This window comes from Saccopteryx leptura, chromosome 1, assembly GCF_036850995.1.
Source record: "Saccopteryx leptura isolate mSacLep1 chromosome 1, mSacLep1_pri_phased_curated, whole genome shotgun sequence".
NCBI lineage: Eukaryota > Metazoa > Chordata > Mammalia > Chiroptera > Emballonuridae > Saccopteryx > Saccopteryx leptura.
The window spans coordinates 54,543,444-54,687,622 of NC_089503.1; the positions used below are offsets into that span (position 1 = coordinate 54,543,444).

The 144,179-nt window shown below is 38.3% G+C and overlaps 3 protein-coding genes and 2 pseudogenes across 7 annotated transcripts; all 5 read right to left on the minus strand.

Moving 5' to 3' along the window:
* Window positions 1-8,048: 8,048 nt before the first annotated feature.
* On the minus strand, window positions 8,049-13,036 carry LOC136388812 (olfactory receptor 52H1-like). Its single transcript, XM_066360619.1, has 2 exons — window positions 12,950-13,036; window positions 8,049-9,026 (listed from the first exon to the last, which is right to left on the minus strand). Exon 2 carries the CDS (start codon window positions 8,988-8,990, stop codon window positions 8,049-8,051), a length of 942 nt encoding a protein of 313 aa, XP_066216716.1. The 5' UTR covers window positions 8,991-9,026; window positions 12,950-13,036.
* A 4,276-nt stretch (window positions 13,037-17,312) lies between these two features.
* On the minus strand, window positions 17,313-45,639 carry LOC136388011 (E3 ubiquitin-protein ligase TRIM22-like; annotated as a pseudogene).
* A 5,500-nt stretch (window positions 45,640-51,139) lies between these two features.
* LOC136394117 (E3 ubiquitin-protein ligase TRIM22-like) lies at window positions 51,140-96,190 on the minus strand. Of its 3 annotated transcripts, XM_066366758.1 has the most exons (9): window positions 71,781-71,905; window positions 69,160-69,246; window positions 67,264-67,741; window positions 66,589-66,684; window positions 65,747-65,977; window positions 54,403-54,425; window positions 53,107-53,207; window positions 52,782-52,808; window positions 51,140-52,338 (listed from the first exon to the last, which is right to left on the minus strand). In XM_066366758.1, the coding sequence occupies exons 2-9, from the start codon at window positions 69,183-69,185 to the stop codon at window positions 51,743-51,745; spliced, it is 1,578 nt and encodes a 525-aa protein (XP_066222855.1). In that variant the 5' UTR covers window positions 69,186-69,246; window positions 71,781-71,905; the 3' UTR covers window positions 51,140-51,742. The 3 variants fall into 3 exon arrangements, with proteins under 3 accessions (XP_066222855.1, XP_066222872.1, XP_066222863.1); XM_066366775.1 differs by lacking the exons at window positions 69,160-69,246; window positions 71,781-71,905 and adding an exon at window positions 96,111-96,190; XM_066366766.1 differs by lacking the exon at window positions 69,160-69,246 and having other exon boundaries at window positions 71,781-71,910.
* Window positions 83,900-96,230, minus strand: LOC136394133 (E3 ubiquitin-protein ligase TRIM22-like). 3 transcript variants are annotated; one of them, XM_066366788.1, is made up of 8 exons: window positions 96,111-96,230; window positions 92,428-92,904; window positions 91,753-91,848; window positions 90,822-91,052; window positions 87,010-87,032; window positions 85,712-85,812; window positions 85,382-85,408; window positions 83,900-84,729 (listed from the first exon to the last, which is right to left on the minus strand). In XM_066366788.1, the coding sequence occupies exons 2-8, from the start codon at window positions 92,839-92,841 to the stop codon at window positions 84,134-84,136; spliced, it is 1,488 nt and encodes a 495-aa protein (XP_066222885.1). In that variant the 5' UTR covers window positions 92,842-92,904; window positions 96,111-96,230; the 3' UTR covers window positions 83,900-84,133. The 3 variants fall into 3 exon arrangements, with proteins under 3 accessions (XP_066222885.1, XP_066222903.1, XP_066222894.1); XM_066366806.1 differs by having other exon boundaries at window positions 92,428-92,913; window positions 96,111-96,177; XM_066366797.1 differs by having other exon boundaries at window positions 92,428-92,937; window positions 96,111-96,177.
* A 12,236-nt stretch (window positions 96,231-108,466) lies between these two features.
* LOC136388811 (E3 ubiquitin-protein ligase TRIM22-like) lies at window positions 108,467-122,331 on the minus strand (annotated as a pseudogene).
* Window positions 122,332-144,179: the final 21,848 nt, after the last annotated feature.

Sequence of the window (144,179 nt, forward strand, 5' to 3'; positions counted from 1 at the left end):
TGATAATAAATAAGTCAAGGAATAAGAGCTCCGAGACCACTATTTTTAGTAATTGCAGTCATTACTGACCTTAACAAGGACCAAGTTGTGCAGTGGTAGTATTTGAGTAGAAGTGAGTTTAAGGCAAAATGAGAGAAGAATTAGAACTAGTAAATGTAGACAACTCTTTCAAGGAGTTGTGATACAAAGGGAACTAGAGAGAGAGGTGGGATAATAGGTGCAAGAGAACCATAATCAAGAAAAATTTTAAGGTTAGAGAAATATTATTAACTTTATATATTGATGGACCAAGATTCAATAAGAGAAAAAATGGTAATTTAAGAATGAGGAGACAATTGTGGAGATGATTGCTTTAAGTAGACATAGACAATGGAGTCTAGGGCACAAGTAAGGAGTTGGATCTTTGCATCCATAGTAACCAGACTGAAAGTAGAGATGAAGGTGTAGATGTAGATAAGTGGGTATGTATAGTGGGGATGTCTGAGAAGGTTTTTCCTTTTTGCCTCTTTATTTCCAGGCCAGTAAAAGCAAGGTCATCTATGACTGAGAATGATGATAAGAAAGAAGGCACTGGAATCTCAGGAGAGAAGGTATAAAAATAATCATCTAAAGAGTGTGTAATAAAATAAAAAGAGAAACAATAAAATTGCCATGAAACACAAAAGCTAGGTGGCAATACATTCCAATTTGCTCAAGAAAGTCCCAATTTATATTTGTTGTCTAAGTGTAATTACTAATAGTTTCCCATTTTATTTTCAAATTATGTTATTTAACTAAACATATTCTTGAGTTTAGCAATCCTAAACTTAAAATATGGTGTCAACACATTTATATCTTTTGTCCCCTGGCAATAGGCACAAAATGAGTGGAAAGTTAGTTTTAGAGTGAATTTCTGTAAAAACATAATAAAATGTGTGTGTATGTGTATACATGGTGTATGTATGTTTGAGTTAAGGAGGGAGGACAGGAGAAGGGGGATAGAGAAATAGACAGAGTAAAATTAATTTGTATCAAATAGTAATTCTAAGAATGAACCATAAAATTAAAGTTGGTAAGGAGGATAAGAAATGAGGAAATGTAAAAAAATAATAATAGAATCAATTTATTATCATACAAATTCTAAAGTATTTTCAAGGAATTAAGAAGATTAGTAAGGATGGGTAAGATCTTTGGAGAAAAACTTAGAGTACAAAGAATAAAATTGCTTCAGTTGTTGACTATTGCATCACAAAATTATTCCAAAATGTAGTGATTTGAGTATTTTGTTATATCATGATTCTATAGATTTACTAAGACCAGATGGGCAGTTGCCATTTGGAGTCTCTTTGTCATGTGGCTACAATTGATTTCAGATGAAGAAGTAGTCACTGCAAAGTCTGACTAAAATTGATGCAGTTGATTTTGGCTATTAACTAGGAACTCAGACAAAATGTCAATCATGTGAACTCTCCATGTAGCCTGAGAATTGCACAGTATGTTCTAGAAAAAGTGTCCAAAAGCACAAGTCCAAAGACACCAATGAGAAAAATATAAACTTCTTATAATCTAGCCTTCAATATCCTGAAATGTCACATCTATTGCATTCTTTTCTCAAGGACCTAAGGCCAGCTCAGATAAAATGGGAATATAGTTAGATGGCACCTCCTGTGGCAAGACCATATTGCAGAAAAGTATGAAATACAAGATTTTATTTCAACCATCTTTGTTAAATAAAACCTGCAAAACACTCCACCTGCTGGCCAGAAAAATGCATATATCTTCCTACATGCAAACTCAATTCATCATATCCCTCAGAACCTAAAGTTTCCTTCCCATCATGGGATTAGTTCAAGGTCCAGGACTTTAGCTTCTAAATTAAGACAAAGTGTGAATAAAGCTCATTGGACATGTATCCTTGAGTACAGCTCCTTGTATGTTGTTCCTCTCAATCTGAAGATCTGTATAGTAATGAAATGAGAAACAAATAGGCTGCCTACATAGCCAACCAACAATGGTGATGCAGAGATAGAATAATTGCAATAGATACTCATTTATGAAATACTGGAAGTCATATTATTTCCACTAACTAGTTCTTTAAAGATTCTTAAATAGGTGATCCACCACTGGTCCCCTGAAGCACCTGGAAGTCTGAGATCACCATTGTCAAAGCCCTAAAGCTGTAAAGCCCACACAACACACCCCACCCACCAACATGACTTCAGCCCTGCCTACATCATTGTGACAGCAACGTCTCAGAGGACAGCCCAGGAATTCAAAGAGCTAAAACTCAATCCTGCTCCCTAGAAATGATTCTCCATGGCTCTCATCTACAACTTCTGGGCAATTGGTTCTATATTCCATGTCACGTTTGCTGCTTAGTGAGAACTGATCTATGTTTTACATCTGAATATCTTTCTTGGTCTGCTTCCTATCAAATGAGTTTGAAGACCCAAAGGTCTCTTTTCATTTTACACTAACTCTGTTCTTTTTAGTCCAATCTAATAGTGCTTACATTTATACATTTATCTAAAAAATTATAAGTTCTATATGAATCTTTTAGGGTTTACTTCATCAGACAAAATTTATACTGACATATCTCCCATATTGTTCCCTGTCTGATTTTGACTGGGAGTTATGATTATCTGGAAAATTTTCTTAAGATTCTTAGAAGCATCTTTTTCTAATTAAAAGATTTATTAAGCATACCCCAAAATATTTCTTTACTCTTGTTTGTTTGTTTGTTTTGTGATTTGGAGAGGCTGGGGGAGAAGTCTTTTATTTTTTTTTAACCCGTTTAGCCATGACTCCTCTGTATTTACTCTAAATTCTGCTTGAACATTAATTAATTTAATTTTCGTTCATACCTCTTTATACCTTATTATATCAAAATCTTTTTGTCCAAATGTATCAGTTAATTAGGTGTATATTTTTTATTTTTCATGTTACTGCAAACTATGGTATTACCAAATTTTCTGTTGCTGTATAGTACTTGTACCTTTTTCTCCAATGATAATTTTCTTGCTGTCTTTCAACCTTTCATCAATAACCTCCTCAAATATTTTTTAGCTTCTGATTGCTGCCTTTTTCTAAAGTAACAAGTATTTTAGGTTTTTGCTATATCAACAGTCCACTTTGACCAATTTCTGCATTATTTTTCTATTGTGATAACTAATCATACCCATATTTATTGGCTTGTTTAAGCCAATTATTATTACTTTCCATGGTTCTAAAAATTGGTTTTAATCATCTAGGTGGTTCTCTCTTTGAGACTCTCATGCATTTCAGTGAGATATCAGTTGAAGCTACAGATATCTAAAGTCTCAACTGAACTGGATGTTTAAGATGGCTTACTGATATAACTGGCAGTTGTTGCTGTCCTGGCTGGGATATCACTTGGGGCCATTTACTAGAATATTTAGACAAAGCTTCTTCATTTTGCTTGGGATTCTCACAGCAAAGAAACTGGTTTCCAGGAGGAAACATGACAATACCAAGCCTTTCACAAGACCCAGGCAGAAACTGCAAAGATTTTTATGTCACTTCTACTAAATTCTTTGTCAAGAATTTCTATGAGCAGTCTAGATTTAATAGAAGTCGAATTAGACTCCAACTATTGATGTAGGAATGGTAAGTTCACACTGTAAAGAAGCATGGAAGATGAAATATACTATTGTAATCATTTTGGGAAATACAACCTATCACATTAGTTTATTAAAGTGTCATCTACACGAGCATTAAAATCAGCAACAGTCATGATTTTGTGTTTGTGTGTGTGTGCCAGAAGCCAGAATTCTTTAAATGAGAAAGAACAATCCAGGCTGAGAAGATGATTGCAATATATAGAGATACTTGATAATATGTTTTGATAATGTCAACTTTAAAATTGCAGAGTTTTGGCCCTAGCTGGTTAGCTCAGTAGGTTAAGTGTGTCATCCCGAAACAACAAGGTTGCGGGTTTGATCCCCAGTCAGGGTGCACACAGGAAACAGTCAATGAGTGAAACAATAAATAAGTGCTTTGTTCCCCTTTTCCTCTCTCTCCTTTCCTCTCTCTGTCTCTCTGAAAATAACAAAGAAATTAAGCCCTGGCTGGATAGTACAGTCGGAACATTGTCCAGGAATGAAGAGATTGCCAGTTCTTTTCCCTGGTCAGGGCACATACAGGAGCAGCTTGATGTTCCTTTCTCTCTTTCTCTCTCTCTCTCTCTCTCTCTCTCTCTCTCTCTCTTTTCATGCCTCTCTCAAAAACAAAACAACATAAAACAAAAAAATGAATAAAATTGTAGGGTTTTCAGACAGTTTATTAATACTAGACAAGAAGTTATGGGGACCATAAAGGAGAGATATGTTATTTTCAGACTAGGAAATAGTTATAAGCACCAAGTCTGTGAGTTTTTCCAAGAACAAGAACTTTTATGATTTGGAAAGAACTAAGATTTCTTAGGTTTTATAATCACCTAAAGAACTATTCAATTACAGAGGTTCATTTAATGGGATAGAGCTTGAAACTTTGCATTTATATAAAATTTCTCAGGTGGTTCTGATACTTACCAAATTTGAGAACTGTTTTATAGATTAATATATTTTTTGGATGATTCTTAAAATAGAGTAATCATTTTCTGTTAGCTTTACCAACTCTCATCTGGAAAGTGTCCTACAAAAGTATCCCAAATTATTAAAACTTTACTCATATCTTTTAACCTGTTTATAAGAATAATATTCTATCCACATTATATATAATCAAAATTGTATTCCCTAAGTCTTAAAAATATATCTACTTCCTTATTTTGTCTCACTGATTCTTATAACACAGTGCATTTTTAAGATTTCATATATATTAAAGTCACTATTTCAAAGATTGTAGCTTTTTTAAAAATTAGAAGTATTCTTAAATCAATATGGTTACCCATTTCCTTTCCCAGTAAGGACAGACAAAGGAACAAAAGGGACAGATAAAAGACCATGCTCATGGTAAGGGAGAACCCAGAGCCTGGAGGAGTGGAGTGAAAATGCACTTCCTTTGTTTTATTAGAGGATTAGAGACACGTTAGAACACATGACCTCTGAACAAGAGTTACCTATGGGCATCAGGTTCCATGGCTGCAAGTCTGTCTAGGACACACAATTAACTCCTTTCCAGATTAGGTTCTTAGACCTCTCCTCATATTAGTGGTTGCTTGGGAATTATGGGATTCAGGATGGTAGCATATTTGAGTCTCAGCAGGGTCTTGATCTAGCTTGATCAGTAATTTGATTAAAAATAAAACCTGGCAAGAGTCAGCATAACCATGTCTCCAGGCCTAGCCTAGAGCTTCTAATATTTCTTGTAGAGGAATTGTGTTATTTCCTTTTGAATTCATGGGAGAGTTTTTTCATATGAATAATCAATAAACATCTATTAAATTAAATGAATTTGCTTCAAGCCTTAGATTACAGAACTCTGGAGACATTTTTCCCTGTTACTGGCACCACTACCACATCCCACCTTAGTGGAAAGAGGCTTTTCTTTCCAGGTTCTTATTTCAATGTTCAGTCTTGCTTGGCAGTTCTCTTCATCTTCCCTTCATGGAGAATCATCACTAACTTGTGTTCAATCTGTTACGTAGAGTATAGGCTAATAATCTATTTGTGTGAGGCAAATCTTTAAGACAATGTACATAAAGTTCTGAAAGCCATAGATAGCCAGTCTGGGTACATATCATCCTTCAAAATAGAAAACCCTTTATACAACCTCTTATTGGTCCAATGAAAAAGTCTATTTTCAAAATCTAGTGGCCAAATATCTGGGATTTATGCCTTGTTTGACTCATCCTTTCCTTTGTGCTTTAACAAAATACTTAACTGTTCTGAAAATCAGTTTCTGCATCTATTAAAAGGGAATAGTAACTTGGAAATGTTTAAAGGAGAACTCTGTGAAATAAATGGGAAAACAACTACTCCCTTACTGTAGAGAAAATGCGTCCAAGACTCTTTGTAATTTCCTTTATTAGATTGAGTTATAAATCCAGGCAGCTTCCCATAATACAAAATGAGATTTTATTAATTAATTACAACACATGTGTTTCAACTCTTACAATCAGAAGAATATTATTTGCATGCTCATTATGAATTAGGAGCTTTGCCGGTGATCGGAATATAATGGTAAACAAGGCAGACACTAACGTGATCTTTGATGACATAAGGAAGAAAATAAACAACCAAGTATACAAGCAATCTGTTAAAGTTGTGATAAATCCTGAAATAAAATAGTACATTGTGCAATGAAAATGTATGCAGGATATATTAGTCAAATAAGCAGGATTAAAGAAGAAATATCTGAAGGATGATTTCTAATTAAAGCTTTCATAGCAACTGCCAAACAAATGGAAGAGAAAAAAGAATCTGATGCATTGAGAAGTTGAAACTAGGCAAATATGGGGTCATTAACAGCAGTATCAGTCAGCTCTATGGGGTCATGCTCTCCAACTTCCCCAAAATACAAGGCTAACTTCTTTCCTGTGGAGACTTAGGAAATAGGTGTTTGTTTTTTTTTTAATCTTGGACAGTTTCTTAATAGAAACATAAATGGCTTCCATCCAGCTCCACCCAATATATGCTTACACCAAGGGTTTGGATTTTTTTTTGTAAAATAACAGGACACTGAGTATGACAACATAAAAAAAGAATTATGACTTCTGCAGTTATTTGCTCAAAGAGTTAGAGGAGGGCAAACAAGTGAAAATAAACATAAATGAAATGTAAATAAAAGTAAATCAAGTGCAAGGTTCTAAATCTCATGAAAAACTCTTCTTTTTATTAAAGTTGTCTATTCCCTGCAGTGAGTCTAAGAACAATAGTTATGTATGATCTTGATGACAATAAAATTATTTAAGTATCAAGACACAAAGCGACCCAATCATGTAAGTTGTAAAATGATCACTCTGGTTTTTATCAAGTGAGTGGATTAAATGAAGCAGGGTTGGAACTCCTTTTAAAAAAATGACATTGAAATACTTCCTTAGAGACAGATAATAATAGATAAGGGCCCAGACAAACTTGATGGCCATGATATAGGTGAGAATGGGATATATTTATCTATTGAAATGACTTCCAAACACCAAATATTCAACTCAAATGTTGAGTTAATTTTGTTGTAGGGTGAGGCAGAATAAATCAAGAAGCTACAAATTTCTGGCTTTGAAATTTATGTTTGTGGTTGTGCATTTACCTTAAAAGAAGATTAAAAATGAATAGTACTTTTATGGAGAATACTAGTGAGTTTTCAGATTAGTTTTAGAGAAATTAAGTTTGAAAATTTGTGAGTACATATCCAGGACACAATTGAATAAAGAACTCAGAATCAGTCAGACCTAATTTTATATCCTGAATCTACTAATTGCTGCTCTGTAAGTATTATGTCTCAGTTCCCTTATCTATGAAATGGATTAACTACTATTACCCCTCTCATAATTATTTTAATTCAATATATTAATACTAAGGAACTATGGGCCAAGGGTAGTGAGACTTTCTTGGAGCATGCAAATGAAAATAGATACAAAATGTAATCAATTTTATGTAATCTGAGATGGGCAAGAAAGAAGTAAAGCAAGTAAAGAAAACAGGAGGAGGAATTAATAAGGTGTAGAATCAGGACTGAAGTGTGCAGCAGTAAGTTTGATAGTTGTAGTGGAGAGAATTGACAGCTACTTAAAGGGGAAAGGCAAGAAGCTTGCCCTTTAATTCAGAAACTTAGGAACACAGGGATGAGTTGTGTGTTAAAAAATATCTAACTTTCAAATATCTCAAAATCAGCACTAGGAAAAATTAAAACCTTAGTTTCTGTGCTCTTCTATATTCATCATCACGTTCACACAAGTAGAAAGAAAACTAGCCCAAGAAAACCCTTGATTTTTCTAGAAATCTCAAAGATTTTCTTTTCCCCCTCTTACTCCTGCCTATATTTTGCAGATGGGTACAAGTCTAAAATTTTAAATTAATAGAAGTTACAACTATAATTTTATATCTTTCTGTATTATATAAAATTTCACCTAATCAATTTTACCTAAATTTCTCTTTCAGTGGTCCTGCCACTCATTTTGTCTTCTTCAAAGACAAAAGGAGAATAAATTTTTCCTGAATCTGCTTGGTCTTGACTCCATACACAACAGGATTTAGAGCAGGAGGAACAGCCACATAGAGATTGGCAAATAGAATGAGCATGTTCCGAGGGACACTGTGACCAAAACGATGAGCAAGGATGGAGAAGAAGGCAGGTATATATAGCATGAGTATAACACAGAGATGAGAGCCACAGGTGTTGAGGGCCTTTTGACGGGCACCCTGGGATGAGAGGTGAAAGACAGCATGGAGGATGAAAGCATAGGAAACAGCAATAAAGATTACATCTGAGATGACCGTCATGAGAGGCACAGCAAATCCATACCAGATGTTGATGGAGATGTCAGCAGAAGAGAGCTGAGCAACCCCTATATGCTCACAGTATGTGTGTGGGATGACACGGGTCCTGCAGAAGGGTAACCGTTTCAGCAGGAAAACATCTGGCAGGATAACAGAGAAGCTCCTCACAACAATGCTCACCACAAGCTTGATGATCACATGTGGAGTCAGGATGGTGGTGTATCTTAAGGGGAAGCAGATGGCCACATAGCGATCAAATGCCATGGCCGTAAGAATGGCTGAGTCCACTACAAAGCTGAAATGGAGGAAGAACATCTGGGTGAGACAACCAGAGAAGGTTATTTCCTTGGAGCCAAGCCAGAGGTTACTGAGCAGTTTGGGCACTGTGGCAGTGGACAAGACAAGGTCTGTGGTAGCCAGCATAGAGAGGAAGAAAAACATGGGTTCATGGAGGCTGTGCTCAACTGTAATGAGGTAGAGGAGTATGCAGTTGCCCACAATAGCCACAACATAGATGACACAAAAGGGAATTCCGATCCATATGTGGAAATTCTCCAGGCCAGGTATTCCAACAAGGATAAAGGAGCTGGGGTTGTAACAACTCCAGTTATACATGGTCTCTTCAGTCTGGGATCTGCTGGTTTTAGAGTCCTGAGGACAAATCAGCTGTCAAAATGTGCAATGAAAGATAACAATTCACAAAACACAGCAACAAACAAGCAAACAATTCAATAAAAAAAATGGGGAGAGGATGTGAACAGACACTTCTCCCGAGAAGATGTACAAATAGCCAACAGATATATGAAAAAATTTTCATCTTCACTAGCTGTTAAGAAATTCAAAACAAAACTACAATGGAATATTACCTAACACCTGTTAGATTAGCTATTATCAATAAGACAGGTAATAACAAGTGTTGGAGAGGCTGTGGAGAAAAAAGAGCCCTCATTCACTGTTGGTGTGAATGTAAATTAGTGCAACCATTATTGAAGAAAGTATGGTGGTCCTTTAAAAAATTAAGAATAGAATCATCATATGACCCAGCAATCTCTCTCCTGGGTACCTACCCACAAAACTCAAAAACATTGGTACATAAAGACACATGTACCCCCATGTTCATTGCAGTGTGATTCACAGTGGCTGAGGCATGAAAATAACCAAAGAGCCCTTCAATAGAGGATTGAAAAAAGAAGATGTGGTACATATATACAATGGAATACTACTCAGCCATAAGAAACAATGACATAGTATCATTTACAACATGGATGGACTTTGGTAACATTATACTGAGTGAAATAAGTAAATCATTAAAAGCTAAAAACTATATGATTTCACACATATGTAGGATACAAAATTGAGACTCATGGACATAGATAAGAGTTCAATAGTTACCAGGCAGAGGAGTTTGGGGAAGGATATTAAGAGGGACAACTATAAGGTGACAGAAGATAATTTAATTTTGGGTGATGGATATAAAAACAACATAATTGACTGTTCAAATAATGTGGTGATGTTTACCCAAAATCTATATACTCTTGTTGACCAATGTTACCCTGTTAAATTTAATTTTCTAAATAAAAAAGAAAGAAAGATAACAATTTTACACTGATACTATACATGGTTGAGGAATACAACTGTTACATTCAGGGTTCCTGCATGAGAAGATCTCCTGCCCTCTAGATGAGCTGGCACTTATAGAGTTGACTTGTTAATGCCCCCTTTTCTTTGCCATTTTCCCTTCATTCCTTTATATATTATATATTTCTTAATAAACCAAAGCAAATGGTTGTTTTTTTTAGGTAAACAGTTTCGTGTGATGAAACCTAAATAACTGTGTTCCTTTCTTAAAGCAGATTACGTAGAATAGGCCCAGGTTCAAATGGAGAAAAAATATGTATGAAGAGAAGGAAGAGGTGTGTGTGAGGGAGGGCCGGAGGAAGGAAGAGAGAATAAAAATATTAAATGGAGAGTGAGCTTTATAACGCAAATATTGTTTCAGAGAATGAAAGAGAATGGAAAAATGAGTTTTAATAAAGCAGTAGAATAATGAAGAAGAAAGGAAAAAAGGACATATTACAGTGCTGTAGGTGCTGTGGGAGCTTTTTATACACTGTACTAAAATACAGTTCAGATTAGCATAGATGTTTACTGGGATGTGAATGTAAGAGAATGAATCTACTCAGAAACTGCTCAGGGACAAGAGAGCAACATTTTCCTGACGCAGGCAGAGAGCGGTGAGCTCACAAGATGATTTATAGCTTCAGGGGCAATGCTCCCAATCTTGGGAGAATCTCTGTTTCTTAATATTAGTAGGGGAGATAGCTCTACCCATTAGTTACACTGGCAATGCTTCCATTGCATACGTTAGATAATATCTGTTATTTGGCTTAAGCAAAGTCAAGCAGAGCAGATTCTCACGTCATAGAGATGAAATAAATTATACTAAAGAAGTTTTACCCCAATGATTTTATTTGTAGTCTCAAGCTTTGCACTAAACAGAACCTACCTTTTGCGGTGCCTTTTGCATTGAAGCTATTCTTTTAGATTTAATGCCACTGTGTGATCTATTTTATAAGTACTTTTGAGGGGGAATCAGTAATGGTGATACCAGGAGTGAAGCAATGGAAAAGCACAGCACAACTTGAGCCATCCTCAAACCAGTTTTGGAGAGGATTAGTTCTTATTCTCCCAATAAATTCACACATTCCTCCAAATAGCCTTTAAGAAAAGAAAGTAGATAAAAGTGAAGTGGTTACCAAGGGGAGGGCAGTTGAGGAAAGGGGAGTAAGAAGGGACAAATATATGGTCCCTTTGACTTTGAGTGATGGGTATACAACATAATCAATAGTTCAAATACGATAGAGATGTTCATCTGAAACCTATGTACTCTTATCGATCAATATCAACCCATTAAATTTAACTAATACATTAAAAAAAATTTTTTTTTGTATTTTTCTAAAGTGAGAAGCAGGAAGGCAGAGAGACAGACTCCCACATGGGCCCAACTGGGACCCACCTGGCAAGCCCACTAAGGGGTGATGCTCTGCTCATCTGGGGTGTTGCTCCATTGCAATGGGAGCCATACTAGTGCCTGAGGTGGAGGCCATGGAGCCATCATCAGCACCCGGGGTAACTTTGCTCCAATGGAGCCTTGGCTGATGGAGGGGAAGAGACAGATAGAGAGAAAGAAGAGGGGGAAGGGTGGAGAAGCAGACGGGCACTTCTCCTGTGTGCCCTGGATGGGAATTGAACCTAGGACTTCCATACACTGGGCCAACATTCTACCACTGAGCAAACTGGCCAGGGCCTAAAATAATTTAAAAAGGAAAAAAATAAAGGAAGTAGATTTTGTGGATGTCATACAGCTCTATATTATTTATTGCATTGGGCAGGAATCTGTAATTTTGTGCACAAGAAGGGAAGACTGGATTGAGACATAGGATTTGTGATACCCTTACCAAGAACCCAGTAAAAGCTTAACATTGATAAGAGTGTGGTGGTTACGGGGGGGAGGAGGGGGGAATTGGGAGAGGGAAAGGGGGTGGGGAGGGGCACAAAGAAAACAAGATAGAAGGTGACAGAGGACAATCTGACTTTGGGTGGTGGGTATGCAACATAATTGAACGATAAGATAACCTGGACTTGTTATCTTTGAATATATGTATCCTGATTTATTGATGTCACCCCATTAAAAAAATAAAATTATTTAAAAAAAATAAAATAAAATAAAAAAAAAGATATCAAGTAAAAAAAAAAAAAAAAAAAAAAAGCTTAACATAATGAGCTTCTCTTATTTAGGGAATAGTTTAGTCATTGCCAGAATCTTTCATTAGTCAAAATGACCAAAGCATTTAACTAGGAGGAATGTAACCAGCTTCCACTATCAAAGGCATCCCCACCCCTGCACACATGTCCATAAGAATGTATAGTTTAAGTTACATTGCCAGGTTTAATGCAGACTAAACTCCTACAGGCACTGAACATGTTAGAATAACAATAACAGAGTTAGTGAAAGTCTCCCTCAAAGGATGGTGACCTCATCTCCTGTAGCATGAAAAGCAGCAGGTAGACTGAGAAAGCACCCAAAATGTCTGTATAATTTGGGCTAGATTGCAACTCTGTCTCTGGGAGCACAGACTTACTGCATCTTGACAAGAAGCACATTTCCTCACAGTCACTGGGAATAAATTTAAAGGGGAAAAAATAACCCACTAATCATTAAAACTACAGAGGGTGTCAAAGGAAAACATCCAAACCAAGGTCCGCTGCTTCAGGCACAACCTAATCTGACCTCAGTTCTTTTTACCCAAAGAGCTCTTTTTTTCTGTTGAATTACTTGCTGAATTACTGATTATATTAGTTGTTTTACACTTGAAATCAGTAATTTTCTGCCAGGAACTGCTACCTTGTTATGGAATCACTGCTGTTAGAAGGACTCCTTCTTCCAGAGTGATATTTTCAAAGGCACAGATCCTACCTGGCCACTGAGTGAATGAATGGTTACCTTGTTTGACAAATTGCAGAGCCAGTGTTGGGTTTTCCTCTTCCCTAATTGACTATAGTTTTCAACTCACCAAACTCTGTCTTCTGTCTCTTGCTTTACAGGAGTAGCGGGAAACAAGCAAAATTTCAGACTGGGAGAAGTTCTGTTAGGAGTGAAATGAAAACATTTATGCATTTCCTTTTATTCCTAGGAAATTCAACTCAGATCATATGAGCCCCTGTATTTCTCATTCCCAGACAAGGGAAGAAAATCATATTGACTCCTTTCCCTTGAGAGGAAATGTACTTTGGTGGTTGTGGTAGTCTGTGGATATTGAGTCCCATGGAGATTGGAAAGACCATTCAGACACAGTCAGTTGAGACAAATTCTCAGAGGCATAAGTATGTTCTTGTATTTGAGGTATTTTTAATTAGTCTATTTGTGTAAACTTGTACCAATACTGAAAAATAAATTAAAATTTTCCAGTCTTTTAAAAAAAAATGTTTTTATTTTATCTGGTTGAAGACTATTAATCCAGGAACAGTACAGTTCTGATCATAACACAGACCTGAAGCTTTCTGGAGGGATGAGGCAATGTCAGGATAGTTGGTGTATACATACAAAGAGTATAATTTCAGGGATACATGTGGTTCCCTAGAACCAGAGTGCATGATGTGAGGGCACCCCAAGCAGTATGTAACCTTCACCATGGGTTTCCAGACTAAATGAAATAATTCCCTTCAGCTTTTGGCTTCAGAACTGACACAGGCAGTCAGCCTCAGCTTCAGATTCTCTTCTTTACGACATTAGTGTATCAGCCTGGTGAGTGTGGATGACATCTGTAAGTAAAGTGTCCGAGAGGACAGTGCGAGAGCCAACTCATCCCCTTTCATCTCATAGTCAGAGCTGTGGAACTGTGAACTCAGCACTCAGTTTCAATCCAAAGTGCTCATAGCAACTTGGAAAGGCTGCAACTGGTTTTTATTCAGGAGAAGGGGAAATCTTTCAGGAGCAGTTCTGAAAGATCATTAATGCCCCCCCACCCCCACCCTTATGTCTTCATAGGTACCGGGATTTTAACTTTCTTTTTTTATTGTTGTTGTTATTGACATGCCCCATTTAATAATGAAGTTCACATTTTTATTCTCTCCAGAACTTTTGGTCCAGAAGGATCATATGCAAGAAGGAGAAAAGCATTTATACCAAAAAAAAAAATTTTTTTAGACCACTTAATCAAATAGACACAACATGTTTAAGAATCAGTTAACATAAAAATGTATCTCCCATTCCTGCTTTTTAGTAGTCATTTTAATCCCCTATTTAACTGAAACTTTAGAAAGGTGTTGAAAGGGCTGTAAGATCTCCCACAAACTTAGAGAGGTCAAAATTTTAAAAGAAGAACACAGGGCCCTGGCCGGTTGGCTCAGTGGTAGAGCGTCGGCCTGGTGTGCAGAAGTCCCTGGTTCGATTCCCGGACAGGGCACACAGGAGAAGCGCCCATCTGCTTCTCCACCCCTCCCCCTCTCCTTCCTCTCTGTTTCTCTCTTCCCCTCCCGCAGCGAGGCTCCATTGGAGCAAAGATGGCCCGGGCGCTGGGGATGGCTCCTCCGCCTCTGCCCCAGGCGCTGGAGTGGCTCTCGTCGCAACAGAGCGACGCCCTGGGGGGACAGAGCATCGCCCCATGGTGGGCAGAGCGTCACCCCCTGGTGGGCGTGCCGGGTGGATCCCGGTCGGGCGCATGCGGGAGTCTGTCTGACTGTCTCTCCCCGTTTCCAGCTTTGGAAAAATACAAAAAAAAAAAAAAAAAGAAGAACACACAACTGAAGAAAGAGGGCAGAAAGCCTATTCTCACATGGCACAAATGACAAGTAGAAATATTGGGGAAATGTTGCCGTGAGACCCCAGATTACTAGCCTGAGATGTATAACGCAGGCTGGGGTTGTCTTGTCCTCCCCCATCAGCTGCATAAGCCTACCCTCAGTGTTCTTGTGAATTGGGTGTGATTTGAAGCATGAAGAGTCTGTCATATAACCCTTGATGGAGCCCACTGATGTGTAGCTTGATCAGCAAATCCAGGGCCATTATCAGATGTAACACGCTCAGGAAACCTGAACAAGAAAGATATATAGTATTGTAAGGCCTGGATAGTGTGGCTTGAGTCAATGGAATGCAAGGGATGTCTAGATCAAATGCAAAAAAGTGCCACCTGCAAGAAAGATACAGTGAACTTTCTTTTTTTATTGTTGTCCTCTGATGGAACTGGAAGCTCAATGTGAGGCAGTATGCTTTACCTGCCAAGAACATACCCATTCTTTGACTTGGGGAATCTCAGTCTGGTGGTGTTTTTAGCCTTGGCCAGAATCTGATAGGTGGGACAGCTTTCTTTATGCTATTTCAACATGTTCTTACCACAGTGGCAGTCCATGTGTATAGGCCCAATCTGAGATAACATCTGGATTTTCAAGGGTTATCCTCTCATGAATTCAGGTGAACACTTTAGTCTTCACATTAATAGATAGGCATGGTCTTCTCATTGATTATACAGTGTGTCCGTAAAGTCATGGTGCACTTTTGACTGGTCACAGGAAAGCAACAAAAGACGATAAAAATGTGAAATCTGCACCAAATAAAAGGAAAACTCTCCCAGTTTCATACCTATTCAGTGCAGTTCGATGTGGGCTCACACACAGATTTTTTAGGGCTCCTTAGGTAGCTATCCCATATAGCCTCTACAGACTCGTCACTGACTGATGGCCTACCAGGACGGGGTTTCTCCACCAAACTGCCGGTTTCCTTCAACTGCTTATCCCACCGAGTAATGTTATTCCTATGTGGTGGAGCTTCGTTATAAACGCGCCGATATTCACATTGCACTTTAGTCATGGATTCGAATTTAGCGAGCCACAAAACACACTGAACTTTCCTCTGTACCGTCCATATCTCAACTGGCATGGCCGTGGGCTACTCTGCTGTATACACAGTGTTACATCATCATCTGCTCATGCACACATGCTGCCACATCATCCTACAGAAACTGCGAGGGTTTTTTTTTATTTGGTGCAGATTTCACATTTCTATCATCTTTTGTTGCTTTCCTTTGACCGGTCAAAAGTGCATCATGACTTTACGGACACACTGTATTTTCTTGGGCAATCATGGGAGCCTCTCTGGTGAGCATCCACATGGGTAACAAAAAACTCATTAGAAGCAGAACTGATTTTTATCCCAATATGTCTTTTCCACAGGGGGTCTTGTTTTCAATGCCAGTCTGAGGTTCCCCAGAGGCCCAACCAAACAGCTAGCCCAATGGCATTAGGCAGATGATCACATAGGTTTTTCTTTCTTACTTTTTAAGTGAGAGGAGGAGAGATAGACATACTTCCACATGTGCCACAATAAGGATCCACCTGGTGACCCCTGTCTGGGGCTAGATAGTCTGCCCATCTGGGGTCCATGCTCACAACTGAGCTATTTTTAGCACCTGATGTGAAGGCTTCACTGAGTCATCCTCAGTACCTGGGGCCAACACTCTCGAATCAATTGAGCCATGGCTGCAGGAGGAAAAGAGACAGAAAGGGGGAAGGGGCAGGGGAATGGAGGAGAAGCAGATAGTTGCTTCTCTTGTGAGACCTGACCAGGAATTGAACCCAGGACTTTCACACACCAGGTCAATGTTCTACCACTGAGCCAACCAACCAGGGCTGATCACATAAGTTTACAGGCCTCTACATGTCCCATAAAAATGTTCTTCTGTAGCAATTCCCATCATGGGTTCAGGGCAAAGCCCAGCAAAGGTACATAGATAACATACCAATACTGATAATATCCATATATTCAGCAGTGGAGGCCATCATAATAGACCTTTGTAGAGTCCTGAAAACACCCATTATGGTCAGGTTTGGGAAGGGGAGCCTGGGTGGGGACAAAGGTTTTCTCCTTTACCAAATTTTAGTCTGGGTCCTCTGAATTTTCTTCTCATTTAACCATAACTTCCAGTCTTCTGGTGTCCATCTCTGCATTGTACAATTTTAGCCAAATTCTTATTGATTCAGTTTAATAAAAATTCCCCACCCCTGTTCTAACCAACTTCAACATTGTATCACCCTGGCTTGCCTTCTGCAAAGATTTGGTCAGGTCATTTTAGCAAACAGTTATCCTACTTCCTAGTAATATTTTTTATTTACTAACTCCTGACCCTGCTCATTGGCTATAAATTTCCATCTTTCCATATTATATTCAAAATGAAGCCCAATCTCCCTTCTCTATTTTTGTTAGGTCACCTAGTGTGTGATACACTGTTAGGGCAGCCCTTGCAAACTAATTAATGCAAAATCATTCTAAATAAAAAGAGAAAGAATGGAAGAAGTGGTCAGATGGTGCAGATGAATTCAGGTGCATGAGGTGTGCCCCAGGACAAGGAGCACTGCAAGAAGTGGTTGAGAAAAAGAGAAGGTTCAGGACCTTGGTAAGCACAGGGTGATGATGCCTGAAGAGTTCTGAGAATTAAAATATTAATGAGAAGTCTGAGATAAGTAACATTTAGAGAACTTGTAGATAAGTGACTCATGGTTTGTAACATTAAAATATAAAACACTGCCTGCTTCATAATCTAGGAAAACTCCAACACAATGTGGAGAAACAGCCATCTAAAGAGTCAAGACCTTGGGATCAGAGGTGGAAGAGTCCTCAAAGGCATTGTACTCAGATTCATTCTGTAACCCTACAACCCAATAGCCATTTTCAGGTCTGTATCTGGAGTAAACATTTGAGTAATTTGCATTTGGGTTGAAAACAAACTCAGAGCTTTTGTGTTCTATTTAGCTTACTTTGTTTTACTGTATACCCCCAGGATCCAGGCAATCTTCCCAGACACATCAATTTCCCAGTAATATTTTCCCAAAGAGAAGTTTTGGGAGCCTAAGACATTAAAAGCAGAAAAATTACATAGATACACATTCTTAAACATACATGAAAGCCAACTCTCACTTGTCTCTGATCCACAGAAACAACATTTGAAAGAACGTTGAGTACATTCAACATCAAGTCCACTGTAGGGAAAATTACACAATTAGGCCAGTTACATAGGGCCTGTGTGTCTTGTGGCATTGTGAGAAAGAATATGGAAATTGACTGGGAAGAACATGAGTTAATGGGACAGAAATGAATAGATCACTTAAGAACTATTGTACGTATGCATGTTTGGGAGGAACACAAGTAACTAAGTTTAAGTTACCTAATAGTCACCACACTTCTAAAAAGAGATCAGAACATGGTTATTTGATGACCCTGTAAATTCTCACCCCAGTAATATGAAAGCTCTTTGAGATCTGAAATGACAAAAGTTTTCAATGATGTTAAAAGCAAAAGAGGAAACACTGAAGCCTATCATTTTCCTGAGTGGAAACAAGGGAACGTTGCCCTGTGAGGCTGTCACCTGGTAAATGAGAGGATGCCTAGCCATTCTACCTTATATACGTTCACATCTTCATCACAGGATATTTATCCACTTTTCTCAGGACTACCTTTTCCCTTTTATTCTGATATAGAAATAACATCTACTCTCCCATTCTGTTCTGAAATTACAAGAATCCCACAACCACATCCACATCCTTCACTAGATTCTCTGCACGTCCAATTCTTGCAGCATCCCACTCAACTCTGGAACTTGGAATGCACTCTTCACTTTCTTGGAAACAATTTTGGGCTATCTTAATGTCCAGATCTCATTCTGAGAAAGACAAAAGAAAATGATTCCCACATTTTTTTCTTTGTGTCTCTCCAAGACTACTGTCTCCCTCACCTTCTCTTCATGGATGCCTCCTCACTCAATCCTCTTTTCTGAAGAGCCTAAGAGAGGGAGAGTTGGAACCCTGACAGAACCAGAAGAAATGTATTCATGTCTATTGTTCCATTTATCCACATGTGACCTTGGGAAGGAATTCTTGTGAAACTCAATTTTTCTCTCTAAAATTAAAAAAAAATTATTTAGAAAATTAAATTTAACAGGATGACATTGATAAATAAGAGTACATAGGTTTCAGTTAAACATCTCCACATCATTTGAATAGTCGGTTATGTATACCCATCACCCAAAATAAAATCATTTTTTGCCAACTTATATTTGTCTCTTTTTATACCCTATCCTATACCCTCTTTGTCTGGTAACCACTGCACTCCTATCTATGTCCATAAGTCTCAGTTTTGTATTCCACCTATGTGTAAAATCATAAAGTTTTTAGCTTTTTCTGATTTACTTATTTCACTCAGTATAATGTTATCAAGGTCCATCCATGTTGTTGTAAATGATACTATGTCATCATTTCTTGTGGCTGAGTAGTATTTTATTATATATTAAAAATAAATAGGCCTGACCTGTGGTGGCGCAGTAGATAAAGCATCGACCTGGAAATGCTGAGGTCACCGGTTCGAAACCCTGGGCTTGCCTGGTCAAGGCACATATGGGAGGTGATGCTTCCTGCTCCTCCCCCCTTCTCTCTCTCTGTCTCTCTCTCTCCCTCTCTAAAAATGAAATAAATAAATTAAAAAAAATAAATAAATTAAATAAATAAATAAATAAATAAAATAAAATAAAAAAATAATCCCAGACTCTCTGCTTTTTAAAAATGATATAATATTAGATAAAATAATGCTGCCTTTAAATGTTTGGTGCCTTCTTAGAAAGGATTTGATATATGAAGAAGTCACTACCATCTAAGAGGTTCCTCTAAGAAGCGTATATAGAATAGACATGGCTTCCTAGGCAGATGGTCAGTGAAGGGGCTCTAGAACCCGGTTATTGAGAGTTTTAAGTTATCAATGTGCAGTTCCTGTATTGAAAATCTGAAGGGTCTCCTAAGCCTGTTATCCAAGCACAGATGCTGAGAATAACATTATGGAGTCACATGTTCTGGGGAAACATTACAAATATTTGGGAAAAGAAAAGTTATGGCAGACAAATTAATAGTGGTTTGAATTTCCTGTGCTTGATGTTTCCAAGTGGGTAGGCAAATTTAGACAAAGAAAGGCAGCTTTTTTCTTTTTCTTTCTTTTTTTTAAACATTTTTTTAATTTATTTATTCATTTTTAGAGAAGAGAGAGAGAGAAGGGGGGAGGAGCTGGAAGCATCAACTCCCATATGTGCCTTGACCAGGCAAGCCCAGGGTTTCGAACAGGCGACCTCAGCATTTCCAGGTCGACGCTTTATCCACTGCGCCACCACAGGTCAGGCTTTTTTTTTTTTTTTAAACATTTTTTTTAATTTTGGTAGCTTTTTTCTACATGATGCAAAATATGTATAAACAAAAAGATATTCATAATTGACACTAGGACTAAAGCCAAGACTTGAGTTTATTTATTAATTTATTGCAATCCAAAAAACATTGCCTTGCAGAACTGTTCTTGTGAAAAATATGGGAGTCTTTTAGATAAAGAAGATAAGACCCTCCCTGTGACAGAAACTATAAAGTATGAAACAAGAACTGAGGCAGACAGTAAGGTATGACGAAAATGAGTGAAATCTTGGAGCTCTGATACTACAACCCCTTATTTCTAATGTGTCTATAGACCCAAACTTTGTTACCGCCCATCAACCAAATTCTCTACCATTAAAGATATCCAGCTCTCATTATTAATTTACAACATTGTAATACCAATATTTCCTAGGTCTGGAATTAAAAATATATATATGATTGATTCAAGATTACACTTAAAGCTATAATTCTGAGGTCGCACCAAAAAAGTACAGTGTTTGGTCTCACACACATACCTTCTTATGACTTCATCACATTAAAGATAGAAGACAGACAATGTAAGTCAAATGTAAGTTTACCAGACTTAGAAAATTTAAAAAGTTAGTTAAAACTTAATTTTGGAATAAGTAGCAAATATATCTTAGGATAATCATGAGCAATGCAATATTTAAAAATGATGTGTCATTTATCTGAAATTCAAATTTAATCCACATCCTTTATATGTCTGGCAACCCTCAAAGAAGTATTAAACCCTTCTACCTTACAAAATTTTATTCACCTTCCTCTTCACTTTCTAGCTTCCCTTGGTACAATGTGAATAAATAGATGGTCAGAATATATACATGGAGACAAACTGTACAGATAAGAGCCAGATCATCCATCTTAGAGGACTGCTGTGAGGATGTTAGGAAGATGCTTCAAGGATCTGGAGATGACATATATTTAACAGGAAGAAAGGAGACCTACTGTTTCTTAATATTCATTCATGAGAAGATGCCTTTTATTTATTACGCCTTTATTTTCTAGAGACAAATAAAAGTAAAGTCTATTTGTCTGATATCATTCTAGGCTCTGGGAAATCAAAGGTGAATAATTAATAATTACAGTCCTCAAGACAAATACTTTCTTTTGTTCCAGGAACAGGCAAACTAGTACTTCAAGCAAATGTTTTTTTGTCTACTCCCTACTCACTCTATACACCACCTACACACTACTCGACGGGAATTTTGACAACTTGTAAGTATAAAATAAGCCACAGGAACCAGCAACAACAAAAAATGCTAAAATGTAATTGACTGTTTCTCAATCATTTACATTACATTGTTTAAAATGCTATCAATATCCACTGCATCCCTGTCTTAAAAAGTGATCTTACTCTGAATTCCAATATTGCATTAAGACAGTCCAGTTCATTTTCTCAGCTTTTTTAGCCATCTTCCTCCCCCATCATCTTAACATTATTTGACTTATTTTTATGAACAAAAATATACTAATATATTTGGTTTCCCTCTCTTTAGTCTCAACCCTTTAATGCCAATAAAGTCTTGACCACCAGTTGGCTGTATATCTTTTAATTTTTTTAATTTAATTTAATTTTATTCTTTTAATGGGGCAACATCAATAAATCAGGATACATATATTCAAAGATAACATGTCCAGGTTATCTTGTCGTTCAATTATGTTGCATACCCATCACCCAAAGTCAAATTGTCCTCTATCACCTTCTATCTAGTTTTCTTTGTGCCCCTCCCCCTCCCCCTTTCTCTCTCCCTCTCCCCCCTCCCCCCGTAACCACCACACTCTTATCAATGTCTCTTAGTTTCACTTTTATGTCCCACCTACGTATGGAATAATGCAGTTCCTGGTTCTTTCTGATTTACTTATTTCACTTCGCATAATGTTATCAAGATCCCACCATTTTGCTGTAAATGATCCGATGTCATCATTTCTTACGGCTGAGTAGTATTCCATAGTGTATATGTGCCACATCTTATTTATCCAGTCATCTATTGATGGGCTTTTTGGTTGTTTCCATGTCCTGGCCACTGTGAACAATGCTGCAATAAACATGGGGCTGCATGTCTCTTTACGTATCAATGTTTCTGAGTTTTTGAGGTATATACCCAGTAGAGGGATTGCTGGGTCATAAGGTAGTTTTATTTTCAGTTTTTTGAGGAACCACCATACTTTCTTCCGTAATGGTTGTACTACTTTACATTCCCACCAACAGTGTATGAGGGTTTCTTTTTTTCCACAGAATCTCCAACATTTGCTATTACCTGTCTTGTTAATAATAGCTAATCGAACAGGTGTGAGGTGGTATCTCATTGCAGTTTTAATTTGCATTTCTCTAATAACTAGTGAAGATGAGCATCTTTTCATATATCTGTTGGCCATTTGTATTTCTTCCTGGGAGAAGTATCTGTTCATGTCCTCTTCCCATTTTTTTATTGGATTGTTTGTTTGTTTGTTGTTGAGTTTTATGAGTTCTTTGTATATTTTGGATATTAGGCCCTTATCTGAGCTGTTGTTTGAAAATATCATTTCCCATTTAGTTGGCTTCTGTTTATTTTGTTATCAGTTTCTCTTGCTGAGCAAAAACTTCTTAATCTGATGTAGTCCCATTAATTAATTTTTGCCTTCACTTCTCTTGCCACTGTAGTCAAATTCATAAAATGCTCTTTAAAACCCAGGTTCATGAGTTTAGTACCTATGTCTTCTTCTATGTACTTAATTGTTTCAGGTCTTATGTTTAGATCTTTGATTCATTTTGAGTTAATTTTAATACAGGGGGACAAATGTAGTCCAGTTTCATTCTTTTCCATGTGGCTTTCCAGTTTTCTCAACACCATTTATTGAAGAGGCTTCCTATTCTCCATTGTGTGTTGTTGGCACCTTTATCAAAAATTATTTGACTATATATATGTGGTTTTATTTCTGAGTTTTCTATTCTGTTCCATTGGTCTGAGTGTCTATTTTTCAGCCAATACCATGCTGTTTTGATTGTCGTGGCCCTATAATATAGTTTGAAGTCAGGTATTGTAATGCCCCCAGCTTCATTCTTTTTCTTTAGGATTGTTTTGGCTATTCGGGTTTTTTGTAGTTCCATATAAATCTGATGATTTTTTGCTCCATTTCTTTAAAAAATGTCATTGGAATTTTGATGGGAATTGCATTAAATTTGTATATTGCCTTAGGCAATATGGCCATCTTGATTATATTTATTCTTCCTAACCAAGAACAAGGAATATTCTTCCATCTCATTATATCTTTTTTGATTTCCCTTAAAAATGGTTTATAGTTTTCATTATATAAGTCTTTTACATTCTTTGTTATGTTTATTCCTAGGTATTTTTTTGTTGTTGTTGCAATCGTGAAGGGGATTATTCTTTTGAGTTTGTTCTCAAATGTTTCATTGTTGGCATATAGAAAGGCTATTGACTTCTGTATGTTAATTTTGTATCCTGTGACCTTACTGTATTGGCTTATTGTTTCTAGTAGTCTTTTTGTGGATTCTTTGGGGTTTTCGATGTATAGGATTATATCATCTGCAAAAAGTGATACCTTGACTTCTTCTTTGCCGATATGGATACCTTTTATTTCTTTGTCTTGTCTGATTGCTCTGGCTAGAACCTCTAGTACCACATTAATTAAGAGTGGAGTGAGTGGACAACCCTGTCTTGTTCCTGATTTAAGGGGGAAAGCCTTCAGTTGTATGCCATTTAATATGATGTTAGCTGATGGTTTATCATATATGGCCTTTATAATGTAGAGATATTTTCCTTCTATACCCATTTTGTTGAGAGTCTTAAACATAAAATTGTATTGTATTTTATCGAAAGCCTTTTCTGCGTCTACTGATAAGATCATGTAGTTTTTGTTCTTTGTTTTGTTGATATGGTGTATTACAGTTAACCGTTTTACGTATGTTGAACCATCCTTGAGATTCTGGGATGAATCCCACTTGATCATGATGTACTATTTTTTTAATATGTTGTTGTATTCGATTTACTAGTATTTTGTTTAGTATTTTAGCATCTGTATTCATTAGAGATATTGGTCTGTAGTTTTCTTTTTTTGTGCCATCCTTGCCTGGTTTTGGTATGAGGGTTATGTTGGCCTCATAAAATGTGTTTGGAAGTATTGCTTCTTCTTCAATTTTTTGGAAGACTTTCAGTAGAATAGGAACCAAGTCTTCTTTGAATGTTTGATAAAATTTGCTGGTATAGCCATCAGGGCCTCGGGCTTTTATTTTTGGGGAGGTTTTTAATGTTTTTTTCTATTTCTTCTCTACTAATAGGTCTGTTTAGGCTTTCTGCTCTTCTTGACTCAGTCTAGGAAAGTTGTATTTTTCTAGGAATTTATCCATTTCTTCTGGGTTGTTGAATTTAGTGGCATAAAGTTTTTCATAGTATTCTACAATAATTCTTTGTATATCTATGGTGTCCGTGGTGATTTCTCCTCTTTCATTTTGGATTTTGTTTATGAGTTCTTTCTCTTTTTTCCTTGGTAAGTCTTCCCAAGGGTTTGTCAATTTTGTTGATCTTTTCAAAGAACAAGCTCCTTGTTCTATTAATTTTTTCTATAGTTTTTCTGCTCTCTATTTCATTTATTTCTGCTCTGATTTTTATTATCCCCTTTCTTCAGCTGGTTTTGGGTTGTCTTTGTTCTTCTCTTTCTAGTTCCTTAAGGTGTGAAGTTAAGTGGTTCACTTGGGCTCTCTCTTGTTTGCTCATATAGGCCTGAATTGATATGAACTTCCCTCTTATCGCTGATTTTGCTGCATCCCATAGATTCTGATATGTCGTATTGTCATTTTCATTTGTCTGTATATATCTTTTGATTTCTGCACTTATTTCTTCTTTGACCCATTTGTTTTTTAAAAGTATGTTGTTTAGTTTCCACATTTTTGTGGGATTTTTTTTCTCTTTTTTGCAGTTAAATTCTAGTTTCAAGGCTTTATGATAAAAAAATATGCTTGGTACAACTTCGATTTTTCTGAATTTGCTGATGTTGTTTTTGTGGCTCAACATATGGTCAATTCTTGAGAATGATCCATGTACACTGGAGAAAAATGTATATTCAGTCACTTTGGAGTGAAATGTCCTGTAGATATCTATCATATCCAGGTGCTCTAGTGTTTTGTTTAAGGCCACTATTTCTTTGTTGATTCTCTGTTTGGATGACCAATCTAGAGCCGTCAGTGGTGTATTGAGGTCTCCAAGTATGATTGTATTTTTGTCAGTTTTTGTTTTAAGGTCAATTAGTAGCTGTCTTATATATTTTGGTGCTCCTTGGTTTGGTGCATATATATTAAGAATTGTTATGTCTTCTTGATTCAGTGTCCCCTTAGCCATTTTGAAATGGCTATTTTTGTCCCTGAGTACTTTTGCTGTCTTGTAGTCAGCATTATCAGATATGAGTATTGCTACGCCTGCTTTTATATGGATGTTATTTGCTTGAAATATTGTTTTCCAGGCTTTCACTTTGAATTTGTTTTTATCCTTGTTATTTAGATGAGTTTCTTGTATGCAGCATACTGTTGGATTGTCTTTTTTAATCCATTCTGCTACTCTGTGCCTTTTTATTGGTGATTTTAATCCATTTAGATTTAGTGTAATATTGACACTTGTGAGTTCCTTATTGCCATTTTATAGATTGCTTTCTGTTAGTTTTGTGTCTTGTTTCATCCTTCTCTTTCATTTTTCTATGTTTTGTTTTTATTTGGTTGTATTCCATACATCTTTCCTCTGTTGATATCTTTTTTAAATCATGTGCTTCTGTGGTGGTTACCTTTAAGTAATGAAAATCATTCCTACCCTGTTCATTATAGTGCACTATTTTGTGAGTACTTTTGAACTCCATCATCCTTTGTTACTGTTAATCTACATCCTCTCCCCCCCGCTTTCTTTTTGCTGTTGTCACAGTTTAAATTTGGTTTTATTGTGTTCTTCTTGGAGCTTTGACTTATGGCTTTGTTTTTTTTTTTTTTTGTTTTTTTGTTTTTTGTATCTGATTGGAGAACCCCCTTTAATAATTCCTGGAGTGGAGGTTTTCTGATGATAAATTCCCTCATCTTTTTTGTATCTGTGAATGTTTTTATTTCTCCTTCATATTTGAAGGATAGCTTTGATGGGTATAGTATTCGTGGCTGAAAGTTCCTCTCTTTCAGGACTTTAAATGTTGGGGTCCACTCCTTTCTAGCTTGTAGAGTTTCTGTTCAGAAATCTGATGATAATCTAATGGGCCTTCCTTTATATGTTGTATTCTTCTTTTCCTTGGCTGCCTTGAGAATTTTTCTTTGCCGTTAGTTTGTGCCAATTTCATTATGATGTGCCTTGGAGTAGTTTTGTTGGGGTTAAGAAAACTCGGAATTCTGTTTGCTCTTGAATTTGAGGGTTTATTTCTTTCCACAGGCTTGGGAAGTTCTCATCTATTATTTGTTTGAGTATGTTCTCCATTCCATTTTCTCTCTCTTCTCCCTCTGATATATGTATTATTCTTATGTTATTCTTTTTGATGGAGTCAGATAATTCCTGTAGGGCTAGCTTATTTTTTTAAAGTTTTGAGTCTCTTTCTTCTTCTCTCTGTTGTGCCTCAAGTTGCTTGTCTTCTATTTCACTAATCCTACCTTAAATCTGGCCTTTTCTGTTAGCTAAGCTTGTTACCTTGTTTTTCAGCTCGTGAATTGAGTTTTTCATCTCTGTTTGATTTGTTTTTATAGTTTCAATTTCCTTGGAAATATATTCTTTGTGTTCATTGAGTTGTTTTCTGAGCTCCCTAAATTGCCTTTCTGTGCTTTCTTGTATATCTCTGAGTATATTTAGGATTTCTATTTTAAATTCTCTGTTGTGGCCCTGGCCGGTTGGCTCAGCGGTAGAGCGTCGGCCTGGTGTGTGGGGGACCCGGGTTCGATTCCCAGCCAGGGCACATAGGAGGAGCACCCATTTGCTTCTCCACCCCCCTTCCCTCTCTGTCTCTCTCTTCCCCTCCCACAGCCAAGGCTCCACTGGAGCGAAGATGGCCCGGGTGCTGGGGATGGCTCCTTGGCCTCTGCCCCAGGCACTAGAGTGGCTCTGGTCATGGCAGAGCGATGCCCTGGAAGGGCAGAGCATCGCCCCCTGGTGGGCAGAGCGTCGCCCCTGGTGGGCATGCCATATGGATCCCGGTCGGGCACATGCGGGAGTCTGTCTGACTGTCTCTCCCAGTTTCCAGCTTCAGAAAAACACAAAAAAAAAGTTAAAAACAAGAGTTATGATGAGAGGAATAAGAGGGAAACAGGAAAATGGGGGGACAAATTAAAAAGTTACTATTGTATTTAGTGGAACAAGAACTAGATAAAATGGAGAACCAGGGATGGCAGCACTGCTAGTGAGTTAAAAAGGTGAAGTAAAAACCCCCCAAAATGCCACAAACATAAGTTTGAGTCCCAGAAAGATAATTTGTTCATTATTGAGGTTTGAATGAGAGGAGATGTAAAGGAGAAAGGAAGAAACTAATATAGAGGGAGAAAAGAAAGAGAGAGAGAGAGAGAAAAAGAGGGAACCACTAAAAGAAGAAAAAAGAAAAAAAGAGGAGAGAGAGAGAGAGTTAAGGGTTTTGGAGTGCAACCCTCATAGAGAGAAAGGAAGAGGAAAGAAAAGATAATGGGAGATGTAACACTTATGGGTAGTGTAGTTCAAGGGAGGAGAGAGTAAGACCCGCAGAGAGTTAAATGACCAAATTGGAGGAGGAAAAAAAAATCAAGAATGAAGATAAGAGAAACAAACAAACAAATATAATAAAATGGGATAGGTTATAAAGTCTGCGGATTATTCTTGATTTTGAGAGGTTATCTTCTTGCTTTTTCTTTTCTCTCCCTCTTCCTGGTCGGTGACTCTGTACCCCGGGTTCTGCCCCTTTGGCACACTCAGGTAGAGGTTTGCAGTTGATAAGTCTCTATGGCGATGTCATGTATTGTGCTTCAGTCTCGTTGGCAGTCGAGGCTTATTAGCATTTATAGGCACCAACAGTGAGAGAGTCCATGTTCCTGGAGCCTCTCTCCTAGTCTTTCTTTCCTCAATTAGTAGCCTGATAATCCAGCTATGAGGTTGCTGTTGCCACTGCTGGATAGTAAGAGGCTCAAAGAGCTGGCAACTCCCCACTCTATTCTCACTCAGCACAGGACTCTGGGTATGGCTCAGTCAGTCAGAGCTGCTAGCATAATCAGGCGGGGCTTCTGCCACTCAAAGACCTCTGGCTCTGCCACTCTGTTCAGTAACATGTGTGGGTGCCCACTCCCGGGGCGCTTGGAGGAAACTCTTGCTCACTATCTATGCGCGCAGACCAGGATATCAGGCCAACCGCCTCACCCTCTGAGTGAAACCCCCGCCCGCACGGAAAAGTTCCAGTGTTGGAATTGGCTCTCGCTCCCTCCCCATGCATGGCTTTTTCAGGGCACTGGGGCAGTCCAGAGATTCCGCTTTCGGCCCACACAAAGGCCCCTGACTCTGCCTCTCTGTGGGGTAATACAGGCGCCCACTGCTGAGGCACTCGGAGGAATCTCTCACCCACTATTTGCCCGCGTGGACACAGAGATTGGGGAAAATGGCTGCCCCGCTTGTCTTTCTTTGTCTGGGTTTGGCACGAGTGTTAGCTTGTATTGACTGGGTTGCCACAGGCACAGTTTTTCCTCGGCTTGGATCTCTGTGCCACAGCTTGGTTCGGCCGTTTGTGCCGCGGCCTGGATCTATTCACCCCCTTTGCCCACCTTAGTTTCTATAGTCTCAGTTCCCAGTGAAAGCAGCCCTGTTTAGGTTAGTGAGGAAGGCGGAGCATTTCTTACTCCCTATTTCCTTCGGGGTTTGATTATATATTTAGCCAATTTTTCGCTCGACCATACCTTCGGGTGTATTGCTAAACATCTGGAGGCTCCAAGGATAGTTTTTTCCATTTCTAGTTAAAGATCATGTTGAGTTTTGGGGGAGATTTATTGGTATCGCTTCCTACCACGCCATTACTCTGATGTCATCGGCTGTATATCTTTTAAAAAGTTTTAATCTCTATTAGTTTTTTTGTTGTTATTTCATATTAAAAAACCCCGCTAAAATGGTATTAAATTAAAAGATAAATGAGAAACTCGGGGAGCAGGTATAACTTTGATCATAGCTAGATTTTTAGGGAAAAAATATTGTCATTAATATCTTTTCATAATTCTATTTTCTACATGCTATACGGACTTTCTTTTTGTAGTCTATATGACATGAACTTGAATATTCTGGTTTAAATGATAATTCCTGGCCCTGGCCAGTGGCACAGTAGATAGAGCATTGGCCCAGTGTATGAATGTGCTGGGTTTGGTCCTCACTCAGAGCACATAGGAGAAGCAACCATCTGCTTCTCCCCTCTTTTCCCCTCCTCTCCCTTTTCCCCTCCCACAGTCAGTGGCTCAGTTGATTCAAGCTGTCAGCCCTGGACACTGAAGATAGCTCAGTTGGTCTGAGTACATCAGTCTCAGGCACTAAATATAACTCAATACATGAACAATGGCCACAGACAGCATTGCCAGGTGGGTCCTCATTGGGGCACATGCCTCACTATCTTCCCTCCTCTCCACTAAAAAAATAAAATAAAAAATGAAATAAAATAAATGATTATTTTTAATATATTACCTAACAGAAAAGATGATTTTTCTTTCTAGTCATACCAGTAAAATTCTAAGGCATACAAATCATTGCCCTGAATTGGGTCAGATATGTATCTTAAAATAATTACTGCAACATTGATAAACTTATATGAATTGAATATGTTGATTTACCTAGAATTGAGATACATATACATCTTTGATGGTACTTATTATATCAACCCTAACCAACCACACTGGTTGAGGGTAAAGATGTTTCTTCAAAGGGTAATTCAAGAAATGGTTACCAAAGAAGAGAAGAAAAAATTGAATGAGGTTGAATAGACAAACAACTGTTCCATACAGAGCATTTCTTAGATAATTGTTATATACTCACTTTATAAAATTCCATCAGGATTTTAATAAAAATTAACAAGATATAAAATTTTTTCATAGAAAATTCTGTGCTCATTGGACAGTGTTTCTGGCCCAGGTTATTGCAGTGGGGTTTGCTCTGTGCTTTGTAGTTGGGTTAGCAGCATGACTAGTTTGTACTCACTAGATGGCAGTAAAATTCTCCAAAGTTTCCCTGGGACAGAGGTGCTTATAAAGATCTCCATAGAGAACAACTAATTTAGAATAGAATTGTTTTTAAATAGAATTGAATAGAATTATTTCCATTAAATTTTTTTTTATAAAGAAAAGCAGAGTTGGGAGATTTACCTACCCAATTTCAAGATTTTTTAATGCCACAGTAATAAAAAACTTAAGAGTATCGGTATAAATGTATAGAGATTCATGTATAAGAGTGATAATACAGAAGTATAACCTTATATTTAGGATAAACTGATTTGGTAGAACAGTCTTCTCTTTCTTCCTGAGGACTGTCATAGACTGTTGGCCCACTGGAAAGAGTGAGGACGACCAGGAGAAAACAACTGAAAACAAAAGTATGCCTGTGAGTAAGTGCATGGTGTGTGTGCATGTGTTTATCAAAAACAGAGTTTCAGGAGTCTTGACAGTGGTGTCAAAGACATGAAAAACGTTTCATATAAAAATTTAGATATTTTTTTTCTGGTAATCAGTACTTCATCCTGAATTGGAGGACTGGCATTCCAGTACCTGAAAAGACATGAATGTCCCTGGAATTCATTTGTCAATCACTGTTGAATAATGCTAAGAGGTTATAGCCTCAGTTCTCATAGCAATGGGGTGAAGAAAAGGCAGAAGTCAAAGAGATAATTTAGGAGATAAATTTAATATGCATTTATATATTCACACACATTGAAAATATTCACCTGGGAAAACTTTGTTTTAATCAAAGATCATCCAAAGTGAAGAAGTTGGCGTTTTCTATGGACATTCAGGAATGAGAGAAGGTAATAATTGTCCAGACAATCTTATTTATTTATTTAATTAATTGTTTATTTATTTTAACTCCTACTTGTTTGAGAGAAGAGTTGGGAATAAAAATGCCAAAACACATGGGGATCCCACCAAGTTCTGAATTAGTGGGAACATCATTGCAAAAATAATGCTCTTGCTATCTCATTTTCAGCCAAGAACTGACTTTTCTTTTTCTTTCTGTTAACTCTTACCTCTCTGCAAATGTAATACTGTCCTGATCACAAACTTGTTTCATGAGACGGACACAGATCATAGTTTTTAGTATTTAGCAGAGAAAATGTTTATTAAATTGAGACACTTACATGTTTTATATTTAATGGCATTTTTCTTCTCACAATGATCCTAAGTATGGTACAGTTTTTATACTAGGATTATTTAAAAAAAATAAAATCAGCGTCAAATTATCTTATTCTTGCTTACACTGCTCATATCTGAAGAGACAGGACTCAGACACTGTAGACATAAAATTTTCATTCCTAGTATACATTATCCATTTTCTCTTTCACTGATTAATCAATAAGAAACATCATGAGTAAACTGAAAATAAGATATTGGGGAAAAATATGACACAAAGCAAGCTGTATGCTCTATTGTTGAATGAAGGGTATTGAAATGTAGAAAGAAGGGAATGCAGCAAGTAAAAGTTAGTGAGAATACAGCCGATTAACTCAATGCATTAGTTGCACCCAAGGCCAAACGCATTACAAAAAAGTGGGCGGGAGTGTAAGAGATTTAAAAGCTTGGAGAACACAATGCCTAGGGACCAACCAATACATGATATAAAACTGATAAATGAAAAAAAAAATTACCTGAAAAAAGAAACTGGAAGAAAATTTATAAATAAGAAACCCATGGTTTGTGACATTAAAAATGAGACGGTGCCAGTGTCATAGTTTAGGCAAACCCAAACACTCTAGGGAGGAAGTCGGAGAAAGGGTTAAGCTCAAGAAATCAAAGGCAGCAGAATCCACAAAAATCTTATATTCAAACTATTCAGAAACTCTATAATTTAGTAGCCATATTTAGATGGATATCTAGAGTAGAAATGTTAAAAAAAGTTAACATTAAGTCTAACAAAGTTCATCATATTTAATCCCTTGTTCACTACATACACCCAAGATCTAGGCACATTTCTCTGATACATCTACCTCTCAGTAATTTTCCCCTGATGTAATAAATTGTGAGCTCAGGACACCAAATTTATAATTGCTAGTCTCAGGTTCAAAATACATTTAATGTGGCCCTGGCTGGTGGCTCAGTGGATAGAGTGTCATCCCAGCATATAGATGTCCTGAGTTTGATTCCTGGTCAGGGTACACAGAAATGACTATCTGCTTCTCCTTCACTCACTCTCTCCCTTCTTTCCCTCTTCCCTTCTCAGAGCCAGTGATTCAATTGGTTTGAGCATGGCCCTGGGCACTGAGGATAGCTTCATTGGAATACATCAGCATCAGGCATTAAAAATAGTTTGGTACTTGAGCATAGGCCCTAGATGTGGTTTCTGGTGGATCCTGGTCAGAGCACAGGTGGGAGTCTGTTTCACTATCCTCCTCTCACCTAAAAAAAACCACAACCAATGTAAGTAAGGTACGTCTCACTTGTCTCTATCTGCATAGATTTCCTTGGCCATATCATTGCAAAGATCAGGTTCATATCCCTTGTAAAGAAATTACAGGATGTAGAGCGTCCGCCTAGCGTGCGGAGGACCCGGGTTCGATTCCCGGCCAGGGCACATAGGAGAAGCGCCCATTTGCTTCTCCACCCCTCCGCCGCGCCTTCCTCTCTGTCTCTCTCTTCCCCTCCCGCAGCCAAGGCTCCATTGGAGCAAAGATGGCCCGGGCGCTGGGGATGGCTCTATGGCCTCTGCCCCAGGCGCTAGAGTGGCTCTGGTCGCAACATGGTGACGCCCAGGAGGGTCGCAACATGGCGACACCCAGGATGGGCAGAGCATCGCCCCATGGTGGGCGTGCCGGGTGGATCCCGGTCGGGCGCATGCGGGAGTCTGTCTGACTGTCTCTCCCTGTTTCCAGCTTCAGAAAAATGCAAAAAAAAAAAAAAAAAAAAGAAATTACAGGATGTAATGAGGAGTATGATGTACCTTTATTTGTGACATTGTAGAAGGATCTTAAGAATAAAATGAGTGGGAACTTGAAAGAACCGTAGGTCAGTTCATGGGGAGAGGTATAATACTGTGAAAATATAGTATGTATGTGTGTTCTGGGAGGAAAAACAGGGGTGTTAAGACATGAGACCTGAGAGACAATGTAAAATACTGAAAGATGAGGACAGGGTAACTTCATAATACTGTGATTTCTGCTTATCTCAATAGGATTGCACATCGGTCAGTTCAGAAATAATAAAAATCCATAATTTTAGATATAAGCAAAAGAATCAGCACTAAAATCTTTTTTCTCTCCAGATTAGAAGAAAGACTGGGGTTTAAGTGAGGTGGTACATGGAAGAATGAGAGGTGAACAAAGCAGTTGGCCATTTTGCATTAAATATAACTAGATCATCAGAACATAAAATCCATTTTCCTTGTCTCCTCTAACCACACCTAAAAATTGATCCCTCCTCCCTCTTTTACCCCCACCATCACAAGAATCCTACAGCCACTGAGCTGCTCTAGCATTCCTCATCATTAAACACTACCAGTGTTCTTCTCTGTAAAGAAACTCTTACTCATTTCTTGGAGAGAGTTTTGGTATCTTCAGAGTGAACTTCTTACTCCTAGGGATGACAGAAAAATATTCCCATATATCCAAATTTAGTTGCTCAGAAAAAAAACTGATTTCTATTTATTCACCTAATTGGGCACTTCAGTCCCTACTCACAGAGACCTTGAGAAAAGAGAGAGTACACAACTGACCTTGGTGCCAGAAGCAATGTGGTGCTTTTTCCTACTTTCCTATTGCTTTCTGTGAGACATTGGGAAGGTGTTGACTTCACAGAAGCACAGTTTATTTCCACCAAAATGATAACTAACCTATCCCTCTCTAACTCCAAAAAATTATATAAAATTACATGTAATAGTGGATTTTTTAAATGCTAAATATAGTGCTTTAAAACAACTTAAAGCAAAGAAATGCCACTGTGTGAATAAAGATTCCCAGGGCCATGACAAGAGAGTGAGGTTGTAGATTCTCGCTCCTGGTTATGTAAGATATTTCAAGTAGGGATTGCTGTCTTGGGAGGACCAAGGTCTTTAAATTCTACTTCCTAATAGAAAGGTCCCCAGAACAACATAGTGAGATTTCACATTATCTGGGGCGGGGGGGGGGGGGAAATATAGCACTTGGAAAAGAAGACATTATGAATACCATACTAGTAGTAGACAGAATTTCATGTGCTTGGAAAAAATTGAGGTAGCCAAGTAGGTGTGCAATTTAGACACAAATACGATGCCCTTCAGTCTGACTTCAAAAGTATGTGATCAAGATTGATCAACAGTTTGCACCAAGCCAAAATATTCTTTGTTATGCAAGTCTGATTTTGGAAAATGAAGAGAACCATGTAGAAACAACTGGTCTCTTCTTTTTCAAAGACAGAAATTTAAAAATGAGGAAGTAGTCACCAATTCTGTGTGCTTGGCATGTAGACTAACACAATCTACACACTATCAAGAAGCTATGAAATATGTGAACCTGAGTTTGATACAGACACATTGGGTAAATAAAATTTATGAAGTCACATGGGTCTGATTTTCCAATGTTTTATCCTTAACTGTTACTGACCCAAATTCTCCAACTTTCCCCACAAAAATTCCATATATAAAATCTGGTACATTTTAAATAGTTACAGAATGCTCCAACCATGATACGTGAACAGAAATTAAAGATATATCAACATCCATATTTTCCTGCCCTGAGAAAAAAATTTATTGTAATTAATCACTAGATAAATTTAACTAATTTAAATCTCCTTTTCATAGCAAAAAATGACCATCTCTGGTCTCCCACACATACCTTTTTATGATGCCATTCACATCCTAGGGAGAAAAGAGAAAACACAAGTTAAGAAGTAATAAGTCCTCCTCACTAATAAATCTTCTTCACATTCCCAGCACCCCTTGATGTAATGGGAATAGAGATGACCCCAATATGAGAGCCAAAAAGGTAAAGGAAAGACCTAGGCCAATCATTCCAGAAGAGTCACATCAAGTTGCCAGGTTTCCTAAAATATAGAAACAACGTTGACTCCTCTGGAAGCACAGCAGGAGGCTTCTAGTACCTGGGGATGAGACATATCTATGAGGAAAGCATGAGGCCCATGATATTTCCCCATGTTCCCGGGGCTCCTCATGAGATGACTTGAATAATTTATGGTTTGTTCATTCATTTAACATAAATGTAATGTTCTATTAATTGTCAAGCATTATGACATAATTAGGAGAATAAAAGATGAGTTGTTATTGAATTCTTCATGAAATTTACATGGCTTCTACTGAGCAGTACAAGCAAACAAATGTATTAATGGAGGCATTTCTCAAGTCTCTCCTCATTTTATATGCTATGAATGACCTCATCCACTCTCTAAATTCCACACAGACATGTGATTTATTTCCAAGCATTCATTTTTATTTAATTTTGTATCTTAAATATATTGTCAATTAAAGAAGCCACAGGAACCAGTAACTTAGGATGTCTCATGTGCAACTTACTCTTCACCAACCAAACCGTATCCTCTCTTATATCCCTTTGTCCATGTTACCAATATCCACTCAGTCACTTTCTTAAACCTTACAATATTTATCTGTATTTCTATCTCTACCAAGTCAGTTTAGGCCACATTGTTAACAGTTTTTAGTCATCTGGACTTCCTCATCATCACAGATTTATTTCTTTGAACAGAAATATACTAATATATTTGGTCTCCTTTATCTCATACTAACTTCTTTCGTGACACCAAAAACTAGGGCAACCCCTGGGTCTACACAAATACACACAATTGCTTTCCTCTCTATATTCAGGTTTTAATGTTTTATATGACAAAAAAATAATTAAAAGTAGATGAAGTACTATATAGAAAAAAATTTTTGGAAACAGTTGCAACTTTAACTAAAGCTTAACTTTGAAGCTTGAACACTGTCATCAGGGTCTGGTCTATTTCAATCTCCAAATTCCATTTATGCCTTCTGTATTGATTGTATCCTCAGTTCAGGAAGGAAATATGAATATACTCACATAAATTCCAGAGAAAAAGAGAAAACGTCTTCCCAAAATATTCTGAGGCCTGAATGGGATGGACCCATATTGAATCAACTGCCCACATTAAAATATCACTGTGTTGTTCCTGGAATATTACAAAGCAATGTTAAAAGAAAGTATCTATATTTGACTGGAATTAATTTTTACTAATTTGAGGAAGATCATGATAAAATAGGATGCACGCTGTAATTAGATGAGCAACAGCCACAAAAACATAAAATAATAAAATTTAAACTTTTACACCATAAATATGCATTGAACTCAATAAAAGGTAGTTAATGAGAAAAAAGCAATGAAAATTGGAGGCAACATATAGAAGCAAGTAACACAACATAAATTAGTAGAGCTACTTGAAAATTGCATCAAATATTATTGTTCTAACCCAAAAAATAAAAGTCAAAGATAGTTGGACTAGGTAAAAACTATTTCAATTACTGCTTTCTACAAGAGACATATTTTAGATTCAAAGACATAACTATAGAAAAACCAAAAAGATAGAATTCCAATCAAAATGTTAGAAAGGTAAATACTGTGCTCATCTCCTCCTGAAACCACATCAAAATTTAACTAAATTATAGAATAACCACCATTGGGAATCATAAGAAGATGAGCTGAACAGAGCTCCTATAAATAAAAATATAAAAAAGATGCCACCTCCAGCCCAGTAAGAGGGGCAGAAATGAAAGGGCTGATACCACATGCATGCATGGCAGAAAACGGATGAGAGAAATATCTTTGGCTACAGAAGTACCACCTGAGGAACAAGGAGTCCCAGTCCACACCAAATTTTTCAGCCAGAAGTGTCAATGCCAGAAGGAGTCGTCCCCACAATATCTGGCTGTGAAAGTCAGCAGGGTGTCAGTCAGGTAGATGCAAGGCTGCTGCAGAAACAGGTTCTTCTTAAAGGCCCCTACTCACAAGAGTTCGTCCTAAGCTTCAGAGAATAAACAAAAGCTTTCAAAGCACCAGGGACATATGGAGAGAAACTGAATTGTTTGGCTTCAGTTTGAGAGCTGGAGGAGCAACTCTCCCAGGGACTCATGTATCGATAGGTGCCATTGTTCTTTTGTTGAACTCTACCACTACACAGCCTGCAGGTGCAGGCCAGCACCAAGTCGGTGTCTCCATTAACCTAGCTAACACTACTTTACCCCTCCCTAGTGATTCCCTGAGATCCCACTCTACACAATTCAAGTCTCTGGCCAAATCTCTTTCAGAGAATAAACCACACAAGGAACTGCCTGTCATCCACACTGCAGATTTTCCTAAAATCTCTCAAAGACCCACAATCTCAAAACAAACAGTGCTGACATCATCATGTCCTTTATCTTTTGCTAAGTGACCCTAGTGTAGTATTAATGGCAGCTGACCTTTGTTAACAGCATAGCTTCTCCAAGCCCAGCAAAAGCACTACCAACCACAGATAACTTTGCACCTTTTACCAGGTGACCCTGAGCCAGACACGGAGAGTGGCTGATCTAGCCTACATCAGAGCCTCTTCCAAGAGGCCTCATAAATAACACACAAGGTAGCCAGCTTCTGAACACACCAGAGCACCACCAAATTAATGCCACAAACACACACACAATGTACAGACTCAGCTGGCTTTAGAGCCCTGCTAAAGTGGATTTTGCTCCATGAAATCAGGGCCCATACAACAGCTTATTCGCTGTAGTCAATGCCATTTTAGACACTCCTCATGAGGGTCAATAAAGGTTTAACTACAACAGGAGAACACACACAGCCCACAAAAGGGATATTACTGGAGCACCCGAATGAGGTTAACAGGAGACTGCACCACTGGGGCCCACAGAACACCTACTACATAGGTTACTCTGCCAAGACTGAAAGATGTGGCAGATTACCTAATACATAGAAATAAGGAGGCAGCCAAAATGAGGAGACAAAAAAACATGTCCCAAGTGAAAGATTAGGACAAATTATCAGAAAAATAACTAAACAAAATACAGAGAAGTAATCTACCAGATGCAGAAAATTATAAGACATTGGAGAAAAAAAATGAAGAATATACAAATAAGTGGAAGCATATATGGTGTTCATGGATAGAAAAAAAGTTAACATCATTAAAATGTCCATATTACCCAAAGCAATCTATAGATTAATGCAATTTCTCTCAAGATACCAATGGTGTTTTTCATGGAACTAGAACAAATATTTCACAATTTTTTAATGGAACCATAAAAAAACCCCAAATAGCCAAACCAATCTTGAGAAAGAACAAAATTGGAGGTATCTTGTTACCTGATATCAAATTGTACTAAAAGGTCATAATACCAAAACAGCATGGTACTGGCATAAAAACAGACATATAGATGAATGGAACAGAATAGAGAGCCCAGAAAGCAACCCATGCCTATATGGTCAATTAATATGTGATAAAGGAGGCAAGAACATACAAAAGGGATTAAAAAAAAACCCAGTCTATTCAATAAAGAATTTTGGAAAAATGGGACAGGTACATGCAAAAATAAATAAATAAATAAAGATAGATGACCTTATGACATACACAAGAATAAACGCAAAATGGATTAAAGACTCAAAGCAATAAAAAACCTAGGAGAACAAATAGGCAGTAAAATCTCTAACATTTCTTGTAGCAATATTTTTTTTAGCTATATCTCCCTTGGAATGGGAAACAAGAGAAAAGATAAACAAATAGGCTTACATCAAACTAAAAAGTTTTTGTACAGCAAAGGAAACCATCATCAAAATGGAAAGGCAGCCTAATGAATGGGAGAACATATTCACCTTCTCTGCTACATCTAATAAGGGATTCATATGTGAAATTTATAAAGAACTTATAAAACACAACACACGTAGAAAAACATATAATCTTATTAAAAATGGGCAAGCCTGACCAGTGATGGCAGAGTGGATAAAGTGTCAATCTAAAATGTTAAGGTCACCAGTTCAAAACCCCAGGCTTGCCTGGTCAAGGCACATATGAGAAGCAACTACTAGGAGTTGATGTTTCTTCTCCTTCCCTCCACCCCTTTCTCTCTCTTTTTCTCTTCTCTCTCTCTGAAATAAAAATGGACAAAAGACCTGAATAGACACTTTTCTAAAGAAAACATACAGATAGCCAATAGACATATGAAAAGATGCTCAACATCACTAACCATTAAAGAACTTAAAACTAAAATGAGATATCACTTCACACATGTTAGAATGCCTATCATTCATAAATAAACAAGTATTGATGAGGGTGTGGAGAAAAGAAAATCCTCACGCACTGTTAGTGATAATACAGATTGGTGCAGCCACTGTGGAAAACATTATGGAGATACTTCTAAAATTAAAAATGGAACTACCTATTAATCAAGCAATCCCACCTCTGGGATATATCTTAATAATCCCAGGCCTGATCTGTGGTGGCACAGTGGATAAAGCAACGACCTGAAACACTGAGGTCGCCAGTTTGAAACCCCTGGCTTGCCTGGTCAAGGCACATATAGAAATAGATGGTTCCTGCTCCTCCCCCTTCTCTCTCTCTCTCTCTCTCTCTCTCTTTCCCCTCTCTAAAATGAATAAATAAAAACCTAAAAAAAAATAGAATCCCAAAACTCTAATTCAAAATAATATATGTACCCTAGATTCATTGCAGCATTATTTAAAATAACCAGGATCTTGAAATAGCCCAAGTGCCCATCAGGAGATGAGTGGATAAAAAAGCATGGTACAGACTCAGTAGATGGTGACTGAGTAGGCAGATGTTCCAACTGCAACCTCCCAGACCAAATTGTATTACAACTTAATTTAAGAACAATAATCTTGAAAAACCAACTTTAGACTAAATGAGAGGAGTCTATAATCAAGAATCACAGAAGAAGACACACTGAAACTGGTAGGAAGGGTGGAGACACAGAAAGAGCTGCCCCGCTCCCAGTAGTGAGCTGTGGTAGTAGAGGGTCCAAAGGACTGTCACAGTAGGGAGGTTCGCCCTGAGAGGTGAGGGTTCTAAACCCCAAGCCAGCACCCCAGCCTAGAGCCCCAGAGCTTAGAAGAGACCCTGTTGGGCAGATAAAATATATTATGCTCACTTTGTTAAAGATGGCACTGCCCACGTGGAGGCCCATCGCCCAGGTGATATTAATGTGCGTTGGGGGCCGGCTGTGAGCAGGCAGGATCCTTGTAGCCTGGGGCTTGGTTTTAGGACTAAGCCTTTCCCACCCTTTCTGATGTGGGGTGGTGCAATCCCATCATGCCTCAGATAAGTGACTTTGTATTAGAGACTTCCCTATTTTGTATATTGGATTAAAGGTTTTGATTTCTATATTATAAAATGGGGGCAGACCAGGAGTTTGCTCTCTCTTGGTTCCTGAAATTAGCATTAGAGGAGAGAGCAGAGAGCAGAGAAAGGCCATGTGGAGGAAGCCAGGAGAAGCAGCCAAGATGGCGAGTGCTAAGGAAAAGCCAGTTTGTGCAGAGTGTGTGCAGGGAGAAGGAAGGATATGGAGAACAGAGGTGAATAAGTCTGGTGAGCTAGAAACCTTTGATTCTAGGAAACTCGGATAAGTCAGTAGCACTGTGAGCACTGAATGGGAGTGCGTTTTGGAGCCCAGTGTGTGTTTTTACTTGCCCGCCGGGTGCAAGCTAGGATTAAAGATGATGGCCCGCCAGTTTTTGGCTCCGTTGTTTCTTTGCTGACTATTCGAATCCAATGCGAACCTTCATGGGCCAGGCGGCTGTGATGGTGGCTCTGGCAACAGGCTTCACAGACCCCCACACAGCATTTGATGGTGAAAAGAGACAAGGTTTCTGTCTGAGAGATAGAAATGGAGCTCTTAGAGACGCAGGCTCCATCTTAAAGTACCAGCACAGAAAATCTCACTCATAGCCACTTACCCAGGGCTTCAGCAGAGGGTGGACTGAGAGGACTAGAGTTACATGAGGAGAGTGTGAAGTTAGTGGCCCATGGAGAGACATGTGGGGGATGGCCACTGGAACCCCTGTGCTGAGTCATTATCTAATATTGCAGTCACCATATTTATTGGGTGGAGCAGTTCCCTCCGTGTGGCATCAGCTTGGGGGAAAACAACTGCCCCACCCTCGGTAATCTCTCCTGTCCCACCCTATAGAGACTGGGCCATTATGAGAAATCAGCCAGGATGCAGGGGGTATGTTAGTGACTCATTTTTCTAGCATTGAAGCTGAAGCTTTCCCCACACTCTCCTGAGACTATGATTAGTGCTTCCGCATCATGGGAGATTTAGTAGAAACTGTCCAGACTGTGGGTAGACCACATTTCAGGGTCTCAAAGGCCAAACCCACTGGATTGCTTGGGCCACAACCTAATGAAGTCTGTGATAAAAGTCTGGACAAACTGACACTTGGGGCTGAGAGGCAGGAGCCACATCCACCATTTTTCCTAATCCCTGACTTGCTGTAGGTTCTAGACCAGGCATGACCAACATATGCCCATGGGCTGGATCTGGCCAGCGTAATGAGTTTATGCAGCCCGCGATTAAATTTTTAATATTCTCCGCTACTTTAAAATCTTAGCTATTCAGAAGTGGAAGCATCTTTGATTATTGGAAATCAAGATATTTAAGAAGATAGTGATACACAGAAAAGAATTCTGCTTGTGACTAATCTAGGATTAACTTCCAATAATTGGGCAGATAAAATATATTATGCTCACTTTGTTAAAGATGGCGCTGCCCACATGTAGGCTGTCACCCAGGTGATATTAATGTGTGTCTCTGAGGGCGGTAGGCAGGCAGGATCCTTGTAGCCTGGGGCTTGGTTTTAGGACTAAGCCTTTTCCACCCTTTTTGATATGGGGTGGTGCAATCCCATCACGCCTCAGATAAGTGACTTTGTATTAGAGACTTCCCTATTTTGTATATTGGATTAAAGGTTTTGATTTCTATACTATAAAATGGGGCAGAACGGGAGCTTGCTCTCTTAGTTTCTGAGATTAGCAATAGAGGAGAGAACAGAGAGCAGAGAGCAGAGAAAGGCCACATGGAGGAGGCCAGGAGAAGTAGCCAAGATGGCGGAGTGTTGAGTGAGAAGCCAGTTTGTGCAGAGTTTGTGCAGGGAGAAGGAAGGAGATGGGGAACAGAGGCGAATAAGTCTGGTGAGCTAGAAACCTTTGATTCTGGGAAACTCGGATAAATCAGTAGCTTTGTGAGCACTGAATGTGAGTGGGTTTTGGAGCCCAATGTGTGTATTTCTTGCCCGCCAGGTGCAAGCTAGGATTAAATGTAATGGCCCACCAGTTTTTGGCTCTGTTGTTTCTTCACCGACTGCCCAATTCCAATGCGAACCTGCAAGGGCCGGGCGGCTGTGATGGTAGCCCTGGCTATTGGCTTTACATTTGATCAAATGGATTCGCAATACTTCTTTATTTTTTAAAAAAATTCCATTATAAAGATTTACAACTTTTGTACTCGTCTGTACTCGATATGAACTGTTTGATGTTCAGAGGCAACGTGAAACCCACATTATTTTAGGCAGAGTTTGCCAGTGCGCACCCAAGGTCAAATAATTCGTTATTTTTTGTGGTCAAGTGTGCTGAATCAAGTGGCACTGTAGCCTAGACAATAGCTGCAGTTGATAACTGAAAACCTGTCCAAGCTGTTTGTAAAATGAAACAATTGTTTTATTTGCGATATAACCCCTTCAAGCTCATTCTATTAATTAAATATTGTTTAGATTGGTTGTGATACAGTTTGAATATTTATATGGTATGTAATTATATTTTTATTAAAATATATTTTTATTAAAATAATATTGTATGTTAAATTTTTTCACTCACATTTATTCATAAACAAATTACATAATAAAATTTTGTTTACTAAAACAAATCATTTTGTATTTAATATTTTTTTAATTTTAATATTTTGTCCAGCCCATGAAAATGTTTTTTTTTCTAATCTGGCCCAGGAGCAAAAACTGTTAGCCATGCCTGCTCTAGACTCTGCCAGAGGTTTTATTTCAGTGGCTGAGCCCAACAATCAGCCAGTAGTCAGAGGCTGTAGGAAGGAAGAGGATCTCAGGGCACCTTGCTCTTTTGGTGATCTTCCCACAGAACCAGTGTGGGTAAAAGTCAGCCTAGGTGTGCATCTTGGTATTTCCATGAGCACCTGGGTCCAGCAAGGTAACCACAAACTCTGGATTGCTTGTAGCTCCAAGAAGGTTGTTGAGGGCCAGTCACAGGTAATGTCCCCATTGATCTGCACCAGATTCCCTCCAGGGAGGTCCAGGGCTGGCACATCCAGAGGTCAGTTGCAGAGAGCATCCATTCAGGACCTAACAACCCTTGCTGGCAGTGTGTGAGGGAAGGTTCATAGGACACTGAGCCCAGCTGAGAGAAATTCTACTTTTTGTGATCAGCACTAGCACACCAGCTCCTGTGCATTGGACAGGGTGGAGCTTCACAATCAGCCAGCCCAGGTTCTGAATATCCTATCCTGCTGGGCTAGGTTCTACAGGGTGAAGGAAAAGAGGCTTGGAACAAAAACATTCAAAGTGTGGGTCCCTGTTAGCCTATTGTTGGGTCTGATTGAGGGGCTTAGCCAGTTTTGGGGGGGGCACAGTCAGCCCCAGGGAAGGACTCTCTCAGTCTTCCTCCCTGAGACCAGGGGCTCACCAGCTGGAAGAACTTTTGCAGCAAGGACTGTCTATACCACGCAATCTGAACCTGCTGCTCATCTAATTGGGGAGAAATAGAATGAGAGTATCCAGCAGTGTCTGAGAGATTAGCTTCAGAGTAGGGTCCACTTTCCCCTGACCAAAAGACCCTTGAAGTAGAGGTCCCATTAATGTTGTATTCCCAACCTTGGGTCCCCTAACCCACCAAGCTTGCAACTTATAAAGAGGTTGGTGGGGTAAGGCCAGTGTAAGCTCACACTACAGTCTTTCTAAAGAAGACTCTGTGGCAATACCAGTCAGCTGCAAGAGGAGGTGGAGCAGCTGAAAAGTGGTGGCAAATCTTACAGAGCTTGGGGCTTTTATAGAGCTGTTGTCAGCTCTAAGCAGGAGGAAGCTGATCCTTATACACAGGTTGACCCTTCCCACACTACCCAGGCACAGAAAACATAAGCACAGTAAACAGAAAAATAGCTTCAGATGTGTAGGTAGCCCACAGCTGTTTACAAACAATGGCTAATAACAAACCAAGAAGAACCCAGAACAAACATATCGATAGCTAGTAGTGGGTGGCAGACTCAGCTAGCCACAAAAGTAGCACACCTAAAGGAAGAGTCCAGCAGGCACTACAGAGAATAAATATGCCCAACAGGACAGACACTGAACGGTATCTAATACATACAATCAAGGTTGACCCTTACAGCCAGCCAGCTAGAAGGGAAAACCATACCCACAAAAGGACCAACTGCATTCTATACTCAGATACAACAGGAGAGTAAATACCATCCTCAAGAAACATTCCAAGAGATACAGGCTTGGCAGAAGCTGTGCTCACAGTCCAGGCTCAGGGGTTCTGTCAGGAGCTCCAGGCAGATGGGGCAGGTTACCTTCTTCTTTTTGTTCACCAAGAATCCAGAAGCCATTACAGCTGCTCTCCTGCTTTTACCTGTCCTGATCTGAGGCTCTTCTTGCTCTTGCTCACAGATCCCAGCTTGATCAGAAAGGATAAAAGGGGGTTGAGTAAGTTAGGTAGGTTTGAAACAATACAAAACTATGTAGAAATCAAAAATGGGGAGGAAAAAATAAGGACAAATAAGAAAAGGTAGTGAGACAAGGAATGGAATTTATTTACCTGGTAAAATGACTTTTCATAACAATGTTAAATACTTTTAGTTCATCTCACATGACACATTTTATTTTTATTTGTGCTAAAGTTGTTATTGTCTTTTACTTTTACTAATCAAAAGGATCATCTGAGGTCTATTCTACCATAATCCTTGTTTAGCCACCATCTTGCCTGCTTCTTCTTTCATATGTAAAACATATCCTCAAAGATAAAAGCACCAAACCACTATATGTCCTGGCTGTTACACCTGCTCTTTACTCAATATGCAATGCTGCCCTTGCTATCAGTAGAAATCACTCTCATCCTTCATTGACTCTTTCCTTACATGTTCGTTTATCAGAAAGACCCATTCTGATTTGCATTTACAGTGTAAGCATTGCCATCCTTTGCTGTATGTTTGAAATAATTTATTATAATGACATAACAATGTGTTTGTTTATGTGACAGCAGCAAACCTTTTATAAGATGTATAAGTTTGACTTCTTAAAAGGCTGATATAACAGAATAAGGTGCTTTCTATAGCACTGTGAACACCATCACTAAGAGCTCACCTGAGGTATCCAATGTCGGCATGCCCTGTCTTTTGTCTTGTATTCTCAACTAAGCCAAGTGACTACAGCAATTTATGTCTTATCAGGTCATGGATGGTGATGATCATTCAAACTGAAAAGATTGCTAGTGGTCAGTCAGAGAAGGTATCACAGAATGGTAACACAGTGATTTTATTCTTAATCTTATTTCAGTTCTGCTCCCAGAAGTTGTTCTCATAGCTCTCAAAGTTGTTCATTTCTTGGAGAACTAAACTTATGTAACTAGTGTAATTTCACACACATCAATCTCATCTTGTTCTTTTACAAATGTGATGTCATGAAGAGGGAATAGTCCCTCCTTTACCACAGTTAGGACCCACACTGAAGGATCACCGGAGGCAGCGATAGTGACAGCTGTATCTGTCCTGTATCTATCAGCTAAACTCAGTAAATCTGGCCAATTTGTGTCTTGTTAGGTCATTTGAGATGGAATGGCTACCCAAATCTGAAATTGCCTCAGGTGGTGGTGAGAAGGACCTTCACAGAGTGACAGCAGTATGATGCTGCTTTCAGAACTGGGATTCCATATGGACAAAATGATACTTTTCTTAAATAGACTGCAGAGATCAAACTACAGAAAGTGTCATTTGTTGGGCAATCACCGCTAAGACTATTTAACATGTAATCTTTAGAGACGTAACATAAAGAAATGAAATAGAAAAGATTTTGTGATAAATAATTTTATGAGTCAATGTGACTAGCCACAAGGTATCCAGATTAAATATTATTTCTGGGTGTGTCCATAAGGGCATTGTTTCCAGATGAGATTAGCATTTGAATCTATGGGTCAGTAAAATAAAATGAGGACCAGAGCAGAAAATAAAGGCAGAGCAAGAAAGAAAGAATGTGGTCCTTTTGCTCCTTGCCTGCCTCTTTGACTTGGGGTACAGGTTTTCTCCTGCCCTTGGATTAGGACCTACAACACTGGCTGCCCTGAGTCTCAAGCTTTTGAACTTGGACTAAATTATACCATCAGCTTTCCTGGGTCTCCAGCTTGTAGATGGCAGGCCTGGGAAGTATTCAAAAACTATCACAATATGAGCAACTTTTCAATAATCGATCTTCTTCATATATATGAAGTATATACATAATATTAGTCCTGTTTCTCTAGAGGACCCTCATTCAATTTTATTATCATGTGTTAATTGGCAGGAGTGAACTCTGATCATGATAATGATAATGACAATGACTCAGGTGAACTGTGCACTTTCAAAACATGTGTGCAGGGAAATGACTTGGACACTTAAGGGTACATGAGAACATTGTAGAGGTGGAAATACACAGTCATCCTTAATTCAGTAAGAGCCAATCAGATAAGGACAAGCCTGAGGCGAAGAAGAAGAAGAAGAAGAAGAAGAAGAAGAAGAAGAAGAAGAAGAAGAAGAAGAAGAAGAAGAAGAAGAAATGCTTCTTCTGAGTCAGTCTGAGTGCTCACTCCAAGGAGCTCAGTCTGGGGAGTACCAATGTCTAACAAAAGAGAGGTGGTTAAATAAATAAATAAAGAGGCAATCCTACTTTCTCTTCTTCTGTTGGTCTTCAGATCTTGTTGTCATGCCACTTCTGGTATCTTATCAGATACCAATCAGGTATCTCATTTGGTTTTATGAAATGTTGTGAAGATGCCCCTTTATTGTGGAAATCCTTTCTATGGGTTCCTCCTGCCCCTGATCTCTCAAATGAGCTCTGTTTCTGGGTGGCAGAAATGGTCCAATGAGAAAATGAGCAAGGTTAGTGAATTTTTCAGGTAATGCAGTAGGTCCCAGAGTTTGAACTTAAATATCTTGTATGACTACCAAATACAAAAAAACAACAACACCTACATGCCCTGGCCTGTTAGCTCAGTAAATTAAGAGTGTTTTCTGGAAACGACAAGGTTGTGGGTTCAATTTCTGGTTAGGGCAAACACAGGAAGAAAACAAAGAATGCATGACTGAGTGGGACAAAAAATGAATACTTTCACTTCCCCTCCTCTCTCACTCTCTTCCTTTTTCTGTCTATAAATTAAAAAAAAAAAAAAAAAAAAGCCCTGGACAGATAACTCTGTTGGCATGGAGGTTGCCAGTTTGAGTCCCTGGTCATTGCACTTCAGAAACAGCTCGATGTTCCTCTCTGTCTTTCTCAAATGAAAAGAAAAAGTCACAGAGTAAGGCAGTTGTCACAAACTAAAGCTCACAGACCCATAAAGGACATTTTGCTAGAAATTGATGTGCATAGCCACGCCAAACACATCACCCTTACAAGAGTTAGCTTATAAAGCTTCAGAGAACTATGTGGCTTTCTCTGTTTTCTTTCAAAAAGTATCTTGTTCCTGAGTAGGGACAGTCATAGCTGTCTTCTTTACTTGTCTCTGTGCAGATCTGTTTCAGAAGTCTGGGCTGTGGTCCACAGAGATTCTATAAACTCTTTCTTTGGGGCTTCCTTTGCTAGGATTTTATTGTGAGTCGTCTCTGGAACACAGGTTATCCCTGAAGGTCAGAACTCAGTTATTACACATGAATTAGAAAATGAAAACGTATAAGTGGAAAGCAATAAGGAGACTTCAAGGGGAGCCTGGTCTTAATTATCATAAGGAATCTCCAGCCCAGCCACCCACCTCACACCCACAACTATAAGTATTGTGAAATCAGGCAGGGGGGTATTTTCTATTTTCTAGCTTATTGCCTCATATCTACTAGAAGGTGCTGAATATAAGGAATGATAAATAGATACACAGGTATATCACTGTACATATAATTTTAACTGAATGAGCATCTGAGAGGTAAGCCATGCTTATATTTAGTGTTGCTGCTCTGAACACGAGTACTGTGCCACATAATGAGGTTCAGCTAGTCTTCTCGTATAATTAATATGTCTATCATTCTCCTTTGACAAATATTATTTAACAACACTTTATGTTTTCCATTTTCTATTAAGTTTTACTCAGAATTAGTATGTGTCCCTAACCACACTTTACCCACATTCCCTTTTACTGTGCGCCAAGGTTTCCTCAAAAGGGAAAATGGTAAAGATCCAGAGGACACAGGGTAAGACATTTCATCAGGTTCCTCTCTAAGGGGAGATGCCATGGCTGGAACGAAAGCACGAAGCCTAAGGAGGCCTCATCTTTCTCCTCAGCCCAGAGCACAGCTGGCCCGCACGTGGAGCCGCCGAAGCTCTGGAGAAAAGTGTGTGTGGTGAGGGGAGCGCAGCTGATCAGGTCTCCTTCTGGCCCAAGTTTTCAGGTTTCTCGACAGGACCTGATTGCCTGGGCTGAATGAAAATCTAATGCTCTGTAGGAGAGTTCCAAGATATCAACCTAGGGTGTGGGGTCAGTTCAGAGATTCAACGGGAGAGGAGTAAAATGATAGATGTTTGATCCATGGAAGGAATGGAAAAGAAAGAAGTAATGGACAGAGTAGGGGTCTTTGGGGAAGGGGCCCATGCTTTTAGAACATTGCATTCAATACCTTTATGCTGTGGTTGTCACTCATGCACAGTCATACTCTGAGCTCTTTAAAATCTTCCCGCTTTAATCCTATAATATACCTACATGTACATCTATTCTTTTAAATTAAAAATTTTTTTTTTCTGAAGTTGGAAACGGGAAGCAGTCAGACAGACTCCTGCATGCGCCCGACTGGGATCCACCCGGCATGTCCACCAGGGGGCGATGCTCTGCCCATCTGGGGCATTGCTCTGTTGCAACCTGAGCCATTCTAGCACCTGAGGCAGAGGCCGTAGAGCCATCCTCAGCGTCCGGGCCAACTTTGCTCCAATGGAGCCTTGGTTGTGGGAAGGGAAGAGAGAGACAGAGAGGAAGGAGAGGGGGAGAAGTGGAGAAGCAGATGGGCGCTTCTCCTGTGTGCCCTGGCCGGGAATCAAACCCAGGACTCCTGCACACCAGGCCAACGCTCTACCACTGAGCAAACCGGCCAGGGCCTGTACATCTATTCTTAATATCGCTGCATTAACTACTATGCTCTATACATATTATTTTGTGCTCTTCTGGAAGTATAGGGGAATACAAAATGGTACAACTACTTTCAAGAAAATTTGCCAGTATGGGTAACAAAAGACCCTGATATCCAGTAATTCAATTTACAGTTATAATATGTAAAGCAGGCAAAGTGAAGTTCTAATTCCACAAGTGGAGAGGTTCAATCAACAGAACAACCCCATAAACATGTACATCAACATTATAAGCCTTGCACACATGTAAAAAATAATAACTAAACCAGGGGTCGGGAACGTATGGCTTGTGAGCCAGATGTGGCTCTTTTGATGGCTGCATCTGGCTCGCAGACAAATCTTTTTTTTTTTTTTTTTTTTTTTTTTGTATTTTTCTGAAGCTGGAAACGGGGAGGCAGTCAGACAGACTCCCGCATGCGCCCAACCGGGATCCACCCGGCACGCCCACCAGGGGGCGACGCTCTGCCCACCAGGGGGTGATGCTCTGCCCCTCCGGGGCATCACTCTGCCATGACCAGAGCCACTCTAGCGCCTGGGGCAGAGGCCAAGGAGCCATCCCCAGCGCCCGGGCCATCTTTGCTCCAATGGAGCCTTGGCTGCAGGAGGGGAAGAGAGAGACAGAGAGGAAAGAGAGGGGGAGGGGTGAAGAAGCAGATGGGTGCCTCTCCTGTGTGCCCTGGCCGGGAATCAAACCCGGGACTTCTGCACGCCAGGCTGACGCTCTACCACTGAGCCAATCGGCCAGGGCCAAGTAATGACCTCTTAAGTTAATAAATTCCATCAAATCCCTGAAAGAAATTCTTTCTTTAAGGATATTTTTGAAAATTATTTGGATAAAGACACTCTATGTATTTGCATATAATTACATATATACATAACTGTGTGTATGTGTGTGTTTGTGTCAGTATAAGTGTATATATACATACCTTTCCCAGGCCAAGCACTTTATTTTTTATTCCAACAGAATAAGTGATCACCCCTCTATACCTTGATGTGGGCTCTGTGCAATTGCCACAATAATTTATAATATCAATATATAATTTTCTCATAAAAATGGGTTCCTTTACTCTCCTGGATAAGTCGTAATTTGAAACTTATTTTAAAAGTAAGAAAAATAAAAGTGAATATTTTGATATATAAAGGGTTATACTCAGGTGTTTCACCACATGGGAAAGGCCTGAACCCCAAGAGGTTTTCCCTAATAATAGCTGTCCCTGAATCTGGCTCTCTCTGCTGGACAGATTTGGGAAACTTGTACTTTTGCAGAAGTTTCTGACCCATCCCAGTAAAGAACCTTAAAACAGTCCCAGCCTGGGTGTAAAAAGTTCTATAACACAATACTGGAACTGGACTGTTTTTGACAGAAGAGCCTGGGAACTTGACAAATGAGACTTCAGTGTAACCATTCCCTGCTCCTCTGAAGGGCACAAATCTGTTGCACAGGACACTGACACAGATTACACTTTTCAGGGATCATGACAGCAAGTGTTTATTATATTGTGCAAGATAATTAATAGGTTTTTTACACTGAGTGACAGTTTTACACAATAATCTTAACAGTTAGGTCCAGTTTAGAATTACAATGTGTTTTATGAAAAGACTCAAAATGTTTTTATTGTTACACACTTAGTAAGTGAAGAGATTGATTTGACCTCAAACGCTCTGAGTATAAAGTTTCACTCTGAGTACATATATTACTTTTGTTTTTTATTCAACTCTCTGATGAACCTGCTGTTTGCTGGGCAACAAGCAGACATACATTCAAATACTCCATAGTTGGTGGTGCTGGGTGGGGATGACTACAGATTGGTGGCAGACAGACTTTGCCATGTCAATTCAGATCAGTGATAAAGGAAAATCTGGAGAAATAGTACAGTGAAGATGTTAAACAGACACTGCTTTGTCTTTAGGAGAAATTTGATACATTTCATTGAGAATACAGAAAAAAGTAAATGGGTAAATATGCTTCCTTCTAATTTAAGTCAGAAACACTGCAAATCCCAGGATTGAGTAAAAGTTCTAAAGAAAGAAGACAGAAAGGAAGAGATGGTTTGAATGGAGCAGTGAGCTCAGCCGCAGGAGCTGAGTCCCAGGACAAAGGATGCTATACAACACTGAGGTAGTAGAGGGAAGAAGATTCAGGAGCTTGGTCGGCACAGAGTCATGGGAGCTGAACAGTTACAAGGATTGAAATAAGGATAAGCAGTCTGAGAAAAATGACAACGAGAGAACTTGTAGATGAGTGACCCATGATTTGTGATATTAAAAAATGAGACAGTGCCTGCTTCATAGTCTAGGAAAACTCCAACACGATGTGGAGGGAACGCCATCCAAAGAGTCAAGACCTTGGGATCAGAGGTGGAAGAGTCCTCAAAGGCACTGTACTCAGATTCATTCTGTAACCCTATAACCCAGTAGCCATTTGTAGGTCTGTATCTGGAGTAAACATTTGAATAATTTGCATCTGGTTTAAAAACAAACCCAGAGCTCTTTGTTCTATTTAGCTTATTTGTTTTACTGTATACCCCCAAGATCCAGGCAATCTTCCCAGTTACATCAACTTCCCAGTAATATTTTCCAGATGAGAAGTTTCGGGAGCCCAAGATATCAAGAGCAGAAATATTACATGAATACGTGTTATTAAAGAAACAATGGTTTCCAACTGTCACTTGTCTCTGATCCGGAGAAATGAAGATATTTGAAAGGGTCTTGAGTGGAATCAGCTTCAAGTCCACTGTAGGAAAAATTACATAGTCAGTTGAATTATGTAGGGCATGTGTGTCTTGCGACTTTTTGAGGAGGAATCTTGGGCATTGACTGGGAGGAACACGAGTTAATGGATCAGTAATGAGTAGATCACTTAAGAAATGAGAAAAAGGAAAGCGGGAGGAGGCAGAAGAGGTTAAATGGAGGAAACATGGTGATGAAAGGAAAATTAACTTGGGGTGGTGAACACACGATACAATATATAGATGACGTGATATAGAATTATACACCTGAAGGTTATATAATTTAATTCACCAATGTCCCCCAATAAATTAATATAAGAAAACTCCTGTATATAACTAAGAATGTTTGAAAAGAACACATGTAAGTAATAGCTAGGAACCTTATATTAACCTCAACTTCTGAAAAGAGGTCAGAACATGGTGATGTGAAGAACCTGTAACATCTTACCCCAGTGGCTTTGGACTTCTGTCAGCTCTGAAATGACATAGGTTTCAATGATGTTGTTAGAAGCAAAGTTGGAAACACTGACACCTATATTTTCTCTAGAGTGGGGTCAAGGGAGGGGCTTCCTGTGAGGCTGTCAACTGGTGAATGAGTGGATACCTAGCCATTCTATCCTAGATATGTTCACACTTTAGCTCAGGTTAGTTATCTATTCTTGTCAGGACACTCTTTTTATTCTCATGCAGAGATAACACTCACTCCCCCATTCTGTTCTGAAACTACAAGAATCCCACAATGACATTAACATCCTTCCCTCCACTCTCTGCACCTTTAAATATTTGCAGCATTCCACTCAGATCTGGAACTCGAAATGAACTCTTCGCACTCTTGGAAACAATTTTGGGCTTCTTCAAGGTCCAGATCTCACTCCTAATAAAAGACAAAATATTGCTCACATTTTTTACTTTGTGTCTCTCCAAGATCACTGTCTCCCTCACCTTTCTCTCCATTGATGATGCTTCCTCACTCAATTTTCTTCACTGAAAAGTCTGAAGGAGGGTGAGGTGGGGGTCCTGTCATTGCAACCAGAAGAAATGCCTTCATGTCAACCTTTCCATTTACCCTCCGTGGGAAGGGCTTTTCGTTAAGCTCATGTTCTGATTATAAAATCAAGAAATGTACCCTAGTCTCTTTACCTTTTAAACATGATATACTATTAGAAGAAATATGGTACCTTTAAATGTTGTTTGATGCCCCTATAAAAGAAATTTGCTATAAGGGTTGCAAATTGCCATCTCAGAGGTTCCCCCAAGAAGAGGATATAGGCGTGGATTCCCAGGCTAAGGGTCAGTGGAGGGGTTCTACAACCTGGTTACTGAGAGTTTTAGGTCATCAAGTATGGGGCTCCTGTATTGAAATTCTGAAGGGTGTCCTGAACCTGCTATCTTAGTAGAGAGGCCAAGAATAACATACAAAGTCATGGAGAAGGGAGTATATTACCAACATTTGAGAAAAGGGAAGTTATGATAGATAAATTAATAGAGGTCAAAATTTCATGTGTTTAATGTTGCAAGTAGGTAGGCAACTTTAGACAAGATAAGAATATATTTTCACATGATATAAATAGTGAATAAACAAAAAAAGATTAATTATTGGCACCAGGATTAAACTCACTATTCCCTAAGACCTGAGTCTTATTTATTTAGTTAGTTATTTGTCACTGTAATCCAAAGAACATCTTAAAAAGACTTTGCAGATCTTTCTATGTGGAAAATTTGTAGGTCATACAGATGGAGGACAAGACCCTCCGTGTGACAAGGCAGGCAGCTCTGTAGTATAGAAACAAGAGCTGAACCTGACAGAGGTCTGACTAAAGTCAGTGAAGCACTGCAGTTCTGCACCTGCAAACCCTTATTTCCAAAGCTTTTATTGACCCAAAGTTTTGACTTCCCACCAACCAAATCCTATCATAACATGGTCCCCTTCTCATCAGTAATTTGAAACAATGTAATACCTAAATCCCAGCTGTGTGATTTCTTAAAATTACTATTGACTCAAGATTAGTCTTATAGCTGCAATTCTGTCATCACACAAAAAAGGACCATGTCCAGTCTCACACACATACCGTCTTATGTCGTTAATCACATCCTAGGGAAAAGAGAAAAAACATTAGTCAAATGTAGAAAATCAAAATACCTTTAGAACATTGAGATGGCTCATTAAAATTTAATTTCGGAGAAATAGAAATATGCCATAGTCCTCTGCAATATTTAACATACTCTTCTGCTAAAAATGATGTCATTTATCATAAGTTCAAATTTAATCACATATCCTTTACACTGTCTGGCAACCCTCAAATTAGTGAAAAGCCTCTCTTCCTTAAACAGTGTTATTCACCTTCCTGTGACACCTGTAGCACCCCTTGATAGAAAGTGAATAAATAGATGGGGACAGCTGTGGAAGAAAGACCAAGACAATCTATTCCAGAGTACTTATGGGAGCATGTTAGAAAGATGTTTCAAAAGTCTGAAGGTGAAACATATATAAGAGGAAGAGAGGAGACCTACTATTTCTTTAATATATCTTCATGAAAAGTCCCCCTTTATACATTAAGTTTTTATTTATTCTAGAGACAAACATAGATAAAATTGATTGTCAGACATCATTCTAGGCTCTAGTGAATCAAAGATAAATAATTAGTAATTACAATCTTCAAGATATTTACATATTTATATCTATCTATCTATCATCTATCTCTCTGTATCTATCATCTGTTTAATCTATCATCCATCTCCATATGGATACATATATTGCAGTGGGAGCAAACAAACTAGCATTTCAAGAAAATGTTTCCGATGACGTCAGAGTAATGGCGGGGTAGGAAGCGATACCGATAAATCTCCCCCAAAACTCAACAAGATCTTCAACCAGAAACAGAAAAACCTATACTTGGAGCTTCCAGATGCTTCGCAATACACCCAAAGGTATGATTGAGTGAAAAATTGGCTAAATAGATAACCAAACCCCGAAGGAAATAGGGAGTAAGAAATGCTCCGCCTTCCTCACTAACCTAAACAGGGCGGCTTTCTCTGGTAACTGTGAATATAGAAACTGAGGCGGGCAAAGGGGGTGAATACATCCAGGCCGCGAAACAAACGGCCGAACCAGGCTGTGGCACGGAGATCCAAGCCGAGGAAAATCTGATCCTGTGGCAACCCGGGCAATACAAGCTAATACTCGCGCCAAACCCAAACAAAGAAAGACAAGCGGCGCGGCCATTTTTACCCGGTCTCCTGGCTGGTGCACAGTTAGTGGGCGAGAGATTTCTTCCTAGGCCCCGGGAGTCAGTGCCCGTGTTGCCTCACGGAGAGGCAGGGTCAGAGGCCTTTCTGTGGGCCGAGGGCAGAGTCTCTGGGCAGCCCCAGCGCCCTGGGAAAGCCACGCATGGGAGGGAGTGAGAACTAATTCCAACGGTGGAGATTTTCCATGCCGGAGGGTGTTTCATATCCTGGTTTGCGCGCGCAGATAAGGAGTGAGCGATTCCTCCGAGTGCCCCGGCAGTGCGCGCTCGTGTTATCGCACAGAGGAGCAGAGTCAGGGGCCTTTGTGTGGGCCGAAAGCGGAATCTCGGGCCGCCCCAGCGCCTTGCAAAAGCCGCGCACGGGGACGGAGCGAGACTCAATTCCAACGCTGCAACTTTTCCCTGCGGTTGGGGGTTTCACTCAGAGCGTGAGACTGCTGGCCGGATATCCTGGTCTGCGCGCGCAGCCAGTGAGTGAGAGTTTCCTCCAAGCGCCCCGGAAGTGGGCACCCGCTTGTGTTACCGGACAGAGTGGCAGAGCCAGAGGTCTTTGAATGGCCGGAAAGCCCGCCTGATTATGCTAGCAGCTCTGACTGACTGAGCCTTACCCAGAGCCCTGTGCTGAGTGGAAATAGAGTGGGGAGTTGCCAGCTCTTTGAGCCTCTTACTATCCAGGCAGAGGCAGCAGCAACCCCATAGCTGGATTATCAGGCTACTAATTGAGGAAGGAAAGACTAGGAGAAAGGCTCTAGGAACACGGACTCTCTCACTGTCGGAGCCTATAAATGCTAATAGCCTAGACTGCCAACGAGACTAAAGCACAATACATGACATTGCCATAGAGACTTATCAACTGCAAACCTCCACCTGAGCGTGGCAAAGGGGCAAAACCCGGGGTACAGAGTCACCGACCAGGAAGAGGGAGAGAAAAGAAAAAGCAAGAAGATAACCTCTCAAAATCAAGAATAATCTGCAGACTTTATAACCTATCCCATTTTATTATATTTGTTCGTTTGTTTCTCTTATCTTCATTCTTGATACTTTTTTTTTCCTCCTCCAATTTGGCCGATTAACTCTCTACCGGTCTTACTCTCTCCTCTCCTTGAACTACACTACCCATAAGTGTTACATCTCCCATTATCTTTTCTCTTCTCTTCCTTTCTCTCTATGAGGGTTGCACTCCAAAACCCTTAACTCTCTCTCTCTCTCCCCTTTCTTTTTTCTTCTTTTAGTGGTTCCCTCTTTTTTTTCTCTCTCTCTCTCTTTCTTTTCTCCCTCTATATTAGTTTCTTCCTTTCTCCTTTACATCTCCTCTCACTCAAACCTCAATAACAAACAAATTATCTTATCTGGGACTCAAACTTATGTTTGTGGCATTCTGGGGGGTTTTTACTTCACCTTTTTAACTCACTAGCAGTGCTCCCATCCCTGGCTCTCCATATTATCTAGTTCTTGTTCCACTAAATACAATAGTAATTTTTTAATTTGTCCCCCCATTTTTCCGTTTTCCTCTTAATCCTCTCATCATAACTCTTAGACAACCAACACCTAAAAGCAAATCATTTTATTCTTGACCCAAATTTTTTCCTTATTTGCTTTTTGTGGGTCCATACGCTCTTTTTTTTTTCTTCTTCTTTTTTCTTTTTTTTTTTTTTTTTTGTTTTGTTTTGTTTGCCCCTTTATTACTTTTCCCCAATTCAGGCCCTCCATCACAGGCATTGTTTGTTATAATTCACAGTCCACCACAAGATTTTAACAAGAAAGAGGGGAGAGGAGAGGAGAGGAAAAAAGGAGGGGGGGAATAATTTCCTTTTTTTTTTTTTTTTTTTTTTTTTTTTAAATTTTTATTTTATTTTATTTTTCTTTATTTCATTCTTAATTTTTTTAAAAAAAAAAAACAACTTTTTTCGATTTTTTTTATTATTTTTTTTAAACTTTTTATTCTTTATTAAATCTCATTAATACTATCAACAAAACCACCCTCAGATGCCATTAAGGAAGAGAAAATCGAATATCATGGATACAAAAGAAAGAGAGGTAACACAGCTAGATGAGGAAAAATCTATGGAGAAAAAATTTAATATATTGGAAACCTTGGAGCTAAATGACAGAGAATTCAAGATAGAAATCCTAAAAATCCTCCGAGATATACAAGAAAACACAGAAAGGCAATTTAGGGAGCTCAGAAAACAACTCAATGAACACAAAGAATATATGTCCAAGGAAATTGAAACTATAAAAACAAATCAAACAGAGATGAAAAACTCAATTCACGAGCTGAAAAACGAAGTAACAAGCTTAGCTAATAGAACAGGTCAGATAGAAGAGAGGATTAGTGAAATAGAAGACAAGCAACTTGAGGCACAACAGAGAGAAGAAGAAAGAGACTCAAAAATTAAAAAAAATGAGATAGCCCTACAAGAATTATCTGACTCCATCAAAAAGAATAACATAAGAATAATAGGTATATCAGAGGGAGAAGAGAGAGAAAATGGAATGGAGAACATACTCAAACAAATAATAGATGAGAACTTCCCAAGCCTGTGGAAAGAACTAAAGCCTCAAGTTCAAGAAGCAAACAGAACTCCAAGTTTTCTTAACCCCAACAAACCTACTCCAAGGCATATCATAATGAAATTGACACAAACCAACAGTAAAGAAAAAATTCTCAAGGCAGCCAGGGAAAAGAAGAATACAACATATAAAGGAAGGCCCATTAGATTATCATCAGATTTCTCAGCAGAAACTCTACAAGCTAGAAGAGAATGGACCCCAATATTTAAAGTTCTGAAAGACAGGAACTTTCAGCCACGAATACTATACCCATCAAAGCTATCCTTCAAATATGAAGGAGAAATAAAAACATTCACAGATACAGAAAAGATGAGGGAATTTATCATCAGAAAACCCCCACTCCAGGAATTACTAAAGGGGGTTCTCCAATCAGATACAAAGAACAAAAAAAAACAGAGCCACAAGTAAAAGCTCCAAGAAGAACACAATAAAACCAAATTTAAACTGTGACAACAACAAAAAGAAAGAGGGGGAGAAGATGGAGATTAACAGTAGCAAAGGACGATGGAGTGCAAAAGTACTCACAAAATAGTTCGCTACAATGAACAGGGTAGGGACCCTTTTCATTATTCAAAGGTAACCACCATTGAAAAAACCACCACAGAAGCACATGAGATAAAAAAGATAGCAACAGTGGAAAGATGTATGGAATACAACCAAATAAAAACAAAAGATAGAAAAACAAAAGAGAAGGATCAAACAAGACACAAAACTAACAGAAAGCAAGATATAAAATGGCAATAGGGAACCCACAAGTATCAATAATTACACTAAATGTAAACGGATTAAACTCACCAATAAAAAGGCACAGAGTAGCAGAATGGATTAAAAAAGAAAATCCAACTGTATGCTGCCTACAGGAAACTCATCTAAGTAACAAGGATAAAAACAAATTCAAAGTGAAAGGCTGGAAAACAATACTCCAAGCAAATAACATCCAAAAAAAAGCAGGTGTAGCAATACTCATATCGGATAATGCTGACTACAAGGCAGGAAAAGTACTCAGAGACAAAAATGGCCATTTCATAATGGCTAAGGGGACACTGAATCAAGAAGACATAACAATTCTTAATATATATGCACCAAACCAAGGAGCACCAAAATATATAAGACAGCTACTTATTGATCTTAAAACAAAAACTGACAAAAACACAATCATACTTGGAGACCTCAATACACCGCTGACGGCTCTAGATCGGTCATCCAAACAGAGAATCAACAAAGACATAGTGGCCTTAAACAAAACACTAGAGCACCTGGATATGATAGACATCTACAGGACATTTCATCCCAAAGTGACTGAGTATACATTTTTCTCCAGTGTACATGGATCATTCTCAAGAATTGACCATATGTTGGGCCACAAAAACAACATCAGCAAATTCAGAAAAATTGAAGTTGTACCAAGCATATTTTCTGATCATAAAGCCTTGAAACTAGAATTCAACTGCAAAAAAGAGGAAAAAAATCCCACAAAAATGTGGAAACTAAACAACATACTTTTAAAAAATGAATGGGTCAAAGAAGAAATAAGTGCAGAGATCAAAAGATATATACAGACTAATGAAAATGACAATACGACATATCAGAATCTATGGGATGCAGCAAAAGCAGTGATAAGAGGGAAGTTCATATCACTTCAGGCATATATGAACAAACAAGAGAGAGCCCAAGTGAACCACTTAACTTCCCACCTTAAGGAACTAGAAAAAGAAGAACAAAGACAACCCAAAACCAGCCGAAGAAAGGAGATAATAAAAATCAGAGCAGAGATAAATGAATTAGAGAACAGAAAAACTATAGAAAAATTAATAGAACAAGGAGCTGGTTCTTTGAAAAGATCAACAAAATTGACAAACCCTTGGCAAGACTTACCAAGGAAAAAAGAGAAAGAACTCATATAAACAAAATCCAAAATGAAAGAGGAGAAATCACCACGGACACCGTAGATATACAAAGAATTATTGTAGAATACTATGAAAAACTTTATGCCACTAAATTCAACAACCTAGAAGAAATGGATATATTCCTAGAAAAATACAACCTTCCTAGACTGAGTCAAGAAGAAGCAGAAAGCCTAAACAGACCTATCAGTAGAGAAGAAATAGAAAAAACCATTAAAAACCTCCCCAAAAATAAAAGTCCAGGCCCAGACGGCTATACCAGCGAATTTTATCAAACATTCAAAGAAGACTTGGTTCCTATTCTACTCAAAGTCTTCCAAAAAATTGAAGAAGAAGCAATACTTCCAAACACATTTTACGAAGCCAACATAACCCTCATACCAAAACCAGGCAAGGATGGCACAAAAAAAGAAAACTACAGACCAATATCTCTAATGAATACAGATGCTAAAATACTAAACAAAATACTAGCAAATCGAATACAACAACATATTAAAAAAATAATACATCATGATCAAGTGGGATTCATCCCAGAATCTCAAGGATGGTTCAACATACGTAAAACGGTTAATGTAATACACCATATCAACAAAACAAAGAACAAAAACCACATGATCTTATCAATAGACGCAGAAAAGGCTTTTGATAAAATACAACACAATTTTATGTTTAAGACTCTCAACAAAATGGGTATAGAAGGAAAATATCTCAACATGATAAAGGCCATATATGATAAACCATCAGCTAACATCATATTAAATGGCACTAAACTGAAGGCTTTCCCCCTTAAATCAGGAACAAGACAGGGTTGTCCACTCTCTCCACTCTTATTTAATGTGGTACTAGAGGTTCTAGCCAGAGCAATCAGACAAGACAAAGAAATAAAAGGCATCCATATCGGAAAAGAAGAAGTAAAGGTATCACTTTTTGCAGATGATATGATACTATACATCGAAAACCCCAAAGAATCCACAAAAAGACTACTAGAAACAATAAGCCAATACAGTAAGGTCGCAGGATACAAAAATTAACATACAGAAGTCAATAGCCTTTCTATATGCCAACAATGAAACAACTGAGAAGGAACTCAAAAGAACAATCCCCTTCACGATTGCAACAAAAAAAATAAAATACTTAGGAATAAACATAACAAAGAATGTAAAGGACTTATATAATGAAAACTATAAACCATTGTTAAGGGAAATCGAAAAAGATATAATGAGATGGAAGAATATATCTTGTTCTTGGCTAGGAAGAATAAATATAATCAAGATGGCTATATTACCCAAAGCAATATACAAATTTAATGCAATTCCCATCAAACTTCCAATGACATTTTTTAAAGAAATAGAGCAAAAAATCATCAGATTTATATGGAACTATAAAAAACCCCGAATAGCCAAAGCAATCCTAAAGAAAAAGAATGAAGCTGGGGGCATTTCAATACCTGACTTCAAACTCTATTATAGGGCCACGACAATCAAAACAGCATGGTATTGGCAGAAAAATAGACACTCAGACCAATGGAACAGAATAGAAAGTCCAGAAATAAAACCACATATATATAGTCAAATAATTTTTGATAAAGGGGCCAACAACACACAATGGAGAAAAGAAAGCCTCTTCAATAAATGGTGCTGGGAAAACTGGAAAGCCACATGCAAAAGAATGAAACTGGACTACAGTCTCTCCCCCTGTACAAAAATTAACTCAAAATGGATCAAAGATCTAAACATAAGACCTGAAACAATTAAGTACATAGAAGAAGACATAGGTACTCAACTCAGGGACCTGGGTTTTAAAGAGCATTTTATGAATTTGACTCCAATGGCAAGAGAAGTGAAGGCAAAAATTAATGAATGGGACTACATCAGACTAAGAAGTTTTTGCTCAGCAAGAGAAACTGATAACAAAATAAACAGAAAGCCAACTAAATGGGAAATGATTTTTTCAAACGACAGCTCAGATAAGGGCCTAATATCCAAAATATACAAAGAACTCATAAAACTCAACAACAAACAAACAAACAATCCAATAAAAAAATGGGAAGAGGATATGAATAGACACTTCTCCCAGGAAGAAATACAAATGGCCAACAGATATATGAAAAGATGCTCATCTTCTTTAGCTATTAGAGAAATGCAAATCAAAACGGCAATGAGATACCACCTCACACCTGTTCGATTAGCTGTTATTAGCAAGTCAGGTAACAGCAAATGTTGGAGAGGCTGTGGAGAAAAAGGAACCCTCATACACTGTTGGTGGGAATGTAAAGTAGTACAACCATTATGGAAGAAAGTATGGTGGTTCCTCAAAAAACTGAAAATAGAACTACCTTATGACCCAGCAATCCCTCTACTGGGTATATATCCCAAAAACTCAGAAACATTGATACGTAAAGACACATGCAGCCCCATGTTTATTGCAGCATTGTTCACAGTGGCCAGGACATGGAAACAACCAAAAAGCCCATCAATAGATGACTGGATAAAGAAGATGTGGCACATATACACTATGGAATACTACTCAGCCATAAGAAATGATGACATCGGAACATTTACAGCAAAATGGTGGGATCTTGATAACATGATACGAAGCGAAATAAGTAAATCAGAAAAAAACAGGAACTGTATTATTCCATACGTAGGTGGGACATAATAGTGAAACTAAGAGACATTTATAAGAGTGTGGTGGTTCGGGGGGGGGGAGGGGGGAATGGGAGAGGGATAGGGGGTGGGGAGGGGCACAAAGAAAACAAGATAGAAGGTGACAGAGGACAATCTGACTTTGGGTGGTGGGTATGCAACATAATTGAACGACAAGATAACCTGGACTTGTTATCTTTGAATATATGTATCCTGATTTATTGATGTCACCCCATTAAAAAAATAAAATTATTAAAAAAAAAAAAAAAAAAAAAAAAAAGAAAAAAAAAAAAAAAAAAAAAGAAAATGTTTCTCCAATCACTCTCTATTCACTCTATATGTTCTACACACTATTCAAAAAAATCATATTAATTTTTAAGCATGAAATAAGTTGCAGGAATCAGAAGCAGAGAGAGTCTAAAATGTAATTGACTCTCATCCATTTTCATTTTATTGTCCAGACCAATATCGACTTCATCACTGTCTTAAAAAGTATATTTTACCCATAATCCCTATATTGTATTAAGCCAGTCTAGTACATATTCTCAGCTTTTTTTTAGCCATATACTTATCCTAATCCTAACATTATTTGCTGCATTTTTTAGAGCAAAAATATACTCCCCTTTCGTCTAAACTCTTTTATAACAGCAAAGCCTTGGCCACCTGTGACTATATGTCTGTAAAATGTTCTTACTGTCTGTATTAAGATTTTTGTTTATTCTGAAAATAACTTAATTATAGCTAAAACTGTCTTAAATTTAAAAGATAAAGGAGAAACTTGGGGTGCAAGTATAACTTTTATCATAGCTACAATTTTAGGGGTAATTTTGTCATTAAGATTTGTTCTTTTTTATTCTCCTTTTTTTTCCTTTTTTCTTTCTTTCTTTTTTCAAGTGACAGGAGAGGAGATAGAGAGACAGACTCCCGCATGCATCCTGACCACGATCCACCTGGCAACCCCCATCTGAGGCCAATGCTGAATCAGCACCTGAGCTGAAGTTCTGGTCAAAGGAGCCACTGGTTGCAATAGGGGAAGAGAGAGAGAGAAAGGATAGAGGAAGCGAGTGAGAAGCAGATGGTGGCTTCTAATTTAGCCCTGACAGGGGCCGCACCCGGGATATTTGTACGTCAGGCTGACGCTCTATCCACTGAGCAAACTGATCAAGGCCAGTTCTTTCTTCTTAGTACTCTATTTTTTATCTGTTCTTTCTTTTCATACTTTATAAGGCATCAATTTGAATATCCCGGTTAAATAATAATACCTGATATATTACCTAGCAGAGAAGAGGATTTCTCTTTCTAGTCATAACAATAAATTTTTAAGCCATATAAATTATTACCTTATTGCTTCTCGGCCTTTTGGCTAAGATCAAGTATAAAATTATTACTCTAATTTGGGCCAGGTGCATATTTTAAAATAATTATTGCATCAATGATGAACTGATACAAATTGAATATGTTGATTTACTGAGATTTGAGATACTGATACATCCCTGATGATACTAATGTTTATCAATCATAGCTAACTAGATTTACTGAGGGTAAATTTAGTTCCTGAAAGGTTAATTCAAGAGATATTTAACAAAGAAGGAAAGATAAAAAGTAATTAAATGGGGTTGGATAGAAATACAACTGTCTCATATAGATCACCCCTTGGCTGACTGCCGTCTCCTCACTTTATACAAATACCAGCAGGATTTAAATAAAATTAACAAGATAGACAAAAATTCTCATAGAAAATTTAATGGACAAAGGACAGCATTTCTGGTCCAGGTCATTGTAATGGGTGCTTTGCATCTAGAAAGCAACATCTCTGGTTCTCCCCATTAGATGGCAGTAGAATTCTCCAAAAGGTCCTTGGGACAGAGGTGCTTAAAATGGTCTCCACAGTAAACAACTGGCTTCAAATGAATTGATTTCAAATAGATTTGAATAGAATTCTTTCACATTTTACAAACAATTTTGATAAAGAAAACAAAGTTGGAAGATTACCCAATTTTAAAATGTTCCACGAAGCCACAGTAATCAGAGCTTAGAGTATCAGTGAAAAAATACAAAGCTTCATGTGAGAGAGAATAATCCAGAAACATATCCTAACATCGAGAGTAAATTAATTTATGACATATTGCCAAAATTATGAGTGGAAGTAGGGAGAATCTTTTAAACAAATGTTGAACTGAGTTTGTACCTGGTTTAACAACTCCATATATTTACTAAAACTTTTGAATTGTACACTTGCAATAGGTAGATTATTAATGTAATTTAAAGTTCAAGAAATATGTATTTTTAAGGCAGAAATAAAGATCAGGCAGATGAAATTTGATTGCTCCAGTATTGGAACCAAAGTTAAGAAATTCTTGTTTAGACAGCAACGGTGTATGGCAAGAATTCAAAAAATAAAATAATAAAAAGAGAAATTTCCTGAGTTTCCCAATATGTTTCATAGCCTAAAATCACAGTCCTGCAGTTAATTGCATGAAAAAAGTGTTAAATATTCATAGTAGCTAAAATCCATTTGACAAGTTCTTATAAGTTTTTCTTCAGTCCTTCCCTGGCCATGGCACACACAAACAACATACACACAAAGATAGAGAAAGAAAGAAAGAGAAACACAAAAACACACATATACACAAGCACACACAGATTGATAAGAGTTCAACCCTCACTAAGGTATTAGTCTATCATTACATTTGCCACCCCTCAATAAAAAAACAACCAAATCAAACATAACAGAGGATGTGAGTTGTTGATGGAGCATAATAAAGAAATGCCTTACAGATGTTAGATCATAGACAATGGAAACTTATACACAATCTTCTCTCAAACTTTTGCACAGCCTTTTCTTAAATAAAAATAATGGGAACATCTCTTGCCATTTACACATTGAATTTCCCAATGAGCCCTGAAATAAATGACAAGGAGAAGCACTGAGTGCTCGAAGGAACCTTTTAATAAGGATGAAAGTGCAGGGACCTGGAAGGAGAGGGGACATAGTATCTGGGTTACCCCAAATCTCATATGTAGGATAGATATCCCAAGTCTTACCTGCACCGTGTCTAGAGATGATTCATACATATGGCGCTGGAGATCTGAGCCGAGCTCGCACATGTACCGCCTCTGCACCGCCAGCTGGTCTCTCGCCACTGCCAAGTTGTCCAGCACAAGCACGTCATCCTCCTCCAGCTTCTGCAGCTCCCTCTGCTCCTCTCTGTCCAGGATGCCCCTCATTTCCTCAAATCCTTTCAGAATCCTCTCTCTCTCAGCCTGCATACAATTCTGTGAGGATGAGAAGAGAAAGATGCAGTCAGTCTGTCTGGCTGAAGGCCTAATTTTTAAGGACCTGGGAGCCAAGCCAATACCTGTAACTAAATTCCTCAGACTCTTAGTAGGAAAAAGAAATGAGCAATTCCTTGGAAAAACATTTCCTGCTATTTTCCTTTGAGCTGCTCCCAAAGCAATTTACTAGAGTCTACTTTATGAAGGCCCACCAAGAAACACAGGTGCTACATGGATGAGGGTTGGATAGCAGACATCTGTCCTGGAGAATCACACCACATTGCACAGGAAACAAGAAACCCTGGGACTATTTTAATGTGTTCTCTGGAAGTATCAGAGCCTCAAACTTGATGAAGGAAATGAAACACTGGACTCATGAATCGCTTTACACTGCTTCCTTCTATACCTTTGTCTCGAAATAGTTGCTCTCAATTTGGAAATGTCTATTCTGTAGCCAGCAATCCTCAATAAGTAGGAATTGAATGAGGAATAATCAAAAGTCCATGGACTTATTAATTCTGATGTAACAATGTAAAAGGGGCTTCATTGTGATTGGACCTGGGTGCTGCCCAGCTCCCTGTCTCAGAACTCCCTCAGGAGCCTCATCCTACCTTCCAGGTAGCTCTCTCTTCTCTGATGTCAGCGTCCAACTCCTCAGCTTCAAGCAGCTCCTGCATCAGCCTGTTCTGACCTTCTATGAGCTTCTCCTGTGAGAAAGAATCCCCCAAGTCAAGACCTGAGCTTTCTCAGCACCTGGATACAGGAAAAATGGAGCAGATATCAAGCTCATCTCAGAAGAGACTAGTTTCAGAAATGAAACTGGCAGTCAGACTGAGGATGCAGAGAGAAACTTGAGGAGGTGAATGTGTTCTTTCCCCAGGTGATGGAAGTTACAGTCCTTAACCAAGAGTAGCTCTCATCGCTCCCTTCCTGGAGCAGGTACTGATCCTGCAGAAAGTAAATTTCTTTTCTGTTTCCTCAAGTAAATATACTTTTAACACATTAACCAACCCTGCTCTTAGGAATTCTGTCTATTTAGAGGAGCATTCAGTAATCATCCTGGGAAGCACTCTTACTCATAGAATTTCTCTTTTCTAAGGTCATGTGGTCTCTGTGGATTCTTAAAGAAAATGAAAGAATGCAAAGTATTATGCTTCAGGTCTCAGAAGCTGATCGAGAGGTGTGAAAAGAGAGTGCAAGGCTCAGTTCTACAATGACAAAGAGAAAAAATAGGACCAAAAAGTGAATGTTTCACTTCAGGTAATGTTCCACACTCTGAGGCTTACCTGACATTCCTTGACCACCTCCTCCATGGGGGACATTTGGTGACCTTGGTGCTCCTGGACACAAAGCTGGCAAATGGCTTTCCCATCCTCCTTACAGAATATATCGTAACTTTCACCATGTTCTTCACAGTGATCTCCTCCCTGCCACTGGTCTGCCTTCATGCTGTATTCCCTGATTTCTTCCACTCTGCTGGCTAGCTGCCCATTAGGCCAGAGGTTCCAAGGCTGGTACGGGTTCTTGCACACAGGACAGCAATATCCTGCTCCTAGGTAGCTCACTGACCATCTGTTTGTAGTGATACAGCCTTGGCAAAAGTTGTGGCCACAGTTCAGGCTCACAGGTTCTGTCAGGAGCTGCATGCAGATGGGGCAGGTCACCTCATCCATTATGTTCTCTTGTGATGGAAATTCCGTTGTCATGTGCCCCTCCTTCTTCCTGTCCTGGCTCCAGAAGCTTTCCTTGCTCACTCCTTCAAGGCTGAGAATATTGAAGCGAGCAGAGTTTTAAAACCAGGAATAGAAAGGACACCAATTGTGCAGATATTTTTATGGACAAATGTTGGGCAGATAAAATATATTATGCTCACTTTGTTAAAGATGGCGCTGCCCACATGGAAGTTGTCGCCCAGGTGATATTAATGTGTGTTGGGGGCGGGCTTTGGGCAGGCTGGGTCATTGTAGCCTGGGGCTTGGTTTTAAGACTAAGCTTTTCCCCACAACCTTGACTGATTGCATGATCTGGGTGGTGCACTACATTGAGGAATCCAGTTCTGCCTCAGATAAGTGACTTTGTATTAGAGACTTCCTTTGTATATTGGATTAAAGGTTTTTATTTCTACACTATAAAATGGGGGCAGAACAGGAGCTTGCTCTCTTGGTTCCTGAGATTAACATTAGAGAGCAGAGAAAGGCCACATGGAGGAGGCCAGGAAAAGCAGCCAAGATGGCGGAGTGCCGAGTGAGAAGCCAGTTTGTGCAGAGTTTGTGCAGGGAGAAGGAAGGAGATGGGGAACAGAGGTGAATAAGTCTGGTGAGCTAGAAACCTTTGATTCTAGGAAATTTGAATAAGTCAGTAGCTTTGTGAGAACTGAATGTGAGTGGGTTTTGGAGCCCAGTGTGTGTTTTTACTTGCCCGCTGGGTGCAAGCTAGGATTAAAGATAATGGCCCATCAGTTTTTGGCTCCGTTGTTTCTTTACTGACTGTCCGAATCCAATGCGAACCTGCATGGGCCAGGTGACTGTGATAGTGGCCGTGGCCATTGGCTTTACAACAAACATTACTATTCAATAAATAAAGGAAAGGTGAGTGAAAAGAAGAATAGGTCAGTGAAGGAATGAAAAGGGCTCTTCTGAGTGATTTCTGGCACTTTATTCTTAGTTCATGTCGCATAATGATTTGTATCTCATCAAGGCAATAGCTGCTATTTTCTTCTACTGCATAGGAGGACAAGTGAAGACCCTTTCTGCCAAGAGGTCTGTGCCTCTCATCATTAGTCCTGCCTATTCTTTCCCTCCCCAAACACAGCCCACTGCAGCCCCCTGGGCTTTTACACGTGCTCTTCCCTCTTCCATGACTGACTTTATCTTAAAAGTTTCATTGAGCTGTATTTAAATCACATGCAATCATTTTTAGAATACAATAATTTCTAGTATGTTTATGAAACAGGAACTATCACCACATTCTAATTATAGAATTAGATTTACTTATTTCTTGGAAACAAAACTAATGACATTAGCAGGCACTCCCATTCTGACCTTGAGCCTTAGTCTATGATTAACTCCCTTAGGTTTTTATAAATTACCTTTACCGATCAATTCATAACAATGGAATCAAAATACATGGTTTCTTTTGTCTGAATTATTTTACTTCTCATGCTGTTATTTAGTTCATCTCACCTGTCTTTCTCTCCCATGAAAAACATTTATTCTTGATTTCAGTTTTTCATCTTATTCTCATTAACTAACACGGCTTTTATGGTAGCCCTAAAAAAACTAACACAAATGCTTATTTTGCTTTTATTCATTTATGTCTTATCAGGTCACACGTATAGTAATGTCCATACAAACTGGAAAGACTGTTGGCGGTCAGCCAGAGAAGGTGTCACAGAGCGGTAACACAGTGAAAATCACTCTCCCACCTGGACTCATTATGGCCTTATGGACACAGTCTAGGCTCAGGAACCTGAAAGTTAGAAATTAAACTTCAGTAATAGTAGTTTTACAGTTGTAAGAAATAGGCGATATGTAAGGTTAAGAACTACTTAATCTGCTTGCTATTCTCTCTTCCTGGCCTTTACTTTGAAATGTAGCAAAAAGTTTATCTTTCCAGAAATGTCAGGGAAAGTTTACAATGGAGAAGGACCTGACAATTAGGGGAGTTGAAATCACAAAAGTTGTTTATAAAAACCTAGTCACGGGGTTTACTGTGGAAAGTCAAGGCTTACAAATTAATTAGAAACTTAACTCACCAATCTTTAATCTTTACTTTGTATCCTAAGAAAACAGAGAGTCTTTTCACAGACAGTTCAGAGGTGCCAGGACCTACCTGTTCCTGGACGATACCTGCCCTGCTGCCTTGAAGACTGACCAAGGACACCAGACAGGACCTTGCTGATTGGACCTGTATTAACATCAGAAGAACTGGCAGAGATTTTCCTGCAGCTAAATTGCCCCTTTCTGCATTTTGTTATGTGAGTAACTGCATGGACTTTTTTCTTTTTTTCTTTAGCCCCTTACACCATTATTAACAGCCCCTGGACGATATAAAAACCACCAACACCAAAAAGTGTTAAGGCAGTGCTTTTGGACAGGAGTCATCTGCCTTCTCAAATTGCTGCAATTTGAAATTGACGCAATTTGAAATTGACAACAACCTTACACCTACTCGATGTTTGTCTCTCTTTATTGGCATTAAGTGTGGGGTAACCCTGAATCCAGCTTTGTTTTCCGGTTACACAATAAAGCAAGAAAGAAAGAAACCAAGAAAGAAAGAAAAAAAAGAAAGAAAGAGAGAAAGAAAGAAAGAAATCTCAATAGTTATGCAGATATCCATGTCTCTTTTTTTTAATTAAAAAAGAAACAGTATTTTTTTAATTTAATGTATTGTGTTTACATAGATTCTAGTGTCACCCTGAATGCATCCCCTCTTCCCGGTATTTCCCTCCACAACTCCCTTGTCTTGATGGTTGCCAAAGTGTGATGGTAAAAGAAAGATATTCAGTATAAGAAAGAAAATTAGTTTTTCCTTTGCTCTGTGCTCTGGAGGCAAATCTTAGAAAGGTTACACAGAAAAAAATTTAGACCTACAAACACTGTCTTCCATTGCCATGGTCATCATACATGAAGAAGACCTGATAAGGAATAAGCTGAAGGAGAATGGGAAGTGTATTCCAGATCATGGTCCAGACACTGAATATAGTCCAGAAGTTATTTGCAGTTAAAACCTGGCTACAGAAAATGTGATCCAGTATTAGCTCTGAGGAACATCTGGATCAGAAGTAGTCATTGTGTCATGGGTAGGGATCACGTAATATTTCCCCTATTTTAAGTCTGAAGCTGTTTTCCAAACATGGGGTATGGCTTCTATTTATTCTGATCCCACTCAAGATCCAACCATCCTGAGACCCTTCAAGACCTATAGAGGAGGGTGGAGTGGAGCATGCATTCTGCCTTGGGGCTGAAAAAGTTATTTTCATGTCAAGGAACTAAAATCAAAGCTGCTGCTGCCACAGGACACAGAATAGCAACTTGAGCCCTCACACATACAGGGATCCCAACCTGAGCTGTGAGTGACTCCAGTGCTCCACAGTGGGCAGGAAGATGGGTGTGGGAACATGAGTGGTGTCTGTGCTGGAGGGATATCACAGATGCCTAAGCCCTAGACCATGCTTGAGAACCAATGGGTTTGTGCCTCACATTATGTCCCCTAACCCTGGCATACTGCACCAGAAAGCTGAGCCTACAAATTGTCTGTCCTTAAAATCCAACATGGCTTATGCCCATGAGAACACTAGAGGTATGGAGAAACAGGAGATTCCTCTCTTAAAAGCAGAAAAGCAGAACCTTGAGAAATATCTGGATTATGTATGAAGGAGATTCATCTCCTGCGGGACTCCCATCTTAGGCTGGTACTTGGGAGGTGGGGGTGATGTTGGTGATACACCCCTTACATTGTCATTACAGGGCTGCTTCTCTCTCGAACCTGTCAAAGCCTCTAGGTTCTAGGAGACCTCCCTGTTTCCTGCTGCAGCTGCTCAGCCAGAGCTGACTAGGAATGCCTGGGCCCCCTACACCTTCCAGGTTCATCATCCCTGCCACACAATCAAAACTACTAGAGCCCCTTCTGTGTCCACGGCCCCCTCTGAGCCCAGGCAGTTCTCACAAGGGATGCACATTGAGTACTTGGCTCTGGTGGCTGGGGTGGGACGAGGTGCATTTCCATAGCCCAGGGTCTGAAAGAACTGGCTTGGCTGGCTACAATCCCCCAGGTAGAGCACAGACAGCAAAGGGAAACTCACCTCCAATCTTCTGAGCACAAAGGCCTATTCACTTGTTCTGGAAATCCAGCAGGAGGGGCAGATGTGGTGAGGACACACTCTCAAACCAGAGGCCTGATGTTAACAAAGAGGATCCCGAAGAGCAGAGTGAAAATGAAAGTTAAGTTCTTAGGGGAGGGGCAGGGAAGTAACAAATCTAAGGACCAATGGGAGGCCTTCGTGTACAGCCCCTGAGAAATACCAAGGCTTTGTGCCTGTGTCAGATGGGCCAGTGATTACATTCTTAGTCATATCTCAGTTCTGCTCCCAGAACCTGTTCTCGTGGTTCTCAAAGTTATTTACCCTTTGGAGAACTAAGCTTACGTATCCAGTGTAATTTCACACAAGTTAATCTCACCTTGTTTTCTCACAAATGCGATGTAATGAAGAGGAAACAGAATCCCTCCTTTACCACAGTGAGGACCCACTTTGAGGGCTCACCTGAGGCAGTGATACCGGCAGCTGTCTTTGTCCTGTATCTGTCAGCTAAGATCAGTGAATCTGCCAATTTGTGTCCTTTTAGGTAATTGAGGGGAAATGGCTTCCCAAGTTTGAAATTGCCTCAGGTGGTCAGTCAGAGGGGCCATCACAGAATGAGTAGCACTTAGATTCTCTTTCAGAACCGGGATTCCATATAAACAATATGACACTTTTTTTTAATGAACTATAAAGATTAAACTACAACAAGTGTCATTTGTTGAGCAATCATCTCTAACACTATTTATCATATAATCTTTGTAGACCTCACATAAAAAATGAAACAGAAACGATTTTGTGATGAATAATTTCATGAGTCAACGTGACAAGCCACAGTATATCCAGATTAAACATTACTTCTGGGTTTGTCTGTCAGGGTGTTGTTTCCAGATGAGATTAACATTTGAATCTATGGGTCAGTAAAATAAAATGGGGACCAGAGCAGAAAATAAGGGCAGAGGAAGAAAGAAAGAATGTGGTCCTTTTGTTTCCTGTCTGCCTCTTTGACATGGGGTACAGGTTTTCTCCTGCCCTTGGACTAGGACCTACACCACTGACTGCCTTGGGTCTCAAGCTTTTGAACTTGGACTAAATTATACCACCAGCTTTCCTGGGTCTCCATCTTGTAGATGGCAAAGCAGGAAAGTATTCAAAAACCATCACAACATGAGCAACTTCTCAATAATCGATCTTCTTCATTTATATGAAGTATATACATATTAGTCCTGTTTTTCTAGAAGACTCTGAATCAAATTTAACATCATGTATTAATTGGCAGGAGTGAACTCATATCATGATAATGATAATGATTCTGGTGAACCGTGCACTTTCAAAACATGTGTGCTGAGAAATGACTTAGGCACTTAAGGGTATAAGAAAAAATTGTAGAGGAAAAATACACAGTCATCCTTAATTCAGTAAGAGCCAGTCAGATAAGGACAAGCGAGAGGTAATGAAGAAGAGGAAGAAGGAGGAGGAGGAGGAGGGGGGAGGAAGAAAGAGAAGAAGAAGAAGAAGAAGAAGAAGAAGAAGAAGAAGAAGAAGAAGAAGAAGAAGAAGAAGAAGAAGAAGAAGAAGAAGAAGAAGGAGAAAAGGAGGAAAGGAACAAAATGAAAAAAGTGAGGTTTGCACTCTAGGGAACACCAATGTCTTTAACAGAAGAGTAGTGGTTAAATTAATAGATAATGAGGCAACGCTACTTTCTCTTCTTTTGTTTGTCTTCAGATCTTGTTATCATGACACTTCTGGTATCTTTTCAGATACCAATCAAGCATCTCATTTTGTTTAATGCAATGTTGTGAAGATGCCCCTTTATTGTGGAAATCCTTTCTATGGGTTCCTCTTGCCCCTGATCTCTCAGATGAGCTCTGTTTCAGAATGGCAGAAAGGGTCCAATGAGAAGACGAGCAAGGTTAGTGAATTTTTCAGGAAATGCAGAACTCTGAGTTTAAACTTGGAAATCTTGTATGACTACTAAATACAAAAAATAAAAGCTACAAATCCAGGCAGCTCTTATACATTAAGGCTCATAAAACCAGAGAGGACAGTGTATTAGAAATAGCCATGCCAAAATTTATATCATCACACAAGTATAAATATAAGGTTATGAAGCTTCTGTAGCTTTCATTGTTTTATTTCAAAAAGTATCACTTTTACCCTGGAGCAGGGCCAAGCATAGGTGTCTCTTCTCTATTGGTCTCTGTGCAGATCTGGTTCATAAGTCTGGTCTGTGGTCCATAGAGATTCCATAAGCCCTTTCTCTGGGGCTTCTTTTGCTGGGATATTTCAGGGAGTCATCTCTGAAACACATGTTACCCTTGAAGGTAAGACACCACTTACTACACCCTGTGTTAGAAAATGAAAACAAATAAGTAGAAGGAAAAAGGGAAACTGCAGGGAGAGCCTAGTCTTTATGTCATAGGGAATCTCCAGCCCAGCCTCCCACCTCACACCCACAACTGTAAGTGTTGTGAAATCAGGTAGGGGCATTTTCTATTTTCTAGCTTATGGTCTCATATCTACTAGAAGGTGCTGATTATAAGGAATGACAAATAGATACACAGATATATCACTGTACATATAATTTTAACTGAATGGAGCATCTGAGGGGTAAACCATGCTTCTATTTAGTGTTGCTGCTCTGAACACGAGTACTGTGCCACATAATGAGATTCAGCTGGTCTTCTCACATAATTAACATGTCTATCATTCTCCTTTGACAAATATTATTTAATAACATTTTATGTTTTTCATTTTCTGTTAAGCTTTACTCAGAATTGTGTTTAGTATGTGTTTCTAACCACACTTTAACCACATTCCCTTTTACTGTGCACCAAGGTTTCCTCAAATGGGGAAATGTTAAAGATCCACAGGCCAAAGGGGAAGACATTTCATCAGGTTCCTCTCTAAGAGGAGATGCCATGGCTGGAGTGAAAGCATGGAGCATAGGAGACCTCATCTCTCCCCTCAGCCCAGAGCACAGCTCGCAGGCACTGGAGCCACGGAAGCTCTGGAGAAAAATGTGTGTGGTGAGGGGAGCGCAGCCGATCAGGTTTCCTTCTGGCCCAAGTTTTCAGATTTCTTGACAGGACCTGATCGCCTGGGCTGAATGAAAATCTATTGCTCCGTAGGAGAGTTCCAAGATGTCGACCTAGGGTGTGGGGTCAGTTCAGAGATTCAACGGGGGACGAGTAAAATGATAGATGTTTCATCTCTGGAAGGACTGGAATAGAAAGAAGTAATGGACAAAGTTGGGGTCCTTGGGAAAGAAGGAGCTCATTTCTTTGGAACACTGCACTCAGTACCCTCATGCTGTAGTTGTCGCTCACGCACAATCAGACTCTGAGCTCTCTAAAACCTTCCCGCTTTAATCCTGTAATATACCTACATGTACATCTATTCTTAATATCTCTGCATTGACTACCATGCTCTATATTATTTTGTCCTCCACTAGAATTATAGGGGAATACAAAATGGTACAACTACTTTCAAGAAAATTTTGCAATATGGGTAACAAGAGACCCTGGTATCCAGTAATTCAATTTACAGTTATAATATGTAAAGCAGGCAGAGTGAGGTTCTAATTTCAGAAGTGGAGAGGTTCAATTGACAGAACATCCCCATAAACATGTATATCAATATTATAAGCCTTGCACACATGGAAGAAAAATAGCCAAACTAAACTAGAGAACACTAAATCTGGAAGCAGAGAAAATGGAAAAAGCAGGCAGAATCTAAAGGGTAGTAAACAAATAGACACTTGGACAACATTGAAGGCTTTTCCTACTTTTATGTTCTTTTTCTTTGAAAACAGACCTCAATCAGTAATGGGTAGACAGTTATCACCTAGCAACCTACAGACTTATTGGTCTGAAGTACAAGGTTAATTTGGGACTACCACAGCAGCTACAAAGTGTTAAAACTCTTTTTTTTGTTTGCATTTTCTATTTATATTTATTTAAAATGTTTTCATGTTTACATCATTTTTGTTTTTCAGTTACAGTTTACATAAATTATTATATTTTTGCTTGTGTACATCTTTAAAGAGAGGTCCAGAGAGAATGAAATCCCAATGTATACATAAAAACTCTGATCGAATCTGTGAAGTATACATATTTGAGATAGATGAAAAGCTGACCAATTAGGATAAATGAAACTGATCACAGATTTTAGCTTCTGAAAAATATGGGAGAGAATTTAGAATTTACCTTCAACCCCGTTAACCTACTGAAAAAAAATAAACAAACTATAATATTTCTCAGGAAAAAAAACCCCAAAATCTCTACATGTCATTCACAATTCCCATGAGAAAGATTTATATACAATCTAAAATTATTCAACATATATTAAAAAAATAAAGGACATGGCCCATTTTCAAAAGAAGGGCAATCAATGGAGACCAACTGTGCAATAATCCAGATGTTGAATTTAACAAATGAGCATTTCACAGTAGCTATTATATGTAGAGTGAGTTATGTACAAGAAAATATACTTACAATAATCACCAAATAGGAAATGTCAGACCTCAGCAAGAGACAGTTTTTGTTTTTAAGGGAAATACTAACATTACAAATTATAATCACTCAAAAAACTAATTTAAGGTGGCTGCATGAGAAATTCAAGATCACAAAATAAAGTGTAACTAAAATTAAAAATAGCTTAATAAAAATTACCTAATATGAAAATAATAAACAAGTCTTCAATAACCTGTAAAAGACATTAAAAACATAACAGGCTCAAACCACACGATTACTACTAAAATTAAACAAATATAACATTTAAAGTAGCTGATTTAAATAATAATCAAAAGGTTAATCATTGAAAATTCATTTCAATGCTTGAAGAACAGCATCACACAACATTCAATATGAAAATAAGAAAAAGCCTCCAGTTAACGTCACATTTAGTGGCCAATGATAGAATATACTCTATCTATCATTGGGAATGTTTCAAAAAAAAATTCCAAAAAAAAGGAAGAAAACGTACCAGCACTCACTCCTTATACTCTTCATTGAACTGTGAATTCTATCTTAAAAAATAAGTTTAAATAATAAATAAAAATACAAATATTAAAAAATAAGGAATAAAATAACTTTATATGCATATGGCATAAAAATTATTTAGAAAATAAAAATGAATCCAGAAAAACATGCTAAAATTAATAAGTGAATTAAATAAAGTCGTAGGACTCAAGACTAATATTGAATGGCAACTTTGTTTCAGGAACTACCAATTAATAATTAGAAATTTAAGATAATATATTTCTTCAAAATAATGCCCCAAACCAAACTACCCCGAGAAACTAAACAAAACCTCTATTTTCATCCCTGAGTCACTTTACCTGGGAAGGTTCATAAAACTGGGAAGCTTAGTGCAGTGGCTGCATGTGTGATACATAAATCAGATCATGAGTGGACAATATGGAGAAATTAGTAGCAGTCAGGATCAATGGATTTCCCATCACAAATCTGCATCAATATAGATAATCATTGGAATCTGATATTATTAAATTCAGGTCATGTGTCTCTATGCCAATAGAGATATCAAGTCTCCAAGATGTAGAAACTTCTGGTCTTCAATTTATGATAGCTCTAGATACCACTGCCTGTTGATTCTCCATGGGTGGATCTGCAGGATGAAACCTCTTTATTCCCTGAAATTCTACCTAACATTAGCCCCTCAAATGTATCCTGAAGATATCTATCTTCCAAATTAATGTCCCAACAGTCTCCAAAGGCCCCAGTTATAAGAGTGTTTGCCACTCAGAGGTTCAGAGGGTGAGAGAAAATATCCTTAGGCCTGACAAAGACACTACAAAGAAAGAAAACTATAGACCAATATCCCTGGTGAATTTAGAAGCTAAAATTCTCAACAATATATTAGCAAAACCGGATCCAGCAAAACATGAAAAAAAAATCATACATCATGATCAAGTGGAATTTATTCTAGGAAGATAAGGCTGTTACAATATCTGCAAATCAATCAATATGATTCAACACATAAACAAAAGAAAGGATAAAAATCACATGATAATATCAAGATATGCAGAAAAAGCATTTGATAAAATCCAGCACCCATTTATGTTCAAAACTCTCAGCAAATTAGGGATACAGGGATCATTTCTCAACATGATAAAGGCCATCTATGACAAACCCAAAGTCAACATCATAATCAATGGGCAATAATGAAAAGAAATCTCCTTAAGATCAGGAACAGGGGTGCCCCTTTTCACTCTTATTAAACATAGTTCTGGAAGTCCTAGCCAAAGCAATCAGATAAGCAGAAAAAATAAAAGGCATCCAATTTAGAAAAGAAGAAATAAAACTATCATTATTTGCTGATAATATGATACTATTCATAGGAATTCCTAAAGTCTCAGTCAAAAAACTACTGAACCTGATTAATGAATTCAGCAAGGTGGCAGGATATAAAATCAATATTCAGAAATCAGTGGCATTTGTATAAACCAACAACTGTCTGAAAGAGAAATTAAGAAAACAATCCCCTTCACTATTGCAACAAAATAAAAATAAAGTACCTAGGAGTAAATTTAACCAAAGAGGTTAAAGACTTGTACTCGAAAAATTATAAAACATTGATAAAGGAAATCAAGGGAGATAAAAACAAGTGGAAGCATATACCATGTTCATGAATAGGAAGAATAAATATCATTAAAATGTCTATATTACCCAAAGCAATCTATAAATTCAATGCAGTTCTTATTAAAATACCAATGACATACTTCAAAGATATAAAACAAATATTCCAAAAATTTATATGCCACCAAAAAATAACACAAATAGCCTCAGCAATCCTGAAAAAAAAAAAAAGTGGGTGGTATCACACTTCCTGATATCAAGTTATACTTCAAGGCTATTGTACTCAAAACAGCTTGGTACTGGCATAAGAACAGGAATACAAATCAATGGAATAGCACACAGAACCCGGAAATAAACCCACACCTATACAGACAATTGATATTTGACACAGGAAGTAAGATCATACAATGGAGTAAAGACAGTCTCTTTAACAAATGGTGTTCGGAAAATTGGACAGGTACCTGCAAAATAGTGAAACTGGATCACCAACTTACACCATTCACAAAAGTAAACTCAAAATGGATTAAATACTTAAATGTAAGTCATGAAACCATAAATATCTTGGAAGAAAACATAGACAATAAACTCACCAAATCTCTCGTCGCAATATTTTTGCTAATTTATCTCTATGGGCAAGTGTAATAAAGGACAGGATGAACAAATGGGACTATATGAAACTAAAAAGCTTTTGCATAGCCAAAGACACCATTAACAGAATAAATAGACAACCCACACAATGGAAGAATATATTTGCCAATATTTCTGATAAGGGGTTAATAACCAAAATTTATAAAGAACTTGTAAAACTCAACACCAGGAAGATAAACAATACAATCAAAAAGTGAGCAAAAGAAATGAATAGACACTTCTCCAAAGAGGACATACAGATGGCCAATAGGTATATGAAAAAACATTCAACATCACTAATCATTAGAGAAACGCAAATTAAAACCACAATGAGATATCACCTCACACCAGTCAGAATGGCGCTCATCAACAAAACAATACAGAATAAGTGCTGGCGAGGGTGTGGAGAAAAGGGAACCCTCCTGCACTGCTGGTGGGAATGCAGACTGGTGCAGCCACTGTGGAAAACAGTGCAGAGATTCCTCAAAAAATTAAAAATAGAACTGCCCTTTGACCCAGCTATCCACTTTTAGGAATATAACCTAAGAGTATCAAATCACTGATTCAAAAGAAGAAATGCACCCCCATGTTTATTGCAGCATTATTTACAATAACCAAGATCTGGAAACAGCCCAAGTGTCCATCAGTGGATGAGTGGATTAAAAAGCAGTGGTACATAAACACAATGGAATACTACGCAGCCATGAAGAAGAAGAAAGTCTTATCTTTCATGACAATGTGGATAGACTTGGAAACTATCATGCTAAGTGAAATAAACCATGCAGAAAAAAAAATATCATATGTCTCACTCATTTGAAGAATCCAATGAAATGTGAACTGAGGAACAGAACAGAGGGAGAGGCAGGATCAAGGAGACCAGAGGGAAAGTGGTCAGAGGAAAAGTAGAAGAGAAGATGGGATCAGAGAAGGGAAAGAGATTAATAAAATTATATATATATATAACATAGCATTATAAAGAACAGTACAGCAAATCCTGGAGTGAAGGGGGAAAGGCATTGGGAGAGAGGGTATGGGACGGCCAAGGGGGAATGGATCATGGGAGATATATTCAGTGGGACACTTGAATCTATGTAAACACAAATTAAAATCATAAATCATAAATAAAAACCTTAGACCTGACACATGCATCATGAGAAAAGCCACACTTAACAGTTAGCTAACTTTTTATTTGCAGCCTAGAATCCTTTCACAGGACATTTTTCTTAGAAGAAGCCAAGAAAATAAAAGCTATTTATTGGCTTCATTCTCTGTGAGGAGAGGGCTTCAGTTGGGGCAGTGAATGCTAATATTTTTTAAAAATATCACAGTGTGAAAAACATTGTTTTATGTTTATAATAATGGTACTTTTTTGTAACGTGTTTTACATCTTGAACTAGAAGCCTGGACATTACAGGGAACAAAATCCCTGAATATCCTTGGAGAGATACCTGCTGTCTAATTCTACAGTGCACTGGCTTGTCTTAATTAGCTATGGCTTCAGTTTTTGTGGCAAAAGAGTGACAGGAAAGCAGAGATCAAAAGGAGAGTGAATGAGGACCAGGTTCCCCTGGTGTCTCTGAGAGACAGTTCTGTGTGAGTGTGTTTGGGTGGTTGTGTGTGGAGAGAGAGTCTTGGTGTATCTATCCTGGAATCACTTTCCCACCACAGGTCCTCCAGAAATGGAGAACTGAAGAATTACTTGTGAGTCAGGAACCAGAACAGACACTGGCCAAGTAACCCAGTATTTCTATAGCTTTCAGCTAATAAATAAATTGAGAATAGTGGGAAGTGAGAATGCCAGGTTGTGTATGGGTAGCTCAGTTGGTTAGAGGGTCATACCGATATGCCTCAGTTGCTGTTTGCCTTGGTGACTACAAGAATTAAACAATGAATACATAAACAAGGGAAATATTAAATTGATATCTCTCTCTCTGTCTGTCTCTCTATATAATATGAGTAAAATAAAAATAAATTTTAAGAAATGCCAAGAACATATGCTGCAGAAACACTCACTCCTGTAGCACGTGGCCTCCTGTCTCACTGGAGGGGAACAGGCTTACTCACTCCTGAGAAAACAGCAGCCCTTTCACCTGCCTGGAGGCAGTGAGGCTGACCAGGAAAGGGAAACACTGACATAGTACTCATTGCAGAGGGAGCCCATAGGGAACTGCTGACGCTGCCTCTGCCACTGTAAGTCATAATGTGAGCCAAAACCCGACAAATAGAAATAAACTAGCAGGAAGAGAAAAGGATTTCTGATGAAGAGAATTACTAGAGAAATAGAAAAGAATGTCAAATCAACTTATATCTAGTATATTCACTTCAACTACAGAAGCTATTCCAGGACTTAAAAGAGTAATTATTTCTTTGATACTACAAAATAAACCCCAATGGACAACACAGTATTGTTAACTATAAGCAGAATGTTATACAGTAGATTTTTAGAACTTATTCATTTTGCAGAATTGAAACTTTAAACTTGTTGAACTGGAACACCTTAAAAATGTAATTTGTTAGCCTGATCAAGTGGTAGCACAGTGGAAAGAGCTATGAGCTGGGATTCAGAAGACCCAGGTTCAAAACCCAGAGGTCTCCGGCTTGAGAGCGGGCACATTCGGTTTGAGTGTGGGTTCACCAGTTTGAGCATGGGATCATAGACATAGTCACTTCCTTGTGCCCAAAGGTCGCTGGCCTGAACAAAAGGTCACTTGCTCTGCTGTAGCCCCCTGTCAAGGCACATATGAGAAAGCAATCAATGAACAACTAAGGTGCCACAGTGAAGAATTGATGCTTCTCATCTCTCTTTCTTTCTGTCTTTCTGTTTCTATCTGTTCCTTTTCTCTCTCTCTCTGTCTGTCTCTATCCCCCCCCCAAAAAAAAAAAGAAAGTATGTGGTTAGATCTTACATGAAGTGTTTTCACCACAATAAAAATGGCAATGTGGTCATTAAATAACAATCTCAGAAAGCTGTTTTGAAGAAATAAATTACAATCTAAAATTTTATACTAGAAAACTATAACATATATTTGAAACTTTAAAAAAAAGACATATTATGCAAAAAATTTGATTAACACCATGCATTATTTAATCAATTATTTATTTCAAAGCATAACAAAAGTACTAATATTTGAAGTACATTAATATTCATTGTTAACATTCACTATTTCAAATCACAAAGAAAATTAATTGACATCAATCTGGACCACTGTATATGTGTTAGGAAATGAGAAAATTAGTTCAAACATTCTAACTATCAATTTCCACTAGATTCTTATCATGCTATCTTAGTAATTTTATTTTTGATGAGAAACTAAATCCAATACAATTTAATTTAATTGAAGGAGTGTCAGTACGAAGCACTATATGAATGATTATGAAATTCTATCCGATTTCAAAGTCAAGGCTCCAAGCTGTTCACAGTGTTCACTCGCTGTTACATGTCACCTGCAAAAACTGGCCATTAAGTATTCAAGTTAATTTTACTCATTACTAAGAGCCGTGTCTACTTCATTAGTGGATGCATGGATTGAGCATGTCAATCAATAGCTCCTGTGTTCTACAGTTTTCCCATGATGCTCCAGGTGTCTTCTGTAATTAGTATCTCTTGGGGTTTTCCTTCTACCTCACATCTTCAGGAATTTGGCTCCTACCTATTCCCGGGGAATGATGTACAGAATGCATACATTGGCTGAAAAAACACAGACTCACTAATCTTACCTTCTCTACTTATTAGCCATGAGAAATTGTAACTATCTCAGTTTATAAATTCCTTCAAATACCTGAAAAGATAATCTTTCTTTTATGATATCATTGAAAATTGTTTGGATAAAGACACTGTCTATATCATTGCATATACTTACATATATACATAACTATGTGTGTGCTTGTGTCAGTATAAGTGTACATGTACACACTTTCCCAGGCCAAGCACTTTCTTTTTCATTCCACTGAGATAAATGACCACCACTCTACATCTTGATGTGGGCTCTGTGCAATTGCTGCAATAATTTATAATACAAAATTTTCTAATAAAAATTTGTTTCTTTACTATCCTGGGAAAGTCTGTTTCTCATTATAATGTGAAACTTATTTTAAAAATAACAAAAAGGAAAGTGAGTGTTATGGCATATATAAAGGGTTATACTCAGATGTTATACCACATGGGAAGGGCCTGAACTCCAAGAGGCTGTCCTTAACGATAGCTATTCCTGGTCATGGTTCTCTCTGATGGGCAGATATGGGAAACTCATACTTTTGCAAGACTTTCTAAATCCCAGTCAAGAACTTTAAAAGAGTCATAGCCTGGGTGTAAAAGTTCTATAACATAAGACTGGAACTGGACTGTTTTTGAAAGAAGAGTCTGGGAACTTGACAAATGAGACTTCAGTGTAACCATTTTCTGCTCCTATGAAGAGCACAATTCTGTTGCACAGGACACAGACACAGATTACACTTTTCAGGAATCATGACAGCAAGTACATACAGGACAATTAATAAGTGTTTTATATTGAAATACACTTTTACACAATTATCTTAATAGTTAGGTACACTTCAGAATTACAATCTGTGTTTTATGAAAAGAAACACAAATGCATTCATCGTTACACACTTAGTAAGTGAATAGATTGATTTCACCTCAAACACTGAGTATAAAATTTCACTCTGAGTATATACATTACTTTTATTTCTTACATTTTTTTTACATATATATTACTTTCGTTTTTTACTCAACTCTTCTGAACCTGTTTGTTGGGCAACAAGCAGACATATATTCAAATACTCCATAGTTGGTGGTGCTGGGTGGGGATGACTACAGATTTTCCTAGGTTCGTGGTTGGTGGCAGACAGACTTTGCTAAGCCAATTCAGATCAGTGATAAAGAAAAATATGGAGACATAGGACAGTGGAAATTTGATATGTTTTATTGAGAATACAGAAAAAGGTAAATGGGTAAAAATGTTTCTCTTCTAACTTATGTCAGAAACACTGCAAATCCCAGGATTGAGTAAAAGTTCTAAAGAAAGAAGACAGAAAGGAAGAGATGGTTTGAATGGAGCAGTGAGCTCAGCTGCAGGAGATGAGCCCCAGGGCAAAGGATGCTATACAACACTGAGGTAGTAGAGGGAAGAAGATTCAGGAGCTTGGTCGGCACAGAGTCATGGGAGCTGAACAGTTCCAAGGATTGAAATAAGGAGAAGCAGTCAGAGAAAAACAACATTCAGAGAACTTGTAGATGAGTGACCCATGATTTGTGATATTAAAAAATGAGACAGTACCTGCTTCATAGTCTAGGAAAACTCCAACACAATGTGGAGGAACCGTCATCCAAAGAGTCAAGACCTTGGGATCAGAGGTGGAAGAGTCCTCAAAGGCACTGTACTCAGATTCATTCTGTAACCCTATAACCCAGTAGCCATTTGTAGGTCTGTATCTGGAGAAAACATTTGAATAATTTGCATCTTTGTTATCAAAAAACCAAGGGCTTTGTGTTATATCTGGCTTAGTCATTCTACTGTATACCCCCAGGATCCAGGCAGTCTTCCCAGACACATCAACTTCCCAGTAATATTTTCCCAATGATAACTTTTGGGAGCCCAAGATATCAAAATGAGAAAAATCACATGAATATTTATTATTAAACATACAATAGTTCCCAACAGTCACTTGTCTGTGATCTGCAGAAATGAAAATATTTGAAAGGGTTTTGAGTGGATCCAGCTTCAAGTCCACTGTAGGAAAAATAACATAATCAGTTGAATTACATACGCAGTGATCGACAATCTGATTAGTCAACGGAGCCAAATATCAACATTACAAAGATTGAAATTTCTTTTGAGAGCAAAATTTTTTAAATTTAAACTATATAGGTAGGTACATTCCTTATCGAGGTAGCGCCCGTACATGGTATTTTGTGGAAGAGCCACACTCAAGGGGCCAAAGAGCCGCATGTGGCTCATGAGCAGCGGTCTGCATGGGCCATATGAGTCTTGTGACTTTATGAGGAGGAATCTTGGGAATTGACTGGGAGGAACATGATTTACTGGGGCAGTAATAAATACCTCACCTAAGAACTGAGGAAAAGGAGAGTGGGAGGAGACAGAAGAGGTAAATTGGGGGATAAATGGTGATGGAAGGAGAATTAAGTTGGGGTGGTGAACACACAATACAATATACACATGATGTGCTATATAATGGTGTACCTGAAGTGTATATAATTTAATTCACCAATGTCACCCCAATAAATTAATATTAAAATAATTTGTATATAAATAAGCATGCTTGAGAAGAACACATGTAAGTAATATCTAGGGACCTTATATTAACAACAACTTTTGAAAAGTGGTCAGAACATGGAGATGTGAAGAACCTGTAACATCTTACCCCAGTGGCTTTGGACTTCTGTCAGCTCTGAAATGACAAAGGTTTCAACAATGTTGTTAGAAGCAAAGGAGGAAACACTGACACCTATATTTTCTCTAGAGTGGGAACAAGGGAGGAGCTCCTGTGAGGCTGTCCACTGGTGAATGAGTGGATACCTAGCCATTCCACCATAGATATGTTCACACTTCAGCTCAGGCTCTTCTCTATTCTTGACAGGACTTTCTTTTCTCTTTTTATTCTCATGCAGAAATAACAGTCACTCCCACATTCTGTTCTGAAACTACAAGAACCCCACAACCACATTCACAGCCAACCCTCAGCTCTCTGCACCTTTAAATTCTTGCAGCATTCCACTCAGATCTGGAACTCGAAATGAACTCTTCACTTTCTTGGAAACAATTTTGGGCTTCTTCAAGGTCCAGATCTCACTCCTAAGAAAGACAAAATATTGCTCATATTTCTGACATTGCATCTCTTCAAGATCACTGTCTCCCTCACCTTTCTCTCCATTGATGCCTCCTCACTCAATCCTCTTCACTGAAAAGTCTGAGGGAGGGTGAGGTGGGGGTCCTGTCATTGCCACCAGAAGAAATGCCTGCATGTCAACCTTGCCATTTACACTCGTGGGTTGGCTTTTCGTTAAGCTCATGTTCTGATTATAAAATCGAGAAATGTAGCCCAGTCTCATCTCTCTACCTTTTAAATATAAATATGATGCACTATGATAAAAATAAAGTACCTTTAAAAGTTGTTTAGTTTCTCCATAAAAAGCTTTTGATATAAGGGTTGCTAACTGCCATCTCAGAGGTTCCCCCAAGAAGAGGACATAGGCGTGGATTCTCAGGCTTATGGTCAGTGGAGGGGTTCTACAACCTGGTTACTGAGAGTTTTAGGTCATCAAGTATGGGGCTCCTGTATTGAAAGTGTAAAGAATGTCCTGAACCTGCTATCTTAGAAGAGAGGCGAAGAATAACATATGAGGTCATGAAGAAGGGAATATTTTACCAACATTTGAGAAAAGTGATGTTATGACAGATAATATAATAGTGGTCAACATTTCTAGTGTTTGATGTTGCAAGTAGGTGGGCAACTTTAGACAAGATAAACCAGTATTTTCTACATAATGTAAAAAGTGAGTAAACAAAAAGAGATTAATTTCTTGTCACTAGGACTAAACCCAGTATTCTTCAAGACCTGAGTCTTATTTATCTATTTATTTATCACTGTAATCCAAACAACATCTTGAAAAGATCTTGCAGATCTTTCTTTGTGGAAAATTTGTAGGTCATACAGATGGAGGACAAGATCCTCTGTGTGACAAGGCAGGCAGCTCTGTAGTATAGAAACAAGAGCTGAGCCTGACAGAGGTCTGACTAAAATCAGTGAAGCACTGCAGTTCTGAACCTGCAAACCCTTATTTCCAAAGCTTCTATTGACCCAAACTCTGTGACTTCCACCAACCAAACCCTATCATAACATGGTCCCCCTCTCATCAGTAATTTGAAACAATGTAATACCTAAACCCCAGCTGGGTGATTTTTTTAAATTATGATTGATTCAGGATTAGTCTTATAGCTGCAATTCTGTCATCACACAAAAAAGGACCATGTCCAATCTTACACACATACCGTCTTATGTCGTTAATCACATCCTGGGGAAAAGAGAAAAAACATTAGTTAAATGTAGAAAATCAAAATACCTTTAGAACATTGAGATGGCTCATTAAAATTTAATTTTGCAGAAATAGCTAATATGTCTTAGTCCTCTACAATAATTAACATACTCTTCTACTAAAAATTGATGCCATTTATCTAAAATTCAAATTTAATCACACATCCTCTACTGTCTGGAAACTCTTGTTAGTGATAAGTCTTTCCTCCTTAAACAGTGTTACTCACCTTCCTCCTACACCTCTAGCACCCCTTGATAGAAAGTGAACAGATAGATGGTCAGAATAAATAGACGGGGACAGCTGTGGAAGAAAGACCAAGTCCTTCTGTCCCAGAGTACTTATGGGAGCATATTAGAAAGATGTTTCAAAGGTCTGAAGATGAAACATATATAAGGTGAAGAGAGGAGACCGACTATTTCTTTAAAATACCTTCATGAAAAGACCCTCTTTATATATTATGCTTTTATTTATTCTAGAGACAAACATAGGTAAAATTGATTTGTCAGACTTCATTCTAGGCTCTGGTGAATCAAGAAAAATAATTAATAATTACAGTCCTCAGGATATATACATATATATCTCTGTCATCTATCTATCTATCTATCTATCTATCTATCTATCTATCTATCTATCTATCATCTATCATCTTCTTATCTACTTATGAATATATATTGCTGTGGGAACAAGCAAACTAGCATTTCAAGAAAATGTTTTTCCAGTCACTCTCTAGTACAATATATGTCCTACACAGTATCTGAAACACATCACATTAAATTTTAAACATGAAATAAGCTGCAGGAATCAGAAGCAGAGAGAGTCTAAATTGTAATTGCTCTTTCCCAACCATTTACATTCTATTGTCCAGATCAATATCAACTTCATCACTGTCTTAAAAAGTTTATCTAATCAAGAATTCCAATATTGCATTAAGCCAATCCAGTACATAGTCTCAGCTTTTTTTAGCCATTAACTTATCTTTTTTTTTTTTGTATTTTTCCGAAGTGATAAGCAGTGGTGCACAGGACCGGCAGGGGTGGCAGACAGACAAACTGCCACATTCGCCCTACTGGGAGCCACTTGTCATGCCCACCAGGGGGCTATGTTCAGCCCCTCTGGGGCATTGCTCTGCTGAAATCGGAGCCATTGTAGTGCCTGAGGTAGAGACCATGGAGCCATCCTCAGTGCACAGGCCAACTTTGCTTCAATGGAGCCTTGGCTGTGGGAGGGGAAGAAAGAGAGAGAGGAGAAAGGGGAGAAGAGTGGAGGAGCAGGTGGGCGCTTCTCCTGTGTGCCCTGGACAGAAATCGAACCTGGGACTTCTACATGCTGGGCCCACACTCTAACTCTGAGCCAACCAACCATGGCTAGCCATTAACTTATCTTAATCCTAACATTATTTGTTGCATTTTTGGAAACAGAAATACACCCTTCTTTAGTCTAAACTCTTTTATAACAACAAAGCCTTGACCACCTGTGGCTGTATGTCCATAAAATGTTTTACTGTCTGTATTAGGATTTTTTTTGTTATTGCATAAAATTTAATTTTAGCTAAAACTGTCTTAAATTTAAAAGTTAAAAGAAAAACTCAGGGAGCAAGTAGAACTTTATCAAAGCTAAAGTTTTAAGGGAAATCTTATCATTAAGATCTGGGTTTTTTTCTTTTTTCCTTTCTTTCTTTCTTTTTTTTTTTTTTTAGAGAGACAGAGAGAAGGACAGATTGGGACAGGCAGGCAGAAAGAGAGAGAAATGAGAAGTATCAATTCTTCATTGCAGCACCTTAGTTGTTTATTGATTGCATTCTCACATGTGTCTTGACAGGGGGTGGCGGGTTCCTGCAGAGCCAGTGACCACTTCCTTAAGCCAGCTACCTTTGGGCTCAAGCCAGTGATCATGGGATCATGTCTACAATACCATGCTCAAGGCAGCAACCCTGTGCTCACGCTGGGAGCCTGTACTCAGGCTGAATGAGCCCGTGCTCAAGTTAGTGACCTCAAGGATTCGAACCCTGGGTTCTATGTGTACCAGTCCGACACTCTATCCACTGTGCCACCACGTGTTCAGGCTCTTTTTTTATTTTAAATGAGAGGAGGGGAGATAGAGAGGCAGACTCCCATGTGCCTCCTGATCAGGAACCACCTGGCAACCTCCATCTGGAGCCAGTGCTGAATCAGCACCTCAGCCAATACTGATACTCAGATCAACCAAGAGAGAGAAAGGGGGCAGGGCGGGGTTGAGAAGCAGATGGTGGCTTCTCCTGTGTGCCCTGACCTTGGCTCGAAGCTGAGACGTTCCTATGCCATGCCAATGCTCTATCCACTGTGGAAACTGGCCAAGGACAGTTCTTTCTTCTTAATACTATTTTTTACCTGCTATATACTCTTTCTTTTTATACTCTATATAGCATCAATTTGAATATCCAGGCTAAATAAAAACACCTAACATATTATCTAAAATTTCTCTTTCTAGTCATAACAATTAATTTCTATGGCATATAAATTATTACCCTAACTTGAGCCAGGTGCATATCTTAAAAGAATTTTTTATCATTGATGAAGCTATACAAATTGAATATATTGATTTACTAAGATTTGAGACATTGCTGATGCTACTAATTTTTATCAGCTGTAGCCACTAGATTGACTGAGGGTAAATTTGTCTTCTCAGAGGATGTTTCAAGCGATGTTTACCAAAGAAGAGAAGAGTAATTAACTGAGGTGGGACAGAAAAACAACTGTCTCATACAGAATATCCCTTGGCTGTCAGCCGTCTCTTCACTTTCTACAAATTCGAGCAGGTGTTTAATGAAAATTCACAAACATGCTAAAATTCTCATAGAAAATTCAATGGACATAGGACAGCATTTCTGGTCCAGGTCATTGTAATGGGGTCGGCTATGTGCTTTGCATCTAGAAAGCAACATCTCTTGAGTCTCCCCAGTAGATGACAGGAGAATTCTCCAAAAGTTCCTTGGGACAGAGGTGCTTAAAATGGTCTCCACAGTAAACAACTGACTTCAAAAGAATTGCTTTCAAACAGACTTGAATAGAATTGTTCCACATTTTTTCAACAATTTTGAGAAAGAAAAACGAAGTTGGAAGATACCAATTTCAAAATATTCCATGACGCCACAGTAATCCAAAGCTTAGAGTATCAATGAAAAAAGATAGAGCTTCATATGAGAGAGTAACAATCCAGAAAGGTATTATAACAACGAGAGTAAATTAATTTTTGACATATTGCGGAAATTATGAGTAGAGTTAGGGAGAATGTTTTTAACAAATGTTAAACTGAATTTGTACCTGGTTTAACAACTCAAAATATTTACTAAAACACACAAACACACATACAACAAGCACACACATATTCATAAAAACTCAATGTTTCCCAAATGTATTAGTTTATCATTACATTTGCCACCCCTCAATAAAAGAACCAAATCAAAAATAAAGAGAGATGTGAGCTGCTTGTTGAAGCATAATAAAGAAATGCCTTACAGATATTAGATCACAAACAATGGAAACTTATAAACAATCTTCTCTCTAACTTTTGCACAGACTTTTAAAAATAAAAATAATGAGAATTTCTATTGTCATTTGCACACTGAATTTCCCTACAAGTCCTAACATGAATAACAAGGAGAAGCACTGAGTGCTCGAAGGAACCTTTTAATAAGGATGAAAGTGCAGGGACCTGGGAGGGGAGGGAACATAATATTGATACATAGGTTTCCCCAAATCTCATATGTAGGACAGGTATCCCAAGTCTTACCTGCACCGTGTCTAGAGATGATTTCCACATATGGCGCTGGAGAACAGAGCTGAGCTCTCGCATGTACCGCCTCTGCACCGCCAGCTGGTCTCTCGCCACTGCCAAGTTGTCCAGCACATTCACGTCGTCCTCCTCCAGCTTCTGCAGCTCCCTCTGCTCCTCTCTGTCCAGGATGCCCCTCATTTCCTCAAACCCTTTCAGAATCCTCTCTCTCTCAGCCTGCATACAATTCTGTGCGGATGAGAAGAGAAAGATGCAGTCAGTCTGGCTGAAGGCCTAATTTTTAAGGGCCTGGGAGCCAAGCCAATATCTGTAACTAAATTCCTCAGACTCTTAGGGGGAAAAGAAATGAGCAATTCCTGGAAAAAACATTTTTCTGCCATTTTCCATTGACCTGGTCCCAAAGCAATTCACTCAAGTCTACTTTATCAAGGCCCACCAAGAGACACAGATGCTACATGGATGAGGGTTGGATAGCAAACATCTGTCCTGGAGAATCACGCCACACTGCACAGGAAACTTCCTCTACCTATATCTCTGAAAAAAGAAACCCTAGGACAATTTTAATGTGTTCTCTGATAGTATCAGAGCCTCAAACTTGATGAAGGAAATGGAACACTGGACTCATGAGTCGTTTTTACATTGCTTCCTTCTTCGCCAGCGGTTCGCAACCTGTGGGTCGCGACCCCGCCGTCGCTACCCACAGGTTGAGAACCGCTGTTCTACGCCTTTGTCTCCAAATAGTTGCTCTCACTTTGGAAATGTCTTCTGTAGCCAGCAATCCTCAATAGGTAGGAATTGAATGAGGAATAATCAAAAGTCCATGGACTTATTAATTCTGATGTAAAAATGAAGAAGGGGCTTCATTGTGATTGGACCTGGGTGCTGCCCAGCTCCCTGTCTCAGAACTCCCTCAGGAGCGTCTTCCTACCTTCCAGGTAGCTCTCTCTTCTCTGATGTCAGCGTCCAACTCCTCAGCTTCCTGCAGCTCCTGCATCAGCCTGTTCAGACCTTTCAGGAGCTTCTCCTGTGAGAAAGAATCCCCCAAGTCAAGACCTGAGCTTTCTCAGCACCTGGATACAGGAAAAATGGAGCAGATATCAAGCTCATCTCAGAAGAGACTAGTTTCAGAAATGAAACTGGCAGTCAGACTGAGGATGCAGAGAGAAACCTGAGGAGGAGAATGTGTTCTTTTCGGGTGATGGAAGTTACAGTCCTTAACCAAGAGTAGCTCTCATTGCTCCCTTCCTGGAGCAGGTACTGATTCTGCAGGAAGTAAATTTCTTTTCTGTTTCCTCAAGTAAATATACTTTTAACACATTAAGCAACCATGCTCTTAGGAATTCTGTCTATTCAGAGGAGCATTCAGAACTCATCCTGGGAAGCACTCTTACTCATACAACTTCTCTTTCCTAAGGTCATGTGGTCTCTGTGGATTCTTAAAGAAAATGAAAGAATGCAGAGAAATGTGCTTCAGGCCTTAGAAGCTGATCAAGGGGTTGTAAAAAGTGTGTGCAAAGCTCAGTTTTACAATGACAAAGAGAAAAAATAGGCCCAAAAAGTGAAGGTTTCACTTCCAGTGATGTTTCCACACTCTGAGGCTTACCTGACATTCCTTGACCACCTCCTCCATGGGGGACATTTGGTGACCTTGGTGCTCCTGGACACAAAGCTGGCAAATGGCTTTCCCATCCTCTTTACAGAATATATAGTAACGTTCACCATGCTCTTCACAGTGATTTCCTCCCTGCCACTGGTTTGCCCTCATGCTGTATTCCCTGATTTCTTTCACTCTGCTGGCTAGCTGCCCATTAGGCCGGAGGTTCCAAGGCTGGTACGGGGTCTGGCACACAGGACAGCAGCATCCTGCTCCTAAATAGCTCACTGATGGCCTGTTTGTAGTGATGCAGGCTAGACAAAAGCTGTGGCCACAGTTCAGGCTCATAGGCTCTGTCAGGAGCTGCAGGCAGATGGAGCAGTTCAGGTCCTCCATTGTGTTCTCTTGTGAAGGAAATTCCATACCGTGTTCCCCTCCTTCTTCCTGTCCTGGCTCCAGAAGCTCTCCTTGCTCACTCCTTCAAGGCTGGGAATACTGAAGCGAGCAGAGTAAGAAAGGCTAGAATATAAAGGACACCGATTGTGTAGATATTTTATAAACAAACATTAATATTCAATAAATAAAATTAAGGTGAGTGAAAAGAAGAATAGGTCAGTGAAGGAATGAAAAGGGCTCTTCTGTGTGATTTCTGGCACTTTATTCTTAGTTCATGTTGCATAATGATTCGTATCCCATCAAAGCAATGGCTGCTATTTTCTTCTGCTGCATAGGAGGACAAGTGAAGACCTTTCTACCAAGAGGTCTGTGCCTCTCATCATCAGTCCTGCCTATTCTTTCCCACCCCAAACACCACCCACTGCAGCCCCCTGGGCTTTTACACGTGCTCTTCCCTCTTCCATGACCTTACTTTATCTTAAAAGTTTCACTGAGTTGTATTTAAATCACATGCATTCATGTTTGGAATACAATAATTTCTAGTATGTTTATAAAACAGTAACTATCACCACATTCTAATTTTAGAATTAGATTTAATTATTTCTTAGAAACAAAACTAATGGCATTAGCAGGCACTCCCATTCTAACCCTGAGCCTCAGGCTACGATTAACTCCCTTAGGTTTTTATAAATTACCTTTACCGATCAATTCATAACAATGGAATCAAAATACATGTTGTGTTTTTTTTTAGTCTGAATTCTTTCATTTTTCATGCTGTTATTATGGTTCATTTCACCAACCTTTCTCTCCCATGAAAAATAATTATTTTTGATTTCAGCTTTTCATCTTATTCCCATTAACTAACACGGTTTTTATGGTAGCCCTAAAGAAGCTAACACAAATGTTTATTTTACTTTTTTAATTTTTGTCTTATCAGGTCACACGTATAGTAATGTCCATACAAACTGGAAAATTTTTTGGCGGTCAGTCAGAGAAGATGTCACAGAGCGGTAACACAGTGAGAATCACTCTCCCCCCTGGACTCATTATGGCCCTGTGTACACAATCTAGGCTCAGGAGTTCTTGTGGGAGTTCCAGATAACTAGGACTATTGTTAGGGGAGCCTGAAAGTTAGAAATTAGGCTTCAGTAATTGTAGCTTTTTAGTTGAAAGGAATAGGCGATATGTAAGGGTTAGGAACTAGTTAATCTGCTTGGTATTCTCTCTTACTGGCTTCCTGGCCTTTACTTTGAAATGTAGCAAAAAGTTGACCTTTGCAGAAATGTCAGGGAAAGCTTATAGTGGGGAGGGACCTGACAATTAGAGGAGTTGAAATCACAGAAGTTGTTTATAAAAGCCTAGTCACGGGATTTACTGTGGAAATTCAAAGTCTATAAGTTAATTAGTAACTTAATTTATCAATCTTTAATCTTTACTGTGTATCCTAAGAAAACAGGGAGTCTTTTCACAGACAGTTCAGAGGTGCCAGGACCTACCTGTTCCTGGACGCTATCTGCCCTGCTGCCTTAGAGATTGACCAAGGACACCAGACAGGACCTTGCTGACTGGACCTGTGTTAACATTTGAAGAACTTGCAGGGGAGATTTTCCTGCAGCTGAACCACCACTTCCTATATGTATATTGTTATGGGACTAACTGCGTGGACTATTTTCTTTTTTTTTCTTTTGGCCCTTACACCTTTATTAACAGCCCCTGAACGATATAAAAACCACCAACACCAGGAAAGTGTTAAGGCAGTGCTTATGGACAGTAGTCCTTCTCAAGTTGCTGCAATTTGAAATTGACAACAAACCTAACACCTACTCAGTGTTTGTCTCCCTTTATTGGCATTAAGGGTGGCAGGTAACCCTAAATGCAGTTTTGTTTTCCAGTTGCACTATGAAGCAATAAACAAAGAAAGAAAGAAAAAAATCTCAGTACATATCCATGTCTTGATGGTTGCCAAAGTGTTATGGTAAAAGAAAGATCTTCAGTGTGAAAGAGAATTAGTTTTTCCTTTGCTCTGTGCTCTGGAGGCAAATCTTAGAAAGGTTACACACAAAAAAATTTAGACCTACAAACACTGTCTTCCATTGCCATGGTCATCATACATGAAGAAGACCTGATAAGGAATAAGCTGAAGGAGAATGGGAAGTGTATTCCAGATCATGGTCCAGACACTGAATATAGTCCAGATGTTATTTGCAGTTAGAACCTGGCTACAGAGAATGTGATCCAGTATCAGCTCTGAGGAACATCTGGATCAGAAGTAGTCATTGTGTCATGGGTAAATATCACGTAATATCTCCCCTATTTTAAGTCTAAAACTGTTTTCCAAACATGGGGTATGGCTTCTATTTATTCTGATCTCATTCAAATCCAACCATCCTGAGACCCTTCAAGACCTATAGAGGAGGGTGGAGTGGAGCATGCATTCTGCCTTGGGGCTGAAAAAGTTATTTTCATGCCAAGGAAGTAAAATCAAAGCTGCTGCTGCCACAAGACACAGAATAGCAGCTTGAGCCCTCACACATACAGGGATCCAACCCTATCTGCACTGTGAGTGACTCCAGTGCTCCACAGTGGGCAGGAAGATGGGTGTGGGAACATGAGTGGTGTCTGTGCTGGAGGGATATCACAGATGCCTAAGCCCTAGACCATGCTTGAGAACCAATGGGTTTGTGCCCCACATCATGTCCCCTAATCCTGGCATACTGCACCAGAAAGCTGAGCCTACAAATTGAATTGTCTGTCCTCAAATCCAACATGGCTTATGCCCATGAGAACCCTAGGGGTATGGAGAAACAGGAGATTCCTCTCTTAAAAGCAGAAAAGCAGAACCTTGAGAAATATCTGGATTATGTATGAAGGAGATTCATCTCCTGCGGGACTCCCATCTTAGGCTGGTACTTGGGAGGCGGGGGTGATGTTGGTGATACACCCCTTACATTGTCATTACAGGGCTGCTTCTCTCTCGAACCTGTCAGAGCCTCTAGGTTCTAGGGGACCTCCCTGTCTCCTGCTGCAGCTGCTCAGCCAGAGCTGACTAGGAATGCCTGGGCCCCCTACACCTTCCAGGTTCATCATCCCTGCCACACAATCAAAACTACTAGAGCCCCTTCTGTGTCCACGGCCCCCTCTGAGCCCAGGCAGTTCTCACAGGGGATGCACATTGAGTACTTGGCTCTGGTGGCTGGGGTGGGACGAGGTGCATTTCCATAGCTCAGGGTCTGAAAGAACTGGCTTGGCTGGCTACAATCCCCCAGGTAGAGCACAGACAGCAGAGGGAAACTCACCTCCAATCTTCTGGGCACAAAGGCCTATTCACTTGTTCTGGAAATCCAGCAGGAGGGGCAGATGTGGTGAGGACACACTCTCAAACCAGAGGCCTGATGTTAACAAAGAGGATCCCGAAGAGCAGAGTGAAAATGAAAGTTAAGTTCTTAGGGGAGGGGCAGGGAAGTAACAAATCTAAGGACCAATGGGAGGCCTTTGTGTACAGCCCCTGAGAAATACCATGGCTTTGAGCCTGTGTCAGATGGGCCAGTGATTACATTCTTAGTCATATCTCAGTTCTGCTCCCAGAGCTGTTCTCGTGGCTCTCAAAGTTATTCATCCCTTGGAGAACTAAGCTTATGTAACCAGTGTAATTTCACACACATCAATCTCATCTTGTTCTTTTACAAATGTGATGTCATGAGGAGGGAATAGAGTCCCTCCTTTACCACAGTGAGGACCCACACTGAAGGCTCACCTGAGGCAGTGATACAGGCAGCTGTCTTTGTCCTGTATCTATCAGGTAAGCTCAGTGATTCTTGTCAATTTATGTCCTATTTGGTCATTAAGAAGAAATGGCTTCTCATGTCTGAAATTGTCGCAGGTGGTCAGTCAGAGGGGCCATCACAGAACGAGTAGCACTTAGATTCCCTTTCAGAACCGGGATTCCATATAAACAATATTACACTTTTCTTGAATAGACTGCAAATATCAATCTACAACAAGTGTCATTTTTTGGGCAATCACCTCTAAGACTATTTAACATATAATCTTTATAGACCTCACAAAAGAAAGGAACAGAAAAAAATTTGTGATAAATAATTTTATGAGTCAATGTGACTAGCACAGGGTATCCAGATTATATATTATTTAATTATTACTTCTGGGTGTGTCTGTCAGGGTGTTGTTTCCAGATGAGATTGGCATATGAATCTAAGTTTAGTAAAATAAAATGGGTACCAGAGCAGAAAATAAAGGAGGAGGAAGAAAGAAAGAATGTGGTCCTTTTGTTTCCTGCCTGCCTCTTTGACCTGGCATACAGGTTTTTTTCTGCTGTTGGACTAGAACCGACAACACTGACTGCCTGGGTCTCAATAAACTTAGACTAAATTACACCACCAACTTTCCTGGGTCTCCAGCTTGTAGATGGCAGGGTTGGGAAGTATTCAAAAACCATCATAACATGAGCAAATTCTCGGTAATCAATATTCATGTATATGAAGTATATACATAATATTAGTCCTGTTTTTCTAGAAGACTCTGAATCAAATTTAACATCATGTGTTATTTGGCAGGAGTTCACTCAGATAATGATAATTATAATGATTCTGGTGAACTGTGCACTTTCAAAACATGTGTGCTGAGAAATGACTTGGGCACTTCAGGGTACATGAGAACGTTGTAGAGGTGAAAATACCCAGACATCCTTAATTCGGTAAGAGCCAGTGAGATAAGGAAAAGGCAGAGGTGAAGAAGAGGAAGAGGAAGAGGAAGAAGAAGAAGAAGAAGAAGAAGAAGAAGAAGAAGAAGAAGAAGAAGAAAAGAAGAAGAAGAAGAAGAAGAAGAAGAAGAAGAGAAGAAAAGGAAAGGAAGGAAGGAAGGAAGGAAGGAAGGAAGGAAGGAAGGAAGGAAGGAAGGAAGGAAGGAAGGAAGGAGGGAGGGAGGGAGGGAGGGAGGGAGGGAGGGAGGGAGGGAGAGAGAGAGAGAGAGAGAGAGAAAGAAAGAAAGAAAGAAAGAAAGAAAGAAAGAAAGAAAGAAAGAAAGAAAGAAAGAAAGAAAGTTGAGGTGCTGACTGTGGGGAGCACCACTGTCTTTAACAGAAGAGTGGTGGTTAAATAAATAAATACTGAGGCAACGCTATTTTCCCTTCTTTTGCTTGTCTTCAGATCTTGTTGTCATGTCACTTCTGGTATCTTTTCAGATACCAACAAGCATCTCATTTTGTTTAATGCAATGTTGTGAAGATGCCCCTTTATTGTGGAAATCCTTTCTATGGGTTCCTCCCACCCCTGATCTCTCAAATGAGCTCTGTTTCTGGATGGCAGAAATGGTCTAATGAGAAGATGAGCAAGGTTAGTGAATTTTTCAGGAAATGCAGTAGAACTCTGAGTTTAAACTTGAAAATCTTGTATAACTACTAAATACAAAAAATAAAAGCTACAAATCCAGGCAGCTCTTACATATTAAGGTTCATAAAGCCAGAGAGGAGAGTGTATTAGAAATAGATGTTAATAGCCATGCCAAAATTTTATATCATCACACAAGTATAAGGTTATGAAGCTTCTGTGGCTTCCATTGTTTTATTTCAAAAAGTATCACTTTTACCCTGAAGCAGGGCCAAGCATAGCTGGTCTCTTCTCTATTGGTCTCTGTGCAGATCTGGTTCATAAGTCTGGTCTGTGGTCCATAGAGATTCCATAAGCCCTTTCTCTGGGGCTTCTTTTGCTGGAATATTTCAGGGAGTCATCTCTGAAACACACGTTACCCTTGAAGGTGAGACCTCACTTACTACACCCTGTGTTAGAAAATGAAAACAAATAAGTAAAAGAAAAAAGGGAAACTGCAGGGAGAGCCTAGTCTTTACTGTCATAAGGAATTACCAGCCTAGCCTCCCACCTCACACCCACATCTGTAAGTGTTGTGAAATCAGGTAGGGGCATTTTCTATTTTCTAGCTTATTGCCTCATACCTATTAGAAGGTGCTGAATATAAGGAATGACAAATAGATACACAGATATATCACTGTACATATAATTTTAACTGAATGGAGCATCTGAGAGGTAAACCATGCTTCTATTTAGTGTTGCTGCTCTGAACACGAATACTGTGCCACATAATGAGATTCAGCTGGTCTTCTCACATAATTAACATGTCTATCATTCTCCTTTGACAAATATTATTTAATAACATTTTATGTTTTTCATTTTCTGTTAAGCTTTACTCAGAATTGTGTTTAGTATGTGTTTCTAACCACACTTTAACCACATTCCCTTTTACTGTGCACCAAGGTTTCCTCAAATGGGGAAATGTTAAAGATCCACAGGCCAAAGGGGAAGACATTTCATCAGGTTCCTCTCTAAGGGGAGATGCCATGGCTGGAGTGAAAGCATAGAGCATAGGAGACCTCATCTTTCCCCTCAGCCCAGAGCACAGCTCGCAGGCACTGGAGCCACGGAAGCTCTGGAGAAAAGTGTGTGTGGTGAGGGGAGCGCAGCCGATCAGGTTTCCTTCTGGCCCAAGTTTTCAGATTTCTTGACAGGACCTGATCGCCTGGGCTGAATGAAAATCTATTGCTCCGTAGGAGAGTTCCAAGATGTCAACCTAGGGTGTGGGGTCAGTTCAGAGATTCAACGGGGGACGAGTAAAATGATAGATGTTTCATCTCTGGAAGGACTGGAATAGAAAGAAGTAATGGACAAAGTTGGGGTCCTTGGGAAAGAAGGAGCTCATTTCTTTGGAACACTGCACTCAGTACCCTCATGCTGTAGTTGTCGCTCATGCACAGTCAGACTCTGAGCTCTCTAAAACCTTCCCGCTTTAATCCTGTAATATACCTACATGTACATCTATTCTTAATATCTCTGCATTGACTACCATGCTCTATATTATTTTGTCCTCCACTGGAATTATAGGGGAATACAAAATGGTACAACTACTTTCAAGAAAATTTTGCAGTATGGGTAACAAGAGACCCTGGTATCCAGTAATTCAATTTACAGTTATAATATGTAAAGCAGGCAGAGTGAGGTTCTAATTTCAGAAGTGGAGAGGTTCAATTGTCAGAACATCCCCATAAACATGTATATCAATATTATAAGCCTTGCACACATGGAAGAAAAATAGCCAAACTAAACTAGAGAACACTAAATCTGGAAGCAGAGAAAATGGAAAAAGCAGGCAGAATCTAAAGGGTAGTAAACAAATAGACACTTGGACAACATTGAAGGCTTTTCCTACTTTTATGTTCTTTTTCTTTGAAAACAGACCTCAATCAGTAATGGGTAGACAGTTATCACCTAGCAACCTACAGACTTATTGGTCTGAAGTACAAGGTTAATTTGGGACTACCACAGCAGCTACAAAGTGTTAAAACTCTTTTTTTTTTTTTTGCATTTTCTATTTATATTTATTTAAAATGTTTTCATGTTTAAATCATTTTTGTTTTTCAGTTACAGTTTACATAAATTATTATATTTTTGCTTGTGTACATCTTTAAAGAGAGGTCCAGAGAGAATGAAATCCCAATGTATACATAAAAACTCTGATCGAATCTGTGAAGTATACATATTTGAGATAGATGAAAAGCTGACCAATTAGGATAAATGAAACTGATCACAGATTTTAGCTTCTGAAAAATATGGGAGAGAATTTAGAATTTACCTTCAACCCCGTTAACCTACTGAAAAAAAATAAACAAACTATAATATTTCTCAGGAAAAAAACCCCCCAAATCTCTACATGTCATTCACAATTCCCATGAGAAAGATTTATATACAATCTAAAATTATTCAACATATATTAAAAAAATAAAGGACATGGCCCATTTTCAAAAGAAGGGCAATCAATGGAGACCAACTATGCAATAATCCAGATGTTGAATTTAACAAATGAGCATTTCACAGTAGCTATTATATGTAGAGTGAGTTATGTACAAAAAAATATACTTACAATAATCGCCAAATAGGAAATGTCAGACCTCAGCAAGAGACAGTTTTTGTTTTTAAGGGAAATACTAACATTACAAATTATAATCACTCAAAAAACTAATTTAAGGTGGCTGCATGAGAAATTCAAGATCACAAAATAAAGACTAACTAAAATTAAAAGAAGCTTAATAGAAATTATCCAATATGGAAGTAATAAACAAGTCTTCAATAACCTGTAAAAGACATTAAAAACATAACAGGCTCAAACCACACGATTACTACTAAAATTAAACAAATATAACATTAAAGTAGCTGATTTAAATAATAATCAAAAGGTTAATCATTGAAAATTCATTTCAATGCTTGAAGAACAGCATCACACAACATTCAATATGAAAATAAGAAAAAGCCTATAGTTAACATCACATTTAGTGGCCAATGATAGAATATACTCTATCTATCATTGGGAATGTTTCAAAAAAAAATTCCAAAAAAAAGGAAGAAAACGTACCAGCACTCACTCCTTATACTCTTCATTGAACTGTGAATTCTATCTTAAAAAATAAGTTTAAATAATAAATAAAAATACAAATATTAAAAAATAAGGAATAAAATAACTTTATATGCATATGGCATAAAAATTATTTAGAAAATAAAAATGAATCCAGAGAAACATGCTAAAATAAATAAGTGAATTAAGCAAGGTCATAGGACTCAAGACTAATATTGAATAGCAATTATGTTTTAGGAACTACCAATTAATAATTAGAAATATAAGATAATATAATTCTTTAAAATAATGCCCCAAACCAAACTACCCCGAGAAGATAAACAAAACCTCACTTTCCATCCCTAAGTCACTTTACCTGGGAAGGTTCATAAAACTGGGAAGCTTAGTGCAGTGGCTGCATGTGTGATACATAAATCAGATCATGAGTGGACAATATGGAGAAATTAGTAGCAGTCAGGATCAATGGATTTCCCATCACAAATCTGCATCAATATAGATAATCATTGGAATCTAATATTATTAAATACAGGTCATGTGTCTCTATGCCAATAGAGATATCAAGTCTCCAAGATGTAGAAACTTCTGGTCTTCAATTTATGATAGCTCTAGATACCACTGCCTGTTCATTCTCCATGGGTGGATCTGCAGGATGAAACCTCTTTATTCCCTGAAATTCTACCTAACATTAGCCCCTCAAATGTATCCTGAAGATATCTATCTTCCAAATTAATGTCCCAACAGTATCCTTAGGTCCTAGGCATAAGAGTGTTTGCCACTCAGAGGTCCAGAGGGAGAGAGAAAAAATCCTTAGGCCTGACAAAGACACTACAAAGAAAGAAAACTATAGACCAATATCCCTGGTGAATTTAGAAGCTAAAATTCTCAACAATATATTAGCAAAACCGGATCCAGCAAAACATGAAAAAAAATCATACATCATGATCAAGTGGAATTTATTCTAGGAAGATAAGGCTGTTACAATATCTGCAAATCAATCAATATGATTCAACACATAAACAAATAAAGGATAAAAATCACATGATAATATCAAGATATGCAGAAAAAGCATTTGATAAAATCCAGCACCCATTTATGTTCAAAACTCTCAGCAAATTAGGGATACAGGGATCATTTCTCAACATGATAAAGGCCATCTATGACAAACCCAAAGTCAACATCATAATCAATGGGCAATAATGAAAAGAAATCTCCTTAAGATCAGGAACAGGGGTGCCCCTTTTCACTCTTATTAAACATAGTTCTGGAAGTCCTAGCCAAAGCAATCAGATAAGAAGAAAAAATAAAAGGCATCCAATTTAGAAAAGAAGAAATAAAACTATCATTATTTGCTGATAATATGATACTATTCATAGGAACTCCTAAAGTCTCAGTCAAAAAACTACTGAACCTGATTAATGAATTCAGCAAGGTGGCAGGATATAAAATCAATATTCAGAAATCAGTGGCATTTTTATAAACCAACAACTGTCTGAAAGAGAAATTAAGAAAACAATCCCCTTCACTATTGCAACAAAATAAAAATAAAGTACCTAGGAGTAAATTTAACCAAAGAGGTTAAAGACTTGTACTCGAAAAATTATAAAACATTGATAAAGGAAATCAAGGGAGATAAAAACAAGTGGAAGCATATACCATGTTCATGAATAGGAAGAATAAATATCATTAAAATGTCTATATTACCCAAAGCAATCTATAAATTCAATGCAGTTCTTATTAAAATACCAATGACATACTTCAAAGATATAAAACAAATATTCCAAAAATTTATATGCCACCAAAAAATAACACAAATAGCCTCAGCAATCCTGAAAAAAAAAAGTGGGTGGTATCACACTTCCTGATATCAAGTTATACTTCAAGGCTATTGTACTCAAAACAGCTTGGTACTGGCATAAGAACAGGAATACAAATCAATGGAATAGCACACAGAACCCAGAAATAAACCCACACCTATACAGACAATTGATATTTGACACAGGAAGTAAGATCATACAATGGAGTAAAGACAGTCTCTTTAACAAATGGTGTTCGGAAAATTGGACAGGTACCTGCAAAATAGTGAAACTGGATCACCAACTTACACCATTCACAAAAGTAAACTCAAAATGGATTAAATACTTAAATGTAAGTCATGAAACCATAAATATCTTGGAAGAAAACATAGACAATAAACTCACCAAATCTCTCGTCGCAATATTTTTGCTAATTTATCTCTATGGGCAAGTGTAATAAAGGACAGGATGAACAAATGGGACTATATGAAACTAAAAAGCTTTTGCATAGCCAAAGACACCATTAACAGAATAAATAGACAATCCACACAATGGAAGAATATATTTGCCAATATGTCTGATAAGGGATTAATAACCAAAATTTATAAAGGACTTGTAAAACTCAACACCAGGAAGATAAACAATACAATCAAAAAGTGGGCAAAAGAAATGAATAGACACTTCTCCAAAGAGGACATACAGATGGCCAATAGGTATATGAAAAAACATTCAACATCACTAATCATTAGAGAAACGCAAATTAAAACCACAATGAGATATCACCTCACACCAGTCAGAATGGCGCTCATCAACAAAACAATACAGAATAAGTGCTGGCGAGGGTGTGGAGAAAAGGGAACCCTCCCGCACTGCTGGTGGGAATGCAGACTGGTGCAGCCACTGTGGAAAACAGTGCAGAGATTCCTCAAAAAATTAAAAATAGAACTGCCCTTTGACCCAGCTATCCACTTTTAGGAATATAACCTAAGAGTACCAAATCACTGATTCAAAAGAAGAAATGCACCCCCATGTTTATTGCAGCATTATTTACAATAACCAAGATCTGGGAACAGCCCAAGTGTCCATCAGTGGATGAGTGGATTAAAAAGCAGTGGTACATAAACACAATGGAATACTACACAGCCATGAAGAAGAAGAAAGTCTTATCTTTCACGACAATGTGGATAGACTTGGAAACTATCATGCTAAGTGACATAAACCATGCAGAAAAAAAAATATCATATGTCTCACTCATTTGAAGAATCCAATGAAATGTGAACTGAGGAACAGAACAGAGGCAGAGGCAGGATCAAGGAGACCAGAGGGAAAGTGGTCAGAGAGAAAGTAAAAGAGAAGATGGGATCAGAGAAGGGAAAGAGATTAATAAAATTATATATATATAGATATATATAATTGGGCTGTTTCCAGATCTTGGTTATTGTAAATAATGCTGCAATAAACATGGGGGTGCATTTCTTCTTTTGAATCAGTGATTTGGTACTCTTAGGTTATATTCCTAAAAGTAGATAGCTGGGTCGAAGGGCAGTTCTATTTTTAATTTTTATAAATTATATATATATATATATATATATATATATATATATATATATATATATATATATATAACATAGCATTATAAAGAACAGTACAGAAAATCCTGGAGTGAAGGGGGAAAGGCATTGGGAGAGAGGGTATGGGACGGCCAAGGGGAAATGGATCGGGGGAGATATAGTCGGTGGGACACTTGAATCTATGTAAACACAAATTAAAATCATAAATAAAAACCTTAGGCCTGACACATGCATCATTAGAAAAGCCGCACTTAAAGGTTAGCTAACTTTTTATTTGCAGTCTGGAATCTCTTCACAGGACATTTTCTTAGAAGAAGCCAAGTAAATAAAAGCTATTTATTGGCTTCATACTCTGTGAGGAGAGGGCTTCAGCTGGGGCAGTGAATGCTAATATTTTTTTTTAAATATCACAGTGTGAAAAACATTGTTTTATGTTTATAACACTGGTACTTTTTTGTAACCTGTTTCACGTCTTGAATTGGAAGCATGGACATTACAGGGAACAAAATCCATGAATATCCTTGGAGAGATACCTGCTGTCTAATTCTACAGAGCACTGGCTTGTCTTAATTAGCTATGGCTTCAGTTTTTGTGGCAATAGAGTGACAGGAAAGCAGAGATCAAAAGGAGAGTGAATGAGGACCAGGTTCCCCTGGTGTCTCTGAGAGACAATTATGTGTGAGTGTGTTTGGGTGGTTGTGTGTGGAGAGAGAGAGTCTTGGTGTATCTATCTTGGAATCACTTTCCCACCACAGGTCCTCCAGAAATGGAGAACTGAAGAATTTCTTGTGAGTCAGGAACCAGAACAGACACTGGCCAAGTAACCCAGTATTTCTATAGCTTTCAGTTAATAAATAAATTGAGAATAGTGGGAAGTGAGAATGCCAGGTTGTGGATGGGTAGCTCAGTTGGTTAGAGGGTCATCCTAATATGCCTTGGTTGCCGTTTGCCTTGGTGACTAAAAGAATTAAACAATGAATGCATAAACAAGGGAAACAATAAATTGATATATCTCTCTCTGTCTGTCTCTTTTTCTCTATTATATGAGTAATATAGAAATGAGTTTTTAAAAATGCCAAGAACAGATGCTGCAGAAACACTCACACCTGTAGCACGTGGCCTCCTGTCTCACTGGAGGGGAACAGGCTTACTCACTCCTGAGAAACCAGAGGCCTTTCACCTGCTTGGAGGCAGTGAGGCTGACCAAGAAAGGGAAACACTGACATAGTACTCATTGCAGAGGGAGCCCATAGGGAACTGCTGATGCTGCCTCTGCCACTGTAAGTCATAATGTGAGCCAAAACCTGACAAATAGAGATAAACTAGCAGGAAGAGAAAAGGATTTCTGATGAAGAGAATTACTAGAGAAATAGAAAAGAATGTCAAATCAACTTATATCTAGTATATTCACTTAGATTCCCGAAGCTATTCCAAGTCTTAAAGAGTAATTATTTGATACTACAAAATAAACCCTAATCGACAACACAGTGTGTTCATTTTGCAGAACTGAAACTTTAAACTTGTTGAACTGAAACAACTTAAAAATGTAATTTATTAGCCTGATTAGGGGGTGGTGCACTGGTAGAGCTATGGGCTGGGATTCAGAGGACCTAGGTTCAAAACACAGAGGTCTCTGGCTAGAGATCGGGCACATCCAGTTTGAGTGCAGGCTCCCCAGTTTGAGCGTGGGGTCATAGACATGGTCACTGCCTTGTGTCCAAAGGTCGCTGGCTTGAGCCCAAAGTCGCTGGCCTGAACAAAAGGTCACTTGCTCTGCTGTAGCCCCATGTCAAGGCACATATGAGAAAGTAATCGATGAACAACTAAGGTGCCACACTAAAGAATTGATGCCTCTCATCTCTCTTTCTTTCTGTCTCTCTGTTTCTATCTGTTCCTTTTCTCTCTCTCTCTCTGTCTCTATCACAAAAAAAAAAAAAGAAAGTATGTGGTTAGATCTTACATGAAGTGTTTTCACCACAATAAAAATGACAATGTGGTCATTAAATAACAATCTCAGAAAGCTGTTTTGAAGAAATAAATTACAATCAAAAATTTTATACTAGAAAACTATAACATATATTTGAAACTTTAAAAAAAAGACATATTATGCAAAAAATTTGATTAACACCATGCATTATTTAATCAATTATTTATTTCAAGGCATAACAAAAGTATTAATATTTGAAGTAGACTGATATTTATTCTTAACATTAAATATTTCAAATCACAAAGAAAATTAATTGACATCAATCTGGACCACTGCTTATGTTTAGGAAATGAAAAAATTAATGCAAACATTCTAATTATAAATTTCCACAAAATCTTATCATGCTATCCTTAGTAATTTTATTTTTGATGAGAAACTAAATTCATTACAATTTAATTTAATTGAAGGAGTGTCAGTACGCAGCAATATAAGAATGATTATGAAATTCTATCTGATTTCAAAGTCAAGGCTCTAAGCTGTTCACAGTGTTCACTCGCTGTTACATGTCACCTGCAAGAACTGGCCATTAAGTATTCAAATTAATTTTGCTAACAACCCTGTTCACCTCATTAATGGATACATGGATCAGCATATCCTGTGTTCTACAGTTTTCCCATGATGCTCCAGGTGTCTTCTGTAATTAGTATCTCTTGGGGTTTTCCTTCTACCTCACATCTTCAGGAATTTGGCTCCTACCTATTCCCAGGGAATGATGTACAGAACGCATACATTGGCTGAAAAAACACAGACTCACTAATCTTACCTTCTCTACTTATTAGCCATGAGAAATTGTAACTATCTCAGTTTATAAATTCCTTCAAATACCTGAAAAGATAATCTTTCTTTTATGATATCATTGAAAATTTTTTGGATAAAGACACTGTCTATATAATTACATATACTTACATATATACATAACTATGTGTATGCTTCTGTCAGTATAAGTGTACATGTACACACTTTCCCAGGCCAAGCACTTCCTTTTTCATTCCACTGAGATAAATGACCACCACTCTACATCTTGATGTGGGCTCTGTGCAATTGCTGCAATAATTTATAATATAAAATTTTCTAATAAAAATTTGTTTCTTTATTATCCTGGGAAAGTCTGTTTCTCATTATAATTTGAAACTTATTTTAAAAGTAACAAAAAGAAAAGTGAGTGTTATGGCATATATAAAGGGTTATACTCAGATGTTTCACCACATGGGAAGGGCCTGAACTCCAAGAGGCTGTCCTTAACGATAGCTGTTTCTGGACATGGTTCTCTCTGATGGGCAGATATGGGAAACTCATACTTTTGCAAGACTTTCTAAATCCCAGTCAAGAACTTTAAAAGAGTCATAGCCTGGGTATAAAAAGTTCTATAACATAAGACAGGAACTGGACTGTTTTTGAAAGAAGAGTCTGGGAACTTGACAAATGAGACTTCGGTGTAACCATTTTCTGCTCCTCGAAAGAGCACGATTCTGTTGCATGGGACACTGACACAGATTACATTTTTCAGGGATCATGACAGCAAGTACAGGACAATTAATAAGTGCTTTATATTGAATTACACTTTTACACAATGATCTTAATAGTTAGGTACACTTCAGAATTACAATCTGTGTTTTATGAAAAGAAACAAAAATGCATTCATCGTTACACAATGAGTAAGTGAAGAGATTGATTTCACCTCAAACACTGAGTATAAAATTTTACTCTGAGTATATACATTAATTTTATTTCTTACATTTTTTTTACATATATATTACTTTCGTTTTTTACTCAACTCTTCTGAACCTGTTTGCTGGGCAACAAGCAGACATACATTCAAATATTCCATAGTTGGTGGTGCTGGGTGGGGATGACTACAGATTTTCCTAGGTTCGTGGTTGGTGGCAGACAGACTTTGCTAAGCCAATTCAGATCAGTGACAAAGAAAAATATGGAGACATAGGACAGTGGAAATTTGATATGTTTTATTGAGAATACAGAGAAAGGTAAATGGGTAAAAATGTTTCTCTTCTAACTTATGTCAGAAACACTGCAAATCCCAGGATTGAGTAAAAGTTCTAAAGAAAGAAGACAGAAAGGAAGAGATGGTTTGAATGGAGCAGTGAGCTCAGCCGCAGGAGCTGAGTCCCAGGACAAAGGATGCTATACAACACTGAGGTAGTAGAGGGAAGAAGATTCAGGAGCTTGGTCGGCACAGAGTCATGGGAGCTGAACAGTTCCAAGGATTGAAATAAGGATAAGCAGTCAGAGAAAAACAACATTCAGAGAACTTGTAGATGAGTGACCCATGATTTGTGATATTAAAAAATGAGACAATGCCTGCTTCATAGTCTAGGAAAACTCCAACACGATGTGGAGGAACCGCCATCCAAAGAGTCAAGACCTTGGGATCAGAGGTGGAAGAGTCCTCAAAGGCACTGTACTCAGATTCATTCTGTAACCCTATAACCCAGTAGCCATTTTTAGGTTTGTATCTGGAGAAAACATTTGAATAATTTGCATCTTTGTTATCAAAAAACCAAGGGCTTTGTGTTATATCTGGCTTAACCATTCTACTGTATACCCCCAGGATCCAGGCAGTCTTCCCAGACACATCAACTTCCCAGTAATATTTTCCCAATGATAACTTTTGGGAGCCCAAAATATCAAAATTAGAAAAATCACATGAATATTCATTATTAAACATACAATGGTTCCCAACTGTCACTTGTCTCTGATCTGCAGAAATGAAAATATTTGAAAGGGTGTTGAGTGGATCCAGCTTCAAGTCCACTGTAGGAAAAATTACATAATCAGTTGAATTACATAGGCAGTGATCGACAATCTGATTAGTCAACAGAGCCAAATATCAACATTACAATGATTGAAATTTCTTTTGAGAGCCAAATTTTTTAAATTTAAACTATATAGGTAGGTACATTCCTTATCGAGGTAGCGCCCGTACATGGTATTTTGTGGAAGAACCACACTCAAGGGGCCAAAGAGCCGCATGTGGCTCACGAGCAGCGGTTTGCATAGGCCATATGGGTCTTGTGACTTTATGAGGAGGAATCTTGGGAATTGACTGGGAGGAACATGATTTACTGGGGCAGTAATAAATACCTCACCTAAGAACTGAGGAAAAGGAGAGTGGGAGGAGACAGAAGAGGTAAAATGGGGGATAAATGGTGATGGAAGGAGAATTAAGTTGGGGTGGTGAACACACAATACAATATACACATGATGTGCTATATAGTGGTGTACCTGAAGTGTATATAATTTAATTCACCAATGTCACCCCAATAAATTAATTTTAAAATAATTTGTATATAAATAAGCATGCTTGAGAAGAACACATGTAAGTAATATCTAGGGACCTTATATTAACAACAACTTTTGAAAAGTGGTCAGAACATGGAGATGTGAAGAACCTGTAACATCTTACCCCAGTGGCTTTGGACTTCTGTCAGCTCTGAAATGACAAAGGTTTCAACAATGTTGTTAGAAGCAAAGGAGGAAACACTGACACCTATATTTTCTCTAGAGTGGGAACAAGGGAGGAGCTCCTGTGAGGCTGTCCACTGGTGAATGAGTATACCCAGCCATTCCTCTTTAGATATGTTCACACTTCAGCTCAGGCTCTTCTCTATTCTTGACAGGACTTTCTTTTCTCTTTTTATTCTCATGCAGAAATAACAGTCACTCCCACATTCTGTTCTGAAACTACAAGAACCCCACAACCACATTCACAGCCAACCCTCAGCTCTCTGCACCTTTAAATTCTTGCAGCATTCCACTCAGATCTGGAACTCGAAATGAACTCTTCACTTTCTTGGAAACAATTTTGGGCTTCTTCAAGGTCCAGATCTCACTCCTAAGAAAGACAAAATATTGCTCACATTTCTGACATTGCATCTCTTCAAGATCACTGTCTCCCTCACCTTTCTCTCCATTGATGCCTCCTCACTCAATCCTCTTCACTGAAAAGTCTGAGGGAGGGTGAGGTGGGGGTCCTGTCATTGCCACCAGAAGAAATGCCTGCATGTCAACCTTGCCATTTACACTCGTGGGTTGGCTTTTCGTTAAGCTCATGTTCTGATTATAAAATCGAGAAATGTAGCCCAGTCTCATCTCTCTACCTTTTAAATATAAATATGATGCACTATGATAAAAATAAAGTACCTTTAAAAGTTGTTTAGTTTCTCCATAAAAAGCTTTTGATATAAGGGTTGCTAACTGCCATCTCAGAGGTTCCCCCAAGAAGAGGACATAGGCGTGGATTCCCAGGCTTATGGTCAGTGGAGGGGTTCTACAACCTGGTTACTGAGAGTTTTAGGTCATCAAGTATGGGGCTCCTGTATTGAAAGTCTGAAGAATGTCCTGAACCTGCTATCTTAGTAGAGAGGCCAAGAATAACATATGAGGTCATGAAGAAGGGAATATTTTACCAACATTTGAGAAAAGTGATGTTATGACAGATAATATAATAGTGGTCAACATTTCTAGTGTTTGATGTTGCAAGTAGGTAGGCAACTTTAGACAAGATAAACCAGTATTTTCTACATAATGTAAAAAGTGAGTAAACAAAAAGAGATTAATTTCTTGTCACTAGGACTAAACCCAGTATTCTTCAAGACCTGAGTCTTATTTATCTATTTATTTATCACTGTAATCCAAACAACATCTTGAAAAGATCTTGCAGATCTTTCTTCGTGGAAAATTTGTAGGTCATACAGATGGAGGACAAGATCCTCTGTGTGACAAGGCAGGCAGCTCTGTAGTATAGAAACAAGAGCTGAGCCTGACAGAGGTCTGACTAAAATCAGTGAAGCACTGCAGTACTGAACCTGCAAACCCTTATTTCCAAAGCTTCTATTGACCCAAACTCTGTGACTTCCACCAACCAAACCCTATCATAACATGGTCCCCCTTTCATCAGTAATTTGAAACAATGTAATACCTAAACCCCAGCTGGGTGATTTTTTTACTTTATGATTGATTCAGGATTAGTTTTATAGCTGCAATTCTGTCATCACACAAAAAAGGACCATATCCAGTCTTACACACATACCGTCTTATGTCGTTAATCACATCCTAGGGAAAAGAGAAAAAACATTAGTCAAATGTAGAAAGTCAAAATACCTTTAGATCATTGAGATGGCTCATTAAAATTTAATTTTGCAGAAATAGCTAATATGTCTTAGTCCTCTACAATAATTAACATACTCTTCTACTAAAAATTGATGCCATTTATCTAAAATTCAAATTTAATCACACATCCTCTACTGTCTGGAAACTCTTGTTAGTGATAAGTCTTTCCTCCTTAAACAGTGTTACTCACCTTCCTCCTACACCTCTAGCACCCCTTGATAGAAAGTGAACAGATAGATGGTCAGAATAAATAGACGGGGACAGCTGTGGAAGAAAGACCAAGTCCTTCTGTCCCAGAGTACTTATGGGAGCATATTAGAAAGATGTTTCAAAGGTCTGAAGATGAAACATATATAAGATGAAGAGAGGAGACCTACTATTTCTTTAAAATACCTTCATGAAAAGACCCCCTTTATATATTATGCTTTTATTTATTCTAGAGACAAACATAGGTAAAATTGATTTGTCAGACATCATTCTAGGCTCTGGTGAATCAAGAAAAATAATTAATAATTACAGTCCTCAGGATATATACATATATATTTCTATCTGTCATCAATCTATCTATCTATCTATCATCTATTATCTTCTTATCTATACATATGAATATATATTGCTGTGGAAACAAGCAAACTAGCATTTCAAGAAAATGTTTTTCCAGTCACTCTCTAGTACTATATATGTCCTACACAGTATCTGAAACACATCACATTAAATTTTAAACATGAAATAAGCTCCAGGAATCAGAAGCAGAGAGAGTCTAAATTGTAATTGACTCTTTCCCTACCATTTACATTCTATTGTCCAGATCAATATCAACTTCATCACTGTCTTAAAAAGTTTATCTAATCCAGAATTCCAATATTGCATTAAGCCAATCCAGTACATAGTCTCAGCTTTTTTTAGCCATTAACTTATCTTTTTTTTTCTATTTTTCGAAGTGATAAGCAGGTGTGGGTGGGACTGGTAGGGGAGGCAGACAGACAGACTCCCACATTCGCCCTACAGGGAGCCACTTGTCATGCCCACCAGGGGGCTATGTTCAGCCCCTCTGGGGCATTGCTCTGCTGCAGTCGGAGCCATTCTAGTTCCTGAGGTAGAGACAATGGAGCCATCCTCAGTGCCCGGGCCAACTTTGCTCCAATGGAGCCTTGGCTGTGGGAGAGGAAGAGAGAGACAGAGAGAAGGGAGAGGGGGGAAGAGTGGAGGAGCAGGTGGGCGCTTCTCCTGTGTGCCCTGACCAGAAATCGAACCTGGGACTTCTACATGCTGGGCCCACACTCTACCTCTGAGCCAACCAACCATGGCTAGCCATCAACTTATCTTAATTCTAACATTATTTGTTGCATTTTTGGAAACAGAAATACACCGTTCTTTAGTCTAAACCCTTTTATAACAACAAAGCCTTGACCACCTGTGGCTGTATGTCCATAAAATGTTTTACTGTCTGTATTAGGATTTTTGTTGTTATTGCATAAAATTTAATTTTAGCTAAAACTGTCTTAAATTTAAAAGTTAAAAGAAAAACTCAGAGAGCAAGTAGAACTTTATCAAAGCTAAATTTTTAAGGGAAATCTTATCATTAAGATCTGTTTTTTTTTCTTTTTTTCCTTTCTTTCTTTCTTTCTTTTTTTTTTTTTTTTTTTTTGAGAGAGACAGAGAGAAGGACAGATTGGGACAGGCAGGCAGAAAGAGAGAGAAATGAGAAGTATCAATTCTTCATTGCAGCACCTTAGTTGTTTATTGATTGCATTCTCACATGTGTCTTGACAGGGGGTGGCGGGTTCCTGCAGAGCCAGTGACCACTTCCTTAAGCCAGCTACCTTTGGGCTCAAGCCAGTGATCATGGGATCATGTCTACAATACCATGCTCAAGGCAGCAACCCTGTGCTCACGCTGGGAGCCTGTACTCAGGCTGAATGAGCCCGTGCTCAAATTAGTCACCTCAAGGATTCGAACCCTGGGTTCTATGTGTCCCAGTCCGACACTCTATCCACTGTGCTACCACGTGGTCAGGCTCTTTTTTTATTTTAAATGAGAGGAGGGGAGATAGAGAGGCAGACTCCCATGTGCCTCCTGATCAGGAACCACCTGGCAACCTCCATCTGGAGCCAGTGCTGAATCAGCACCTCAGCCAACACTGATACTCAGATCAACCGAGAGAGAGAAAGGGGGCAGGGCGGGGTTGAGAAGCAGATGGTGGCTTCTCCTGTGTGCCCTGACCTTGGCTCGAAGCTGAGACGTTCCTATGCCATGCCAATGCTCTATCCACTGTGGAAACTGGCCAAGGACAGTTCTTTATTCTTAACACTATTTTTTACCTGCTATGTACTCTTTCTTTTTATACTCTATATAGCATCAATTTGAATATCCAGGCTAAATAAAAATACCTAACATATTATCTAGAATTTCTCTTTCTAGTCATAACAGTTAATTTCTATGGCATATAAATTATTACCCTAACTTGAGCCAGGTACATATCTTAAAAGAATTTTTTATCATTGATGAAGCTATACAAATTGAATATGTTGATTTACTAAGATTTGAGACATTGCTGATGCTACTAATTTTTTATCAACTGTAGCCACTAGATTGACTGAGGGTAAATTTGTCTTCTCAGAGGATGTTTCAAGCGATGTTTACCAAAGAAGAGAAGAGTAATTAACTGAGGTGGGACAGAAAAACAACTGTCTCATACAGAATATCCCTTGGCTGTCGGCCGTCTCTTCACTTTCTACAAATTTGAGCAAGTTTTTAATGAAAATTCACAAACATGCTAAAATTCTTATAGAAAATTCAATGGACATAGGACAGCATTTCTGGTCCAGGTCATTGTAATGGGGTCGGCTCTGTGCTTTGCATCTAGAAAGCAACATCTCTTGAGTCTCCCCAGTAGATGACAGGAGAATTCTCCAAAAGGTCCTTGGGACAGAGGTGCTTAAAATGGTCTCCACAGTAAACAACTGACTTCAAAAGAATTGCTTTCAAACAGATTTGAATAGAATTGTTCCACATTATTTCAAAAATTGTGAGAGAGAAAAACGATGTTGGAAGATACCAATTTCAAAATATTCCATGAAGCCACAGTAATCCAAAGCTTAGAGTATCAGTGGAAAAAGATAGAGCTTCATATGAGAGAGTAACAATCCAGAAAGGTATTATAACAACGAGAGTAAATTAATTTTTGACATATTGCGGAAATTATGAGTAGAGGTAGGGAGAATCTTTTTAACAAATGTTAATCTGAATTTGTACCTGGTTTAACAACTCAAAATATTTACTAAAAATTTTAAATTGTACACTTTCAATGGGTAGATTATATTAATGCACTTTTATTTTTAAAATATGTAAAAGAAATCAGAATATTTCTGAGTTTTCCAATAGGTGCTATAGCTTAAATTAGTCATGCAGTTAATTGCATGAGAAAAAGATAAAATATACATAGTAGCGAAAATCCATTTGTCAAGTCCCTACAAGTTTTTCTTCAGTCCTTCCCTGGTCAGTGCACACGCGCGCGCACATACACACACACACACACACACACACACACACGAAAAGAGAAACACACATACAACAAGCACACACATATTCATAAAAGCTCAACGTTCCCCAAATGTATTAGTTTATCATTACATTTGCCACCCCTCAATAAAAGAACAACCAAATCAAAAATAAAGAGAGATGTGAGCTGCTTGTTGAAGCATAATAAAGAAATGCCTTACAGATATTAGATCACAGACAATGGAAACTTATAAACAATCTTCTCTCTAACTTTTGCACAGCCTTTTAAAAAATAAAAATAATGAGAATTTCTATTGTCATTTGCACACTGAATTCCCAAGGAGTCCTAACATGAATAAGAAGGAGAAGCACTGAGTGCTCGAAGGAACCTTTTAATAAGGATGAAAGTGCAGGGACCCGGGAGAGGAGGGAGAATAATATCTGGGTTTTCCCAAATCTCATATGTAGGACAGGTATCCCAAGTCTTACCTGCACCTTGTCTAGAGATGATTCCCGCATATGGCGCTGGAGAACTGAGCCGAGCTCGCACATGTACCGCCTCTGCACCGCCAGCTGGTCTCTAGCCACTGCCAAGTTGTCCAGCACATTCACGTCGTCCTCCTCCAGCTTCTGCAGCTCCCTCTGCTCCTCTCTGTCCAGGATGCCCCTCATTTCCTCAAACCCTTTCAGAATCCTCTCTCTCTCAGCCTGCATACAATTCTGTGCGGATGAGTAGAGAAAGATGCAGTCAGTCTGTCTGGCTGAAGGCCTAATTTTTAAGGGCCTGGGAGCCAAGTCAATACCTGTAACTAAATTCCTCAGACTCTTACGGGGAAAAGAAATGAGCAATTCCTGAAAAAACATTTTTCTGCCATTTTCCATTGACCTGGTCCCAAAGCAATTCACTCAAGTCTACTTTATCAAGGCCCACCAAGAGACACAGATGCTACATGGATGAGGGTTGGATAGCAGACATCTGTCCTGGAGAATCACGCCACACTGCACAGGAAACTTCCTCTACCTATATCTCTGAAACAAGAAACCCTGGGACTATTTTAATGTGTTCTCTGGTAGTATCAGAGCCTCAAACTTGATGAAGGAAATGGAACACTGGACTCATGAATCGTTTTACATTGCTTCCTTCTACGCCAGCGGTTCTCAACCTGTGGGTCGCGACCCATAGGTTGAGAACCGCTGTTCTACGCCTTTGTCTCCAAATAGTTGCTTTCACTTTGGAAATGTCTATTCTGTAGCCAGCAATCCTCAATGGGTAGGAATTGAATGAGGAATAATCAAAAGTCCATGGACTTATTAATTCTGATGTAACAATGAAAAGGGGCTTCATGTGATTGTACCTGGGTGCTGCCCAGCTCCCTGTCTCAGAACTCCCTCAGGAGCGTCATCCTACCTTCCAGGTAGCTCTCTCTTCTTTGATGTCAGCTTCCAACTCCTCAGCTTCCTGCAGCTCCTGCGTCAGCCTGTTCAGACCTTCCATGAGCTTCTCCTGTGAGAAAGAATCCCCTAAGTCAAGACCTGAGCATTCTCAGCACCTGGATACCGGGAAAATGGAGCAGATATCAAGCTCATCTCAGAAGAGACTAGTTTCAGAAATGAAACTGGCAGTCAGACTGAGGATGCAGAGAGAAACCTGAGGAGGTGAATGTGTTCTTTTCCCGGGTGATGGAAGTTACTGTCCTTAACCAAGAGTATCTCTCATCACTCCATTCCTGGAGCAGGTACTGATCCTGCAGAATGTAAATTTCTTTTCTGTTTCCTCAAGTAAATATACTTTTAACATATTTAACCAACCATGCTCTTAGGAATTCTGTCTATCCAGAGGAGCATTCAGTAATCATCCTGGGAAGCACTCTTACTCATACAACTTCTCTTTTCTAAGGTCATGTGGTCTCTGTGAATTCTTAAAGAAAATGAAAGAATGCAGAGAAATGTGCTTCGGGTCTCAGAAGCTGATCGAGGGGTTGTAAAAAGTGTGTGCAAAGCTCAGTTTTACAATGACAAAGAGAAAAAATAGGACCAAAAAGTGAAGGTTTCACTTCCGGTGATGTTTCCACACTCTGAGGCTTACCTGACATTCCTTGACCACCTCCTCCATGGGGGACATTTGGTGACCTTGGTGCTCCTGGACACAAAGCTGTCAAATGGCTTTCCCATCCTCTTTACAGAATATATCGTAACGTTCACCATGCTCTTCACAGTGATTTCCTCCCTGCCACTGGTTTGCCCTCATGCTGTATTCCCTGATTTCTTTCACTCTGCTGGCTAGCTGCCCATTAGGCCGGAGGTTCCAAGGCTGGTACGGGGTCTGGCACACAGGACAGCAGCATCCTGCTCCTAAATAGCTCACTGATGGCCTGTTTGTAGTGATGCAGGCTAGACAAAAGCTGTGGCCACAGTTCAGGCTCATAGGCTCTGTCAGGAGCTGCAGGCAGATGGAGCAGTTCAGGTCCTCCATTGTGTTCTCTTGTGAAGGAAATTCCATACCGTGTTCCCCTCCTTCTTCCTGTCCTGGCTCCAGAAGCTCTCCTTGCTCACTCCTTCAAGGCTGGGAATACTGAAGCGAGCAGAGTAAGAAAGGCTAGAATATAAAGGACACCGATTGTGTAGATATTTTATAAACAAACATTAATATTCAATAAATAAAAGTAAGGTGAGTGAAAAGAAGAATAGGTCAGTGAAGGAATGAAAAGGGCTCTTCTGTGTGATTTCTGGCACTTTATTCTTAGTTCATGTTGCATAATGATTCGTATCCCATCAAAGCAATGGCTGCTATTTTCTTCTGCTGCATAAGAGGACAAGTGAAGACCCTTTCTGCCAAGAGGTCTGTGCCTCTCATCATTAGTCCTGCCTATTCTTTTCCACCCCAAACACAGCCCACTGCAGCCCCCTGGGCTTTTACACGTGCTCTTCCCTCTTCCATGACTGACTTTATTTTAAATGTTTCATTGGATATTTAAATCAGACACATTCATTTTAAGGGTACCCAAAGTTTAGTATATTATGAAACAAATTATCACATAATCTAATTTTAGAATTAGATTGATTATTTGGAAACAAGCCAATAAATCAATCTTATTTCTTGGAAACAAAACTAATGGCATTAGCAGGCACTCCTATTCTGACTCTGGAGCTTTAGGCTACCATTATCTCCCTTAGGTTTTTATAGAATTACCTTTACTGATCAATTCATAACAGAATCATAATACATGGTCTTTTTTTGTCTGCATTCTTTCATTTTTCATGCTGTCATTACAGTTCATTTCACCTACCTTTCTCTCCCATGCACAACTATTATTCTTGATTTCAGCTTTTTTCCTCTTACGTAGGAGTTCTTCGATGCTTGAGACCTGTTTAACTGCTAACAAAGCTTCCTACACAAAGTTTTCCCATTCCCTCACATCCATTCCCCCAGAAACACAGAAACAGCAAAGATGACAATAGAGTGGTTATTCTATCACTAACAATTTTATATTATAATGTAGAATTCACCTTTATCTATTTAATTAATTTATAAAATTTTTGACATATAAGAATATTCCTTTCTTGAATTAAGAAGTATAAGTTGGTGATCACAAAATAGTCCCAGGAATGTAAAGGCACAGCCTAGGAAATATATTCAATGACATTGTAATAAGTATTTATGGTGCCTGGTGGGTACTTGAAATATTGGGGGAGAATACCTTGTAAAGTATACAACTAACCACTATACTGCATATCTGAAACTAATACAAAATAATATTGAATGTCAACTATACTGAAAAATTAAAATTAAAAAATAATTAAAATAATAAAAGCAATTACTCTTTTCCTTAGAGGTATATATTAAATCAATGACTTATAGAGGTCAAGATCAATTTTTAAAATAGGTAGAGTTGTTGTAAAGCACCATCCTCAATATTGACATTCAGTGTTCTCTCCATTACTGCACTGATTTAAAAAAAACAAATTAAGTATAGTTTACAGAACTATATTTGTCCAATGCTAAGGGGTTGTAGAAACATAGAGAGCAGAACCATTTGAGTAGCTCTAGGAAGTCTTGTGTCTGTAGGTATTGGGCTTTTACCTTACATAAGAGAATACATCAATAGGCATCTATGGGTGTGTGTTCTTAAGAAGGAAAAGATGTTTTCATATACTCAGGATCACACAAATGACAGAGACCCGAGGGACATAATTTCCATTGGGACATCTGTCAATCATGAAAGAAAAGGTTCAATATTAAGGGAGACCATATACTGGAGAGATAAAGTCTGTCTTGTTCCAAGCACATTAAGTGCTATTACAAGCCGCATTGCATCCTTTTAAAACATATTGAAAGTTAACCTTTAGAATGTTAGAGTGTTAGTTTATTTGGAAATAGTGTTTTGCAGCTGATTACTTTAAAACAAAATTGTTAAGGTAGGTCTTAATTTAGCATGACTATATTCTTATAAAGAGGAAAATTTGCACACAGATAGGCTTGCACACATGGAGAATGTCATGTGAAATAAAAGTGAAGATCAGGTGACTCAGCTACACAACAAGGAATGCTAACAAATACAGCCAACTATTAGAAGCCAGCTGAGAGGCATGGTAAAGATCTTTCCCCCACAGCCCTGAGAGGAACCAGGACTACAAACAAACTGCGAGAATAAATCTCAGTTAAGCCACTTAATTTGAGCATTTTTTATGATAGTCCCAAAAAACTAACACAAATGCTTGTTTTCTCTTTATTCATTTATTATGTTCTATCATTGAAGAAGCATTATACCATTGAAACATCCCAATAAGGCAGAGAGAGTCAAAATATATTCTCCTTTGGAGTTTGTAAAATGTAAGCATTTTTATGGAGTAAAATAAGTCCTAAGTTTTTTTATCTCACTATATGCTCATGCTCTTTGTCTGCACAGAGGTTTTCTGTATTTGTGGAGTTCAGACAAGAAAAATTACAGTCTCTACAATGTTGAGAAAGTCTTAAGAGGGGTTTAGCCAACATCTTGGAAACCTCTTCTGCAGTCAGAGTCAGGAACTACTAATGAGAAGGCAAACCTGTTTTGGCATCTGGACCCCTGGGCAACTCAAAAACATTGCAACTCCTCCCCATTTCTCTCTATTCAGAGTTATTTCTTCTACCCCACCTCCTTTGAGTCCAAGGTTTAATCTGCACCACATTATTGAACCTCCCACCCAGAGCTCTAGTTCTCAGGTCAACTTGTTTCCAAGGAATAATTTAGTAACAGAAACCATCTTCATAAAGCTATCCCTAGTCTCATGCCTTTCTCCCACAGTCAGTTTATCAGAAGAGCCTGTAGCTCTCTTCAAATTAGGTCTCATCCAACTGAGTCTCTCCCAGGAATCCAGGAATACTTTTTTTCATTAGTCTTCTGGAGACTTTCACTGGTCTCATACAGTATGCTACTATCACTGTTCACACCATCAACAAGAGAGATTTTTTTTTAAAGTGTAGGTTAAAATTTCACCTCCCTTGCTCAGATGCATGTCATCAAGAAGTCAATCTTAATTATGGTCTATTTAGGTTCATATTGCACATCCCCTTCTATTGCTTTACCCTGTCAACCCACCTTTCCTGGAACACATACTGACCACCTTTAGTTCTTTACTCACTCAGGACAAAGAAAACATCATTTCCTTGAATTTAATTTTCAAAGCCTTTTATCAGGGATATCTTCCCTTAGTGTAGCCCTTTAATTTTATTATTGTTGTTCCTTTACTTTACATTTAAAGCATAGCAATTTCCATATTATTTTATTTCACCTTCTTTTTCTGTTTGTTAAATTTTTCTCCCCATCCCAAAATATAATTTTTTAGGTACTTAATATTTATTGTATATTAAATAAAAGATAATACAAGTTTTTCTTTACCACAGATGAATGTGTTTGTTCTTGTGATTTTAATAAAATATATTCAAACTTTTAAAATTTATGTTCTACTCATTTGGGGAACTTGTAATAGCCCCTGAGAATTTAATTAATATATACTTATACCAGGTATAAGACACAGAATTCTGATTTCTGAAAAGAATGAGGAAATTAAAGTGCTTTAAAGTATATGCAACAGAGAGATCAGGTACAAATTTCTCAAAGGTGAGATTAAATAAAGTTCTTTCTGAAAAATTACTCAATCCTTTTCTTAGCTCCATGCAAAGGAAAACTGAGCAAAGGGTTAAGGTAATAAACAGTAGAAGGGTGTGTTTAAGATGATGCAGGACAGATTCTAAAGCAAGAGAGACCAGCAGAGGGTCATGGGTTCACTGAAGTAAGAGTAAGCCATGGCAGTCAGGGGTGAACAAACTCCCTGTGTCTGTGTCTAGACCTCCAGAGAATAGAGTGGCCACATGAGAGCTACAGAGATGGGCAGCAGCCTGATCATCCATCCTCTCTTGTCAGGCTGGCCAAAGGGCTGGTCATGTTTCAGGAAGGCTTGTTGTATATTTAATAATAAACTTTTGTAAAAAAATAAAAAAGATTTAACAAAAAGGTAAATAATCAGCTTCCAGAGGTCTGATACCTGGCAGAGTCCCTAAGATTCCATCCCTCCAACCTACTTCTGATAAGGGAGCTTATTTCTGCTGGCCCTTACCAGGAGTTTGGGTTTTATGAAGAAGGAAACCAGAGCCCTATCTCACAGAAAAAATGAAGAAGGCAAATTCTACATGGAAAAATAAAGATTATTTTAGCTCACCTTGATAAAGTAAAATGTCAAAACTACTGAATAAGAAGAAGATGAGGGTAACTCAGCCTGGAGAAATAATGTCCCCTTCAAGAAATGAATAAATCTGTTTTGCCTTTAAAACCCTCCTTCTTTAAAGGTCACTCTTCCTCTCAGGCTTAATGTTCTACGTTTTTTTTTTTTTTGCCATAGGAGCAGAGACAGCTACAAGCAAAGCAGCTTCAGAACCGCCATTTAAGTCACTGAACACATTCAATCTGTTCTCCATAAGCCTCCTGCCCTTTGCCCTCAGAAATTCCCCCACATACTTTCAGGAAAAGTTCAGAAGCCTTAACTCAGTGAAGGAGAGTAGATGCAGGTCTTACCTAGATTCACTCACCAAGCTAGAGATCAGCTCTCACAAGGAAGTTTCCCCACAAGAAAGTGATGAGAAATGAAAGTTAAATTCATAAGAGTGGAAATGATTCAAAGGAAGTAAAACAGAAACTTCAGAACAATAACAATGCAAAGATACCCTGTGGGACACTTGGGGAAGTTAATGCTTTCGTTTGTTCTAGAACTTAAACCAGCTTGGCACTCAATTGTTATGTTTTTATCCTTTTAGAATATTATTCTAGCAAGAATATTTGAATAAGATAAATGTAAATTTTAATGATTCATTCTACAGTTTGCCTGAATACTAAGAATTCCAATTCAATTATATAACTATTAGTTAAGTTTAGTCTATAGTCAGGTCCTAAAGTATGCACTAGGGATAAAATCATGATCCATAAAGTCTGAGTACATGTTCTTCATACTGAAGAGTATGACGGGGAGGATAATCAGTGATAGAGCTCTGTTAATATCAGCTGAGTAGTAGCAGCTGTCATTGTGAAAGGTAAAATAAAATTTTAGAAAATATTCTTCAGCCTTCAGCTGCCTCTTAGACAATGCTCTCCTTAATCTCTGACTTGGATCCACTCAAAGACTGGGAAATTTTAAGATTGTAGTGATGTCAGAGAAATGGCAGTGTGAGACATACTACTGGTCTCTCCCTTTAAAATTTCAACAAATTGAGCAACTATAATGCAGTGGAAGAAAACCCAGCTGGGCTCACAGCCCTGCCTGAAAGATCTGTGCACCAAAGGAACTGAAAGTGGGATGGGTGGTTGAAAAGGGGGGTGGAAGATAAAACATATTACTCAGTAGATTCCGGAAAGGAGAGAAGCCAGAGGACCAGGTTTTTCTTTTATCCTTGCTGAACTGAATGGAGCAGGCTCGTTCAGCTTGGGTTTTGTTTTGAACCAGGAAAGGTGGAGAGAGTGAGGGACAGAGGGGAAGAAGCTGAGCTAAGGCAGATGCAACCAAGCACAGGGTTATGGCCAGGGTTCCTGTGGTCTACCCCAATTGCTCAGTTTGCAGTCAGCCAGGGCTTGGCACACTCACAGCCTGCAGAGCTCACTCAATCTCACTCAGTCAGTGTGTGCTTAGCCCATGGAGTTTGACTGGTAAAGTGCTTCGTGCTTTTGGCCTACAGTGTGCAGTCCATGCTCTAGCCGTGGCCCATACTCTACGTAGTGTTGGAGAAGAACAAAGTTTGCCCCCCCCCAGCCTCCCAGATCCCTCCTCTCTCCCTTTGCAGTACAAGGATGGCAGTGGTGGATCCTCCACAGGTGACTTTCTTGGCCACTCTCTCCCCTGCGAGGTTGAGGTGCTCTGCATCTGATCCCCTAGTCTGTTAAGATATGGGGAGGAACACCTGGAGAACTGAAACCACCATTCCAAGAGCTGTAAAACTGCAAAGTTGTAAAGACATAAAGCGGAAACTGTAGAGCCATCACAACATGCCCTTCCCACCAACGCAACTGCAGCCCTGCCTACATTATTATGACAGCAACTTGTCAGCAGAGTTCTGCTCAAGAATTTCACAGACTAAAACTTGTAATACAGTGACATCTAAGAGAAAAAGAAAAAAGTAACCTCTCAAAACTGAAATATTTTATTTTCTTTTTCTTGTTTTTTCTTCTTTCCTTTTTCTTGTTTATTTTCACATTTGAATTTCATTAACCTAAATTTTATACTTTTTATTCTTATTTTTGTGTTTTATTTTTGATACTTTTTATTTTACTCTTTTTTCTTTTTCTCATATAAATTTAATTTTTATATATTTTACTCATTTTTGTGGTGTTTTGTTTTTTTATTTCATTTTTTCTCTTGTTGCTCAGTTTTTGCTTTTTGTTTTCTATAGTTTTTCTTTTCTACTTATTGTTATTTTAAATTTTTTATTTTTTCACTATTTTTTCAATTTTTTTTTGGTTGTCTCTTTTTAGAGGTCTTAACAATACCACTTTCAAATGCCATCACGGAAGAAGAAATCAAATATTATTGCCATGCAAGACAGAATTGTAGTTCACAAAGAAATTTAAAAATGTGCAGGAAAAAAATCTCAATCATGTGGAAACCTTGGAGTTAAATGACAGAGATCTCAAAACTGAAGTCCTAAAATGCTCAATAAAATGCAAGAAAACACTGATAGGCAATTTAATGTGCTCAAAAAACAAATTAATGAACAAAGAAAGTCCTTTACCAAGGAGGTTGAAACTTTAAAAAAGAATCAAACATATATGAAGAACTTAATACATGAACTGAAAAATGAGATAGCAAGTTTAGCTAATAGAACAAGCCAGATAGAGGAGAGAATCAATGACACTGAAGACAAAAACTACAAATACTACAGAGAAAAGAGAGAAACACATGAATTTTAAAAAGTGAGAGAGCTCTACAAGAATTGTCTGACTCCATCAGAAATAGCAACATAAAAATAATGGGTATATCAAGTAAAAAGAGAGGGAAAGGGGAATAAAGAGCCTATTCAAAAAATAATTGATGAGAACTTCCCAAGCCTATAGAAAGAATTAGAGCCTCAAATCCAAGAAGCAAACAGAACACTGAGTTAGCTCAATCCAAACAGACCTACTCCAAGGCACATAGTAATAAAATTGTCAAAAATCAATGACAAAGAAAGAATCCTCAAGGCAGATAGAGAAAAGAAGAATATAACATATAAAGGAAGGCCCATTCATTTATCATCAGATTTATCAGCAGAAACTCTACAAGCCAGAAGACAGAGGACCCTAACATTAAAAGTACTAAAAGAGAGAAATTACCAACCAAGAATACTACATCCATCAAAAATATCCTTCATATATGAAGAAGAAATAAAAACATTCACAGACAAAGAGAATCTGAGGAAATTTATCATCAGAAAGCCCCCACTGCAGGAAATACTAAAGGGGGTTATCTGACCAGATACAAAAACCAAACCAAAACAAAACTACAAGTAAAAGCTCTAAAAAGATCACAATAAAAATGAGGATAATCTGGAACAACAATAACATAAAAACAGAGAGGATAAAGATCAGCAGTAGCAAAGGAAGATGGAGTGCAGAAAAACTCATAAGATAATGGTCTCTTGTAAATATTAGGTTATTTTTAAAATAACCTAATGGTAACCACCCATGAAAATGCCACTACTGACACATGTAGCTTAAAAAAGGAAGAAACAGGGGAAAGAAGTATAGAATACTGCCAAACAAAAACAACTGACAGAAAAACAAGAGAAGAATCAAACAAGACATAGAGCTACCAGAAAGCAATATATATGACTATAGGAAATACTCAAATGTCAATAGTTACCTTAAATGCAAATGAATTGATCTTACCAATAGAGACATAGAGTAGCATATTTAATAAAAAAGCCAAACCCAACCATATGCTACCTTTCAAAAGATATCTAAGCTTCCAGGACAAAAGTAGATTCAAAGTGAAAAGTAGACTCCAAGCAAATAATACCCAAAGAAAAGCAAGTGAAAACATATTCATATCTGACTATGTGGACTTTAAGAAAATAAAGGTAACCAGAGTCAAATATAGTCATTTCATGATAGAGGGGACATTGTATCACAAAGACATAACACTTTTTAATGTATATGCACCAAACCAGGCAGTACCAAAATATATAAGACATTTACTAACTGATCTAAAAATAAAAACAGACAAAAACACAATTATACTTGGCCATCTCAGCACACCATTGATGGCTCTAAATCAATCATCTAAACAAAAAGTTAATTAAAAAATTTGCCCTTAAGTGACACATTCAGTGGTCGGCAAACTCATTAGTCAACAGCCAAATATCAACAGTACAACAATTGAAATATTTTTGAAAGCCAAATTTTTTAAACTTAAACTATATAGGTAGGTACATTTCTTATTGAGGTAGTGCCCACACGTGGTATTTTTTGAAAAAGCCACACTCAAGGGGTGAAAGAGCTGCATGTGGCTCACAAGGTGCAGTTTGCTGACCAGGGCACTAGATCAAATAAACACAATAAACATTTACAGGACATTTTCTCCCAGAACATCAGAGTACATATTTTTCTCCAGTGTACATAGAAAATTCTCAAGAATAGATTACATGTTGGGTCACAAAACTAGTATCAACAAATTCAGGAAGATTGAAATTATACCAAGCATATTTTCTGACCATAAGGATTTGAAACTAAAATTCAACTGCAGAAAAAAAGTTTAAAAATACCACAAAAATGAGGAATTTATAACACACTTCTAAAAAATGACTGGGTCAAAGGGAAACAGAAACAGAGGTCAAAAGATATATACACCTGACCAGACGGTAGCACAGTGGATAGAGCATCAGACTAGGAGACAGAGGACTCAGGTTTGAAACCCCGAGGTCACTGCTTTGAACGATGGCTCATTTGGCTTGAGTGCAGGGTCGCTGGTTTGAGCATAAGATCATAGACATGACTCCATGGTCACTAGCTTGAGTCTAAAGGTTGCTGGTTTGAAGCCCAAGATTGCTGGCTTAAACCCAAGGTCACTGGCTTGAGTAATGAGTCACTCACTCTGCTGGAGCTCCCTTGTCAAGGCACATATGAGAAAGCAATCAATGAACAACTAAGGAGCCACAACAAAGAATTGATGTTTCTTATCTCTATTCCTTCCTGTCTGTGTGTTCCTGTCTGTCCCTCTTTCTGTCTCTCTGTTTCTGTCACACACACACAATATATATATATATATATATAAAAGCAAAAATGACAACATGACATATCAAAATTTCTGGGATGCAGTAAAAGGAGTAATAAGAGGAAAGCTTATATCATTAAAGAGTTATATCAAGAAACAAGAAAGAGCCCAGGTAGACAACCTAACATCACATCTAAAGGAATTATAAAAATAGTTCAAAGGCAACCGAAACCAGTAGAAGAAAGGAAATAGTAAAAATTAGAACAGAAATAAATGAAATAGAGAACAGAAAAATTATAGAATAAAATTAATACAACAAAGAGCTAGTTCTTTGAAAAGATCAATAAAATTGATAAACCCCTGGCTAGACTCACTAATAAAGAAAGAGGAAGGACTCATATGAACAAAACCCAAAACAAAAGAAGAGAAATATTACCACAGACATCATAGATATATAAAGAATCATAGTAGAATATTATGAAAGATTATATGTCACCAAATTCAACAACGTAGAGGAAATGGATAAATTCCTAGAACTATACAGTCTTGTTATACTGAGTCACAAAGAAGTGGAAAGCCTAAATAGACCCATAAACAGGGAGGAAATAGAAACAACTATCATAAACCTCCCTAGAAATAGAAGTCCAGATGACTACAGTAATGAATTCTACCAAACATTCATAGAAGATTTGGTTCCTATCCTTCTCAAAGTTTTCCCAAACCTTGAAGAAGAAGCAATACTTCCCAACATATTTTTTGAGGCCAACATAACTCTCATACCAAATTTTGGCAAGGATAATAGAAAAAAAGAAAACTACATACAAATATCTCTGATGAATACAGATGCAAAAATCCTCAACATAATACTAGCAAATCAAATACAACAACACATTAAAACAATAATACAGAAGGATAAAGTGGTATTATCCCAGGAGCACAAGGATGGTTCAACATATGGAAATTGAATAACATAATACACCATATCAATAAAACAAAGAACAAAAATTATATGATTTTACCAATCGATACAGAGAAGGAATTCAATAAGATACAACAATTCTTTATGTTTGAAAACTCAATGAAATGTGTATAGAAGGAAAATACAGTGGTCTCTCGTCTATCATGGGGATGAGGTTCCAAACCCCCTGCAATAGGCAAAAATCCACAAGGTAGTGATCTTATATTTATTTATATATAGTAAGGCTTTATATACCCTCCCCACACTCTTATAAACCTTTTCCACACTGTTATTAATCTTTACCACACTTATTTTGCTTCAAAAATAATTAAAATAATAAATATATAAAATTACCTAAATACTGCAAAATCCCATGATATAGCAAAAAATCTGTGATAGAAAATTTGATATATACAATCTAAAAATCCTTGATACACTGCAACTGCAAAAAGTGAACCATGATATGCCAAAGGACAACTGTACCTCAACGTAATAAAGGTCATATATGACAAACCATCAGTTAATATCATACTAAATGTTAAAATTTAAAGCTTTTTTTCTAAAATCAGGAACAAGACAAGGCTGCCCACTCTCTCCATTCCTATTCAACATAGTGCTGGAAGTTTTAGCCAGAGCAATCAGACAAGAGAAAGAAATAAAAGGCTTTTATATTGGAAGAGAAGAAGTAAAGTTATCATCACTTTTTACAGATGACAGGATCCTGTATATAGAAAACTCCAAAAACTCCACAAAAAGACTATTAGTAAAAATAAACCAATAAAGTAAGGTCACAAGATATAAAATCAATATACAGAAGACTATTGCATTTATATATGCCAACAAAAAAACTTTGAAAAATGAACTAAAACACAATCCCTTTTACAGTGGCAGCAAAAAACAAACAAACAAACAAAAACCCTAGGAATAAACTTAACAAAGAATGTGAAAGATCTATATACTGAAAACTACAAAGCATTATTTTAAAAAATTGAAAAAGACAAAATGAAATAAGAAAAATATTCCATGTTCATAGATAGGAAGGATAAACATAATTAAAAGGGCCATATTACCTAAAGCAATATACAAACAATGCAATCCCATCTAAATCACAATGACAGTTTTTAAGGAAATGGAACAAAAAATCACCAGATTTGTATGGAACCATAAAATACCCTGAAAAGCCAAAGAAATCCTGAAAAAAATGAACAAAGCTGGATGTATTGCAATATTTGACTTAAAATTATACTACAGAGCCACAATAATCAAAACAGCATGGTATTATCAGAAAAATAAATATACAGAACAATGGAACAGAATTGAGAGGCCAGAAATAAAATCACATATACATGGACAAATCATCTTTGACAAAGGAGCCAAAAATATACAATGGAAAAAAGAAAGCTTCTTCAATAAATGGTGCTGGGAAAATTGGAAAGCCACATACAAAAAAATAAAACTTGACTACAGTTTGTCCCCCTGTACAAAAATTAACTCAAAATAGATCAAAAACCTAAATACAAGATCTAAAACAGGAAATTACACAGAAAAAAACAGGTACAAACCTCATAGACCTTGGACGTGGAGAACAATTTGTGAGTTTGACCCAAAGGCATGCGGAGTAAAGGCAAAAATAAATGAATGGGACTATATCAAACTAAAAAAACTTCTTCACAGCGAAAGAAACTGACAACAAAACAAATAGACATCCAACTAAATGGGGGATGATATTTGCAAACAAGAGCTCCAATAAGAGATTAATATCCAAAATACATAAAAACCTCATAAATCTCAGCAACAAACAAGCTAGCAATCCAATTTAAAAAAAACAGGAAGAGAACATAGACACTTCTCCCAAGAAGAAATACAAATGGCCAATAGATATATGAAAAAACACTCACCTTCACTAGCTATTAGAGAAATGCAAATCAAAACTACAATGAGATACTACCTCATACCTGGTAGATTGACTATTATCAACAAGACAGGTAATAACAAGTGTTGGAGAGGCTGTAAAGAAAAAGGAACCCTCATTCACTGCTGGTGGGAATGCAAGTTAGTACAATCATTATGGAAGAAAGTATGGTGGTTCTTCAAAAATTTAAGAATAGAACTACCTGGCCTAGAAACCCTGCTACTGGGTATCTACTTCCAAATTTCAAAAACATTGGTACATAAAGACACATGCACCCTCATGTTCATTGCAGCAATGTTCACAGTGGCCAAGACATGGAAACAACCAAAGTGTACTTCAATAAAGAATTGGATAAAGAAAATGTAGTACAGACTAACCTGTGGTGGCACCGTGGATAAAGCATCGACCTGGAATGCTGAGATCGTCAATTTGAAACCCTAGGCATGCCTGGTAAAGGTACTTAAGAGAGTTGGTGCTTCCTTCTCCTTCCACTGTTCTGTCTCTCTCTCTAAAAATAAATAAATAGAAATCTAAAAAGAGAAAAAGATGTGGTACATATATACATTGGAATACTACTCAGCCATAAGAAATGATGATATAGTATCATTTACTACAATATAGATGGACCTTGATAACATTATATTGAGTGAAATAAGTAAATCAGAAAAAAGCTAAAAACTGTATGATTTCACACATAGGTGGGATACAAAACTGAGACTCATGAACATAGATAAGGGTACTGTGGTTACTAGGAGAACCAGTGTTCTTCAAGTGTCATGTTTCTCTGGGTAACATGCACATCCCCATAATCATCCACTTTTCCCACTTCCTGTGGGAAAAGCTTAGTCCTTTTTACACCAAAAATCCAAAGAGCTAAAAAGGTACTTAAACAGAAAATAAATGTATATAAAAAAGAAGGTACAAGTAATGCATGACATAGTACTATAATAAAAATAGAATAGCAATGAAGTAAATGTAAGTATAATTTTAAAAAGAAGAACTGAAAGATTCTGTTTCCTGTTCATGCTTCCCTGCCCTGTTTTGCTCTTGTTTGCCTTTTGACTGTGTTTCAGATGGTACAGCTACTAGGTGGTGGAAATTCCAGACAAGGGTCCCTGGCTGACCCAATTATAGAGCTCATCAGTCTTCATACGTTAACTCATATGAGACATGTAGGGTGACTGAAACGTTGACAGTAAAAATTAAAGCCCAGCCTGACCAGGTGGTGGAGCAGTGGATAGAGCATTGGACTGGGATGCAGAGGACTCAGGTTCGAGACCCCAAGGTCGCCAGCTTGAGTGTGGGCTCATCTGGTTTGAGCAAAGCTCACCAGCTTAGACCCAAGGTCGCTGGCTCGAGCAAGGGGTTACTCACTCAGTCTGCTAAAGGGCCGTGGTCAAGGCACATATGAGAAAGCAATCAATGAACAACTAAGGCACAGGTCAGGAAACTTTTTGGATGATAGAGCCATGAATGCCACATATTTTAAAATGTAATTCCATTGGAGCCATACAACGACCCATGTATGTTATGCATTATCCAATAAAAATTTGGTGTTGTCCCGGAGGACAGCTGTGATTGGCTCCAGCCACTGCAACCATGAACATGAGCGGTAGGAAATGAATGGATTGTAATACATGAGAATGTTTTATATTTTTAACGTTTTTATTTTTTTTTATTAAAGATTTGTTTGTGAGCTAGATGCAGCTATCAAAAGAGCTACATCTGGCTCGCGAGCCATAGGTTTCCAACCCCTGAACTAAGGTGTCGCAATGAAAAACTGATAATTGATGCTTCTCATCTCTATCCGTTCCAGTCTGTCCCTATCTATCCCTCTCTCTGACTCTCTTTCTCTGTGCCTGTAAAAAAAAAAAAAATTAAAGCCCAGATAATTGTTATTGTTTGTAACCCACAAAGCTGTAAGGTAATCTATCTGTATAATATCTTCTTGATTCACATATATGTATTAGGCAGGAACTGGCATTTAATTGGCATAATTGCTGAGCCATATTGACCATTTGCTTTCCAAGTGTATGAATAAAGTTATTTTTAACAACAAATAAACTTATGATGCTTTTCAAGTACAATGATAATCATGTAAATTTGGTGCAAAATGCATTCTGAGAGTTGACTTTTTTTCTTTAATACCTTTGTCATCATGTCATACGATCACTGTCTCTTCACCCAACCCTGCACCCAACAACAATATTTATAAAGACAGGAAGGGACTTTGTCTTCGTTGCTTCTGATTATATCAGATTTATTACAAGGTATTGTATATGAGGAGTAATTTTTAAAAGACAGACATACAGTTATATTGCTATTGATAGAATTTTAATCACATTGAACATGGTTCTGTTCCATTGGTCCTGCTCATTTCAACATAATTGCTGTGGTCATAATGAAATTCTGGTATTATTAGCACTTACATAAACTACTTTGACAAATTTTAACCAACAATTCTTCTCCAACCTGTTTTGTTCCTAAAATGTACTCAGCTACTTACCTCATGTGTTTATTTATAAAACCATACTAACCACATTGTTTCCTGTGTCTTTTTAGTCTGGAAACATAAAAATTAAAAGCCTAAAATGGAGATCTTTTATTACATTTCTGTCCAACAATAGATAGATCTAGAGACTAGAGAACACAGAGCTCTTAGAAGCATGCATTATTCCTTGGATCTCACTATAGAATATGCTGAAATGTGAGCCACAGCAATGTGGTAAGGTCAGGAGACAGACTTTGGTTGATGGGAGATGGAGCATGGTTCGTTCAAGTTTTTTACTGGCAATACGCAATTGTGCCTGACAAGCTTTGATTGCCTCACTAGTGTCTCTTCACTTTAAATCTAATATTTCCACTTTAAAATTATATTTAGAAAATTAAATTTAAAAGGGTGACACAGATCAATAAAAGTACATAGATTTCAGGTAAACATTTCCATAATATTTTAAATGTTGATTGTGTTGTGTGCCCATCACCTAAAATCAAATCATTTTCGAGTGACGTCACAGAAATGGCGCCGTGAGCAGCGCGTCCGACAGATCTCCCCAAAATCTCAACAAATTTGTCAACTAGAAGCAGAAAAATTTATCCTCGGAGCATCCACACTGAAAGCAGAGGGACTGTTGCCCAGGAGGGAATACGCCTGGGGTGAGTCAACCCACACGTGCAGCTGCCCCCGCCGCGTCCCGGGGAGTGCCGGCAACCACCGGCGTGCTCTGAAAAGCCCCGTGCGCGCGCCCCGAGCCGCGTCCCAGCGCCCCGAGCCGCGTCCCAGGGAGTGCCGGCAACCACCGGCGTGCTCTGTGCTCTGAGAAGCCGCAGGCGCACCCCATCCACGTCCCAGGGAGTGCCGGCAACCACCAGCGTGCTCTGTGCTCTGAGAAGCCGCGCGCCCGCGCCCCAAGCCGCGTCCCGGGGAGTGCCGGCAACCACCGGCGTGCTCTGTGCTCTGAGAAGCCGCGCGCGCCCCGACCCACGTCCCAGGGAGTGCCGGCAACTACCGGCGTGCTCTGAGAAGCCGCGCGCCCGCGCCCCGAGCTGCGTCCCGGGGAGTGCCAGCAACCAACGGCGTGCTCTGAGAAGCCGCGCACCCGCGCGCCCTGGGGAGTGCCAGCAACCACCGGCGTGCTCTGAGAAGCCGCGCGCCCGCTCCCCGAGCCGCGTCCTGGGGAGTAGCGGCCACCACCGGCGTGCTCTGAGAAGCCACGTGCGCGAGCCCCTTGTCCCCGGGAGTGCTGGCCACCACTGGCGTGTTCTGAGAAGCCGTGCGCGCGCCCTGTGACGCAGTCCAGGAGGGGCGCCAAACCTGTCTTTCCTAGTCAGGAGATTCTCTCCGTGGACGGGGCACCTCACCCAGCCATTCGAGCTAACAATCAAGCGTTGGGGGAGGGGCGCGCAGGCAGCCTGAAATACTCTCTGGAGCACAGCTGCGGGATCCAATCACTGAAATTAGCTAAACCCACAAAATCTACGCACCCACGGGGCTCTAATTGATAAGATCTCTCCCAGTTCAGCGATCCAAGACAAGAGGCATAATATTTTTCAGTGCCTTTCGCTAAAGGGGCGGGGGCAACTTCTGATTGACAGAGCTTCCATATTCAGGGATATACCTAACAAGAGGGACTTGGCAGATATTAAGATCTATATAGCAAGCAGCGAATAGTGCATCTTCTTTCCAGCCAAAACAGGCTACCAAGTGTGGAAAGCCTGGGTTGAGTGGTCCAACTGAATGATAGGCGCTGAACAGTCACCTTGACAACAATTGACTCCCAGCCCCGCCTGATTACGCTGGAGGCTCTGACTGCCAGAGCCTTACCCAGAGCCTTGCGCTGAGTGAGGATAGAGTGGGGATTTCCCAGCTCTTTGAGCCTCTTACTCCCCAGACAGAAGCAGTGGCAGCCTCATAGCTGGATCACCAGGCTGCTAATTCAGGAAGGGGAGACTAGGGGAGAGACTCCAGGAAAGCAAACTCTCTCTCATTGTTGGACTCTACAAACGCCAACAAGCCTTGACTACCAGTGAGACTAAAGCCAATTATATGACATTGCCATAGAATCCCATCAACTGCAAATCCCTACCTAAGCGTGACACAGGGGCAGAACCTGGGGTACAGAGTCACCGACCAGGAAGAGGGAGAGAAAAGAAAAAGGAAGAAGTTAACCTCTCAAAATCAAGAAAAATCCACAGACTTTATAACTTGTTCCACTAATTCTTTGTTGTTGTTGTTTCTCTCTTCTTTCTTATTGTCTTTATTTGTATTTCCTCCACCTCGGTCCTTTTATTCTCTGCCCATCTTATGCTACCCTTTTCTTGAACTACACTACCCATAAGTGTTACATTTTATTTCTTTTCTTCATCCTTACTCTCCCTTAGGGTTACACTCCAAAACCCTTAACTCTCACTCTCTCCCCTTTTGTTTTCTTTTTGTTTTTTTTCCCTTTCCTTTTTTTCTTCCTTTGTTTCTCTCTTTTTCTTATTTTTTCCTTTCTATTCGTTCCTTCTTTTCTCCTTTTACTTTTCCTCTCATTTAATCCTCAATTACGAACAAATTATTTAATTTGGGACTAAAGTTTTTTTTTGTTTTTGTTGTTTGTTCTTTTTTTTTTTTTCTTTTCTTTTCTGCTTTTGTTCTTGGTTTTCCTTTATTTGTTTGTTTTTGTGGCATTTTGGGTACTTTTTACATTGCTTTTTAACTCACTAGCATTCCTCCCAACCCAAAGTCTCCATTGTATTTAGTCTTCACTCCACTTAATACAACAGATTTTTACTTATTATTTTTATTTTTTTCTTCTTTAAATATTATTTTTTCTCTCCTTTTTTCTGTTTCCCTCTTATCCCTCTCATTATATCTTTTAGTCGACCATCACTTACAAGCAAATCATTTGATGCTTGTCTAAGATATCCTCCTTTTTTTTTTTTTTTTTTTTTTTTTTTTTTTGCATTTAGTAGGTCCCTACTCCCTTTTTTGCACCTTGAACTCTTCACCCCAAATCAGGCCCTCCGTTATAGGCAATTTTTGTTCCATTTAGCATAATATAATTCACAGGTCATCACAATATTTACCTAAAGAGGTGAGAGGAGGGAAGGAGAAGAAAGAAAAAAGGGGGAAATAATAAATCATTACTTTTTTTGTGTGTGGAGTGTTTTTTTTTGTTTGTTTTGTTTTTGTTTTTGTTTTTTTTTTTGTTTTTTGTTTTTTCTTTTTCTTTTTTTTTTTTTCTTTTTTTTTCCCTTTTTATTCTTTATTAATTTTAATTAAGAATATCAACAAGACCACCTTCAGATGCCAATAAGAAAAAGGAAATCGAATATTATGGATACAAAAGATAGAGAGGTAACACAAATAGATGTGGAAAAATCTATGGAGAAAAGATTTAGCATACTGGAAGCCTTGGAGCCAAATGACAGAGAATTTAAAATAGAAATCTTAAAAATACTCAGAGATATACAAGAAAACACAGAAAGGCAATTTAGGGAAATCAGGAAACAACTCAACGATCACAAAGAATATATTACCAAGGAAATTGAAACTATAAAAACAAATCAAACAGAAATGAAAAACTCAATTCACGAACTGAAAAACGAGATAACAAGCTTAGCTAATAGAACAGCCCAGATAGAAGATAGGATTAGTGAAATAGAAGACAAGCAACTTGAGGCACAACAGAGAGAAGAAGAAAGAGACTCAAAAATAATAAAAAACGAGAAAACCCTACAGGAATTGTCTGACTCCATCAGAAAGAATAACATAAGAATAATAGGTATATCAGAGGGAGAAGAGACAGAAAATGGAATGGAGAATATACTTAAACAAATAATAGATGAGAACTTCCCAAGCCTGTGGAAAGAACTAAAGCCTCAAATTCAAGAAGCAAACAGAACACCGAGTTTTCTTAACCCCAACAAACCCACTCCAAGGCACATCATAATGAAGATGACACAAACCAATGACAAAGAAAAAATTCTCAAGGCAGCCAGGGAAAAGAAGAATACAACATATAAAGGAAGACCTATTAGATTATCATCAGACTTCTCAGCAGAAACTCTACAAGCTAGAAGAGAGTGGACCCCAATATTCAAAGCCCTGAAAGAGAGGAACTTTCAGCCAAGAATACTATACCCATCAAAGCTATCCTTCAAGTATGAAGGAGATATAAAAACATTCACAAATACAGAAAAGATGAGAGAATTTATCAGCAGAAAGCCCCCACTCCAGGAAATACTAAAGGGGGTTTTCCAACCAGATTCAAAGAACAAAAGAAAACAGAACCCCAAGTAACAGCTCCACCAAGAAAACAATAAAACCAAACTTAAACTGTGACAACAAAAGAAAAAAAAGGGGAGAAAGGATGAAGATTAACAGTAGCAAAGGACGATGAAGCGCAGAAATACTCATAAGAAAGGGTACTACAATGAATATGGTAGGTACCCTTTTCACTACTTAATGGTAACCACCCTTGAAAAAACCACCACAAAAACACTTGACTTAAAAAAGGTAGCAACAGAGGAAAGAAGTATGGAATACAAACAAACAAAAACAAATGATAGAAAAACAAAAGAGAAGAATCAAACAAGATACAAAACTAACAGAAAGCAATTTATAAAATGGCAATAGGGAAACCACAAGTGTCAATAATTACACTAAATGTAAATGGATTAAACTTACCAATAAAAAGACACAGAGTAGCAGAATGGATTAAAAAAGAAAATCCAACTGTATGCTGCCTACAAGAAACTCATCTAAGCAACAAGGATAAAAACAAATTCAAAGTGAAAGGCTGGAAAACAATACTCCAAGCAAACAACACCCAAAAAAAAGCAGGTGTAGCAATACTCATATCTGATAATGCTGACTACAAGACAGAAAAAGTACTCAGAGACAAAAATGGTCATTTCATAATGATTAAGGGGACACTGAATCAAGAAGACATAACAATCCTTAATATATATGCACCAAACCAAGGAGCACCAAAATATATAAGACAGCTACTTATTGACCTTAAAACAAAAACTGACAAAAATACAATCATACTTGGAGACCTCAATACACCGCTGACGGCTCTAGATCGGTCATCCAAACAGAGAATCAATAAAGATATAGTGGCCTTAAACGAAATATTACAACACCTGGATATGATAGACATCTACAGGACACTTCATCCCAAAGCGACAGAGTATACATTTTTCTCTAGTGTACATGGAACATTCTCAAGAATTGACCATATGTTGGGCCACAAAGACAATATCAGCAAATTTAGAAAAATTGAAATTGTACCAAGCATATTCTCTGATCATAAAGCCTTGAAACTAGAATTCAACTGTAAAAAAGAGGGGGAAAAACCCACAAAATTATGGAAACTAAACAACATACTTCTAAAAAATGAATGGGTCAAAGAAGAAATAAGCGCAGAGATCAAAAGATATATACAGACAAATGAAAATGAAAATACGACATATCAGAATCTCTGGGATGCAGCAAAAGCAGTAATAAGAGGAAAGTTCATATCACTTCAGGCCTATATGAACAAACAAGAGAGAGCCGAAGTAAACCACTTAACTTCACACCTTAAGGAGCTAGAAAAAGAAGAACAAAGACAACCCAAAACCAGCCGAAGAAAGGAGATAATAAAAATCAGAGCAGAAATAAATGAAATAGAGAACAGAAAAACTATAGAAAAAATCAATAAAACAAGGAGCTGGTTCTTTGAAAAGATCAACAAAATTGACAAACCCTTGGCAAGACTCACTAAGGAAAAAAGACACAGGACTCAAATAAAATCCAAAATGAAAGAGGAGAAATCACCACAGACATCATAGATATACAAAGAATTATTGTAGAATACTATGAAAAACTATATGCCACCAAATACAACAATCTAGAAGAAATGGATAAATTCCTAGAACAATACAACCTTCCTAAACTGAGTCATGAAGAAGCAGAAAACCTAAACAGACCAATCAGCAGGGAGGAAATAGAAAAAACTATTAAAAACCTCCCCAAAAATAAAAGTCCAGGCCCAGACGGTTATACTAGTGAATTCTATCAAACATTCAAAGAAGACTTGGTTCCTATTCTACTCAAAGTCTTCCAAAAAATTGAAGAAGAAGCAATACTTCCAAACACATTTTATGAGGCCAACATAACCCTCATACCAAAACCAGGCAAGGATGGCACAAAGAAAGAAAACTACAGACCAATATCTCTAATGAATACAGATGCTAAAATACTAAACAAAATACTGGCAAATCGAATACAACAACATATTAAAAAAATAATACATCATGATCAAGTGGGATTCATCCCAGAATCTCAAGGATGGTTCAACATACGTAAAACGGTTAACGTAATACACCATATCAACAAAACAAAGAACAAAAACCACATGATCTTATCAATAGACGCAGAAAAGGCTTTCGATAAAATACAACACAATTTTATGTTTAAGACTCTCAACAAAATGGGTATAGAAGGAAAATATCTCAACATGATAAGGGCCATATATGATAAACCATCAGCCAACATCATATTAAATGGCGTAAAACTGAGGACTTTCCACCTTAAATCAGGAACAAGACAGGGTTGTCCACTCTCTCCACTCTTATTTAACGTGGTGCTAGAAGTTCTGGCCAGAGCAATCAGACAAGACAAAGAAATAAAAGGCATCCACATCGGAAAAGAAGAAGTAAAGTTATCACTTTTTGCTGATGATATGATCCTATACATCGAAAACCCAAAGGACTCCACAAAAAGATTACTCGAAACAATAAACCAATACAGTAAGGTCGCAGGATACAAAATCAACATACAAAAGTCCATAGCCTTTCTATATGCCAACAATGAAATATTAGAAAACGAACTCAAAAAAATAATCCCCTTCACGATTGCAACAACAACAAAAAAATACCTAGGAATAAACATAACAAAGAATGTAAAGGACCTATATAATGAAAACTACAAGGCATTGCTAAGAGAAATAGAAAAAGACATAATGAGATGGAAAAATATTCCTTGTTCTTGGATAGGAAGAATAAATATAATTAAAATGGCCATATTACCCAAAGCAATATATAAATTTAATGCAATTCCCATCAAAATTCCTATGACATTTTTTAAAGAAATGGAACAAAAAATCATAAGATTTATATGGAACTATAAAAAACCCCGAATAGCTAAAGCAATCCTAAGGAAAAAGAATGAAGCTGGGGGCATTACAATACCTGACTTTAAACTATATTATAGAGCCACAATAATCAAAACTGTATGGTATTGGCAGAAAAATAGGCACTCAGACCAATGGAACAGAATAGAAAGCCCAGAAATAAAACCACATATATATGGTCAAATAATCTTTGATAAGGGGGCCAACAACACAAAATGGAGAAAAGAAAGCCTCTTCAACAAATGGTGTTGGGAAAACTGGAAAGCCACATGCAAAAGAATGAAACTCGACTACAGCCTGTCCCCGTGTACTAAAATTAATTCAAAATGGATCAAAGACCTAAATATAAGATCTGAAACAATAAAGTACATAGAAGAAGACATAGGTACTCAACTCATGGACCTGGGTTTTAAAGAACATTTTATGAACTTGACTCCAATGGCAAGAGAAGTGAAGGCAAAGATAAATGAATGGGACTACATCAGAATAAAAAGTTTTTGCTCAGCAAGAGAAACTGATATCAAAATAAACAGACAGCCAACTAAATGGGAACTGATATTTTCAAACAATAGCTCAGATAAGGGCCTAATATCCAAAATTTACAAAGAACTCATAAAACTCAACAACAAACAAACAAACAATCCAATAAAAAAATGGGAAGAAGACATGAACAGACACTTCTCCCAGGAAGAAATACAAATGGCCAACAGATATATGAAAAGATGCTCAGCTTCATTAGTTATTAGAGAAATGCAAATCAAAACTACAATGAGATACCACCTCACCCCTGTTAGGTTAGCTATTATCAACAAGACGGGCAATAGCAAATGTTGGAGAGGCTGTGGAGAAAAAGGAACCCTCATACACTGTTGGTGGGACTGTAAAGTAGTACAACCATTATGGAGGAAAGTATGGTGGTTCCTCAAAAAACTGCAAATAGAACTACCTTATGACCCAGCAATCCCTCTACTGGGTATATACCCCAAAACCTCAGAATCATTGATACGTAAAGACACATGTAGCCCCATGTTCATTGCAGCACTGTTCACAGTGGCCAAGACATGGAAACAACCAAAAAGCCCTTCAATAGAAGACTGGATAAAGAAGATGTGGCACATATACACTATGGAATACTACTCAGCCATAAGAAATGATGACATCAGATCATTTACAGCAAAATGGTGGGATCTTGATAACATTATACGGAGTGAAATAAGTAAATCAGAAAAAAACAAGAACTACATGATTCCATACATTGGTGGAACATAAAAACGAGACTAAGAGACATGGACAAGAGAGTGGTGGTTACCAGGGGTGGGGGGAGGGAGGACGCAGGAGGGAGGGAGGGAGAGTTAGGGGGGAGGGGGAGGGGCACAGAGAAAACTAGACAGAGGATGACGGAGGACAATCTGACTCTGGGTGAGGGGTATGCAACATAATTTAATGACAAAATAACCTAGACATGTTTTCTTTGAATATATGTACCCTAAATTATTAATGTCATCCCATTAACATCAATAAAAATTTATTTAAAAAAAAAAAAAAAAAAAAAAAAAAAAAAAAAAAATCAAATCATTTTCTGTTACCGTATATTTATTCCTCTTTATTCCCCTCCCCCCCACTTCCTCCCTAATCTCCTCCACCTGGTAACCCTTCACTTTTATCTATGTCCATGAGTTTCAGTTTTATATCCTACTTATCAATGAAATCATATAGTACTTACTTTTTCAATTTTAGTCTCCTTTCTTAACTGTGAGAATAAAAAATGGTACACACACTTGAAAATATCTGGCTGTTTATAAGGCATGCAATAAATTGACCATGAAATCAATATATCAGTCCTGGCCAGTGGGTTCAGTGGTAGAGCACTGGCCAGTGTGTGGATGTCCTGGGTTTGATCCCTCATCAGATACACAGGAGAAGTGATTATCTGCATCTCCACCCCTTCTGCTGTCCCTTCTCTCTCTCTTTCTCTCTCTCTCTCTCTCTCTCTCTCTCTCTCTCTCTCTCTCTCTCTAAGCCATGGCTCAACTGGTATGAGTGCATCGGCCCCAGGCACTGAGCATAGCTACATGGATCCTCCACCTAAGGTGCTAAAAATAACTTGGTTGCAGGAATGGCCCCAGATGGGCTGACATCAGTCCCAGACAGGGGTTGCTGGGTGGATCTCGTTCTGTGCACGTGTAGGAATCTGTCTCACTATCCCCAGTCCTCTCACTTGAAAAAAGAAGAAAAACAAAGAAAACAAACAAAAACACAAGCAAGTACTCTTACTCTCAAAAATTTATCTTTTTCTTTCGGTGCAGCACAGGTTTTTATAATGAGGGAGAAGAAGGGGAGACTGAGCAAGCAAAACAAAAACAAAAGAATCAAAAAGTAGGAGTTGAGAGTTCTTTGGTGAAGGGACTTAGTACTATGTGTTAATTTATTCTTTTTTTTTTTAGAGGGGAGAGAGAGAGGGATAGAGAGAGACAGAGAGAGAGAAGGGGGGAAGGAGCTGGAAGCATCAACTCCCATATGTGCCTTGACCAGGCAAGCCCAGGGTTTCAAACCGGCAACCTCAGCATTTCCAGGTCGACACTTTATCCACTGCGCCACCACAGGTCAGAGTACTATGTGTTAAGATAGGGGAATGAAGGGCCCACATCTCTTAGAGCTGGCACATCTGAAGGTCCGAGTCTTTTCTGTTACAGAAACTAATGCTAGCAAGTAACTTATAAATTAGAGATTTGTTTTATGTAATACGTGTCCACAGATTTCCATAGTCAGGTTGTCCTCCTGGCTCTGAGCAAGAACCAAACTGCATGCCTCAGTGTGAAGGGAGAAGAGAGACAGAAAGAGTTTGAGGTGTAACTCCTACTCATGCTTCTTCTCCTTCTCCTTCTCCTTCTCCTTCTCCTTCTCCTTCTTCTTCTTCTTCAGATGTTAACTCTTGATGTGCATCAGCTAGAGAGGAATGGGTGTTTTAACTCTAACGAGAGTTTGGTCAAAGGTGAGAGTACAGAATTGATATCATACTTTTGACTTGTTATAGAATATGTAACTGTGATTACTCAACTAGTAATATTGAATCATGGTTATAGAAACAACAAATTAGATTTAACATTTTATAGAAATTCTTTTGTAAGCTTACTTTGTTAGTACATTCTGATTTAGTTGTATATTATGACAGGTCAGACTAGTATCAGTAAATTACTAATATAACATATTTATTTACAGTGACAAGAACAGGTCTATCTTCCTTCCTGAAGGCTCTCATAAGCTGTCAGCCCACTGGAAAGATGAGCACACAAGTAAAATCAACTGAAAAAAAAGAATACCTGTCAGTATATGTGGTGTGTTTGTGTGTATGTGTGTGTGAATGTGTATGAGTGTTTGTGTTTGTGTGTGTATGCATGTGTGTTTATCAAAAGCAGAGATTGAGTTAGCTGGACAGTGGTGTCAAGAAACTAAAAAATGTTGTATATAAAAATCCAGGTCTTTTATTTTCTTATAACCAGGTACTTCATCCTGAATTAGAGGACTAGCATTTCAGTAACTTAAAAGACTTGAATGTCCCTGGAGTTAATTTGTGAATAATTGAAGAGTATATTAGTAAATCATAGACTCAGTCATCAGAGCAATGGGATGAAAAGAAGGCAGAGGGCAAGTGGAAAACTTAAAAGATCAATATGAAACATAAAATCACACACACACACACACACACACACACTAATAGAAACATCTACCTTGGAATGCCTTGTTTTATCAAGAAAATCCAAAGTAAGAAATTTGGACAGGCCTAAGGACATGCAGGAATGAGGACAGTTAATAACTTTCAAGTAGCCCATTAAGTGAATTTATACATATCATCTATCTATCTATCATCGTAGCTCCTACTTGTTTGGAGAAAAAGTTGGGAATAAAAATGCCAAAGGAAATGGGGATCCCACTAAGTCTTGAATTGGTGGGAACATCCATTACAGACTGATGCCCTCATTGGTGGAGAAGAATTCGCTTTACCATTTGTTCATAAAAACTTTCACCTCCCTGCAAAGGTAAGACTGACCTGGGCAACAAAACACTCACTTATGCTGTTGTTAAAAAATTCAGCAATTGCTCTTCTTATACTTATTGTATTACTGTCACTAATAACTTTTTAAAGCAGGAAAAACAGGACCCAAGTTAAAATTAAATTTCAGTAAAATATACTTATTGCAGAAAAATAAAAAGATACATTAGAGTAGGAAACAGCACAGAAACATTTATTTTTCAATTAGCTAAAATTTAAAGAAATGTGTGTTTCATCAAGTTGTTTTATTTCTTAAAACAAAGCAATGAATATAATGTTGAAAGTAAACTAATATATATTCTTAAAATTATTTATTTTAGTCACAGGTGAGAGGCTTACTAGATTGTTAATTATATGCTAGAAATGACAGAAGTTATTAAAATATTTTGTTAAAGTTTCACAGTAATATTCAGGTAAATTTCATATTTAAAAAAAATAAGATACTGAATCCATTAAATTTTAGTTTACTTAATTAAGACCAATATTTAGTAACACCAGAATTATAAGAAAAATTAACTATCACACACACACACACACACACACACACACACACACACACACTCACACACACACAGGTTTATCTTTCACTGGCAGAGTGTAGTAGTCTTGACAGCAGCACAGAGGAGTCTGGGATCCGAATCATGAGACT

What these genes read in the sequence shown, in the direction of transcription:
- LOC136394117 (XM_066366758.1), bottom strand. Translation starts at nt 69,185, where the DNA reads ATGTTTTTCATGGGAGAGAAAGACAG. An exon ending in AGGTGGTCAAGGAATGTCAG is followed by an intron (nt 66,685 to 67,263) that starts GTAAGCCTCAGA and finishes TCTTTCTCACAG; the next exon opens with GAGAAGCTCATAGAAGGTCA. An exon ending in CATCTCTAGACACGGTGCAG is followed by an intron (nt 54,426 to 65,746) that starts GTAAGACTTGGG and finishes TCTTTTCCCTAG; the next exon opens with GATGTGATTAACGACATAAG.
- LOC136394133 (XM_066366788.1), bottom strand. Translation starts at nt 92,841, where the DNA reads ATGGAATTTCCTTCACAAGAGAACACAATGGAGGACCTGAACTGCTCC. An exon ending in CATCTCTAGACACGGTGCAG is followed by an intron (nt 87,033 to 90,821) that starts GTAAGACTTGGG and finishes TCTTTTCCCCAG; the next exon opens with GATGTGATTAACGACATAAG. An exon ending in AGAAGTCCAAAGCCACTGGG is followed by an intron (nt 84,730 to 85,381) that starts GTAAGATGTTAC and finishes TTTTTCCTACAG; the next exon opens with TGGACTTGAAGCTGGATCCA.
- LOC136388812 (XM_066360619.1), bottom strand. Translation starts at nt 8,990, where the DNA reads ATGTATAACTGGAGTTGTTACAACCCCAGCTCCTTTATCCTTGTTGGA.